Here is a 143,959-nt window from a genome sequence, read left to right as displayed (position 1 = left end):
ATTGTGATAGATTTCTTACTTTTCTGTCCCAGGGTTAATATCACAGACATGAACATTACTGGAGCGAGGACATGCAGAGAAAAATGGTGAAGTGTTGGCAAAGTTAATGTGGGCTACGCTGCAGACATGGCCCTGGTAGGCAGATCTGTGACAGTGATGAGGACTTCAGCAAGTGACTGAGAGTGAAAGAGCAGCGAATGGGGTGCAATGCAGAAAAGTCACTTTGTGAAATAACAGGTAACATTTGGCCAAGGACAGAGAGAAGGGAGTGTTAAGAGGAAAGTGAATGGAGTTTGATTCCACGGCAGCTATAAGAATCCTAATTTCTAGCAACCAGGGTATGGAGATTCTTCCCAGGAGTGTTAGGTGAAAGGAGAGCAAATAACTGTTTTTGCTCTGAAAGGCCAAGCAAGACCTATGTAAATACTGTGCTGCATCACAGTCAAAGTCCTGGTCCCTTCAACTTGAGACATTCATTTGGACACAATTCCAGGAACATGATTCTCAAGTTGTTTTGTTTGTTTCATTGCTCGTCATCTCATTCCTCAGCTTTCCTGACCAGTGTGCTGTCAACCCTTGAACCTGAAATTACTATCTTCTGCCCTTCTTCTGCACCAACCCTCCTTCTGGCTAGTTGAAGGTCTAAGAGAGAAGTGGGAGGGGGTTGGGGATAACGAGTGAGCAACATAGAGCCCCACAAGGAAAGGAAGCATGTTCTGTCTCCACTCAGTGGGCCCATACCAATATTTTCTTTTTTTTTGTCCCCAGGTAGCTGCATCTCCCTGGATAGGTCAGGTGGCCACCACAGCACCCTGGAATGTTTATCTGGCAGACACCAATATTTTCATAAATCAACTCTGAGCATTTCTGTAACTCTAGTCTCTGAGATCCCCCTTGGTATTTCCATACAACTCCCTCTGTACCTTCTATGCCAAGATGGAAATTGATCTAGAAGTAGGGCACAAGAAAACAGGGGCCTAGGAGAATTACGGCTCTAAATATTGGCAACCAAGTCAGCTAGACAGTGAGATATTCCTCAAGCAAATATCTTTGATGTTGCGGAATTTTGGTTTTGAAATCAAGGGAAGATGTTTTGTCTGGGCTCATCTTCTTTAGCCATCTTTTCCACCTTTGTAATTATAAATCCAGCAGGGAATCACAGAACCTGGGAATTAGAAGGAACCTTAGAATCTGTATCTATCCTTTTACTCAGTGCAAAAATATCCTGCTGAAAGTCTGAGAAACTCACCTCTCTGCAAAACAGCTTATTCCACATTTGATCATTTCCTAATTGTTAAAAGAGTCTTCCTTAGATTGAGGAAAAATTAGCTTCACACAAACAATTTCTAATTCCTCTTTCAAATGACAGTCCTTTAAAATATCTAGCATGTCAGCCCAAGTTCTTCATCTTCTGGGATAAATATCCTCAGTTATTTTAAACCATGCCTCATAGGACATGGTTTCCAGACTTTTTGCCACTCTAGTTTTATTTTGAGCATAAATCTACTCAGTGTGTAGCTCGTAGCTTAGTTGAAATCCTTTGTTGTTTTTCTGCATAAACTACTACTATGTGCCTGATTCTATGTTTGTACAATTGACTTTTAATTTTACCTAGATGATGGGCTTTGTATTCATTCTCAAAAACTATTGACTTACTTATTTCAATCTATCTCCTTAAGATATTTCTTTATCTTGAGTCTCATATACAATATCACATTCTCCATAGTAATGTTTCTCAATCATTTTTTATCAATATCATACTTCTAAAGAGTGTGATATTTAGTAAAAATTTAGATATTTTTTCCCAATCTCCATGAAATTTTAATACTACAGATATGCTGTCTATCAGTTTATTTGCTATATCTATATCCGTGTTTCATGTAAAAAAGAATTTTTTTCACTCTTCAAGAATCAATTTTTGCCCTCTTGGGGGCAATGTAGCCCCCACTGAGAATGCATGCTCTATACCAATAAATGTTTTATATGCATATTTAATCAGCCAGACTGATGAAAGTATTGAATGAGAGGGTCCAGGACAGAATACTGCAGCATAACCTTAGAGCCCTCCCCTTTTGATAAGGTTGTTCAAACTTGAAGCATCCATATAACTTCTGCTATCACCCAGCTCCTACTTTTCCATCTTCTTCATGAAGATATAAGACTTTTTCAAATCTGTTGCTGAAAACCAGATACATTATGCTATGGTATCCCAGTGATCTATCCTTTTAGATACCCTTTTCAAAAAGGAAATGAACTTAGTTAGGCATGACTTGCTTTTAGTGATTGCATGCTTACCCCTAGTGATTTCCGCTCCCTTTCTAAAGCCTCATAAATGATCTACTTAATAGTGCATTCTACACTTTGCCAAGAGTAAACACCGTGCTCATTGGTCTTGAGTTTTCAGGATCTATATTTTGTACACCAAATCGCCACCACTTACCTTCACTAAAAATTGGGATATTTGCTTGCTTCTTTGCACCCCTCATGTCTTCTCTTTGCCACAATTTCTCAAAGGTTACCAAGACTGGCTCTGTGATCATATCTGCACATTCTCTCAGCAGCCTCAAATGTAATTTGTGTGGGCCTGGAAACTTAAACTCATTGAAGGCAGCTAAGTACTCCGTTATTATCTCCTCATCTATCTTGGGCTTTAATTGTCTTTCCAGTTCAAAGATCATGCTCCTTGATGGAGAGGTTAAGTAACTTGCCCACAACCACACACCTAGTAAATTGGCAGAGCTGGGATTTAAATCAAGCTCTGTTTGACTCTGTAGACTGGCTCTTAACCAGAATGCTATGTGATTTCAAACACCAAATGAGTGGTATGGCCCATGGGCGTTATATGAGTTCCAAAATGGGAGAGAGCTCTTTTAATAAGAGTAATCAAGGCAGACTTTATGAAAGAGGGAAATTTGAACTGTATCTTAAATAATGAGTAGGATCCCAATAGGAAGAAAATAATGATGTGCGCATATGTTGGTAGGAATCAGGGAAGAGACTGAGGATGGCATCCCAGTCAGGGTAAATATCAATGAATAATAAAGGATAAGAATTGCTACCTTGGTCTGCCTCATAGTCTATTTGGTTAGTCATCATGAACACTAAGATGCCACAAATGGTCAAGATATAGCCAGAGTTTTCCTGCCTTCCCTTAATAAGTGTTTATTAATGTTCTGATGCTTTCTACTTTTATATCCTAGGGCAAGGCACAGTCCTTCTGGTCCTTGGTTTCCTGCTCTACAAAATAAGAATAAAAATAGTTTCATTTTAGAGGGTTGCTGTGAAGATTAAATGAGCTAGTTAATACATATAAAGTACCTGGAGCAGTGCCTGGCATAGTACTGAGGCTCAACAAATGTTACTTGCTGTTATTGTTATCATTACAGTGATTTACTTATTCATTCAATAAACATTTACTGAGCTCCTACTATATACCAGAGACTATGCTAGGTGCTGGAATTATAATGGCAGGCTACAATCAGAAACATGATCTCACCCTCAATAAGTTAAAAATCAGCCATGGATTTGCTTTGTGGAAGTTTTCAGTCTGTACTACTATTTTCTTCCATTCTCTGGGTAATGAGGCACATTTTGCTTATCTTAAACTGACCTCTTTTAAAAGCTTGTGAGGATAGTGGTAAGGAAGCTTTTGATATGGTAGCCTAGGATTTGTGGAGCAAGTGGGTGACTGTTCTCTCCAAGATGCTATAGATTCTGGTTAATTCCATCTCAGCCTTCACCAAAGTCTTGGATTCTGTTCTTTGGCTTTCTCCAGCCTCATTCCCAGCCCAACATTTTCCCCTATATTGGTCATTTTCCCTCCCTAGATTGTAGAACCGAGTTTCCTGAGAGAGAGAAAAGCCAACTGCAGCTGGTAAGCCAAGTGGGTGGCAGGGCTGTGGGAGGGGGGTGCTGTACATTGGTATAGTATGGCTCAGCTGTGTTGGGCAGTGCCATTTGGTTTTGGTCAGCTAACTATACTCCTTGCCTCTTTTTAGTTTGCAATCCCCCAAGGTCAGTGAAAGTGTGAACAGAAGCCACGGAAGAGGATGGACTGTCAGCTTCCAAACCAAATAGCCTTGGGCCAATGTGGGGTGGAGTTCAACCAAGACTTTGGGAGGGGATAAGTTGGATGTCTTTTCTGTTGGCCTGGTTAACACAAAAATATGCTTCGCTGGGCAGTCAGCAGAACTTTTTTTTAATCAGGGGAAGCAACTCATTTGCCTTGTCAACAAAAGGGCTCCAGTTTCTCAATATTAGTCAAAGGAAACCTCTGTCCCTAGTTATTGAAATAAATGGTTACAGTAGTTGCTGATCTTTGACTATATCAAATCCATACCCTTCTGCTTGGTCATCAAACCTCTTTCCCCAGCAAAAACTTGGTTTCACCACTACTTGGCACTAGTCTAGCTGGCCTTGGTGTTCCATTTTTTGGGGCTGAACAAAACTCTCAGGAACATAACCACCACTGGAATGGTGCTCAGGGCTGGAAGAGGCTGGGTTGAGGGTGATTCTTTAGATACAGATGTCATCCAAGTCTTAGGCATAAATTGTAGCTGAGAAAGGGACAGCCCTAGAGAATTGAGCATAGGGTACCAGGTGAGAGCAGGCAAGTCCACAGATAGACAATAAGGCAAGAAATCAGGAATTGAGGTGATCCAGAACTCACAGATCAGGAAGTATTGTGCAACGTGGAATGAAGTCAAATAATGCAAGGCAACAGCTAAGAACAAAGCCGCAGATAAGGTACTCATTCTTAATGGAGTTGGAGTCGCAGCATGATTCAACCCTACCACCACAGTTTTACTCAAAGAGTGCCCCCACTGTGACTGTTCTTTCTCACCCTTCCATCTACCCAGGTCTTGCTTATTTTTTGATTCTCCAACCTTACTTTCTCCATGAAGCCTTCTGCCTCCCTCAGTGATCTCTACTCTTTCTGAATAATCATCTCACTTTGAATCAGTATCATATCACACAGGGATCTAGTTAATATTCTCCAGTGTTTCATGTGCAGACTTGGATTTCCTCAGACTACAGACTCCTTGAGGACAGCAGCTCTAGTTTTTGTACTTCTACACTCCCTTCAGTGTGAAGCACAGAGCCAGGCACCAAGTAAGTGGGCAGTAAATACTTGGCAAGGAATTCAGAGATATTCAGAATGGAAGTCAGTAGCAAATTAGCAAGAGACCTGCAATGAGCCCATCACACACATGAGCGCATGTACACACACACACACACACACACACGTGCTCAGAGAACCAAGTAAAACTGTCCTATATGTGGAAATCAGAAATAATGGTATTATAGCATCCCTTTGTCAGAGCTATGTATACATAAACAGCTCTTTGAGAGCTGGAAAAGCTTATAGAATTAAAACAAAATGGCCGGGCGCGGTGGATCACGCCTGTAATCCCAGCACTTTGGGAGGCTGAGGCGGGTGGATCACGAGGTCAAGAGATCAAGACCATCCTGGTCAACATGGTGAAACCCCATCTCTACTAAAAATACAAAAAATTAGCTGGGCACGGTGGCGCGTGCCTGTAATCCCAGCTACTCGGGAGGCTGAGGCAGGAGAATTGCCTGAACCCAGGAGGCGGAGGTTGCGGTGAGCCGAGATCGCGCCATTGCACTCCAGCCTGGGTAACAAGAGCGAAACTCCGTCTCAAAAAAAAAAAAAAAAAAAAAAAAATGAGAGGAGGTAGCCTTGAGTTGTAATTAAGTCTCAGGGTGAAATAAAGATAGGGACAGGGTTAGAAGAAACAGAAATATGAAAAATTTCTAACATGGAGGGAAGGGACTCTTTTTCAATCCCCGTAATATGTCATTCATCTGGCATCCACTAATTTGGGATTTTTGAAAAATCGGACTAAGAGAGGCTGTAGCTTGTTATAGCCAGATCTTGAAATAAAAAGAGCTGCTAAATTAATTAAGCCTCCTTCATGATGGGAGAGACAGTGGGGGGTAGGGAAAGATCTTGTTTGACTTAGTTAAAAGTTTTCCCAGTTCCCTCCTAGAGCTCTTTAGAAACCTCATTAAGCTACTTGTAAGTCCTGGTCATTCCTGTCCAATTTTTCCCTTATGATACATACTTTGGAGTATTAAAACTACGTTAAAAATGTACAGTTCTGACTCTTCACTATCTTAGACTCCTTCTCCTCCGTCTCTCCTCAATTGGTACCAAAAAAGAAGAGACTAAGCAGGTACAGAAAGCCTCAAAGTGCTGGAAGCCTTCCTGTGCTATCTCATTTCATCTTCAGAGAAACAACCCTGTAGCAGAGATAGTGTTTTTCTTCGTTAACAGAGTGGGGCACCTGCTGGATGCTTGGGGTATGTTAAGTAACCAGGCTAAGGCCACACAAGAAGGAAATAGTGAAGCCTCTGCTTCTAAAAAACAATTCTTCCAACTCTAAAGACCTCCTGCTGTCACCTGGACCATGTTGCCCCTAAATTGAAAAAAACCATTGACTAATAGGGGACTCAAAGATTTTTCCTAACAAATATTGCTTTATTAATCATTTAAGTGGCTGTGAATTCACGAGAAGAACACATGTTCAAAAACAGAGGTTATATTCATAATAGACAAAAACTGGAAATAGCCCAGATGTCCTAGTTTTAGAAATGGAAAACGGATTAGCATTTGCCAGGGTTTGGGGTTGGGGGAAGTTGTGTTGCAGGAGGGTGGTGGGTCTGGTTATAAAAGGGCAATACCAAGAAGGATCTTTGAGGTGATGGCACCGTTCAGTATCTTGACTCTGATGGTAGATACATGAACCTAATGTGTTTAAAATTATATAGAACTAAATATATACACACAGATGAATATGAGTAAAATGAGAACTTGGAATAAGACTGGTGAATTGTATCAATGTCAATATCCTAGTTTTGATATTATGCTAGAGTTTTGCAAAATATTATTGGAGAAAGCTGAGAAAAGGGTAAACAGAATCTTTCTGTGCTATTTCTTAAAACCGCATGAGAGTATACAATAATCTTTTTAAAAATTCAATGAAAAAGGAAATAATATGTAGTACGAATATATATAATAAATAAATATAAATATTTATTTATAATATATAATTTTATAATAAATATAAAATAAATATATATATATATCAAGTGCATTCTCTCTGATCTGACAGAAGTCTCTTTTGAAAGATGAAATTACAATGGTCTTTTAGGTTTGAGTAGTTCAGCCAAGACTTGGAAACAAGGTGGTGGGACTTCCAGCTCAGGGAAATCATTCCACAGGGAACAACACAGGTCACTGAGCCTGACTGAGTGCAACGGAATGAGAGTGTGGTGTGAAATTTGAAGGAGTAGATTTCACGCTTGGGGGTCCTTCATTCAAGGCCATAACTTTTCAGGTTCCTCTGCTCCTTGCTGAGAGAATAAACTCTGTTCCCAGAGGCCTAGTTATAATGGGCCCCAGCTAGAACCAGCTACATAATTTGCTGGGCCTAGTGCAAAATGCAAATGTGGGGCCTCTTGTTCAAAGTGTATTAGGAATTTCAAGACAGCCACTGCAGAATATTAAACCAGGTGTGGGACCCCACCAAGCACAGAATACTATGCAGCTACACAGGTCCTGGCCCAAGTTAACATTTCTGCTAAATCCCCACAGCTGCAACATCTGCAGAACACAGACCATCACCCCCTTTCCAGCCCCTCCCTGCTAATCTGAATTGACTGAGATGACAGGGGCCCAAGTTGCCCTTTGGGATTCATTCACTTTGTAGTCACGGTTCTGGGCATTGGTAAATCCCTGCTGACTGATGGACTGGACTGCTGCTGCATAGACCAGATATGGAGCAAGAGAAGGCAGAACCCAGAGGCAGAAGGCATGCTGGAAAACTCTAGTGCCCATTGTCAAAAGGGAGGCTGATGAGAAGCAAATCAGGCTGACAGTCATTCAGAAAGCGTACAATGGATGGAGCACTAAATTACAGCCTGGAGACCTAGGCTAAAATGCCAGCTTTGCCACCCTTGAGATAATTAATTTCTGGGTGTGTCAGTTTCCTCATCTGTGAAATGGTGATCATAACAATAGTACTTTTCTCACTGGATTGTCATGAGGATCAAATATAATCACGGATATAAAGCACTATGAAAACTCTCATGTGAGTAGAAATGTAAGACATCTTAGAATGACGACCAGTCTGATCATTACATACACATCCCTAAGCCTCTGCTAGCAGGTGGTAGCTGGCCCGATTTGGAGGCCTGAAATAAGAAGTAAGGTTAAAATGCATGGCCAAGACTTCTAGCTCTGGCCAAGATAGAGGAGTCCCATTCCCCACCCTCACTCTCAGTCCTCCCTTTTACAACTAAAAACTGCTGGCTATAACACAATGAACAAGCATAGGAAGGCTGAAATGTAGGAAGAAGAAGGCAGACAACCTAAGCACCTCAGTACTTGAGAAACAACACAACCTTGAATGCTCTGAGTTTTTGTTTTTCCTCCCATATACCTCAGATAGGATGTTGTAGAAGACTTCAACCTGAAACTTCCCACAAGCACAGACCAAAAGAAAGTGTTTCAAGGAAAGTCTGTTCACTGTAGCCACAGGACTGGGGAAAAGGTTACCTAACAATAGAAAACCTTTTTTGGCAATACTCACCCTATTCCAACTAAACATCAATGGCACAACTGCATACCACTCCTCTGGGGTTTCAGTGGGGCTGAGCGGAGAGCTGATATTCTATCCCCTGTCTGGCAGAAGCAGTTAGTGCTCTTGTTCCCCTGTCAGAGTAGTGTCAGCTTAGCAGTGAGCTGAATCTCCACTGCCAGCTAGCAGCAAAGAGACTGAACAAGGTGATGTGAGGTGGAGCTAGTTGGTTTCAACAAGCAATTACTAATTCTCTAGAAACAAAGGAAAAAGTGGAAAATCTCAGCAAAGAAATAGAAAAAATGTTAACAAGAACCAAAGGGAAATTATATCACTTAAAACACAATAACTGAAACAAAAAATACTCACTGAATGGGTCCAATGGTAGAGATAATGAGGGTAGAATCGGTGAATTTGAAGACAGGCTGATAACATTTACCCAATGTGGAAAAAAGAGAAAATAGACTGAATAAACATGAACAGGGACCCAGGGATCTGTGAGATAATAACAAAAGTGCTAATATTTGTATCATTGGAGTTCTGGAAGTAGAGAGTAAAGAGTGTGGGGCTAAAATATATTTGAAGAAGTACTGGCTATGAATTTTCCAAATTTGTCACAACATAAACCTAAAACTTCAAGAAGCTTAGTGACCTGAAACAGAATAAACTCAAAGAAATCCATACCAAAACACAACATAATTATACATCTAAAAATTAGAAGTCATGGTCCAAAAGAGAACACTCTCTGCCACCCCATGGGTTTGGGGAATTCAGTACAGACGATCTTCAGGGCTGTCAGTCTCCCCTTTCTGCATCATAGCAGGGAGGAAGGGCAAGCCCTATGTACTTGAAAACCTGGCTTTCCCAGGCTTAACCATCAAGCCTATCATTCATTTATTCAAAAAACATTCATGAGCACCTAATACTTGCTAGCCATTCACCTCATTGCTAATGAGACAACAGTGGACAAGCTAGAGTCTCTGCCCTCGTGGAGCTATATTCTAATAGGTAGAGACAGACATACAGGGCATGTGTTGAGAAAGAGGGTAACTAAACAGAGCAGTACTTATTTAGACACATGCTTTTCCCAGAAAAGGATCTTACATCAGCCACCCTTTCATTCACTCAATATTTATTAATCACTTAAGTACTCACAATGTCTAAGAACCTGCTCAGCCTTGGAGACACAGTTCCTGCCCTCAAGGAACAAATAGTGTTCTTGTAGGACAGGGTTGCTTAACCACAATACTGTTGACATTGGGGACTGAATAATTCTTTGTTGTGTGTGTTGGGAGGGGGGTGATGTTCTGTGCATTGTACGATGTTTAGCAACATCTCTGGCCTGTACCCCTAGAAGGCAGTAACTTCTTTCTTCCAAGTTGTGACAACCAAATTGTCTACACGCATGGCCAATGTCTTCTGGTAGGCAAAAGCACATCCAGTTGAGAATCACTGTTGTAGGGTAAACTGAAAAGTGGACAAATAGTTGATATAAACTGTGATAACTGCTTTGACAGAGAAACCTCCCTTGGCCCTCCATTGCTTCCAGGCCCTTTAGAGGTGGCCTTACTCCACTTCCATCCTTATTTCCTGCCATGTGGTCAAGCCCCCACTATCCTGCACTCTAATCATCCCCAGAACATGGCATGCCTTTTTCTTTTTCCAGACCTTTTTATATGCCCTTTTCTCTACCTTGAATACCCTCCCCCAGCCAGTAACCTCAAACAGCATAGCACTCCTTTTAAATCTTTATTTGAGTTGTTTATCTCATTTTAAGAGCAGAGATTATGTTGAGTTGATCTTTGCATCCCTAGTGCCTAGCATAGTACTTACTTCTTGAAGGAATGCAAGGATGCAGAAAAGACAGAAGACATAATTGTCCCTAGCTCTGAGATGCTTCCATTCTCCTTGTGGGAGGCAACAGAAACAGAAGTGAAACATTCCCATTCTGTACAACCCAGTTTATAGTAGAATTAAGTGTGAATATGTGGAGGATGTATTAGAAATGATAGAACATGGGCAGAGGATTCATGAGACGAGAGAATTGAATTGGACCTTGAAGGCTTTGATAATGTGAAAAGTAGGGAGGAGTAGCTAAGGGATGAGAGTGGGAAAAGATAATGGAACACACTACATTCCCCAGACAGTGAGAAAACCAAACCCCAGAGAGTGCAAACCTGACACCCACTTCATGTGCATAGGAGGTCTGCTCCCACCCTGAGGATTACTCCTACCCTGATGTCTGGATAAATCTTGGCTCCTTTAAGCAGGTAACAAAGGGAAAGGGTTAAAGAATGATGGAAGTTTTGAACTGCTGGAAAGCACTGAGAGTGACAGGTTTAGAGAATGAACACAGGCACACTGCCACCAAATAAGCTGATATTCCAAGCACAGGAAGCAACTCTTCCTTCGCACTTCTGATTCGGCTAATTTTGACTGAGCACTGATCATGTACAATGTGCTTCCTGTAAAATTGTCTTTCTTAGCTTTCACAATAGTAAGATGGATGTCTCAGGGGCAAAACAGATTCATATCAAAGTTTTCTGATCATGACAAAGCCTGGTTACTTTCCTTGTGTCATGTTGCCATGGTTAGCTAGGCAGACACAAGTTTGGGATCTGGAGATATTCTTAGTGAGCTATTTCCTTCCTTACTTCATTACTTTTCTCCCTCTCTATAAGCTCCTAATCCTGAGATACCCCACACAGAAGAGCATGGACACTCTCTGGAATGGGGCATCCACAAATAATTCCAAGATTGGTATGACAATTTTACCCAGATACAAAGGCTCCTCTGGAAGGTTGCCAAAGGAACCTCTTTGTGGAATAGGAGAGAATTGAGCTGGGCCTGAAAGAATAATAGTGCTTTGAGACAAAGCAGGTATTTGGGGTATAAGGTAGAGAGATTGATAGATCTTAAGGTTTTGAGCAGGGGGAAATGTGATGTGTGTTGGGATGGCCTTCAGAGAAGAACAGTGAGGAAGACTGTGGGGTTGGGCTTCAGAGTTCATACTGGCAAATAGTGGGAGATGAGACTGGGTAGAGTCTAAATGTAGAGGAGTCAGGAGTTTATGTGAGTTCTGCAAGCTGGTGTGTGTAGACACAGGAGCCTGCCTAGACAAATATAGCTGTAGAGACAGTCACGGATTAGTTGATTGGGGCAGCTGGGAAGACAGCCACTGGGGGTGGGTAATATAATTGAAACTTCTTTCATGCCTAGATCCTCTGAAATGGAAATGGTGAACACTAGCCCACCAATGGTGAAATTGTGTGCCTTGGGTTCCTTCACCTCCATTTTCCACCCTCCCTTCTCTTTGGATTTCAATAGTTCCATCTTGCTCTTCTGCACACAGTGCCCTCGCTTTCTGTCACTGGCAGAGTCTCAACCAGGACCACCTTCTTTAGGAAGGATCATTTTCTCTCAGTAATAGTTCTTTTCTTCCTCCATCCAAATCATAACACTTTTTCTCAGGGCTCCATCATGTTACTGGCACAAACCTGATTAGACAAATTCACAGTAAATGTTAATGGTTTGATAAGGTCTTAATAATGTTCAAATTTGAATGGGAGCCTGCAATGCTTTTGCTGAAATCATGGGTTGCCATGAGATTGTAGGCTTAGAGAAAGGGGGGATGGTGACAGGGTGAGGATAGGGTAGGGACAGGAATTTGAGAAGGGGACCTTTTCATGACCTTCACATAAAGATAGTCTTGCTTGTTTCTTAAATATTTGAAAAGAGGTTTCCCTCCATTCCCCTCACTGCCCCCTCCATATTCTCCCTACCTTGTTCCTGCATTCCAGGATCCTACCAGAAATAATTTTATTAATTAAACAGCATTCAGATGCAGAGAAAATGCCCAATTTGGTTTGAGGATAGAAACTTTTCTTGAGTTGTCAAGGACCCCACAGAACTGTAGCTGCTGCTGTTGGAGCCATGTTCACAGCTCCCTTGAACACTAAAATTAACAGATGGGACACTTCAATCCAGGGCACAGTTGTCAAAAACCACAGTTTAAATCAGTCACAGACAACTGTTTCATTCCCCACACTTGCCTGGGTGTAACAACTGCAGGAATGCCTCTGCTTAAATCGCATCCAGTGACACCATAGAGAGAGATATGTCTAGGCTGCATTCATTCTCAGGCCTTTCTGAGCTTCTTTTAGAGTAGGAGTTGGCAACCTTTCCAAAATGGGGTGCCAGAGTTCTGACCCATGTTCTTTTGTAGGACTAGTGTGTGTGGACTTATGTATGCAAACAATGACAAGGTGGGAGGGTGGTGAGGTAGGGAGCAAAGAGGGAGTTATACCGACTCTTGCAGAAGGAGATACAGTGGCCAACTATTAGCCAGAGACAGAGCACCTCTGGGTGCCAACTTACAAAAATAAATGGTGAGGAAAGGGTTCTACCTGTGGTTTCTGACCTGTGTGCCTGTAATAACTGGTCTATGGGTCACCCCTAGGTATCCAGCCAACTCTTTGATAATGACTCATTCATTTATTCATTCCCTCAGGCACTTGTTGAGTGGCCACACTGTGTGGGACACTGGAAACACAGACACAAATAAGACACTGTCTCCCCTCAAGGAGCTCACATCACAGTCTAGTTTCTGTTCCCAGTAATTCAACTATTCATTTGGCCTAGAACTCACTGTCATTTATTTCACTAGCACTTGCTGAGTGTCAGGCACCATCCTGCACTGGTTTGTGGTATGCAGAGGTGCATACCTTCTGACACAAGATTCCTGATCTAGAGGGAGTATGCCTTAGATTTGGGAAGAATCAGCCTTGAGGGAGGCAGATCCCTGTGTCTGAGAGTTGTATTGTCACTGTACCATGATGAAAGAGATGGTACCCAAAACAAGAATAAAAACTGTTTACCTAGGTGCTTGGTAAATATTTGTTATTCTTGTTTGGGGAACCATTTTTTTCATCATCCCCTTTACAGATGAGAAATAAACTGAAGTTGGTGAAATGTTACTGAAATGAAACAGGGAGGCATCCTGATCAACAGATTCTGTTCTACTTGTGGTTCATGGGCTCTGGAGCTTCTTAAGCTGACAGTCATCCTGTCAATGCCCCACTACCTTGTATGGGCAGGTCTCAATCTGGGGGTCTCTAAAGGCAGCAACTGATGCCCTTAAGCTATTTTTCAATATTAAAAAAATTATAGAAATTGTACATTCAGCCAAGACAAAGCCACAGAGAGCTAAGTACAATATCATGTTTCTTTGCTTTTGACTGAAATTATATTAGCTTTGGTGTGGTTAGCTCATGCGGATCAGAAGTCCCAAGTGAGCAAAAAATTGGGAAAAGGAATTATTCCATAATAAATGCAGCTTTGCTAGATAAAAATTTTTCCAAATGTGGGGGCCACAGGGGAAAAAATAATAAAAGGGATCCTTGGTGGTGAAAAGGTTGGAAATCACTGGCCTCCATGTCTGGATGCCAAAGTTTGGCTGCAGATTCAAAGCCTATGACCACAGAATCCCGGGATTATTGGCATCTGACACCCCTGATGTGGTTCCTGTTGGAAAAGCAAACATGTTCCCTGCCCAGCTTTCTAAAGTGTTATACATTAACTGGCTTACAAAGCACCATTCACGAGTGGACAGGTTTTTTTTGGATCGCGGTTTACTGTGTTTTTGTACCTGCAGTGAAAGAACGTTTCAGAGGAAGCACAGGCTTGCCTAAAATCTACAAAGCTATGCTATTGCCAGACAAGCACAGAGCTCCTTATAACTTACAGAGCTGGAACAAGCTGTCCACACCTTTCTCCTTCTCATTGACAGCCTTCATCCAGTACCTCTGACAACGCACATTCCATGTACACATGCAAAATAGACTAAGAATATCCACTGGGTATAAGCAAAGAAGGAGGGGTTCTGCAGGTTAGGGTGTGAGGAAGGAGGTTTGAAGGAGCCTGGTTAGAGAATTATTCTCACTCTTTGCACTGACTGAAAAAGCTTTCTGCAGGAGGCTTAGAAGGAGAACTCAGGAAAACTTAAGGGAGAGGGGGCCTGAGGTTTCTGGAGAGAAAAGGGACTTACTTCCAGGAACATTTATCCTAGCCCACATTTTAAAGCAAATTTTTGATTTAATGGTGATAAAACACACATAAGATAAAATTTACTGTCTTAACTATTTTTAAGCATACAGTTCAGTAATGTTAAGGATATCGACATTGTTGTGAAACAGATCTGCAGAACTTTTTCATTTTGCAAAACTGAAACACTGTATTCATTAAATAACTCCACATTTTCCCCTCCCCTCAGCCTCTGGTAACCGCCACTCTACTTTCTGTTTCCATGAGTTTTACTACTTTAAACACCTTATATATGTAGAGTCATACAGTATTTGTCTTTTTGTGACAGGCTTATTTCACTTAGCATAATAACCTCAAGTTTCAACCCCATTGTAACATGTGTCGGAAGTCCCTTCCTTTAAAAAGCTGAATAATATTTCATTGTATGTAACTATTACATTTTGTTTATTCATTCATCTGCCAATGAACACTTGGGTTGATTCCACCTTTGGGCTATTGTGAATAATGCGATGAACATGGTTGTACAAATATCTCTTCGAGATCTTGCTTTGAATTCTTTTTGACATATACCCAGAAGTGGGATTGCAGAATCGTATGCCAATTCTATTTTTAATTTTTTGAGGAAGCACCATACTATTTTCTATAGCAGCTGCACCATTTTACATTCCCACCAACAGTGCACAAAGGCTCCAATTTCTCTATATGCTTGTGAGCGTTTCTTATTTTCTGTTTTTTTAATTTTTAATTTTAATTTTTGTGGGTACATAGTAGGTATATATATTTATGGGGTACATGAGATGTTTTGATACAGGCATGCAATGCATAATAATCACATCAGGGTAAATAAGGTATCCATCTCCTCAAGCATTTATCCTTTGTATTACAAAGGATCCAATTATACTCTTTTAGTTATTTTTAAATGTACACTTGTTATTGACTATAGTCACTCTATTGTGCTATCAAATAATTTTTATGATAGTAGCTTTCCTAATGGATAAAAGTTAATATCACATTTTGGTTTTGACTTGCCTTTTCTTAATGACTAGTGATATTGAACATCTTTTTATGTACTTGTTGGCCATTTGTGTATCTTCTTTGGAGAAATGTCTATTCAAGTTGTTTGCCCACTTTTGATAAGATTATTTGTTTTGCTATTGGATTGCAGAATTCTTTATATATTCTGGATATTAATCCCTTATCTCATATATGGTTTGTAAATAGTTCTCTCATTCCATAGGTTACCTGTTCAGTCTGTTGATTGTGTCTTCTGGTGCTCTAGCCTACATTTAAAATATTGTTAATTGACAAAATACAAGTTGAGTTGTATATATTTATGGTGTACAATAAGTTTTGAATGTGTATACGCTGTGGAATTGTAAAATCAGCAAAATCAAACTAATATGCATTATCTCTCGTGCTTACTTTTTTGTGTATAGTGGAAACACCAACACCAGCTCACATTTTTAAAGACAAGAAAAATGTGCTAAAATGAACAACAAACCCGGCAAGAATGATGCTCATACGCCAGGGGCCAGAGTAGATGATTTCTCTATGTCCTTTGGAATCTATGTTCTTGAGTTCCAGCCCTCCTGGTGATGCTCCTCCAGAGCCCCTCCAGAGCTTTTGGGGCACCGTTTTGTCTTTACACTATTAGCTCCAAGCTGCTTCTACAGAGAATGGGCCACTTTATAAGTAACATCTTTAACAACCACTACTTTCTTGTTGCTTTCTCCATACCTATGCAATCTACCTTTTCAGACAACAGCATCTTCAGATGGCAGCCTCAAATCTAGTTGCAACCCCTTTGCTGTTCCAGCGAGGGAAGAGGCTAAACTCTAATTTTAAGAGAGCCATAAAGGCAGGACTTAGACATATCAAAATTTTTGCAGAGGCAAGTTGATCTAATGAAAAGACTATCCGACCATAACATTCTTGGTGTGCAACAGTTCACAGATCATTTCACCTCTCCAAGCCCCCGTTTCCTTTCTGAAAACATTGGGATAACCCCACCCCATTCTGCTGGGGTTTGGTGAGGTTTGTTCAGGAGAAAGTGTGTGTGGTACCTGGCACACCACGGGAGAGCTCAACTATTAGTAAGTCCTTCCACTGTGCCTGGACTTTTCAGCCAGAGCAAAGAATGCCCAGCCAAGGCCCATTCTACTCAGAGGCAGCACAGCACTGCGTGGCAGAACAGGAGAAGCCCACTGCTATGTTTTGAACATTTCCTTTAAAACTCATGTTGAAATTTAATGACCAATGTGGCACTATTGAGAGGTAGGGTCTTTAAGAGCTGATTGGATAATGAGTGCTCTGCCCTCAGGAATGGATTGATCCATTCATGGATTAATGGTTTATCATGGGAGGGGAACTGATGGCTTTATATAAAAGAAAGAGAGGCCAGATGCAGTGGCTCACACCTGTAATCCAAACACTTAGGAGGCTGAGGTAAGAAGATCACTTGAGCCCAAGAGTTCAAGACCAGTCTGGGCAACATAGTGAGACCTCATCTCTACAATTTTTTTTTAAGTAGCTGGGCATAGTAGTGCTCACCTGTGGTCCCAGCAACTAGGGAGGCTGAGGTAGGAGAATCACTTGTGCTTGAGAAGTCAAGGTTGCAGTGTGCAGTGATTGCATCACTGCACTTCAGCCTCTGGGCAACAGAACAAGACCCTGTTTCAAAAAAAAAAAATTAAAGAGGTCGAGAGACCTGAGCTAGCACATTAACATGCTCAGCCCCCTTGCCATGTGATGCCCTCCCCCACCTTGGGACACTACAGAAAGTTCCCACTAGCAAGAAGGCTCTCATGAGATGTAGCCTTCAACCCTGGACTTCCCAGCCTCCATAAACTGTAAAAAATAAATTACTTTTCTTTATAAACTACCCAACTTAAGATATTCTGTTGTAAGCATCAGAAAATGGACTAGGACATCCCTCGTCAGTTTCTCACTTCTAGTATCTCTGTCCTCACAGCCCAGGTTCTGTGAGAGCCTGCCATTGCCAAGAAGGGGGCTTCCAAATGTCCATCCCTTGGTGACATCTTTCAGTGGCCTTCAGATCTTCCCAGCCTGGAGTTCTTCCTAACCTCTGACTCACTTCCCTCCAGCCAGAACGTAAAACTTTTTTCCATCACCCTGTCACAGATTTCATCCTTCACTGAACTCTATTGTTTCTACCTCCTGAAAGTCTCTCCAATTTGTCACCTCCTTCTTGGTTATACTGCCACCACCCTTGTCCAAGCTGCTATCAGTTCTCACCTGGATCATGACATCAGCCCCCATTACATGCCTTATCTCTTATTCTTGTGTCCCTCCGGTCCAGTCTCCACACGTTTGCAACAGGAGTGATCTATTTACAACTTTTATCTGCTCATCGTACTCCCCTGCTTAAAACTCTTTAATGACTCTCTGAGTGCTCTTCAGGGGGAAATTCAAATTTCTTAATGTGGCTCAAAGACCCCTCGTGGTGGCCTCTGTCTGCCTCTCTCCTGTCATCTCTCACCAGCTCTCCACCATAATACCCCATGCTTCAGCCACATTGGACTTCTTTCAGTGGCTTCTATAAACGTTCCTGTTTTTTCCACATATTAATTTCCCCTCATCTGGAACAGCTAGCTTTTACTCATCTTTAAGTTCAGCTGATATGTCACTTCCTCTGGGAAGGCTTTCTTAACATCCCTCAAGTTGAATTACGTGTGCCATGGGGCCATTTTGTACTTCCTCATGTCACAGCAGTGGACACACTGTGTGTAATTACAGTCTACCTTAGCTACACTTAGAGCTCTATGAGGTGAGGGACCATGTCTATTTATCCCCTAGAGCCAACACAGCACCTGGTACATAGCATGTTGCACATCTGTCAAACAAATGAATCCCATTTTCCCTTTCCAACGTCATCTGCATGTACTCACTGCCCCATACTCTACGTCTTAGGCTCTTCTACCTCACTAGAAGCCTTTCTGATCTCCAGACACGTTGGGCATGGATCCTACCGCTTTACCTTTGTTCGTATGGTCTTTCTGGCTGGAAGGCCCCTGTCTTTCCCTCTTCCCCTCTGCCCCTCCCCTCTTTGCCTAACAAATTCCAACTTGTTTAAGCCTCAGCTCAAGTTTCACCTCCTCAGTGAAGCCTGTGCTTGAAGGGGAGCATTAAAATAAAGATTGATTCTAGGTAAGATAATTCTTAGCTCATTCTTCATCATTAATGCTTTATTATACCAAATTCAATATCTAGCAGGCTTCATCACCCGACCCTAGCAGTTAGACTGCCCCTCTTCTGGGCTCTCTCAGCTCTTTACAGCACCTCCAACATAGCACTTCCTCAAGGCTTTAGGGGATGGATTTTGTTTGTTTAGTTTAGGATTTTCTCCTGAATGAGGTAGGAGGACATTTCATGACCTTACCCACTCCCCACCCCTTGCTGGCCTCTTGTGAGGGGAACTTAGTCTCATTTCTTCAATTAAAATGAAACATAAATTCTGAACCCTCCCTCTGCTTTGCCTTTTTTTTTTTTCTGCCAGTGTGCCCACTCATTACTGAGACAAGCCAGGGCTGCTTCCCTTTCAGGAGGCATCATTTTTTCCAATTAGCCTTTGATTGGAAACAGTACCATTGCAGCTGGGCTGCTTTTAATGCCTGCTGGTGATGGGCTGCCTGACCATATGGAAAGAGCACTGGCCCAGGAGTGCAAGCCTATCTCTGCCTCTAACCAAGGGTCTGAACGTGGGAAACTTCCTTTCCTTCCCTGGGCCTCCGTTTACTCTTTTTCTGAACAATGAGGGACTTGAAATTTGTGTTTTGTTATTTTAAAGTGTCGTCCATACACCAGGAGCATGGAGTACGAGTAGGCAGCTTGTTAAAAACACAGAATCTGAGTCCCACACCAAATCTCCGAAATCAGACTCCACATTTTAGCAAGATCCCCAGGTGAGTCTATCCACAACAAAGTTTGGGAAGCTCTGTAAGCTTCGCAGATGAAAGATTTACTGAGTCTCTTGTTAAACATGCAGCTTCCCAGGCCAGTTTCCTGGAGACTCTAATGAAGTGGGACTGGGATGGGGTCCCAGAACTTTTATTTGTAACAAGTACCTGAAGTGATTCACATCCCAGGAGAAGTTTGTGAAACGTTAGACAAGTGGTTTATAAAGGCCTTTCCACCTTTGACATTCTGCAATTCTATATGCACTTGTTCATTACCAAGGATAGTAAATAATGATACCTAATTCAGAATTCTGGGAGTTACCCCTCTCTTCTATGGGGTAAATATTTTTTAAATCACCCAGGGCTGTGCCGGTGGGGAAAAGGAAGAGGGATTGCAACAAATCAAGCCAAGTCTTCTTGATTGGAGGGAATCAACAGCCTCTGGGATTCAAAGAGAAATCATCTGCTTACTCAAGCCTCTCTCTCTGAAGCATTCAAGCTTGATGCAATCAGATGATCTGAAAGACCTTTTTGGGTGTTGAAAAGGGGATATTAGCAGTAGCGGGTGCAACACCTTTCCCACAGTAACAAGGGAATCCAGGAGAGGAGGTCCAGGCAAGTTGACAAGGAAATCTGAAGAAAGCCTCTCCCTGAAAGGAATCCTATTTTCCAAGTCCTCAATGTGGATGCATGGCCAGAAAACGGATGTTTTCCGATTTGAGAGTATATTTATATAAATTCTTTTTTTAGGAAGATATAAAAACTAAATCACATATAGTTATATGCTTAACAAATCACCTTTATTTGGAAAAGGAAAAAAATTACATAAGTTACATAAGATCAGGACTGCCCTGGAAAGTCCAGGATAGAAAGTTGCCAGTTTTTCTCCATGTTTGGGTTTGTTTTTCTTATAAATATGCCCTAAGTTCCATTGCTGGTAGGTTTTGGCGACATCTGAGATTTAGACAGGTGGAGAGAATGTGGAAGGGCATTCAGAGGGTATTTTTCTAGGCAGGGAAAGAAGGGTAGACTGTCAGCAAGAGTGAAGTGTGAATGAGCATTGCATAGCAAGAGCTGAAGTCATGGGAGGAGGTGCATGAGAAGCTACTGGGCTGTCCAGAGCAGAGGCCCAGGTCTGGGAACAGGAAAACTCAGGCCAAGTTGCTCAAGTCAGGGTTTTCTCTTCTTACCATTTCCTCCCTACATCCAGTGTGTACCTCAGATTCTGACAATTCTATGTGGATAACTCCTTGCTCTTATTCCTCCTCTCTACCACCACTGCTCTGGCCTTAATTTAGAATCTGCTTTTGTCTCTATCTGGACAGCTTGCAACAGCTGTGAAGACCCTTTCCAGCATGTCTTTACCGGTGCAAGTTTCTTCTCAAGCTTGAAAAGACTTTCTCTACAGAAACTAAATGTATAGAGACCTTACTGAAATTAACAGTCTCTTGAGTCTTTTTTCTCCTGGGAGAGATACAAACTCTAACCCAAATTTCATGTAAGGAAGAACATTTTTACCAAAAGTAAAAGTATATGATCTCTAAACTAAAGATAGTTATTTAAATGAATATATTTACTTCTATGAAAAAAGCATACTATATTGTCCTTAGTTTTCTCTTTGTACCACAGTCTGGTGAAAACATTATTACAGCATTTGGGAACCACTGAACTACACCACCCAAATTCTAATTCCCAGACGACTGCACTTTAGTTTTCCTCTCAGAACTGTGTGTGCTGACTCTTTAACTTAGCCATCTCAGGTAATCATTAGTTCTCAGAGAGACTCTTGCTTTGGGGGCCACCTTTCATGCTATTGCCTCTATTAGAGTGCTCACTGCCCACCTGGAAAGTCCCTAATGTGCTTTCAAATGCTCCATGAAGTTTTTCTGGACTTCATCTTCCTGGAACAATCATTATTCCATCATTGGTATTCTCGTAGCACTTGCTTTTTTGCACTGGACTCATTTATTTACAGGCCTGTCTTTGCTAGGCTGGAACTCCTGGAGGCCTAGGTCCAAAGCCTAGCAATTGGCAGGGTACCTAGAACATACTGCTGTAGAGATGTCTTAATCAAAACCATGAAGAGGAGTTGGACTTGATTTAATGGTCAAAGAAATGAGACAATCGAAATGGTTTTTTTTATTGTAGTGAAAAGCATAATATTGAATTTACCATCTTCACTATTTTTAAGTGTACAGTTCAGTTGTGTAAGTATATCTTCATGGTTGTGCAACAGATCTCTAGAACTTTTCCATCCTGTAACACAAACTCTATACCCACTAAATACTACTTCTCTCTTTACCCTCCCCAAGCCCTTGGTAACCAACTTTCTACTTTTTGTTTTTATGATTTTCAATATATTAGATGCTTCATGTGAGCAGATCCTACAGTATTTGTCCTTTTGTGACCAAAATGATTTTCTAGAAAGAGTTTATTTGCAGGGGAGTTCAGGATAGACCAAGGTGGATGAAAAGGATGTCATGAGAAATCAGAGACAAGGAGAACCTGATGGTAATGGGGATAAAAACTGTCAGCAAGAGGTCTAGCCAGTCTGATTGTTGTATCCAACCTCTCTTTGAATTAGAAACACCAAGAAGTCCCATTTCCATCTACTTCCTTTGTCTCCACTAGAGTGATGGTTATGGAGCCAGTTGGTAGAATACTGCTTAGATGAAGGATACATAATCATCTTGGTTCTTGGGAGTGCCTAGGGGATGCTGGCATCATTGCTTCTCCAAAAATGGGTCAGCTGGGAGCTGCAGAGTTGGCTGTCACATAATTGTGATGTTGGTCAAACTGTTTCCTTAAATCTCAGCCTCCTGGTTTTTGTTTGTTTGTTTCTGAGATGGAGTCTTGCTCTGTCACACAGACTGGAGTGCAGTGGCGCTATGTTGACTCACTGCAACCTCTGCCTCCCTGGATCAAGTGATTCTCTTGCCTCAGCCCCTCAAGTAGCTGGGATTACAGGCATGTGCCACCATGCCCAGCAAATTTTTGTATTTTTAGTAGAGACAGTGTTTTACCATGTTGGCCAGGCTGGTCTCGAACTCCTGACCTCAGGTGATCCACCCATCTCAGCCTCCCAAAGTGCTGGGATTATAGGTGTGAGCCACCACGCCCAGCCTCAGCCTCCTGTTTTCTATGTCCTTTTCTCCCTCCCTCTCCATCAACCTCTTCCCAAGCCCAGTGCTTTGTGTTCGCTAGCCCATTAAAACCTGATCTGTGGAAACTATGTAATCAGTCATTTATGTCTGAGGGTAAACAGATCTATGTGTTTCATCTCATAGAGAGTAGGTGCACTGTCAGCCTATTGAGGAAGAACAGCCACACTGTTAAGGAAATTGCATGAAACAGGTAGAGGTATTTTGGGAGATATGGAGTCTTTCTTGGGCCTCTGAAAACACGATACTAGAAGTCACTACCTGATGACACAGACTGACATTGGCCAAAGCATCTCATGCATAAAAAGAGGTCACATTATTCCTGCTAAACTCTGGAGGGAGATCTGAGATCTCATTTGTTGCAAATGTGCTGTACTGATAATTATGGTGTTTCTATCATACATTAATTCTCAGCTTCCTCATCTATAAAATTAAGAGGTTGGGCAAAATAATGTCTAAGTTTCCTGCCAGCTTGGACATTTTGTGGTTATATGATTATTGGGTCACGGTTTTATAAAAAAAAAAAAAAAAAAAAAAAAGAGAATGTCGGCCAGAAATATTGAAATCAAATTTTATTTTTGGAAAATGACATTACACACATCTTGCAAATGTACACAGAAATGAGGATGCGATGAAGAACAGAGCTTGAGAGCCAAAATGATTGCAAGAGCAGCTCTTTGGCTGCCTGGTATTGAATGCTGCAAATCTTCAGCATTCACAGTTCACAGCACCTTACACACATGGTGAACTTCTCTAGACAACCTTGAAGTCCTCTGATCCAAGAAAGCCCTCATTGAATTGCAGAGGGGGTGAGGGAAAGGGATATTACAGGCAAAGGAGATGAAAAGGGTCTGCTCCAGCTGGTTTATGGGGGCCTCACTAAACCTACCAGTCCACATGGGGACAGCAAACCAAAAAGGAGAATGCCTCTTGAAATACTGTTTTAAATCACAGCCTTAGAGTAGGTTAGGCATTGCCTGGGACACTGATAGTAACGCATTTAAACTCAAGCCCTTGTTTTTTATATGGCTGTAACTATTCTAAAAAGGTGGCTATAATCATTAAATATCTGTTGTATTTCTCTCCTTTTTTCCTTTTATTCAAATAATTATTGGTCACTGGTTAAGCAGGATCTTCTGAGTTCTCTAAATACCTCAAAACTGCTGTAGGGATAAGGAACATCACTACCTACTGTCTTTGGATTACATGTGATTCTGAAAACTATTCAATTCTGTAATGTAATCAAATGGCCAAATACATCCCCAGTTTGCCACTGAGTTTTACGTAAAGAGAAGTTGAGTCTTTGATCACAGTGCTGTTCCTTGAGAAATGATAGATAACTGCTGAGAAACGGTTGAGAAATGCCTTTTCCCCACATTTTGGTTTGTTTGTTGTTTGCTGACTTTACTTGGCAAGAATTATTGGGCCTCAAATCAGATATTTACAACCGTAAGACACTTGGGAGCAGGGGGAGGGAGAGGGCAAGAGGGGTAGGAAGAAGGACTACAAAGAAGAATATATTCTTTTCAGAGGTTAAAATGAGTTATTTAAGAAATGTGATGTACAATACCATGCATTTACTCTCCAAAGCTAGTCACTAGCAAGCTAACGCCTCTAACACTACAACCACCAATTACAGCTGTTTTGCTACAGTTACTCAATTCTAACTACAGCTACAGGGCAGAAAGGGTGGGCTGTTTCCATTTTAAACTTTCTCCCTTTGAAAATGGCCATAAAAGCATTTTCTGTACAAGTTTAATGGCACAAAAAGGTGATCAAAAACATTTTGAAGAACTTACCACACATGGGAAATGCAAAATTCAATCAAAACATGCATTAGTTGTATACAAGTCATAAGGGATCATTGGCTTCAAGCTGCAATATATTACAGGACCATACATTGGAGACATTTTGGCATAACCTCTTACTTGCTCAAACCCCTTTCAGATAACTTATAAAGAAAAGTCATTGGAAATTTTGGCATTCCATATGGCATTGCCAAGCAGTGACATTTCCAAGGGCTTTGCACTCTATTTAATAAATTAACACCTATGAGCTGGCTTCTTTAGGTCCACTGATTTCTTTTATATGGACTGCCTATTCAGTATCATGAACAGATGGTGTCAAGAGTAAATGTTTAGGTGAATCTAGTAATAGAAGGAAAACATACATTTCAATTAAGCAAATGTTTTTTTTATAGTATAGATTTGCTAAATAATTTTTTCATTTAAATCAACTCCAATTGCCTGCCAGTTCAGTTGAAACAACTCAACAGGTAGCAAGCCCCAAACAAAATTATTATAGAGAGTTTAATGTGTAATGGTAAAATTTTAAGCAATTACTCCCCCACCCTCATCCAGCCAAAACAAATGACAGGATAAATTACCTGTGGTCTCTCATTATATTATATTGCAGCTTTTAAAATTATGGGCAAATCAAACAAAATCAATTATTAGTATTTAGCTGATATAAATCCATAGGTGGATTTTTCTGTTCAGCTGATTATTTCTCTGAGCATACTTCACTGCTCCACGAAATGGCAGACTAAAAAGGAACCACAAAGTATTCTGTACAGTGCTTGGAAGGCAAAGACCTAAAGATACATGAGCAATAAGGAAACTGCTTGTGAAGATCTGCTGAGAGGGATTAACAATGAAAATGAAGAAGAAGAATGGGCCAGGATCAGGTTGATTCCCACCAGCATACTTCTGACTGGACTGGGGTAGGACCAGGGCTGGTTGAATTTGGAAATAATTTATCATCAGTCCCAGGACAAAAATCACAGGCTAAGAAGAGGCACATGCCCAATGCCTAGACAGGGAGGAAGGAGAAAATACAAATAAAGTTAATGAGAGAGAGAGAGAGAGAGAACTGAACAGGACAAAGGATGGATGTTTGTATTGTGGAAAGAGAGAATGATAACATGGAATATAAACTGAGAATATAGTAAACTAGACAGAGAAAGAAAAGTCAAAGAGACACACAAGAGGTAGAGTGGCAAAAAGCCATTGATTCCCTCAGGTTATTTACCCAGTAATGAGAAATACTAATGCCTTCAAGTCTTTGCCTTAGTTACAAGGTGACTTCTGTTGTGCCATCTGACCTCTCCCAACTAACCTGCCCTTCTGATCGGGAGCAGAAAGGTGCCTTAATTCCCAAGTGGAATTTTATACTCCCCTAGTCTCAGGCATCCAAGGTAAGAAACACCTCTGATTCCAGAAGGTGTTGAAGCCAATAAACTAAGGGATTAAAAAATTAGTCTTGTATGCTGGGCATGGTGGCTCACGCCTATAATCCCAGTATTTTGGGAGGCTGAGGTGGGCAGATCACTTGAGGCCAGGAGATCAAGACCAGTCTGGCCAACATGGTGAAACCCCACCTCTACTAAAAATACAAAAAATTAGTTGGGCCTGGTGGCACACGCCTGTAATCCCAGCTACTCGGGAGAATGAGGCAGGAGAATCGCTTCAACCTGGGAGGTGAAGGTTGCAGTGAGCCAAGATTGCGCCACTGCACTCCAGCCTAGGAGACAGATCTGTCTAAACAACAACAACAACAAAAACAAGTTAGTCTTGTCAAATGATAGCCAATGTCACACTAGCTAAGCCAAAGTGGGAGGTCTGCATAGATCCTTAACAAGGAAACAAGGCAGGAAGCAACAGTAAGAGGCTGGGGGTAAAGACCACACTAGACATTTGGAGATGAAAACAAGCTCTAGGGACCAGGCTTCAGAAGAAGGGGACAGAAGGCACCTTTTCCTGAAGGGATAAGTAGGCCAACATTCCCATGTCCCACCCCAGATGAGCTCCAAAACACTTATGCTTTACTTTTGAAACCAGTCTGGGACTAAAGGCCAAAGCCCTTGATGCAGTGAGAGCAATACATGAGTAGGGCCTGGAAATGGATCCAAGTGGCCCTATATGGCCAAGGACAGGTTTCAATCCCTTTTAAAAAAAACAGTGCCTTTTATTTCCATAACAAACTGGACCACTATAAAAGAAGTCATTCAAACCACACTGTCTCAGTGTTTCTATCTGGGGAAGTCTCTTGACACAGATGTTTCTGAGGTGGGTTGATCTTTGGGAACATTCCCATCAATGTGCTGGAGCTCATTTGGGGGATATAGGCATCCCTGTTCTCCTGTCCTAGGGATATGGATTTTTAAAAGATAAAAGTCATTTAGAATCAAATGTGTGGGGTGATTGGGAGCATCTGTACCCAGGGTATTGAAGGGACTAGGAGCACAGACAAAATTTTGTTCAAGGTAAGCACTGGATCACTGGTCTAAGACTTGGATTAGGTGATTCTAAGAAGAATCTCAGGGTTCCTTGCCTTCTTCAAATAGCTACACATCCACTTTCAGGTTTCTTGGTTACTTGAGACTGGGGAAGAGAAGCAGGAAGGATAGAGAAGTACCTAAGGATTGGGGTAAGCCCAGGAGGAGGTCTCTTAGAACTGTACTAATAAATACCCCCTTAGTTCCCAGGAAGAGCCTTGCGGCCAAGAATACCACGTGTTTGGACCCTTTTACCCTGGTTTCTGCTGTGGAAGGCCACAGGAGCAGTGTACACAGGAAGATGGGAAGAGTGTGTAGAGCACACAGCTTGCTATTTTGGTGCAAACACAGAAGCCAATGTTTAACATCAACCAGGTTACATTTTAGTCACAAAGCCCCTTGCTTATACCTGGAAATTGTCCCCATCAGAGCAGGATGGCTTTGGGGACATTGTGGATAAGTGCAACCAGAGCAAGACCAGGTTATTTTCTCTAGTTCATCTCACTCCCATAGTCTAAAAGAAATCATTGCCAGTGAATGGTAGCCACATTAGTTTTTTAAAATGTTGAAAAGCCATCTCAGAAAGTCAGGATGAACAAAGCTATTATTCCACTATTTCTTTCTCTACTCTGGAAACAAGAAACATTTCCCTCAGCCTGGAAAGACCAACCATTATGAGATGACACGAGGTGAGCTGACAGGGAAAACCAGTCTTCCTCCATTCCATTTTGGCAAGGTAAGAATTCAGGGGACTATTCACAAGGCTCCTCAAGATGGAGTAGTGCTCCCCTGAATCAGATGGACAGGGCCAAGGACCCCATTGTTCCTACTGGCCCTCGACGCCTCCCTCTCTTCGAGGACATCTGCAACCCATGTGGATAGGAACCATGTGAGTGCAGGGAAAAGGGGCCGTATTAGGTTGCTGAGTGGATTTCCCACTGAGATGAGGACAGCAGCATATGGCTCCAAGATGCAACATGACCCTGGGAAAGAATTCTCAGGAGCCTAGTAGAAGGCAATACTGCTTAGTGGGAAAAGGCCCTGGAATAAGAGCCAGGAGATGTGAGTTCTAATCCCAATCCTGCTCCAGCCAGCTGTGTGACCTTGGGGAAATTACTTTACCTCTGTGTCTTGGTTTCCTGGCATGAAGAATGAGAAATTTGGACTAGAGGAGTAGATGATGTGATCTTAAGGTTCCTTCCAGCTAGAAAACGCTATGATTCAATCTAGGCTAACACTAAAGTCCATAAGGACACAAAGCAGTCATGCTAATGGCTATCCTTTCCAAAACAGTGACGAGAAAAGGAGCTTTTCTCTCAGTTTACCCCTAGTTAACACTACTTATGAAGTTAGTTGTTCAGCCCAGCCCCCATATATACATTTCCCCTTCTTTGTCCCTATTTCTATTTCTGTAGGGAAGAAAAATCAGGAGGTAGGAACAAGCAAGAGATGGACTGTGTGTGTGTGTGTGTGTGTGTGTGTGTGTGTGTGAGAGAGAGAGAGAGAGAGAGAGGGAGGGAGAAGTATAGGGAGTGGTGGCAAATGCTTGCTGACTTAATGGTTGCTGACTGTGCAGAAATTAACACAATGGGACTTGAGTGGTAAGATTGGATTAGGTAAAATTAGGAGTGAATGACAGGGGTGGAGGAGCTCAGTTACACACAAAAAATAAATTTGCCTTGAAAAATGGTCCAATTTAAAATGTAATTAACTATTGGAAACTTGAATTTTGGACTACACCAAGCCCCACCCCCTGCCCCCTCCAAAATGGCAGTAAAGAAACATTTCCTTATAGTTGATTAAAAGGAAGATGGAAAATGTACTATTGTTATTGAAGATTGTTGGTTCAAAGGTTATCCTAAAGAAAATATGTCCATTTAGTATTTTCTAATAGTACATACACCACAATCAAGGAAATGCGCAGAGAGCTAGTGTGAGGTGCAGGCATAAGGAAATCTGGATTCTTCCTCTGGTTCTGCTCTTAACCAGCCTCCATTTCCTCATCTTAAAATAAAGGTGTTGGACTAAATGAGACCTAAAGTGAGACTGTGGGTGGAGTCCTTGGGGGGTGGGGTCTGGCCTGAAGTTTAAAATTAGGCCTCCTACCATTCCTTATGCCCATACCCCTAAACCAAGTATCACTTTTCCCCAATTAACTATGAAATGTTCTGGGAGGCACTAAGAAAACCCTGAGCTTCTAGAAAGAAATAGGGGCTGAGTCAAATGGGCTTATTAATGGTTTTGAATGGGTCTACAAATAAAGGTGGGGGGCAAAAAGAAATTCTCATCATTTGGGGTTCTTCAATGACCAATTTCACCAGAAACAAGTACTCCATCATCTCACTTTTCCTGAACCAAAAATGTTTCTGGTAGCTACAGACATCTGAAACTTGTCCAGGGGCATCTGAGCTACCCCTACCACCACTGGGTTCCCCCCTACTCAGTGCACAACAGCAGTGCCACCAAGTTGCCACCAATCCATTACAGGGGTGTTCTGTAGTATTTCCTAATTGTGAAGCAGCTGCAGATGCGCGCACACACACACACACACACACACACACACACATGCACCACCCCCTCCCACCACTGCCACACATACACACAGCAAGCTCATTCCATTTAGAGTGGAGGAACAACTGCAAGTCATTCAGTAGCCAAACAGCAGCTTGGCTTCGAATGCTGTGCCTTTCAAAATATCTGCACAATTACAAAGAAATAAGGAAACCTTCATATCTGCTAAAAGCAAACACAGAATTGGCATGCATGGCCTTCACTTAAATTTAGTTGTCTTTGCTATTATGGGCTATGATTACAGAAAAAAAAGCAGTGTTATAAACCTGTATCTCAAAAGACTGAGAACTATTTCAAATGATCAGTCCTTAGTAAAGAGAAATCCTTTCTAATGTTAAAGACAAGTGGATTTCTGTGTCTTCTGTATGAAATATTAGGATTATAGATAAAAAGAGTTGCTTAAAATATGCTGTAACATTTCGTTTAAAATATAATTAGAATGTCTGGTCCACGTTGAAATTATTAATGCAAGCATAACTGTTAAAAAGCTATCAAAAACTGATTCTATTGAATTGGCCTCTGCTATTCATTTTGTTTTCTCCTGGAGGTTACTGTTTGGCAGTGACAGCATAATTTCTAAACTACATTATTATTCTGCTTTTTTTTTTGGTAAATTTTCTTCATGTGTTTTTTAGACAAAAGAAAAGTCACCAGTTTACAAAAAAAGGAGCCCGAAGAGTTTGCTCCTGAAATACAGACATGAGTTTTTATAAAAAGGATATTGATTTCTTGCTATAAAAAGAGACTGAAAGGTGTCAGACCTGAAAACAAATTCTCACAGTGTTTTCAGTGTTGGCTGTTAACAAGGCATTCAATAGAACAGAGATAGATGGATACCATACAGTTCATGTAATCATGTGGTATGTTAGACAGCCTCCTAGAGGAATCAGGTATATGAAGTCCCTTACTCCAAACTCTTATCAATTGTTTATTGATTCCAAATTGCCTCAGTGGGGAGATTGACCAGGAATTCACTGTGCTTTATAAACTCTTCTGAAATGTCTGCAGTATTTTCCAATTCTGCTTATTCTCTTTTAGTTAACCCAGCACCAGGATCCTAAGCATCTGGTGTCACAATTTTAAGTTGCTGGTATTTCTCCCCATTGACAGCCAGAATTGGTGCTGGACAACAAACCCAGGCCTCAATCAGAGGTAAGGAGCGAGGCTGGGGAGTTGCCTTGCTGTCCTTCCATGGTCCTCCACCATTCTTGAGATCCAGAGAAAAGGGGCACTTGTGTTTGTCATTCTTGGATCTGCTAATGAGCTTTTATTCCCACACAAACATTTTAAGTGTTGTATATGTAAACAGCCCTCTACAGGAGGAAGACCATATGGGCAAAATGAGACAGGGCAAAAATAACGCAGGCACCTAAGCTTTCCATTGAAAGGTCATGAACTAGCACATTTTGCATTTCTGGAAGGTTGCCCCAAAGGATGGTAATCAATCTATCTCTCATAATTGGTAACTGTGGATCAGTGGCCCAGAGGAGAAATCACAGGAAAATAAACCCAACATATTACAGTGTGTTTTTCAAAATAACAACAACAACAACAAAATAAAAACTTGAAAGCACCAATAGCCCTGTTGGACACTTGAGCAGAAGTACCCTACTATAATGATAGGCTTGGATTTGTACTCTGAACTCTGAGAACTTTCCCCTCCTTTACATGGAATCGCCAAGCGAGTCCGAGTCATCCAAGGACAGAGGCAGGTACAGGTCCTATAAGAAGAGAAGAGACAAAGTTAATTCTCCTTTTCTTGATATCTTGAGCTCTGGAGTGGCTTTTAGTTTTTTTATTAATACTTTGTTTAATTTTTACATTATAATTATAGATTCACAGGAAGTTGAAAAAAATGTATAGGGAGTTACCCTTTTATTAATGTACCCTTCACTCAGTTTTCCCTAATGGTACCATCTTGCAGCTTAACATGCAATAATTTGTGTGTGGGGTGTGTATGTGTGTGTGTGTAGTCCTGTGCAATTTTATCATGTGTGTATATTTGTGTGACCATCACCATAGTCAAGATATGGAACTGTACCTTCAGCACAAGGCCCCCTTGTGCTACCCCATTAGAGCTCCATCCAACCCTCCCCTCATCCCTGAGCCCTGGCAACCAATAATCTGTTTCCTATCTCTGTAATTTTAGAATTTCAAGAATGTTATATGAATGAAACCATACAGTATATAACATTTGGGATTGGCTGTTTCCATTAAGCATAATTCCCTGGAGACTTGTGTAAGCCATTATGTATCAAGAGTTTGCTCCTTTATGTTGCTGAGCAGTATTCTACGGTATAGATGTGCCACAGTTTGTTTAGCCACTCACCTGCTGAAGCACACGTTGAATGATTCAAGTTTGGGGCTATTACAAATAAAGCTGCTGTAAACATTCCTGTATTGTATAAGTTTTTGTGTGATCATACATTTTCATTTCTTTGGGACAGACACTCAGGAGTAAAATTGCTGAGTCATATGGTAATTGCATGTTCAGTTTTGTAAGGAATGCCATATTGCTTTCCAGTGTGGCAGTACCATTTACAGTCTCACCTCCCAACAGCAAAGTATTAGTAATTCAGTTTCTCCACATCCTCTCCAATATTTGATGTTTTCACTATTTTTTTTATTTTGCTCATTCTTGTGGATTTGTACTGATATCTCATTGTGATTATAATTTACATTTCCCTGGTGGCTAATGATATTTAACATCTTATCATGTGCTTAGTTTTCATCTGTATTTCTTCTTCAATGAAATGTTTCTTCATGATTTTATTCATTCCTGAATTAGATTTTTTTCTTACTGGTAAGTTTTAACAGTTATTTTATATTCTTTAAATAAGCATTTAATTGGATATTGGGTTGCAAATATTTTCTTGTCTTTATCTTGTCTTTTCACATCTTCACACCGTTTGCAGGGTCTTTGGCAGAGCAAACATTTTTAATTTTGATGAGGTCCAATTTACCCAATTTATCAGTTTTTAATTTATGGATTTTACTTCTGTTGTCAAATCTAAGAATTATTTGCTTATAATCTATCCTTAGTTAATTTTTGCATAAGATACGAGATTGAGATCAAGAAACTTTTTTTTGACAGAGTCCCGCTCTGTCACCCAGTCTGGTGTGCAGTGACATGATCTCCATTCACTGCAACCTCTGCCTCCCAAAGTCTAGCACTTCTCCTACCTCTCAGCCTCCCGAGTAGCTGGGATTACAGGAGCTCACCACCACGCCCAGCTAGTTTTTTTATTTTTAGTAGAGACGAAGTTTCCCCATGCTGGCAAGGCTGGTTTCAAGCTCCTGACTTCAAGTGATCCTCCGCCTCAGACCTCCAAAGTGCTGAGATTACAGGCATGAGCTACCGCACCTGGCCATGACACTTCTATTTTTTGCCTATGGATATTCAGCTGCTCCAGCAGCATTTATTGAAAAGACTTGTCTTTCCTCCATTGACTGACATTTGCACCCTTGTCAAAATCTGTTGTGAATACATACGTAGTTTCATTTCAATCTTCCAGAGAATTTTCAGGCCCTGAATAAATGATAGCTGGGAAAATATACCACATCTACCTACTTTCAACTTATTTTCTGCTGCTTCTAGGAGTTGGGATTCCTGGATCCAATACTGCCCCAAGCCTTATCTCTGTCTTGAGGAGATGGCAGACTGGAGACGACATGGCACTGATTTTTCCCATTGCTCCAAGGGCTTTATTTGAAGATCCTTGTGATTCCTACATCTATGGTCTAAATTCATGGTTTTTAACTCTCTCCCTCTCTCTCTCTCTTCCTTCCTCCCTCTCTCTCCCCCTTTAAATCCTCTATTCAAATTAAATCTTGCATGGAAGCCCAATACATGGCAAAATCTCACACAGTTCTACCCTTCTCACCTTCCCCAAATGGAACACAATATGAAAATCACATTTTTTCCATACATGCTATCGGTAAGATACCAAAGAGAACTGGAAAACACAGAATCAATTCTATGGCTACTTTACAGCACCCTCACCCCCACCACCTTGCCACTGCTGTAGTAACATAAGGAAAAGAACTTCAGTAGAGGATTGTTCAATAAAATTGGAGAATTTTATTCTCCTTAAGGTGGAAACAAAAGCACCAATGAGGAAGGGGGACAAGAGTGGCCGAGAGAAGGACTTATTTATCTAACACTGAGAATTTATCTAACATTGGAAACGCTTTTTGCTGAGAAAGAAGTGACAGGAAAACTTGTAGGCACCTTAGAATGAAAAGAGGAGTAAAGCATAATCAGAAACCTAAGGTTTAGTCCTGGATAATTAATACCATGACATTGAACAAGGCTTTGAGTATTGGTTTCTTTATCAGTGAACAATATGTAAGTTCTCTTCCAGCTGTGAGACTATAATTTGGGAGTCCTAAAGGAATATTGAATGATTAAGAAACACAACAAAGGCAACTACAGCAAATAGACTTAGGTCTCGTCAACCTACCATTCCTTCACTGTAAGTCAGGGGTTGGCAAATTTTTCTGTAAAAGGTTAGATAGTAAATATTTTAAATTTTCCTTGCTGGTCACATATGGTCTCTGTCACATATTCTTCAATGTTTGTTGGGGTTTTGCTCTTTTACAACCCTTTAAATATGTAAAAAACATATTTTAGATGGGGGGGGTCATCCATGCAGAAATAACCAAGGCACAGGCAGGATTCAGCATCCCTGTTCAAAACTACCCAACAAAAGTTTCTTAGAAAACTGATAAACAGGTAGGATGTACAATATACCAAGGAAATACTAGAAATGCAACAAATACATGTAAAATGGAATTGAGGCAAAGCGGCATACAATGTAGGTGCATCTCTGAAGGGATTAATTCTGAAGTACTGGAGTAAAGTGAAGATAGTCAAAAGTATCTTTGAGCTCTGGACTTCCAGAAAGGTGGTATAAGACCCTCTGAAAATCTGTTCCTCAAAAAATACAGTAACACTGGAAAAATTGTCAAAATTAACTTTTTCAGGACTCTAAAAGTTAACCAAAAACTTGGAACAGTCCGAACAGTGTTGAAGAAAAACTGATGAATCTTGTAAAAACACTAAGATTTTTGGTGTTTCGACTTGCCCTATTTCCATTTTCCCTCTCTCCAGCTCCATGGTAGCCTTGAAAAATGACAGTCACAACTACAGTACCTGTGAAAAACAGCAACCTAGTAGTTACTTGAGGATGTAGTTGGGGATTTGGAGCTCCCCAAATAACCCATTCCCAGAGAATTGTCACTCTTTGACCTGTGCGGTAGCTCGCTGGAAACTCCCATTTGCCAGGTTCTTTTTTTTTTTAAGCTGACTCAGAGCACACTCTCTGTGAACAGCCTTTTCAGGGGACATTGATCAGTTGCAATTGTTTAAAAATCGTAGCTGTATGAGGAGGAGGGCAAAAGTTGGGGCAAATCAAGCTTCTGAAAACCTTAAAAGGAATAATGTGTCTATAGGGATAATAGACATAGAATAATGTATCTATAGGGATCTTTGAAAAGCTCAGACATATTCCTGGGAATCTAGAAGGCCAGGCACAAGTTCAGGACTGGGTGTATTGTTAGAAAAGAAGTGAGATGGCCCTAATCTCTCCACACTGGCTGACCCTGAGGCCCTGTCCAAGCAGCAAGAGAATGCTAAGGTGGAGTTGTAAAGTGCCTGGCAGAGCATTGAAATCATGTCCCAACACAGGAAGAGAGCCCCTCGGCAAAGGCTGGGAGTCTTACTGGATCAAGGCATTTAAGGAAAGCAAACAAAATTATCCTTTTCATTCAAAATTATCATTATCACAAATAAAGAAGAAATTAAAGCATTCCCAGATAGACACAAAAATTCATTGCTAGCAGACCTGTCCACAGAAGAATACAAAGATAATCATCCACAGAGAAATTAAAGGACACTAGAAAGTAATTCGAATCCACATAACTAAAAGAATAGTAAATGTGTAAGCAAACACAAAAGTCAGTACAAATTTATTTTTGTAATTCTTTCTTTTTTAAAAAGTAAATTTTACTGTGTATATTTGAAGTTTGCAACATGATGTTATGGGATACATATAGATAGTAAAGTAGTTACTATAGTAAAACAAATAGTTTTTTTTTTATTTTTTGCTGACAAGAGCAGCTAAAATCTACTTCCTCCCTAATACGATTTTATTACCTATAGTCTTCATATTTTACGTTAGATCTCTAGATGTGTTCATCTTACATATCTGCTACTTTGGATCCTTTAACCTACATCTCCTTATTTCTTCCCCTTCTGTCCCCAGCTGCTGGTAACCTCTGTTTTATTCTCTGTCTCTATATATTTGACCTTTCTTTTTAGATCCCACAATGAGATCATACAATATTTTTCTTTCTGTGTCTGGCTTATTTCAAAAGACAACTACATGAACTAGTAATTATAAGAATCTGTTGATGGACTTATTATGTATAAAGATGTAATTTGTATGTCAGTAAGAGAACAAAGGAGAGGGAAAGAAACAGAGCTACGCTACAGAAAAATTTTTATATACAATTTAAATCAAGTTTGTATTAATCTTAAATAGAGTGTATTAAAATGTGAATTGTAATCCACAAGGAAACCACTAAAAAAATTACTCAATGAAATTAGTAAAAATACAATAAGGGAATTAAAATGATGCACTAGAAAAATATATTTAACACATAAAAGGCAAGCACTGAGTAATGAGCAAAAAATGATATAACATATGCAGAAAATAGCAAAATGGTAGATGTAATTCCTACTTTACCAGTAATTATATTAAACATAAGTAGGTAAAGCAATCCAATTAAAGGCAGAGACTGCAAAATAGATTTTTAAAAACATGATCCAACTCTATGCTGTTTAAAAGAGAAACAATTTGGAATCAAACTCACAAATATGTTGAAAGCAAAATGATGGAAAAAGATTTACCATGCAATCAGTAACTAGAAGAGAGTTAGAATTGCTATACTGATGTCAGAAAAAAAAAATAGACTTTAAGAAAAAAATTATTACTAGAGACAAAGAAAAACATTTTATAATGATAAAAAGAGTCAATATATCCAGAAAACATAAATATAAATATTTATGTATCTTAACAGAGTACCAGAATACATGAAGCAAAAACTGATGGAATTGAAAGTAGAAATAATTCAAGTATATTAGTTGAAGACTTAAATATCCCACTTTCAATAATGGGTAGAACAACTAGATAGAAGACCAACAAGTGAATAAAGGACTTGAACAATACTATAAACAAGTACACATCTATGGAATACTCCATCCAACGAGAGCAGAATACATATTCTTTTCAAGTGCCCATGGAACATTCTCCAGGATAGATCATATGGTAGGCCATAAAACAATTCTCCATGAATTTAAAAGGATTTAAATGATACAAATTATATTCTTTGGCTACAGTGGAATTAAATTAGAAACAATAATGGAAAGATATTCAGGAAATTTATATATGTGTTGCAATTAAACAGCACACTGATGAGTAACTAGTGAGTCAAAAATGAAATCACAAGAAAAATTAGAAAATACCTTGAGATAAAGGAAAATGAAATCACAACACGCCAAAACTTATAGGATGCAGCTAAAGCAGTTTTCAGAGGGAAATTTATATGAAATGTTTCAGATATGCTAGCCCATATAAACAGAATTGATTAGTGTTTGGTTGCCAGGGGTTGGATTGAAGGGGAAGGGGCTGTGACTGTTAACAGGTAAGGGGTTTATTTTGAGGGCGATGAATATATTCTAAAAGTAGATAGTGGCATACTAAATTACGTTAAAAACCACGAAACTGTACATTTTAGAGGAGTGACTTCTATACTATGTGAATTATATCTCAATAAGCTGTTTTTTTTAAAGTACCTTTGAAAATCCTTTATATTGACAATTAAATACTGTGTATGTCACTTCTGAAAACGCAGCCATATACAGCAATATGCTTGTGTGTGTGTGTGTTTATTTATATATATATATATATATATACACACACATATATATGCATATGTATGTATGTAGTGATATTCAGGATGTAATGACATGTACGAATGTAAGAGACAGTTTTATAGTTGTTTGCTCTATTACTATGTTGTGACTATTGATGAATTCCATTAAGTTAAACTTGTATATGATGAAACAACACTGTAATAGTAAAAGCACAGGATAAAGAGTCTGGAGACTTAGATTCTAGGACTACCTTTGCCATTTAACTTCCCTTTTCAGGGCCCTTGCTTCCAGATTTTAAAATTGAGGAAGATCTTTAAGGTTTCTTCTAGTTCCAAAATTCTATAAAATGCAAAATTCTATTTTTTTTTCTTTAGTTACACCAAAGCAAGAGAAATGGGACAGACATTGTCAAGTTAGTGAACTCCCTGGGTATTTTTTAGGCAGTACAAAAGGGCCTTTTAATAATATGGAAGCCACTTTGAGTCCCAGCACACTGAACCACTGGGCTTTAGCATTATTCATGTGACAGACACTTAAATGGAGTTGCTTGGTTAGTGGAAAAAATTATCTGAAGACTCTGAAGGAAGTGGGGATAAGGCCCGAGGGTAGAATTCTAAAGAGTTTCCACTTGTAGCTGCTGTGAGACTCTGAATGAATGGCATGAGATGCAGGATATGGAGATAATTCATACAACTAGGCATAATTATGAACTTCTGAATGCTGTACCTCTATAAATTTATTTCGTATTTAAAATGTATTTTCTTGTATGGGTAGAACAATGTTCAGGAAAAGGAATTATCTCAACATTCTGTTTTTGTTGATTGATATGTAGAAATACAGAAACATACCATATTGCTTAACAATACAAATAATTTGCACCTGAAATTCATTTGCTTAGTCCCTTGGAGCCCTACAGAACAAAATGTTTGTAACAAATACAGCTGTGCTGGCGATACTATTGTGTTAGAGAAAACAAAAAGTTGGTCTCTGGTCCAAGGAGCTTATAGTCCAAAGGAAGACAGGGAGGAGTTTTGAGAAATCTGGCTTTTAGTTTGGGTTTTCTATTTCCCAAACGTGCCCTGTACTTTTATGATGGTGTGATTTTGTTCTTAGTGACTTTTTTTAAAGCTGGCATGCCTGTTCTCTTCACCAGCCACTTAAATGTCACCTCTGTGAAAAGCTTTCCCTATCTCCCACCCTCCCGCAGTAGGATGCCTTTCCTACCCTCCTTGTGCTCATGCAGTCCTTTCGTTAGCTCTTGATCAAACTACCCAAAGCCACTTTAATATTAGAGTTAGTTGCACTTGTGATTTAAGGGTCAGGACCCTACTTCATTCATCAAAGGGCCTCTCCAAGCACTTACAAGAAGGCAAGAGAAGTCTGGAAACAGAGGAGAATGTATATTTAAGTAACATTAGTTATATCTTCAAATAATATGTTGAATATACCTTCCTCTAGTCTCTAGACAACTTTGCACATAAAATGCCTCCAAATTTCAAGCCATTGGTGCAATCGCTGATCTGAAATTTTAAAAATTAAATAAATCAAAGAGTTTCCTTATGTTTCTAGATTTTTTAAAAAATCTTTACTATGTACTTTCTCCAAAGGGGATACTTAATAAATTTTTGCTGAATCATACTGGGACTGTCTTTCCTCTGCACCTCTTTTTTCTCATCTGTAAAAGGAAAATGCTATCTGTCCTGTCTCTTTCACAGGGATATCACAAGGGTAAATCAGAAAATGGCTGTGCAATAGAAAAAAGCAGTATGAAAATGTGAAATGTTGTTCTCATTAGCTATCCAAGGATTTACTTCATGTCCATATTGTGACACTTGAGTATGCGGACTTTGGCTAACCCCATTGCAGCTGCATTAAAAAAGATTCTTCATGAACTGCTTAAGAGAAGAAGCCAAGAGGCTGATTACAGCTTAGGGCCCCGCCACAGCCATCAAAAGTTACCAAAGGGATGCTGGGACTTCAAGTTTGTTTCCAATTGTGCAGGAGGAAAGTCATGGCCTCAGCCATCTGCTTCCTGTCTCCATCATGACTCACACCTTTCAGGTCCACTTTCCGGAAGTTCATATGAGATCTGCTGAGGCCTGCTGCCCAGAGCCTTGATGGTGCTAAGGTTCAGGTAGCTGTGTGAAAGGAGAAGCATGAATCTAGGGCCTGAGACCCAGGGGGACTGACACAAGGTCACAAGCTTTTTAGCTTATTCAGAAAAACCAGTTCAATCTCCATTACTGGTAGCTTAAACATGATGCTATTGCTTCTCTTAGGATATACTGAGAGGATACAACATCACTACTATGATATTCCTGCCCCAAATTCAGAATCTGAATGTATTCACAATGAAACATCAGACAAGCCCAAATTGAAAAGCATTCTACCAAATAACTGGCCTGTACTCTTTATTTATAAAATATACTGTACTGAGAGATAGAGAGTCTCAGGAACTTTTCCAAATTAAAGCAAACTAAAAGGACATGAGAACTTGCAATGTGTGATTCTAGATTGGATTTTCGACCAGAAAAAGAACATTATTAAAGCAAATGATAAAGTTTGAATATGGACTGTAGAGTATATAATAGTTTGTGCCAATGTTAAATTTCCTAATTTTGATGATTGTGTTATGGCTATGAAAGAAAAAAATCCTTGTTCTTAGGAACTACATACTGACATATTGAGGGGTAAAGAGGCATACTGTTTGCCTGTGATGTTAATCTCAAATGGTTCAGAAAAGAATAATATGTACTACGTATTTATTTGTGTATGTGCCTATATATATTATATATGTGTATGTATATATACATATATATAGAGAGAGAGAGAACATAAGAAATAAGTAAATGAGGCAAAATATAAACAACTAGTGAATCCCTGTAAAGAGATTCATGTTGTTTATTATTTTTGCAACTCTTCTGTAAGTTTGAAATGATATAAAAATAAAGAGCTATAAAAATAGTGAGAATTATACCAAATTTAAGCGTTTATTCAAAAGCTTTCTCTAGAAAATGATATAATGTGTTACTTAACATTTGCTTGCTTAACTCTCTCTAAAAAGTAATTTTCAAACTAAAATGAAACGCTGAAAATTCCACAGTTAAGAAAACTGTGAAGCTCTGACAATGCTGCCACCTGTGAGCTTGTTCTAGTCCTTCAATGGTTAGAATTGAGTCATAAGTGCCTGCAAGCCCAACCAGGAGAAATAGTTTAACAATACAAACACTCACCTTGGTGGGCTTATGGATGGAGGGTCCTCGCCTAAATGACCTGAATATGTCAGTTGAAAAACTGAATGACTCAAGTGTGCAGACCAAATGTCCAAGCTGCCTTCACACTTTAGGGAAGGTTCTGATGGAATATGCTAGGGTAAGTCATGCTTCCCAGAAGGAAGGTAGGGGCAGAAAGGCATAGGGCAAAGATATAGTAAGAAACTGGGTAGTATAGGAGGTGCTGTGTTCACAGTGGAATGACAGAAGTAGACTATTCCCATCTTGGCATGTCCATATTTACAAGCTTTGCTGCTCAGCAAAGAATAACTAAAAGCCAACTGTAAAAACAATTTTCATCCATCTCATAATCTCTAGGTAACACTGGTTACACAGAGTTCAGCAAATACTTCTTTCGGGAAATGAAATCACTCAGCAGGACAATGAGAAAGTTCTGGAAGGTTCAATAGCAGAAGTTAAAGAGGTCATTAAAGCAATGGAACAAACATTAGAAATTAATAGCCAGATTAGCCAGGAAATTAAAAGACTGATATAGAAAAAAGAAAATGAAAATGAATGTCAGGCAGTGGTGTGCTGTTAGATGTTTAGCAACTGACTTTCTGTGAGAAAAAACAACCTTGACTTACAGTATTTGTTAATTTCCATGGTGTAAATATTCCCACCATGGCCAAATTCAAGTTACAAACATGATGTCACTCAACACGGGGTTGAGAAGCAATGTACACAATCAGCTCTCACCACCTAGTGTGAGCTGGCTCCAGCATACCACTGATGGTGACTTGGGTATCACTCTCGTATCTAGGTATGTTACTCTAGTAAGTAACTTAACCTTTCTGGCTCTCAACTTTCTCATCTGTAAAATGTCAAACCTCATAAGATTAGAGAATCAAGTAAAACTAATTTATTTCCATCTAAGGTGTCTTCCAGCTCTGACCATCTCTGGTTCTGTGATGCAGTTAGCCATATTGGTGGCTCTTTGCCTTTTACCATCTCACATCAAGTCTTGTGAGCAGGAAAAAAATAAAAGAAGGCTAGAAGAAGTTGCTCCACAGTATGGTAATCAGAAAAGAAGCCACATTAACACTGCCTTAAGTATAAGAGGTTCAAGACAGTGATCACTCCAAATTTCCTACACTGAGATTTCTGGGTGAGAATCTGTTTGGGTAGTGGGGCTAGAGAATTGATGTGCTTCTGTTATTTTATGATATATTTATTTGGAAAACCTTAAGGAGTATACATGGTGGCCATGGCTGATGCGATGCGTATATGTGCTCTCTTCCTACACTGCACCAGAATCTGCATGGTAATGAAGAGTACACAGTGAAACTAGGAGCTATTCATTTGTTGATGTCCAGTAAATCTAAATGGAGTAAGCAACTCAGTGCAACTTTTTGGGACTGCTATCATTGTCATTTCCACTGACTGGTGCCTGGTGACATAAAGTGCTCTGAAGAGCCCCTTTGCTATGTCTCTGAATTGGGGAGACAAGTGCTCAACCCATGTCCCAAAACATGGTTTGGTTACCTCATTAGCTTTGGAGACCTTTTGGAGACCCTTTGGAAGAAGTGCTAGAATGTAGCAGGAAATAAATAAACCAGGAATTGGAGGAATAAATAAAAGTGACTAGAAGCTTGCTCCCTGCTTGGATTTCCAGAACTTCAAGCTAACGGAGCCAGATGAAGAAAATTTCTGGCCTTAATGTGCTGTTGAGTTAGAATGGAAGAGAAAACTTTCACCCAGCCATTCAGGAAACTCCGAGTGCAAAGAGGTTTAGTAAGGTATAAGAGACATAATACCTTGTGCTTCCGGAGGCTGCCAGGACTGGTGGGCGTAGAGATGGGAGACTGCTTAGACTTGGGGGTAGAGAGCTGGCTGCTGGAGGTTCCGTTTGCTAGCCCAAGGCAAGAGAAAAGGAAGGGATAAAAATCAACAGCATACAAAGGAGCAAGTTATCCTTCCCCTCTGAAGACACTAAGAACATTCAAACGAGGTACACAGACAACCAAGTGATGTGGTGAGTAGAACAAAGTGAAAAGAGACACATTCCTCAAAAGGGCAAGAACAGCAATCCTCAGTTAATTGGATCCCTGTGCAGTGTAAGGCCGTCATCCTCCCACCCTTTCCTCCTCGGTGCTTCCCAATCACAGGGGTCTGTTTCTTTTCATTCTTTTTCATATTCATTCCCAGGTTTGCCCCTAACATCTTTGGGAGGTAGTCTGGGAAGGTATTATTTTGCTTTAATTTTTTAGAGGACAAAATGAGGCACAGAGAGGTTATGTACCTAACCTTAAAGGGGAAGAAATATGGGTGATTTTAGACCAGTGCATATTTCCTTTGGTGGCAGATGATGGGGTAGGTGAAAGACAGCTCCATTGTTAGTCTCTCTCCCTCTCTTTTCCTGCTCATGCCCACCACTGTGCCTTTTCTACCTCATCCTATATGTGTGAAAAGAAGACGAGGCAAGAAAGAGAAAATAGGCTAGTCAGGAAGAATGAAAGAGAAAGTGGAGGAGAAACAGAAGGTGAAACACTTAAAAAAGCCTCAAGCAGCAGAATGGCAGAGGAGAAAACTGAAAAAGAGAGAGAGAGACAGAGAGATTGGGAATAGAGGAGAAGAGACAAGGAAGATGATAAGAGATAAAAAGAGAAGGAGGAAGTTGAAATAGGGAGAAAAGCATAGAGACACATAAAGGTCCAAAATGGTAGCCAGAGTCAGGGTGCACCCCCATTTGCCTCTAGCCAAGAAAATGTTGAAAATAAGACAGTTTCTTTTTAAACATCTTTATATTCTATTGCGTTGTTAAATTGTTTTATGTTCCCTCGCTAATGAGCTTTTTAATATCCAATCATGAACAAAGAAATGTGGTATATTAAAATGGAATAATTAAACAGCTTTCAAAGTGGATTTTTCTTCAGACATATCATGCCAAAGTATTTTTTTAATTTTAAGACCATTGTTAAACAGAGATATTCTAAAATGTGTTTTAGAAACAAAGGCAAATATCCTGAGGGTGTGTGGAGAGTGGGCGAGAGAGAGAAAGAGAGAGAGAGAAAGAGAGAGAGAGTAGGTCGGAGAAAGAATGTGTGTGGGGGGGAAGAGAGAGAGAGAGAGAATAGAAAATTGAAAACGTTATGCAGAAAGATGGGCTGAGAGTGTTGCTGTTAGTCCCATAGGTAAAGCTTAAACTGCTGTATCATGAATATTTCCTGAGGATATATTCCTTCTACACCACTTATGGAAATGTTTCCCTAGGTTCTGGAACATGTACATCAACTGTAGAGATGGAAGAGACATCAATGTAGTGGATGCTGAGTTTATTTAAGTGTAAGTGAGCTGAAAAATGGACACTTAAGCACTCACTATCTGGCTTATATACTCACTCATCTCTCACCCACTCGTTGAAAAGCCCTCCCTCCCTGTCATTCCTTCGTTTAGGCAGTAGCTATGGAGCACTACCTATGAGCCAGGCCAAGTATTAGCCATTGGAGTTTCAGAGAGGAGTAAGTTACTTCCTGGGGGAGGCAGGCAAAAATTTAGTGGAATAAATGCTAAGACACAGCCTTGCATAGGGTATTATTGGAATCCAGAGAACAGACTTTGAAATCTGGGGACTGGAAGACAAACAAGAGGAGGCAACACCTGAGAAATCTTGAAAGATGAATCTGAAACAGGCAAATCAATAAAGACCAAAAGTAGACAATGGCTCCCAAGGGTTGGAGGAAGGGCAGGAATTTAAAAATCTGGTAATGGGTACAAGTTTTCTTTGGGAAAAGCCAAGATATTCTGACATTAAATAGTGGTGATGGTTACACGACTCTATGGCCAAACTAAAACCCACTGAGTTGCATATGTTAAATTAGTGAATTACATGTTATGTAAATTGTATCTCAATAAAACCCTTTAAAAAAGATGAATCAGAGATAGAATCATTCTACCATAACAACATATAGGCAGAGAGGATAGGAAGAGCATTCTAAGCATTAGAATTGCCAACATCCTTTCATGTTAACAACCCTCAATAATGTAAGCATTGAAAGAACAGACTTCAAAATATTAAGAGTCGTCTATGACTAACCCATAGTTAACATCATATTGAATGGGCAAAAGCTGGAAGCATACCCCTTGCAAACCAGCACAGGACAAGGATGTCCTCTCTCACCACTCTTATTCAACATAGTATTGGAAATTCTATTGCCAGAGCAATTACGCAAAACAAATAAGTAAAAGGCATCCAAATAGGAAGAGAGGAAGTCAAACTATCTCTGTTTGTAGGTGACATGATTCTATATCTAGAAAACCCCATAGTATCTGCCCCAAAGCTCCTTGATCTGATAAATAACGTCAGCAAAGTCTCAGGATACAAAATCAATGCACAAACATCACTAGTATTCCTAGACACCAACAACAGCCAAGCTGACAGCCAAATCAGGAATGCAATCACATTCATAATTGTTACAGAAAGAATAAAACTCCTAGGAATACAGCTAACTAGGGAGGTGAAAGATCTCCACAATGAGAGTTACAAAGTACTTCTTAAAGAAATTAGGGAAGACACAAACAAATGGAAAAACATCCTATGCTCATGGATAGTAAGAATCAATATCATTAAAATGGCCATACTTCCCAAAATAATGTACAGATTCAATGTTATTTCAATCAAACTACCAATAACATTCTTCACAGAACTAGAAAAACCTATTTTAAAATTCATATGTAACAAAAAAAATAGCCCAAATAGCCAAGGCAATTATAAGCAAAAGAACAAACCTGGAGGCACCAAATTACCTGACTTTAAACTATACCACAGGGCTACAGTAACCAAAACAGCATGATACTGGTACAAAAACAGGCACATAGACCAATGGAACAGAACAGAGAGCCCAGAAATAAGGCCACACACCTACAACCATCTGATCTTTGACAAAGTTGACAAAAACAAGCAATAGGGAAAGGACTCCCTATTCAATAAATGGTGCTAGGATAACTGGCTGGCAATATGCAAAATATTGAAACTGGACCCCTTTCTTACACCATATACAAAAATTAACTCAAGGTGGATCAAAGACTTAAATGTAAAACCCAAAACTATAAAAACCCTGGAAGACAACCTAGGCAATACCATTCAGCATATAGGACTTGGCAAAGATTTAATAATGAAGATATCAAAAGCAATTGGAAAAAAAACAAAAATTGACAAATGGGATCTAATTAAAGAGCTTCTGCACAGCAAAATAAACTATCAACAGAGTGAACAGACAACCTATAGAATGGTAGAAAATACTTGCAAACTGTGCATCTGACAATGTCTAATATTCATCATCTATAAGGAACTTAAGCAAATTTACAAGAAATAAACAACCCCATTAAAAAGTCGGCAAAGGACTTGAAGAGACATTTTTCAAAAGAAGCCATTCATGTGGTCAACAAGCATATGAAAACATGCTTCACATCACTAATCATTAGAGAAACGGAAATCAAAATCACAATGAGATACCATCTCACACCAGTCAGAATGGCTATTAATAAAAAGTCAAAAAATAACATACTGGCAAGGTTGTAGAGAAAAGGGAATGCTTATGCACTGCTAGTGGGAGTGTAAATTAGTTTAACCATTGTGAAAAGTGTGTGGTGATTCCTCAAAGAACTTAGAATTACCATTTGACCCAGCAATCTCACTATTGGGTATATGCCCAAAGGAATATAAATCACTCTACCATAGCAACACAGGCATGTGTATAATCATTGCAGCACTATTCACAATAGCAAAGACATGGAATCAACCTAAATGCCCGTGAATGATAGAATGGAAAATGAGAATGTGGTGCATATACACCATAGAAAACTATGCAGCCATGAAAAAGAACAAGATTATGTCCTTTGTAGTACCATAGATGAAGCTGGAGGCCATTATCCTTAGCAAACTTACACAGGAACAGAAAACAAAATACCTTATTTCTCACTTATAAGAGGAAGCTGAATGATGAGAACACATGGACACAAAGAGGGGAACAACAGTCAATGGAGCCTACCTACTTGAGGGTGGAGGGTGGAAGAAGGGAGAGGATCAGAAAAGCTACCTATCAGATACTATGCTTATTACCTGGTTAACAAAATAATCTGTACACCAAAGTCCCATGACATACAGTTCACCTATGTAAAAAATCTGCACATGTTTCCCTGAACCTAAAATAAAAGGTTAAAAAAAAAATTGCACCAGCAGGAACAGACATAAATGTGTGAGAAAATACATTATGTTTACAGAAGTGCAAGTCACGCATAATGACTCAAGAACAGGGTGCCAGCAGGGAGTTTTAGGAGTGAGGCTGGAGACTGAGGATAAAGGTCAGACCCCCGGGGGCCTTTTTATGTAGCCTATTAAGAAGTTTGTATTTGGTTTCTGAAGGAGAGTCACAGAAGAATTTTAAGGTGAAAGTGATATGATCAAATTTGCGTTTTAAAGCTCTAGCAGCTGTGGTTGGTTAAGACTCCGGGTACAGTGGGAAGGAGTAGGGTAGAAGCAAAGAGGTTAGTTAGAAGACACTGCACTAATTCAGATGAGAGATAATGATGGTTCACTAAGGCAAGGGTTGGGGGCGGGGAGGGAAGGGATACAACGAACACCATGGGAGATAGGGACCTAGAGGACGGATAAGCATATAGTATTGTGTTTATATACCATATAAGCCAACCAAAGAACATGATCTGTGCCAAACAGCACCAAGAATGTGGGCACTAAACTTTGTCAAGGCACTAGGCTTTTTTGTAAATAAGGAATGCACTTTGGAAAAGGCAAGACTCTTGCCTTTGGAATTGCAATGGGGCAAAGCAGTCAATTACTCTTTGTAGGAAATGAAGGAGTTAATGGTTGAACGAGTTAATGGACCACCTACAGTGCCTGAGGGCTTCCCCAGCAGGACCTGACCCCTAGCATTCAAGGTAAAAGAAGCAATCTTGGAGACCTATATGAGCTTACTCAATTCTCTTCCAAAAGAGCCCTGAACTGGACCATGAAGTCTGACAGTAGTGGGCATCCCCAGTAAGTTCTCCTTTGGTGTTTTGTTTTACATGATTGCTATATACTTCACAGATCCCAGTTTCCCAGTATTTGTTAGCCAAACTATAAAGGGATGGCTGCTATACCCTCAATATTACAACTGTCTTTTTTACCTACACACTTACCTAGCTCAGAATGTCAGTCCATTGGCCTTGCCAAAGTGGGGAAAATTGTTAGGCACAGCATGTCTCCATGTAAGTCAATTTCTATATATTTACTGGCTATAGATCTGAATGCATAGGCTCTTCAGCAACTTCTAGGTCTTTTGTCAGTATCCTTTGAAACGTTTTCAATCAGTAATTTTAGGGGCAGTACAAAAGTGTATATTCCATATATGCCTCTCTATATATTCTCTGCCTATGTGTATGTTTATATATGTTCCCAATTCCCCTCCACCCATTCCTCTCCCTCTTAAAATTAAGAAGTAATCTTAAGCTGTCTGTAAATAAAGGACTTAATTTTGTCAGCGACATTCAACAAGCATTTTGAAAATCAGCTTTTAACAATTTAACTACCATTCACTGCATTGTTGTAAAAATGCAGACACTTTCTCAGAATTTACCAGAGTTCCCTGATGTAATGAAATAAAATGGACATAGAGGAATGAAGTAATGTAGACATGCACAGGTAGATGTAGATTCATTACAAGCTGAAGGAGCCCCTACATTTACAGATTAGATAAAATGTATTTATATGCACTTTTGTATATGGACTATGTGGGAAAAAAATCTGGAAAGATGCCATTTGATATGGATTGTAGAGCCAATTCACATAAATGTCAAGTAAAAGAAGCAGCAGGAAATAATGCAAATAGGGTCTGATGAACTTTGTGTGCTTGGATTGGTAAATCCATGTAGATCCACATTTCATTTTGAGAGTGGCTGGAAATGGCACCACTGTTTGATATCTTTCATTTTCCTTTATTCCTCTTTACTAACCATCCTTAGCTCTTGTCTCTGAGCTTCCATTTCTAAGCGGCAATCAGGAAATGCCTTGGTGGATCTTCTCCACCTTTAACTTGTCTCTCATTTCCCTTCTCAGAACCATAGCATTGTCTCACTGTTCTGACCTTTTATTTATACATGGTCCAAATCCTCTCATCCCTTTCAACTCTTGTATAGTCCATTTTTCCCCATGGCAACAAGGTATATCAAAAACTTTTCCATCTCCTAAGCTACCTTATTAACCAAAATAGGATAAAAATTATTCTTTATTGAGTGTTTATGATGAGTCAGGCACTCTTATTTTTCTCACTCTCTCTCCCCCCTTTCTCTTTCTCTCCCTCTCTCTCTCACTTTTCCATCTCCTAGGCCACCTTATCAATCTTATTAACAAAAAGAGGATAAAAATTACTCTTTAGGCTGGGCGCCTGTAATCCCAACACTTTGGCAGGCTGAAGTGGATCACGAGGTCAAGAGATTGAGACCATCCTGGCCAACATGGTGAAACCCCATCTCTAGTAAAAATCCAAAAATTAGCTGGGTGTGGTGGCACGCGCCTGTAGTCCAAGCTATTTGGGAGGATAAGGCAGGAGAATAGCTTGAACCAGGGAGGCGGAGGTTGCAATGAGCAGAGATCACGCTACTGCACTCCATCCTGGTGACAGAGTGAGACTCCATTTAAAAAATATATATTCTATATTGAGTGTCTATGATGGGTCAGGCACTCTTCTTTCTTCCTTTCTTTCTCTCTCTCTCTCTCTCTCTCACACACACACACACACACACACATACACACACATGTTCCAACTAGAAGTAGCAAATACAGGATTTGAATATAAATCTCTTTGATTCCAAAGCCTATATGGTTTTGTTTTTGCTAACATAGGCTCTTTCTTTTTTTTAAACTAATTGCTTCTGAAATTCTTTCCTATGACAATTTTCTGATGGAGGCTAGGGAGGAGATGGAAAGTTGTGGCAGAGAAAAGAGAAAGGAATGAAAAGAAGATAGACACCAGAGCTGACACCCATCTTCAGGACTTCTATCCTATTTGATCTGGTTTAGATTTAGAAAGTGGTTAGCAAGAGCTGTCTTTCATTCACCAAACCAGCTGGGTATCATACACAGTCACATGAAACAATAGTGAACAGAGCATTTAGCATGGCATAGAACTACCCTCATGATACAGAGTTCTCTAGGAAGATAGTATCAATGCCCTGTCTGTCAGCCCTCTCAGTTGGTGCCCTTTAGCTATGCAGCACAATTGGCAAGCGTGGTCCTGCAGTCTTGGTTCACTGGGTCCTCTGAATGATTATGCCTGTTCTTGCCTCCATACTCATCTTTAGCTCCTTGGCTCTGTCTGCCTTTCCTGTCAGAATGGAATAGGACAAGCCCAAACAGGATGGTTGGTAAGGAAACTAGGCTGACTTATCTAGATTTATAGAGATTTAAATATATGGGGGAAAATGGATTTTGGGGGGGTGAGGAATAAGGAGTGTGTGTGGGGATAGAGTAAGGGGAGGTTAGTTCCCAAAGAAAAATGAGAGAGTCCAGTTTTTGGTGTGAGTGGCCAAGGACAGAGCGGGGTTACCAGCCAGGCAGAGTTGATGCTAGACTCCCAGACGGTGGATTCCCTTGTCTGGAGGCTGGATCCATTCCTGGAAACTAGGAGGCAGCTGAGTACAAGTTGGGCAAAAGAGGCCCCAGGTGTAGCAATTATAGAGCTGCCAGAGCAGCAAGTTACATGAGTCATTTTACTTTCTGGGCTCAAGTTTGCATGACCAGAATGGTACAGAAAATAAAGGGACAGCTTAGCATCTACTTTTCTCCCAACCTCTGACCAGAGACCAAACCAAGTTAATGCTCATTCACTTAGTCCTGGCTTTCCCTTCCATCCCGAGCCCAACACTTGAGCCCAACTCAAAATCAACCCTCTTGGTTTTTATTTGAAGTCATTTTGAAATATTCCTCACTGAAAACAACCCCAGTTTATCAAAAGAGCTATGATAATAATTTCAGAGCCCTTTTTATAATTTCAGCTATTTTTCCGCAGTTATTTTCAGAGCATTTTACCATACGTGAACTCACATTTTTCTCCTGATAGCGCTAAGAGACAGTAGCCAAGCATTACTAGTCTCATTTTAATTAGCAAGAAAATAGGGGTTCATAGAGGGTATGACTTGCTTAAATGGTATAAACTCTGCCCCTCCTCAAAGGGTGGTGGCTTCTGGACTTGCTCACAGATTCCATTTCAAAATTTCCTTAAAGTTAGCACATCACATACCTCCCACTGTGACCTTTTAGTGATTCATTTTCTGTCTTGTGTTCTGTAACTCCCTAATGCCTTGGAGAGGGAGATCTCAACACACAATTCTGCCACTTCCTCATTTTTCTCATACTAAGATGCTCTACGCTTTTATTCATTCCAGTCCAAAGATACCTTGTTTTCTCCTTACAAATACAGGGAGTTTTCCTGGAAGGCCATCGAAGTGGATCCAAGGTGGTTTCAACTTACTTCAGAACAAGGCGAAGAGACAGACCCTGTGGTTTTCACAAATAACATTCCAAAGAGCCCTTGGGCAAGGTGTATGGATTGCTTTGGCTAATTGTTTCTGCTCAGTGGAAAAGCTTTTGTCCCTTTCCCTAGACCCATCCATTAGGGAAGCAAGAACTGAGAGCCTGGGAACAGTTCTTCAATGATTTGATCATAGGGTTTTCTCTCAAGCCAAATTCAATTGTAGGTTGAAAGACACAGTAACTTCAGAAGATGGAATTTGAATTTTAAATCTATTTCCTACGGAATCTTGGACAGCATGAAGTTATGAATCCTTTAAATAAGGGGGAGAAGTAAGAGGCTTCCTTGTTACAAAACAAATGTATATCCCCAGTCCTGCAATATTTTGACACAGATGAGTTTCCCTCAAGAAGAGGACATCTGTAGGGGGGCTGATGGAAGTGCCAGAATAGTTTTCTCAGGGTTGACAATGCTGTCAACATTTATTTCCTACAGAGAAACAGAACATGTTTCTGGTGGAGCTAGCCTGTTGTCAATGCTGACTACTGGTTTTTCTGGTGCAGGGACTAGGACAAACTGCACTGCTCTTAATTTGAGAAAAGAACACAGGCTTTGGACTCAGTCACAGTTTTAAATCCTGGCTTAGCCGTTTCCTAGATTTATGATCCTGGGTCTAAATTAACTTCTGAGGTACAGTTTCCCCATCTGTAATATTTGAATAATAATATCTCAATTGTTGCGGTTTTAATGATTACATGGCAGACTATACATGAAGTGCTTAACCAAGTGCCTGCCATATAGGAAAGGGTCAATAAATTGTATTTTCTATCAATATTATTACCACCACTACTAGCACTGGGTAATTATTCAATTGATAGGCACTGAATTAGAAAATCCTATTCCACAAGAGATGAAATGCCAGCATATATAGGCTGAGGACTAATTCTTTGGCTAGTTGGTCAAGTATCAGATGACTGAAGCTTTCCTTAGGTAAAGCCTATTATTTCTGTTTTTTGTTTTTGTTTTTGTTTTTGTTTTTGCATTTTACTGCTGTGCCCCCCAAAGCAAAATGATTGGCCCTATCCTGTTCTCTATTTTTACCCTCTCAGCATTATTATGGTGGGGGAAGGTGTGTTGGTCAATAAACAGTGTGGAGCCACTGAAAGTTTTGGAGCAGGGAAGTAGTACAATGAAAATGGTGTTTTAGGATGAGAAATGTGGTGGTACCACACCACACGGACAAGTGAACAGAGATTTGAAGCAGAAATATTACTAAGGAGTCTGTGAAATAATTGAGACATCAGGTCATAAGGAAAAGGAAGGGACTGCTGTGTGAGTCACATGGAGATGGTTCACATGCCCAACAATGACAAAAACAGCACACAGTGACACAACAGCACAGCAGGATTAATGAGTGGGAAGTCAAAAATAGCACCAAGGTGTTGAACATGGGAAGGCTGATAATTCTATTATCAGATAAAGAGATGGGAGGGGGAAATGCTTTTGATTTTTAGATATCTTGTATTTGTCACATATAAGCCATATACACAGGATTGTTTAGTAGGCATTATGGATCTGACATCAAGAAGGAAGATTGGAGCTGGAGAGGTAGATTTAAGAGATTCTTTCCTGTATCCTAATAAGCCATATTCATCACAACCTCTGCCCCTTTGTTCATGCTTCCCCGCCTGCCAGAAGTATTCATCTTCTTATCAATTTATATATAACCCTTCTTCAATTTCCAGTTCTCCCAGAAATTCCTCCCTTAGCACCCTAGTCCCTGATGAGCTCTCTCCCATGAACTCCAATAGTTCCCATAATACTTACTACCTGTATCTATTATTCATTTTGCATTTAAATAAATTATTACTCTTAACGTGGCATTAATGGTTCAGTGGTTAAAATTGTCGACGGTGGACACAATTTTATTTTACCTACAAAAGGATAAGCAATTATGGTTCATTCCAGGGAAAAAAGGGGAGAGTATAAAGGTAAGAAAAGTAGGTTTATAATATGGAAATTAGATTTTCAAGTGTGCACATTTATCATCAGATCTATACTGAAATCCAGACTATACAAAGTCCTGTGTTTAAATTCCAGTTCTATCACCTTACTAACTGTGTGATCTTGGGCAGGTCACTCAACTTTTCTATGCCTCAGTTTCTTCGTCTGCAAAATGGGGATGATAGTAATTACCTCAAAAGGTTGTTGTAAAGAGTAAATCACATGTAAAGTGATTAGAACAGTTGCCTGACACATAATAGGAGCTATTACGTATTTGTAAATATATTTCAAAAATTTACATGTATACTGGTTCCCCAAATAAATAAAGTTCTTAGTGGCAGGAAATTTGTCTTAACATCCCTTTTCCTTGTAGCACCTAGCACTACTAAGTACTTTACAGGAGTAATTTGCACATTCAGTTGTATGTAAACACAAGTCCCAAGCCAAGGCTGGCTGATAGGCCTCCTGTTGTAGAGAAATATCATCATATACCTTGCACTATGGGGTGCTTGCTGGTACCCACTATACTGTTTGCTCCATTATTTTCTAAGCAGGTTTTAGAAAGAATCAGACTAGGGGAGGAACCAGGGAAGTTCTTCTCCTCCCACAGCTCTCCAAGGACACAACTTCCCTTTGGAGTTTCCAGTAGGAGAGCTAGGGGAGCTAATGGAATGTCTAAGCTGTCTTGTTTCAGTGCTCTGTAGCACTGAAACAAAGGCTCCTATTGACTCGTGGGACTGTGCTCAAAGCAGAACAAAGAAAGTGATGCAGACACCACCCCACCCCTTGCCTTTCTATATCCCTGGCCTGGAGATGGGGAAAGGGGAAAAGAAGCCAAGAAGCAGGGACCACCCAGCATACTACAGGACATCCCACATACTACTTTGTGTCAGTCGACACTGCAAATAATGCTTGCTGGGAAGTCAGGAGAGCTGGGTTCTGGCTCTTGGGTGCTAAGTAGTGTGTGACATTGGGAAGATCCCAAGATCCTAAGCTTTGTATCCTAGTTCCCTAATCTAAAAAAAAGATAATTATCCATTTCCAACTTAATTCATAGTGCAATTATGAGGAACAACTGAGGTAACAGATTTGGAAATACTTTGCAAAGTGCATAGCATCTAATTCATGTTAAAAGATTGTTAGCGTGAATCTCCCTAGCTAGAGAAGAAAGGTATTCTTGTGCTGTTTAAAACAGTAGCCAATAGTCACCTCGCTTTTGAACATTTGAAGTGTGGCCAGTCAGAACTGAGATATGTTGTAAGTGTAAAATTCAAATCAGTTTCAAAGAATGTATAATTTCTTACATTAATTATATGTTAAAATGATAATATTTTAAATGTATCATTACATGAAATATGTCAAAATTAATTTTGCCCATTTCTTTAACTTTTTAAGATGTGGCTACTAGAAAATGTAAAATTACATACATGATTTACATTTATGACTCACATTATATTTCCTTTGGACAGAGCTGATCTAGACAGTCACTTTCAGGAAGGTCAGAATGGCCAAGTCCCTCTATCTTAGGCAACCCAAAGCAGCCTACTAGGTTTGGAAAAGAAGGACCCTGGGATACAGGTCTCTCATGTACCCTGCTGTTTTGTGTCCCTTGACTTCCCCTTCTAAAGGCTGTATATTTCGTTAGAGAAGGCTTTATTTCTTATGAGTTTGGGAACGGGAAAGTTTGGACTTTCAGAAATAGGTGCACATGAGTTGGGGGAAGGGGAATGGAGAACATTGGATTGCTACAACAATGACTTACTGTTGAAGAATAGCAAACTAATTATCACATTACAATTCTCTCAGCCTACCAGAGTGAGTAATTAGCTTCCTTCGGGCACCTTTAAAAAAAGAAAGAAAAAGAAAAGATTCCTTCCTAGCAACTAGCTATTTTGTCCTTTTAATTCAATTCAATTCATTTGGGGGCAAAGTCACATAAAAGGAAAATTAACACGTTAATGGCTGAAATGGAAAGAGAGAGAGACATGTCTTTCTTTACTTTTGAAGCCAGGCTTACCTTTGCTCATCAAAATGGCAAGTCCTGGGTTAATCAAAGCGTGGCACTGCATAAGCTTTTTTCAAATATCCCATAGGAGCCTCCTGGGCTCAGATTTTCTCTTTTTACCACAGTTCCATGGCCTGATTTAAAGACAGACATCGCTAATAGGACTTGGATTCTTCAGGTCTGCCTAGTGAAAATGAGTTCCTTGCAGCAATATTATATGGACAACCAAATCCTTACTTAACTTGAGTTTAGGGCTTAGCAACAGACATTCCATTTGGGGCAAACTCAATATTGGCAGAAGTGAAGATTAAATTTGAAGGGAATAAAGTAGAAGGATTTGATTTATTCATGGGGCAGAACAAGAAACGGACAACTTAAAGTCTAAAGACTAAGGAATAAAGAATCAAATTATAGCACAAATTACAGACCAAATAGCATCAATTTACTAAACCTCAAGTCAGAATGAATCTAGCTATTAACTGAACCATGAATTGGACCGTGTGTGTGTGTGTGTGTATGCGTGTGTGTGTGTGTGTATATATATATATATATAGTCTTTCTTTTGTCTTCGAAGGAAAGTAGTTAAAATTTCCTGGAAATTATTTTCCATTGGCCTATCTTCCATAACCTTTTGTTACTCAGGTTGAACGGAGGTTTATAAATACATTCACAAGTTCCAGATCCGAGACTGACTAACACAGGATGGAAACAGGGTGATACTACCATGTCCTAGAAATGAACAGAGCGTTTTTGCCCCACCTAACACTATTATCATTTGGTTAAGTGTATTTTAACCTGTATATGTCCCTGGCTAACAGCTAAAAAAATGTTTGAGGCCGGGCGCGGTGGCTCAAGCCTGTAATCCCAGCACTTTGGGAGGCCGAGGCGGGTGGATCACGAGGTCAAGAGATCGAGACCACCCTGGTCAACATGGTGAAACTCCGTCTCTACTAAAAATACAAAAAATTAGCTGGGCATGGTGGCGCGTGCCTGTAATCCCAGCTACTCAGGAGGCTGAGGCAGGAGAATTGCCTGAACCCAGGAGGCGGAGGTTGCGGTGAGCCGAGATCGCGCCATTGCACTCCAGCCTGGGTAACAAGAGCGAAACTCCGTCTCAAAAAAAAAAAAAAAAAAAAAAGTTTGACATTTTATGAAACAATTGTTTCTTTTTAAATCTCAAATATCTGTAAGGAGAAATTTATGCCAAGTGAAAGTATGCATTGTCCACAGCTTATCATTCTAGTTACCTGCTTTTGTTTCTGTCTGAGCTATTTTACAACTCTGCAAATTGTAAATAACTGATAACAATGGAAAATTATCCTTATCTATAGAGATTCAAATTCTGAATAACAATGATGTCAAATCTCAGAGAAGGCAAAAATCTTGCACAAATCCCAAAGCTAGGACTCTCCAACTCCCAGGTTGGAATGGTCCTGAGTGAGGTGGAAGCAGAGAGAGGAAAATGGGCATAGCAAATCCTAACCTTAGCTAAGGTGCTGTTTTGCCCGATATCACTTTGCTCTTATGGAATGTTAACTGAATGAATGCCTTGGACTAGGCTCTAAGCAAACTGCCATGAAATGGGCTTGGTTATGTTACAACCCTTCAGGGTTGGAATCATGAGGAGGCTCTAGACACACTATCTGAGATTGGCCCAAACATTCTGGCAATTGCCATAAAGATTGTCTAGACTAGGGTTTGACTTCAGTTATGTTCATGAACATCATGAACATAAATGAATATTCCAATTCTTTAAACTGAGAACACCACATTAGATTGGTGGTAGGAAATGGGTTATTTGTAATTTTGATATTTGCCAAGCAAATTCCCCTCATACACCTAAATTGGTTACTTTGTTTATTATGTGGTTTGGAATAAATGCTCATTTCTTTTTTTTTTTTTAAGTGAAGGAGTTATGAAAAAGCAAGAGCAGATCTTGCCTGCCAAAGCCTGGGTTGGGTTCTATTATATTATAATTCCCTTCAATTTGACAAATATTCATTGAATTCTAATGTATTCCTGTTATACTTTTGATATCTTAGACTCAGTGAAGTGCATATTTTGTAGAAGGAAAATTCTATAGGTGGCATTCTGGAGATCAGTGATTTGACATACATTTAAACTTTGTGTAGTTATAGGTAGTTGTGTTCATGTGTGCTGGGTAACCAATTGGATCCAGTCTGCAAAGAGAATCTATTTACTTCAAGCTGATAACACCTAAAAAATTTCTATCTGATGGGTTATATGGTGGTTGAAAAACGGATGTACAAATTATTCAATATTACTTCCTTTAATAAATAGTCTAGTTCCTCTCTCTTTGAATATAGGTTGAACTTAGTGACTGCTTCCAATGAACATAACAAAGAAGAAGTTGAAGTGTTGGCTATGGAGACTAGACCACAAAAGGGACTAAATCTTGTTTCTTTATTCATTCTCTTGGATCACAAACTAAGGTGGGAGATCTTGCCAACAGTTATATTGTAAGTGAATCCTACAGCCCCACTTGAGCCTTCAGATGACTGCAGCTCCTACCAATATTTTTACAACATCCACATGAGAGACTCTGAGCCAGAACCACCTAAATAAACCACACTAGAATTTCTTACCCACCAAAACTGTGAGGTTAAAAATAATGCTTTTTTTTAAGCCACTAAGTTTTGGGGTGATTAATTTGTTTCACAGCAAGATACAAGTAATACAGGCTAGAAATCCCAGAAATAGTTACTGCTGTTTCTGAGAAATGACTAGCTAAGCAATTATTGCCAGACTTTATTACTCTTGACCAAGTGTTTTAAAGTGTATTTTTGCAAGTCTCTGCTTAAAAACTGTCCAATTTTATTCTCAGCACAAGTGTTAAAACCTAGGTCTTTGTAGTTCGAGCAATACAAATTTGCTTAGATACAGATTTATGTGCTGTTCTGTACACTTGATCAAGATAGCATCAAGGCACATGTATTTTTATTTCTTCAGCAAACATGATCTAAATGCTTGATGGATCTCTAACACCATGTTGTGTAAAATAGGTACTTTTGTATATCTATTTATTTGTAAATATTATTGGAGCATCAACTAGGGCCCAGGCACTGTGCTCTGCACTGAGGATATGAAAATGAACCTACCACATTGCCCTTGAGGGGCTCAGTATTTAATTGGGGAAGTACACACATAAACACATACTTTACAACACAGTGTGGTGAAATTTACCCCAGAGATATAAATGGCATGCTATGGTATTGCAGAGGCTGAAACAACTATCTCTATGTGAGGTCTTGAAGGATGAATAGGAGTTTTCAAACAGAAAAAGCTGATGGGTAATAGGGATGGCATTCCAGGTGTGGGGGAACAGGGAGTGCAAAGACATGGAAGTATTAAAAGCCTGAGCTGCCTTTTCATACTTTAATTTCCTCAACCCAAGAATAAAGAGATGGCTGGTGATATGCATGCTCCTGGCAGTGTGAGGCAGGCAATACAGGCTATTCATCTTGGCACAAGCATTTCAAGGCCATCAGGCTGCTCATGATGCCCCAAACTGAAGCGCTCTTTTGTTTCCTCAAGGCTCTCAGACTGCCTGCAAGAATTCTCATGATAAACTCTGAGCCTTGGAATGACAAATGTATGTCTTTTGGACCATATAATTTCCTTAGTGTGAAGAACCTCAAATTGTGCATAAATCTAAGCTTCTGAACTTGGACTTCTGAGGCCTTTTATTTTTGATATTTGCTATAAAAGAATAGAAGACATTGCCTCTTAGATCAGTGCCACTCAAACTGTGGGTCCAATACAAGATAGAGTTCACATCAGAATGCGAATCAACATACTGCTGCCTTCATCAATCAAATCAGGCTCTGAAAAAAAGTGCTGAACTAAATGGTTTGCTTAATGGCATAGTTTATTTACATTTGGCACAAGCTCCTAATCTTGCCACAGACTGACTGGTAACAAATAGTTCATGGGTTGGCAGTGATCAATAGACCACATGTTTTAGGTAACTCACTACCCATTAAATAAAATATTCTATGGTAAATCACTTAGTTTTTCTTTAGAACCCATCTGTGCTTTCTTTTCCCATTGTGAGGTTTATACAATTTATCTTGTCTCCCTATATATATGCCATATATATATATATATACACACACACATATATATATATGTGTGTATTTATATATATATGGTATACTTGTTTCCATTTTTGTTTTGGCTTCTAATTACTTCAGAGTCAAATTTGAAGCTCAAGTGAGTCAACTATGTTGACACTTTGGGGTGTTTTTTTTTACAATCTTGTTCTTGATTCTGATTTTCAATTTCAGGTTTATGGTTAACTTGATCATTCCATTGAATATGTTTTTGCCACATGATGTTGAAGATGATGAAAATGATGACAACCATGACACTAAGCATTACAGCAAGCATGGACAATGGGCCAGTTTTCTGGTTTGCATCCATTTGAGTGGAATAATGGTTGTAGCTGTGCCTCCATGATTCCAAACAAGTTTGACTGTTTTAGTCTCTGAATTGATAGAATGGAGTTTCATGGAGACACAGTGGTGTTCATGAGGAACTGATTCCTCTGCATGCAGAGGGTTTTATCTTCCACAAATGAAGTCAGCGTGCACAGTTAGGAAAAGAGCACTCACCGTCTTGGTCGTTACCTGAGTCAGCTGGAGACTTGCTTCGGCGCATAGGACCAGGGCTCTTGGCTGAACTCTTCTGAGGTGTTGGGGATGCCTTTGGGCCAGCTGTAGCTGATGGGTTTCCCTTCATGACTCGGCATTCTGGGACAAAGGGACAAAAACAGCTTAGTAGAGGGTAAAACAGGCTCAGCACATTATCAGCCTCTGGAAACTGGAGTAACTACCACAGGCCAAAGGACCTAAATGGGTTAGGATTACAATGTGGTCCTTATTATTGGTAGGAACCATGGTTCTAGGGAAATGTGAAAAAGCCACCTGGGCTAAGGTAGGTGTTTAAGACCCTGAATTATGGAAACAAGGGCAAGAGTCCAAAAGTACATCAAGTAAGCAGATCAAACAGTCAACTCAATCATTTATGGACAAGCTAGCTATGCCTCAGAATAGCACCTATTAATATAATGTTTAATCAATTTCCCTGAAGTAGAGATTAACAGCTCAGAGGCTATAGCTACACAGATGAAACATCCATGAGTAATTAGAAGGATAGGTAGGGAGCTACCACTTATTGTCTATTCCATGCTACATGTAATAGTCACATGATGGGTATCATGTCACTTTATATAAATAAGCACTATCACTCCACCATCTTGCATTTATAGAATTTTTTTTAAATTTCCCATGTATGTTACTAAAATCCCTTATGCTGGTTTAATGAATATATGGGCCAGCAGTGACTCTGCCACTCAAAACTTAAGAAAGCTTACTGGTGTGTGGGAGAGTCTGCCAAACATTCCTGCATTTGCCCTAGCCTCAGTCTGACACATTTGGAACACCCTTTCTATGCAGGTCACTCAGTATCCCCTACTATGGTCATTTTGGGCACTAATAGTGCTAATTTATTAGAAGGATTATTATACTCATTTTGCTGATGAGAGTACAAAAAATTAACCCCCCTGCCTAGGACCACAAAACAAGAAATTAGTAGATCAAGGACTAAAAGTCAAGCCTCCTGAGTTCCAGTTTAGTGCTCTTTCCACTACCGTTTCTCCAACTTTGTGCTGTGATGCACAAAGGGAAATCAAACAGCAGGATAGAGATATAGTCTTTCCTTTAAACACTTTCTTGTTGCCTCCTACTTAAAGGTGCACTGAAATGTAAATTAAACAGACAGATTAGAGGAGCTTTTCTGGTAAATTGAATATTTTAGAAAACTGAGTTAAGCAGAAAGCCCCTTTTGTTTGTTTCACTTCTTATTTTGGTTGATGACCTTTAGTGATCACTGCCCAGAGCTGAAGATATAGAAGGTATAGAAATTGGACATAACTTGGGGTTTGTTTAGCTATTCTATAGTCATTGCCTCTTCCTGAAGAGAACACAGCAGAGATGCCACCTCTTTCAGGGTTCTTGTCACTTGAGTTATTTATAAAGTCTATATTAGCAAAATTTCCTTTGAGTTTTTTCACACTTTGCTTCTCCTACATGGGAAATACGCTTTGAACGTGTCTTTGCATCAGCATCACATTCTAACCTTGTTGCTGCATGAGCTAATTACCTTTAATGTATACCTGGAGCTTGGACCCAAAGAAAGAGAGATGGGAAGATGATTAGATCCTTCTTATGATTAACAACCCTCTGTAATCCTGAATCACAAGGTAGACAAATAGGGCAGCAAGTCTGATGTTGCAAAAAGGTGTGGAAGAATCTCTCTAAATTGGAACCATAATTAATGAGCTAAATAGCTGGAAGATGAATAGGAAAAAAAAAAGGATATGTATAATACCCAAGTTCTGACTGAAAATGTTCCTTCCTGGAGTCTGATTGTACCTGTTATCCCATGTGACACAATATATGGTTCAAGAAATATGGTCATTATTGGGGTAGATAGTGAGTTTTATTGAGTTTGGAGCCTGGGGCTCTGGGACATCCAGTTGAACTTTCAGTTTTACATGTGTCACGACACATGTTTCCAAATATACAGGAGAAAGACAAACATTATAAGCCCTTGAAGGATCATGCATGGGTGTTCTCCACGCCATACAAACCTGTGGAAATCCAAAGGGATAGAAGGGGAGAAAACAATGGAGCAATAAAACCCAGTGGTTATGCTTACCATTTTCATCCAGAGAAAAGTCATCCTGAGCATAGCGAAATTTTTCAGGACCACAGGCAATGAACACATCATCATCACCAAAGAAATCATGGAGACAAGTTACCTATGGAGAAAGCAGAAACACTAATTGGTATATGATGGTCCTGTGACAATGAACCTCACACTATGTTGACAAGGGGAAAAGCTTTACATCCAGGCCATTATCTTCAGCTCCCAGGGGGTTCCTTTTTCTCAAAATACCCACCACACTCACAGTCTGCATCATGACCCCTAGTGAGTGATGGTAGACTGAGTACCATTGTCTATCCATGGTTCATGTGTGGTAGTTTCGATTGCATCAAGAGTAAGACTGAAACCACATCCAAATGGAATACCCTTTTCTGAAGAAAAGTCAACCAGCAGATGGCCCTACACATGTCACCTTTTCTCAGAGTCTCAAAGATTCTGAGCTCCTGGCCCAACTCTAGGGCAAGGGCTGGTCCAAGGCAGATGAGAAAAATCTGCAGCCTGAAATGGATAGACCCTGTAGCTGAACCACAAGTGTAAATGTGCTGCTTCATAAAAGAAGGACATAATTTTTGAACTGCTTTGGATACACAAAAATTGAACTTTTGCTAAAAGCTGGCCAAGAATACCATTTCTTCCTGTGAAACCAGAAGAGGAAAACTTAAAACTTCATCATGAGCAATGGGTCCCAATAGGCCTGAGTTTCTGCTGGTAGATCCATGTTCCCAGGACCCTCATGCCTGCTAGCATCCTAAGCATTACTGCTTCTCCACAACAGAGAGACAGTCTCCCCAAACCCCTTTCTGCACAAAGAGATGAGGGTCCCTGGCAAAGTATGTTGCTCCCTGCAGTCTCCCCACTTCTCGGCTTTCCTAATTACATCTGATAATTAGTCCAGCACATCAGGGAAACCCCAGGAGGAACCATAGAGTCAAAACATGCTTATCCCACTTCTTAGTTTGAAAGTGTTCAAAGCCTCTAATTGTTCTAAGTTTCTCATTCAAGCTGCCAGCAATGGCTTTCCAGAGGCGTGGTGCTCACGAACTAACAACAGCTTGCTGGGTGCAGAGAGCAATATGTTACCTTAGAAAAATATTTATATTAATAACATCAACCCCACCCAAGGTTAACTTAATCCCTGTTTTCTCAGCCAAAATGATTGCAAGCCTTACACAAAAGGCGATATACTTAAAGATTATCCCCATTGTGTCAGCCTCCCAATCATCCAAGAGATGCCCAGAGAAGGAAAAGCGGCTCAAAGGACTGCAGAGTCACTCTCATTAAGCCTCTTTCCAGTCCTGGGTCCTGACCTCATCAAATTGGCCAACACCTTTCTTCAGCCCACTTGTTCTTCACCCATTCATTCCATGATCACAGAATGATAATCAGAGCTACCAACTAATTGAATGCTTACTCTGTGACAGGCACTCTGGTAAGTACTTCCAAATCTGTCATCTCATTTTACCCTCACAAGAAACCCTAGAAGTCAGTATTTACTGTCATTACTATTTTAGACTTGGGAAAGCTGAGACCCAGACACAATAAGTAAGTTTTCCAGGTGGAAATCAATGAGGCCAAATAAACACAGATTAATCCAACTTCAAAGCCTGTCCTTTTAACCACTTGGCAATACAAAACATTTACATACAGATCAGTCACTGGAGAGAAAAAGATGACTAAGACTCAGGCCATGACTTCATGGAACTCACAGTCTGATGAGGTGAGATACAGTGAAACAGAGCATTTTGTTCTGTTGGTGCTGTGAAAGCTATTGATTACCATGTCCAAATAACCCTAGTCATTGGTTAGCACTGTTAGTTCAATAGGCATCCTGCATATTGTCCTGGTAGTGGATCCAATGACAGAGGCTACATGGTTTTGAGTATAGCTGCAGATCTCTCACCAATATCTTGGACCTTGGCTCAGTAAAATACAGAGCCCTTAACTCTGACACACCAAATATCTTCCAACTATTTACCTGCCACCACATCCTTGACCCTGAAGGCCTCTGCCATATCTTCTTATTCGAGGCTGCCTTTGACCCTGACTAGCTGCCTTTATTTTTGGTCATGAGTCAGGAAAACCTCACCCACGGATACCCCTCTTTTAGTGGTCTCTAGGATTTAGCACTTTGTTTCAAGACCTGCCTGTATTTTCATGAGGACTCAGTTCTCCCCATTGGATCACGGGTTTCTGAATCTAACAACCAAATTTATACCTTGCTCTGTATCTTCCAGTAGTTCCTTGTAGAGAGCTTATCACATAGTGAAAATTTACTTAGGGCTGTTTCTGCCTCAGCTGCATGCAAATAAGGTAAGAAACAGGAACTTTCAGGGACTTTGTAAGGATATACAAAGACAGATAAGTAGGAATAAGAAAGATGAAATCAATTGTGGCAGATGCAGAGATTAACATTTAGAGACTTTAAAAGGTAACACAAATACACAAATCTAGTAAAAAGAAAGTAGAAATAACTGTGAATACAGAAACTATTCTTCACATAAATATGCTAATTAGTTTGAAAACAAATGTAATGGATGATTTTTGAAGAAAAGTCTAAATAATCAAATTAGCTCAAAAAGAAATAGAAAATTGAAACTAATAGCTGTAAAAGGAATTTAGTAAATAATTCAAACAGCAATCTTCCCTGCAAAGTCACCAGAGCATTCATTTTGGATGTATTTGTGGAAATTGCTTCCTAAGAAGAAAACCTAAAAGCTCCAAAGCAGCCATCTCAGACACATGCCATGATATCTTATTGTAGGACAATAATGCCTTACATATTGCTCTAGGGGTTGCTGTTACAATGACCCACCCTCCTCCAACCCCAAGCCTCTCCACCGGCACCAAGGCTTTGGGAAAAGCCTTTGGCTAACCCCCACTTTGGGGAGCTTCTAAGAAAGGCAAAGTCCCCTACGCTTCTGACAGACTCACAATGGTGTGGCTGGCTTCAAACACATTCATGTTGCAATCCAGCTGTTCAGCATCAGATTTCTTTGTGTGATCCCATTCCACATTTTACTGGCTCCCAAATGTAGACAAATGTACTTTGTGCATGCGGATACCCAGCTTTCCTAAATGTCTTGGCTATTGAGACACAGCAGCCCCCCATCTTTGTTACAGGGTTGGGAAAATAGATTGCTCTCCATCTTAAATAAGAAGAACTCAAAACACGGAGTCAAAATGGTACATAGCTGGCTATGGCAGAGTTGGGACTAGCATTCAGGTGTCCTGCTTCAATTTAAGACAAAACAGTTCAATTTCCTGAAAGAACATATCTTCCTAAAGCCCTGACTTCAAAGGCATATCTATAGCCTAGACAGGAGAGTCTATATTTGTCCTAATCAGTGCCTACTATGCATTAGAACATCTTACTGGATTGAAAAAATAAGTTTCTTTAAGTATCATATTTTTAATCTATGGATAACAAAACTTCTGTTCATTACTGTAACTGAGTATATATTTTGGTTTCTCTTCAGATTGCATAAATCTTTTGCCTTTTACTAATAACTGAGTATATGGTGGAGAAGGAGGGGGAGAAGGAGAAAGAAAAGAAAAAGAGGAAGAAGGGGGAGGAGGAGAATAATGGACTATAAGAAATAATTCTGAAATGAAACTCACACTCACTTAACACCTGCTTTTTAAAATTCCATGGAAGTAATGTGATACAAAGTCCACCTTAGCTTACATTACACATGTACAATTTTCCAAATTAGTTTTTTGAGATAGAATTTCCATTACAAGGGGCGACAGAAATAGTAAATATAATAATCATTATGATATCACTTACAGCATCCTCAGGGATCAAAGGTCTTGCTGACATCAGCTTCAGTATGAGTCATACTTGGATTCTTAAGTCAGAGAAGAGAACACAAAGGCATGACACCTACCTTTATAATTAATCAACTTCCAGCACAAAATCTATAAAATCAACTCACATTAACATTGAACCACTAACTCAATGCTCTTCCAAAAAAAAAAAAAAAAAAAAAAAAACCAAACAGCAGGTGTTGGGGGAAGGGAAGCCAGCTTGGCTGTTCATTAGCATGAACAATAGATTATACGGATAGTCTAGTGGCTTAAATGTCAAAGTACAAATGTGGAAATGGAGACAACAGAACACTGTGTCGGAGCAGTTTGAGTCTATTAGCTGCAAATAGAAACTTCACTGTGTGACTTGATTTAAGCTTGATTAGATTCTCCATCCACATATTATGGATGCTGGCAGTTCATTTTTGAACATGCTTGTTGCTAGTAGATTCTACATTTCACTTACCTAACTATTCAGAAAGAAATGTTATCTTGAGAAGTAAGTCTTGCTCAGGTATCTATGATGCTCACTTTTAACTTGTATTTTCATCGAAAGTTCAATTCCACTAATATTGATACATTAAGTACTTACTAGGGCAAAGAAACTCTGAGAGAGATACAGAAATGTACAATAAAGAGTCCTGTCTTCAAAGAGTAGACAACGTAAGAAGCAAGTCATAATTACACAGATAATTGGAATACAAGGCAGACTGTTGTTAGCACCATTATAAAGATGCAAAGAAAAAGGGAAGCACAGAAGACAAAGGGAATAATTCTAATTATGAACTGGGGAAGGCTTCACAGAGAAAAACTGTCTTGAAGGATGAGTGGGATATAGGTTGATGGAGGTATTCCAGGCAAAAGTAATTGCAGAGCAAAGGTAAGTACCTTTTTCTTAACAGCCCTAGAAAGAAAAGAGTTGCATCTTTGTTGACTACAGTAAGACATTCTGATCTTCCAACGCTGTGCACAGCACAATTGCCTAGGCTCACCTACCAACCTTCTGCACAGGCAAAACATAGAGTTATCTATTGGTGGAATTCAGGGTGAAGAGGAGGGCAGAAAATGTCTATGAGGAGGAGTCGCTGGAGTGGTAAAGAAGAAGGAAACATTGTGGCAAGGAACACAAACCACATTGATTTTTCAGTCTTGCTGACAGTGTGCCCTGCCTATCAAGAATGGCAGGCAAGTTTTGCAAAATGAGTTAATAAAATTTCAGTAAACATACCAGATGAGGCTTTCTCTAAATGTCACTGCTACTCGTATTTTGGAACATTTCCCACCTGCCAGCCCTGGACCAGCTCCAGTCAGAGGTTGACACAGAGTTGACTTGGTGAGCTGCAGCAGCAACCTTTCTAAAACAACCCTGACTTTAAAAAAAAATTTTTTTTTTATCAGACTCATGTTTCTGGGGTTATCTTGAAGTATTACTTGTGGGTTTTTTATGACAACATTTTTGCTTGCATAACAAGCTCCTTGGTTCTGTACTGCCTTTTTTTTTGGCACAGATCTCTTTATTCAGTGCCCTGAACTTCCCCAAAATCTGTGCCAAAATAATAACAATGACACTTGCACTTGTATGGTAGTTGTGCTGTTTTTAAAACACTTCCACATTTATAGTATTTTATGTTCTCTTTCATACCTGTAAGTCTCCTCTCAACCCAATCCAATCAGGCGTTCATTCCAATTGCTCCACCAAGGCTGCTCTTGTCAAAGTCAACAATGGCTTCCATGTTGTCAAATCCAATGGTCCTTCTCTGGCCTCATCTTACTCAACCCATCAGCAACATTGGATATAAGTTGATCGAGTTCTTTTGGGAAATACTTTCCCTTCTTTGCTTATGCAAGATCACAGTCTTCAAAATTTCCTTCTGTTTCAGTCTCCCTTGCTAGATTCTCTTCCTTTTTAGACTTCCAGTATTTGAAAGCCCCAGTGCTCAGCATCTCTTACTTTTTATTTAATATTTTTACTAGGTGATCATATCCAGTTCCAAGGCTTTGCACACTGCTATGGTTTCAATGTTTGTTTGCTCCAAAACTCAAGTTGAAACTTACTCCCCAATGTGGCATTATTGAAAGGTGGGGTTTTTAAGAGGTGGTTGGATCATGAGGGCTCTGGATGAATGGGTTAATGGATTAATGAGCTATCAAGGAAGGAGAAATGGTGGCTTTACAAGAAAGAAAGTGAGACCTGAGCTAGCATGTTCAGTCCCCTTGCCATGTGATTCCCTGTACCACCTTGGAACTCTACAGAAAGCCTTTACCAGCAAGAAGTCCCTCACCAGATTTGACCCCTTGACCTTGGACTTCACAGCCTCCAGGAATGTAAGAAATAAATTATGTTTCTTTATAAATTACCCAGCTTTAGGTATTCTGTTATAAGCAACAGAAAATTGACTAAGACACACGCCATCTATATACTGAATACTCACACATTGATATCTCCAGGTCCTTCTTTCCCCTGTACTCTAGACATGTATATCCAACTGCCTGCTCAGTATCTCCACTTGCTTGTCTGATAGGCATCCCACATTTAATATGCCCAAGACTAAACTCTTATTTCTCTCCTCCATATATTACTTCCCTTCAGGTTTCCTTATCTTAAAAAAGGTACAATTGCAGGCGTGGTGGCTCACGCCTGTAATCCCAGCACTTTGGGAGGCCGAGGTGGGTGGATCACGAGGTCAAGAGATCGAGACCATCCTGGTCAACACGGTGAAACCCCGTCTCTACTAAAAATACAAAAAATTAGCTGGGCATGGTAGCGCGTGCCTATAATCCCAGCTACTCAGGAGGCTGAGGCAGGAGAATTGCCTGAACCCAGGAGGCGGAGGTTGCAGTGAGCCGAGATCGTGCCATTGCACTCCAGCCTGGGTAACAAGAGCGAAACTCCGTCTCAAAAAAAAAAAAAAAAGGTACAATTGACACAGTTACCCAAACCAGAAACCTGAGAGTCATTTTTGATTAGGAGTCACTTTTCTCCCTCACCCTGGTCACTGTACTAGTCTAAAATACACTATAATATAGTCTCATAACTGGTGTCTAGGCAGCATGCCCTCCCCATGCCCCACAAATACCTATTCTGTTTTGTATAAAGCAGTCAGAGTAGTATTTTATAATTTTAATCAGGAATATAACTCTTCTGTTTAAAATCCTTGAAAGCCTGCCCAACACAGATAGAATAAAATCCAAACATTTTAGGTCCCTGGGTGGGGGAAGGGTGGCATCCATATCTATAGCTCCAGGCCATGCTTTTTCCCTGCTGGAGCCAGGGAGCTGGGCTGCTTGGTCCCAAGATGTGTCCCTGACAGCCCAGCACACCAGCTGTGGCAGACTGTGGCCAGAGTGCCTTTTCAGGCCTGACTTTGACTCATCCTTCCTTACTGAGTGGGGCTTCCCTGCAGGAACTCCAATAACTCCAGCCAGAGGCTCAGGGGCAGAACTCTGATCTCCCTGGGCCTGAACCCCTACAGGTAGGGGTGGCTGCAGTTTCTGTAGACCAGCAGACTTAGCCTTTCCTCTTGGTAGTTCTGAGGAATCCAGGCAGCCCAGATGAGTGGGTTTCCCCTCAGCGAGGCACAGCCTCTCCACCAAGGGACAAAGTGTTTCATTAAACAGGTCCTGTTCCCTGTGCCACACAACTGGATGAGACTCTTCAACAGGGGTTGTCAGACACCCTACATAGGAGCGATCCTACTGGCATCAGGTTGGTGCCCCTCGAGGCCAGAGATCCCAAAAGAAGGAAGAGGCACCCATCTTTGCTGTTACTACAGCCTCCTTGAGTAACATCTCCAGGTGTGGAGTGAACCAGATGAATAGGACCTGGAGCAAACCCCCAGCAAACCAGAGCAGACCTACAGAAGAGGGTCCTGACCACTGAAAGAAAAACAAACAAATAGAAAGCAACAACAACAGCATCATCAACAACAAGAGTCCCCACGAAAACCCCATGCAAGGGACAGCAGCCTCAAAGATTGAAACTAGACAAACTCATGAAGATGAGAAAGAATCAATGAAAAAACACTAAAAATGCAAAAGGGTGCAGAATTGAAAGGAGGATGAGATGGATGAATTGACGGAAGTAGGCTTCAGAAGATGGGTAATAAAAAAACTATGTTGAGCTAAAGAAGCATGTTCTAACCCAATGCAAAGAACCCAATGCAAAGAACAGATCAATGAGACAGAAAATTAGCAAGGGTATTCCAGACCTGAACTCATCTCTGGATCAAGTGGACCTAATAGACATCTACAGAAGTCTCCAACCCAAATAAAGAGATTATACATTATTCTCAGCACCACATGGCACTAATTCTAAAATTGACCACATAATTGGAAGAAAAACACTCCTCAGCAAATGCGAAAGAACTGAAATGCTAACGAACAGTTTCTCAGACCACAGTGCAATCAAATTAGAACTCAGGATTATGAAACTCACTCAAAACCACATAATTACATGGAAATTGAACAAACTGCTCCTGGATGACTCCTGGGTAAATAATGAAATTAAGGCAGAAATCAAGAAGTTCTTTGAAATCATGAGAACAACAAGACTATGTAATGGAATCTCTGGGACACAGCTAAAGTAGTGTTAAAAGGGAAGTTTATAGCATTAAATGGCCACATCAGAAAAGTAGAAAGATCTCAAATTGACAATCTAACATCACAATTAAAAGAGCTAAAGAGACAAGAGCAAACTAATCCAAAAGCTAGCAGAAGACAAGAAGTAACTAAGATCAGAGCAGAACTGAAGGAGAGAGGGGCACAAAAAACCCTCCAAAAAATCAATGAATCCAGGAGCTGTTTTTTAAAAAAATTAACAAAATAGATAGATGATTAGCTAGCTTAATAAAAAAGAAAAGAGAGAAGAATCAAATAGACACAATAAAAATGATAAAAGGGATATCACCACTGATGCCACAGAAATACAAACTACCATCAGAGAATACTATAAACACCTCTATACAAATAAACTAGAAAATCTAGAAGAAATTGATAAATTCCTGGACACATACACACTTCCAAGACTAAACCTGGAAGAAACTGAGTCCCTGAATAGACCAATAACAAGTTCTGAAATTAAGGCAGTGATTAATAGCCTACAAACCAAAAAAGGCCCAGGAACAGACTGATTCAGAGCCAAATTCTACAGAGGTACAAAGAGAATCTAGTACCATTACTTCTGAAACTATTCCAAACAACTGAAAAGGAGGGACTCCCCCTAACTCACTTCATGAAGCCAGCATCATCCTGATACCAAAACTGGGAAGAAACACAACAAAAATAGAAAACTTCAGGCCAATAGCCCTGATGAACATCAATGCGAAAATCCTCAATAAAATACTGGCAGACCAGGCGTGGTGGCTCATGCCAGTAATCCCAGCACTTTGGGAGGCTGAGGTGGGTGGATCACCTGAAGTCAGGAGTTTGAGACCAGCCTGGCCAACATGGGGAAACCCCATCTCTACTGAAAATACAAAAATGAGCCAGGCATGGTGGTGGGTACCTGTAATCCCAGCTACTTGGGATGCTGAGGCAGGAGAATCACTTGAACCCAGTAGGCAGAGGTTGCAGTGAGTGGAGATCACACCACTGCACTCCAGTCTGGGTGACAGAGCAAGACTCCATCTCAAAAAAAAAAAAAAAAAAATACTGGCAAACCAAATCCAGTAGCACATCAAAAACTTATCCATCACAAACAAGTCAGCTTCATCCCAGGGATGCAAGGCTGGTTCAACATATGCAAATCAATAAACATAAAAAGAATCAAAGACAAAAAATACATGATTATCTCAATAGATGCAGAGAAAGCCTTTGATAAAATATGACATTTCTTCATGTTAAAATCCCTCAATAAACCAGGTATTGATGGAGCATGTCTCAAAATAGTGAGAGCTATTTATGACAAATTCACAGTCAATATCATATTGAATGGGCAACAGCTGGAAGCATTTCCTTTGAAAACTGGTACAAGGCAAGGATGCCCTCTCTTACCACTCCTACTCATCATAGTATTGGAAGTTCTGGCCAGGGCAATCAGGCAAGAGAAATAAATAAAGGGTATTCAAGTAGGAAGAGAGGAAGTCAAATTGTATCTGTTTGCAGATGTCATGATTTTATATTTAGAAACCTCATCAACTCAGCCCCAAAACTCCTTAAACTAACAATCAACTTCAGCAAAATCTCAGGATACAAAATCAATGTGCAAAAATCACAAGCATTCCTTTACACCAACAATAGACAACCAGATAACCAAATCATGAATGAACTCCTATGGACAATCACTATAAAGAAGAGTAAAATACCTAGGAATACAGCTAACAAGGGATGTGAAGGACCTCTTCAAGGAGAACTACAAACCACTGCTCAAGGAAATAAGAGAGGACACAAGCAAACGGAAAAACATTCCATCCTCATGGATAGGAAAAATCAATATCATGAAAATGGCCATACTACCCAAAGTATTTTATAGATTCAATGCTATTCCCATCAAACTACCATTGACATTCTTCACAGTATAAGAAAAAAAAACACTTTAAATTTCACATGGAATCAAAGAAGACCCTGTATAGCCAAGACAATCCTAAGCAAAAAGAACAAAGCTGGAGGCATCACACTACCTGACTTCTAACTATACTATAAGGCTACAATAACCAAAACAGCATGTTACTGGTACCAAAACAGACATATAGACCAATGGAACAAAACAGCAACCTCAGAAATAACACTACACATCTACAACCATAAGACCTTTGACAAACTGACAAAAACAAGCAATGGGGAAAGGATCTCCTAGTCAGTGGATTAAAGACTTAAATGTAAAACCCAAAATCATAAAAACCCTAGGAGAAAACCTAGGCAATACCATTCAGCACATAGGAATGGACAAAGACTTCATAACAAAAATGCCAAAAGCAATGGCAACAAAAGCCAAAATTGACAAATGGGATCTAATTAAACTAAAGAGCTTCTGCACAGCAAAGGAAACTATCAGAGTGAACAGGCAACCTACAGAATGGGAGAAAATTTCTGCAATGTACCCATCTGACAAAGGTCTAATATCCAGATTTTACAGGGAACTTAAACAAATTTACAAGAAAAAAAAACCATGAAAAGTGGGCAAAGAATATGAACAGACTTCTCAAAGTAAGACATTTATGTGGCCAACAAACATAGGGAAAAAAGCTCAACATCACTGATTATTTGAGAAAAGCAAATCAAAACCACAATGAGATACTATCTCACACCAGTCAGAATGGTGATTATTAAAAAGTCAAGAAATGACAAATGCTGGTGAGGCTGTGGAGAAATAGGAACGCTTTTATGCTGTTGGTGGGAATGTAAATTAGTTCAACCGTTGTGGAAGACAGTATGGTGATTCCTCAGGGATCTAGAATGAAAAATACCATTTGACCCATCAGTCCCATTAATAGGTATATATTCAAAGGATTATAAATCATTGTATTATAAAGACACATACACATGTATGTTTATTGCAGCACTATTTACAATAGCAAAGTCATGAAACCAATCCAAATGCCCATCAATGATAGACAAGATAAAAAATAATGTGGTACATATATACCATGGAATACTATGCAGCCATAAAAAGGAATGAGATCACCTCCTTTGCAGAGACGTGGATGAAGCTAGAAGCCATCATCCTCAGCAAACTAACCTAGGAACAGAAAACCAGACACTGCATGTTCTCACTCAAAAGTGGGAGTTAAACAATGAAAACACATGGATACAGGGAGGAGAACAACACACACCAGGGCCTTTTGGGAAGTGGGGGTCGAGCGGAGGGAACTTAGAGAACAGGTCAATAGGTGCAGCAAACCACCATGGCACATGTACGCTTTTGTAACAAACTTGTACTTTCTGCACATGTATCCTGGAACTTAAAGTAAAATAATAATAACAAAATCCAAACACTTTAATTTGGCTCTAGATTATGCTTCTTCACATGTGCAAGCTTGTTCCAGCTGCACTGGTCTTTCTTTTCCTCAAACACATCGTGACCTTTTCTGCTTCATGTCCTTCACTCTTGCAGTTCTCCCCACCTGGAGGGTTCTAATCGCAGATATTCACAGGACTAGCTTTCTCTTTACCATCGAATCTAAAGTATCACATATTTAAGTCGGAGCAACACTCAACTTACATGCCATTGTTCTTTTGTTTAACCCCACAAATTAGACATTATTATTTAAAATTATTATATATCAGTATTACCTAGATTTACCTACATATTTATCAGTTTAGTTTGTCACCATTTCTTGTTACATCTCAAGCTTTTCTTCTGGGGCCGTTTTAAAATTAGGCATATGTTAGACCTTCCCATTCAATCTTCCATGCCTCTTAACCTCATTTTTATATTTCCCATCATTTTATCTGTTGATGCTGCATTCTGAAAAATAACTTCAAATCTGTAAGTTCATTCTTTCTCTCTTTAGATTTATTTAATTTGTTGTTTACCACACTCATTGAACTTCAAATTTCAATTATTTTTGTTTTATTTTTGGAAATTTTATTCACTTTTTTCCCAAAGTTGCCTGGTCATAGTTGATGGTCTGCTTTTCTTATTTCATCTTGATTCTGTTTTGTTTCTCTAAATAATCCATAATAAAATTGTTTTCTGTCCTGTGTCTGATAATTCTAATATCTAATATCTGAAGTCCTTGGGACTCTAAATCTCTAATTCTCCTTCATGGTGTCTTGTTTCCTTGTGTGCTTGATAACTCTTTTTTATCATGAACTCACATTTGGTTGAACTAAATCTTTGGGAATCCCAAAGGGCCTAGGTTGGGGATGCAATCCTCCAAAAAAGATGTAAATTTGCTTCTGCCACGTGCCAGGGGATACTAACAATGTGTGACCCCTTTTTAATTTCTAAGCTATGGTTCCCCTTGCCACATGAGTGGTATAAATGTGAACTTCAGACATGTGTAGGAGTAAGCTTTAGGTTGCAAATTCTCAGAAGGGTACCTATTGTAGCAGCACCAACAACAGAGGCATAGTAGTGGTCTTATTTATCTTGTTTATTTACCTGAAGTCATGAAAGAGACAAACAAGGTAAGAGGTGGATTTATTTTGCTGTCAGGCACTTTATATTTCTAGCCTACTGTTTTATTAGGGTTTATTCCTTTTAAAGTTCCTGGCTTAATGTGAGGGTTTCAGGTTCAGATTCTTCACTTTATAAAGTAGTCAATGTTTATAGCAGCATTATTCACAATAGCCAACAGGTAGAAACAACCTACGTGTCCATCAACAGATGAAACTGATAAACAAAATGTGGTATATTCATACAATAGACTATTATTCAGCTACAAAAGGAATGCAGGTCTGATACACACTACAACATGGACTTTGAAAACATTATGTTAAGTGAAATAGCCAGACACAAAAGGAGAAAGATTGTGTGATTCAACTTGTATAAAATATCTAGAATAGACAAATTCGTAGAGTCAAAAAGTAGAATAGAAATTTCCAGCAGCTAGTGGGAGGAAGGAAGAAGAAGTCATTGCTTAATGGTAACAGCTGGTTGGGGTGTTAAAAGTTTAAAAAGTTCTAGAACTAGATACTGATTAAACATATTGTGAATGAAACTAAAGCCACTGAATTGTACACATAAAATTATTAAAATTAATTGTACACATTAAAATGATAAAATTTATGTTACACATATTTGACCAAATTAAAAACATCAATAATGTAATATATCAAAACCATTGAATTATACACTTTAAATGGGTGAATTATACATTATGTGAATAATATAACAATAAAACTGTTAAAAATGTAAAAAATGGTTATTAAGATATATTCAGAATTTACTTATATTGTAGCCAGAAGGCTTTTCAGAATACTTATTCTGACATATTATTACAGAAACAGAAGTTAAATTTTACCTATTGGAGATGGCTTGCCTATTGCCCAATATAAACTAGAACCACCACCACCATGAGAATCTAAGCTCCACAAGAGTGGAGAGCCCTATCTGTTTGTTCCCGATTCTATCCCTACTAAGATAAAGTATAAAAAACCACATATTTAAAAATTATTATTAGCAGTAGTAACACATAAGAGTAAGAAGAGTCTAAAACCCATAATTGCATCTGTTTCATAATTAAGGATATTCAAAATAAGGTTATCTCTGGACCACTAGTGATCACTGTCCTCTGCATCTTATGGAAGAATAAGTCATAAGAGATTAAATTGACTTGTTTACTTAATTCTGGGTCTTTTTGTTTTCTAATTATTTGCCTAAAAGCAATACAATGTCAACCCCCTTCCCAACTAAAGACCATTTCTTTAATTGCCTGTATCACTCTATGATGAGTTTTGTCCTTTCTCCCTCTTGTACCCATTAAAGCATCCATTTCTTGAAGACACTGATTTCCTTTGGCTTGCCTTGTGGGGCTTAGCTATAGAATGTGACCCATCCCAGGGCCTTAAGAAACAATGTTGACTGGCCGATTGTGGAGGGAAAAATTTATATTCTTTTCCTACTATCTATACCACTTTCTGAGAATTCTAAGCCCCTCTGCAGCCAGTTTACCTATTCTGATAGCAAGTCATATTGAGGCTGACTCCCGTCTGATCCTCCAGCAGCTAGATCTGACTGAATCTCTCTCCACTCTTGCCTGATGAAGAGTGACTGGTCCTCAGAAGCTCTTTACATTGGTCTCTTTGCTGTAAAGTACCATGAGAAACTCTTGGAAGAGACTGTGTTCTGTCAATCCTTTTTTCCACTGGTCTTTTTAGCCTCAAAGCCAATGGTGACTCTCCTTACCCCATTGTAGAATTTCCCCCAGGAAACCCAGTTATATTAAATCTGGGCTGTCAGATCTCAGCTGAGATATTGGTCCTCAAATTTATTCTTTTCAATCTTTAAAATAATTATCTTTGAATGGTGAAGGGCCATAATGACCCTACACAGCTTTTGCTGTTTTACATGTGTCAGGTGTCCTTATCTTCATTACCTCATTTGGTTCATTCGACTCATTTTTAATAAATGAAGCATCAAGGTCCATGAAGGTTCAGTGACCTGTACAAGGTCACATTGCTGGTTAGTGACAGAGCTGACACTAGAACTCAAGATTGTCTATTTTATTCTGACATACTAGGTACCTAAGGTATACTGCAAAGGCATTTCTTAGACAGGGGAGAGCCAGGTAAGGAAAAACAGCAGGGGACTCTGGGTAGCATGAAAATACCAGTGGTGTGGGAAAGAGGGGCACAGGGGGGAGATGGGAAGGGATAAGACTTTCTACCCTATTTACCCAGAGCTGGTGGTGATTTAATAACCTGAGCTAGGCAATACCAGCCTGCTTGGAAGGCTGGCAGCCCCTCAATTCTCAAGGGTGTTTTTTCCTTATTTTTTCTTTGCCATTTTTCCAAAAGTCTGTGTCAGCTCCCACTGGGGGCCTCTCAAGGATGAGAACAGCTGCAGAGGCACTGGAGTTGGGCTGCTGAGTACATGCCCAGGACTGACACCTGCCCTTCCACAGGGCCCTGGGGACAAGTTGGCTCAGAGAAACAGAGACGAGACAGAACTCCATTCATCAGAAAGAACTGGGGTGGAAAAACCCTGCTTGATCCCTTGGCAACATTAAGCTCTACGGTTGGCTCTGGGCCCCACACAACTCTTGGTTCTGTTTAGTAAGGTCAATTAAAATACGAGAGTGTGCTTGTAGGACCCATTACAGTTATCTGTTGCATTTAACAGTTTCCTGGTGTCTGCTACACACAAAGCATGAGAGGGACATGGCTTTTAAATCCCATAGGGGAAGGAAGGGTTTGTTTAAAAAAAAATAAAAGAAAGAAAAAGAAAGATAGAAAGTTATTGTTTAACTGTATTCTAGGGTATAACTTGACATTGACTTACTGCTTTCTCTCTGGGCCTGATTCTTTTGCTATAAGGAGAGGGTGCTGGTCTAGAGCCTTTTGAGGTCTATGTCTTTTTTGTGTCACAAGCCCTTTTGAGAATTTGATAAAGCTATGGGTCTCTTCCCTAGAAAAAAATGCACATGTGCCCATAGATAACTAGTTTTCCATATAGTTTAAGGGGGTTAAGGATTTCTTTGAAGCTTGTCTATAGATTCCAGTAAGTGTCTTTAGACTAGTTGATTTCTGAGGTCTCTTCTAGCTCTGACACTCTATGAAACATTCCAGGTTGGACACAGTTAATGAGCAGTGACACACGGGCCAGAATGCTGGCAGCTGTCATGGAATCCCAGAGGCTTAACTGTACCCCCCTTCCCAGGCTTCCTGAGACTCCAGTCCAAGGGAAGCAAAAGGACGTAAGCTCATTCTCTGCAAACTGACTCCAAGGGAAGCAAAGGAGTGTAAACTGATTTACGGAAAACCAAAGACTAGAGTGTGCATCGGACCCATTGCCTCCCAGGTTGCTAGAATTTGGGAAGGATGCTAACTTTTCAGGAGAGTGCAGGCATGAGAGTCACGACCTCTAAATGTTCCTCAATGGTTTGTTGAGGATAGGAAAAAAAGCACGACTGCCCAGTTGGTAAGGGACATACAGCTTGATTGTAGATGTTCTGAAATTGTTACTTAGGAGCTAATCCTCAACATGGCTGGACAGAATACTAACGACCATAAACATACTGCATTTCCCTCCTTTGTAAGTGTATATTTTGCTACTCAAGAAGGAAGTTAGAAGGGAAGAAAGAATGAGTCCTCATGGGTACATCAACATCAGTCAGGGTACCAGTAGGAAATACATGACACTCTTAGAGTGGATAAATTGAGTGGAGTTTACTAAAGGGGACCAATTACAAAAGTATGGGCAAGATATAGACAAACCACAGAGGGTATTGTAGAATTTTGTGAATAGTAATAGTGAAGTTCATTACCACTCTTAGGCCTGAAGGAGAGAGGGGAGGTATCAGGAACCAAAACTCAAAGGGAAGGAGAGAGAATGACAATTATATAGAGAGAATACCCTGATGAGAGCTATGACCTCCAGTCAAGGGATGCCAGCAACCTCTCAGGCAGGGTGCCGGGAAATAGCCTAATTTCACACTTCTGCTCCTTGTCAGTGTTCTCCATTGGCTAAATACAGCTGGAATCCAAAAAACAAGGAGCCTGTTGATAAGAGTCAGCTTCCAGGGTGGAATAGAGTAGAGAACAGAAAGGAGATCTGGAGGGGAAGGCATGCAGAGTAGATCTGCCACTGCAGGTGAAAGGAAGGAGCTGTTGTTATAGCCTAGAATATACGAGAGGTGTGAATAGTGAACAAACAATCATAATAAAATACCATTTTGCATTTGGAAAAATCTTTACATATTTTGTTCTTCATTCACCCCATTGTCGCCTTTGAACCATATAGTTACCATGTAGGCAAACAGGTAGTATATTTTATAGATAAGGAAACTGATAGTCAGCCAAGTTTAGGTGATTTGCAAAGACCAAATGTCTACAAAAAAGATCATGGACTAGAACTTGGGTTTGAGCTCCTGGTCTATGACAATTTTCATTATATTGTGTTATCTATTCTGTGCCCTGTTTTAGTCCACAAAGCTATTCTGATAGTTCTTCAGTGATCTCCTGCTTCTTCTGACACACAGTCAATTCCACCACAAGAGCAATGATAAGGGGAAAAAGTATATAGACTTCTTCTTCTCATTTTTAGGAAAAGGTCAGTGTATTAGTCCATTCTCACACTGCTAATAAAGACATACTAGAGACTGAGTAATTATAAAGGAAAGAGGTTTACTCGACTCACAATTTCACATGGTTGGGGAGGTCTCACAATCATGGCAGAAGGCAAAGAGGAGCAAGTCACATCTTACATGGTGGCAGGGAGGACAGAATGAGAACCAAGTGAAGGGGGTTTTCCCTTATTAAACCATCAGATCTTGCGAGACTTATTCACTACCATGAGAACAGTATCAGGGAACCGCCCCTGTGATTCAGTCATCTCCCACCAAGTCTCTCCCACAACACTTGGGAATTATGGGAGCTACAATTCAAGATGGAATTTGGGTGAGGACATAGCCAAACCATATCAGTTAGTATGCGGGATCATGAGGAAACAAGCTGAGCTGGAAGGTAGGTAAGTGAATACAGTGTTCTTTGCACTCACTACTTTCCAGAACAGAGGTTCTTAGACCTAGTTGCTGCCAAACTATTTTAGTCAAGATTCCCTATCCTCTCTTGCTCTTCTCTCTTCTGACCTCTGGGTGTCCTGCCTTATCAACTATATACTTCCGGTGTAACAGGTATGATTGAATGAAAATGAAGAAATGACAAGCTCAAGGTGAACAATAAGAAAACAGAAACAATAAGTCTTTTAGAATCAACTGCAGAAAGTAAAAAGTATTTACACATTTTGTTCCCATTAGCATGTAAACCTCTATTGAGTGCTCAGAAATGAAAACCATGAGCAGATCCACCACTGAGTTTGCAATTAAGTGGGATTTGGGGAAAATTGTAAGTGTTCAATGTTATTAGGAATTGCAACAGTCTAATGGAAGTGATGAACCAGGCATTCACACAGATGTGAAAAAACCTTTTGGAAGGATAAGATTGCATATGCCTATAGCTGCTACCTTTCTCTCCCTGCTTGGGAGATAATTTAGTAAATACTAGAAAGCTCAAGGCCAGTAAGCTTTCAGAATTCACAGCTTCTGTCACCCAGTCTGGATTGCAGTGGCACAATCATATCTCACTGAAACCTCTGCCTCCTGGGCTTGAGCCATCCTCCCTACTTCAGCCTCCTGTGTAGCTGGGACTATAGGCACAAGCCACAAGGCCAGGCTAATTTTTGTATTTTCCGTAGACATGGGGTTTTGCCATGTTGCCCAGGCTGGTCTGGAACTCCTGGGCTCATGCAATCCTCCTGCCTCGGCCTTCTTAAGTGTGGGGATTATAGGAGTGAGCCACTGTGCCTGGACTGCAATGGTTCTTAATCAGGGATGACATGCCTCCCTCCAGTATCCTCCTCCCAGAAAATATTGGATAATATCTGGAGACATTTTTGGTTGTAACAACTTGAAGGAGGAGTGCCACTGACATCTAAGACATAGGGGCCTGGCATGCTGCTAAATGTCCTGCAATGCATAGGACAGTCCCCTACAACAAAGAATTATCTGGGTCAAAATGTCAATAGTACCAGGGTTGAGAAGCCCTGTCTAGGGCATTTGATGATTGTCAAGATATTTACCTTAGCCCTGGCCATTATACTATTCACGTCTCACCTCTGAAGATGGCTTTCTTGCTTCCACCTATGAATCCCAGGCTGGCCACTTCCAGAACTAGCTCCATCTCAACAGGCTTCTGGGCTGAGGCAGAATTTATCTCATTTTCTAGGGTGCTATTGCAATTACTATTGTTCATTGCTATTTAGTTTTTTACCCTTGGCCTTGCTTTAACCCTAATAGAAACTTATTTCCTAGTTGCTAACTGTTGTATGGTTAATGACTCAGCCTGCCTAGACCTCTGGTTTTTGCAAGCTTTTCTAGTCCTGGCATCCTTCCCAGGCTCTGAGAGCCAACTTCATCCATGGTTTCAGTACAACACAGCTCTACTCATTCCATTCTGGAACACCAAATAGGGTTTGGGCTGGCAATTACACTAGACCTGCTGCCTTTCGAATCTCTGAGAAAGGTGCCAGGCCCAGGGAAGAAACAACTCAATGAACTATCAGATAGCACAAGAGGTGCTCCTCCTGTGACTGTCAATGAAAGCTGAGGCTGGGCGGGGTGGAAGAGAAAGAGAGAGAGCGAGCAAGCAAGCATGCATTACGCATTGCACTCTGGGCAACAAATTTCAGAAGACTTTTGTGTCAACTGGCTTAAGCACAGGTAGAAAGCTGTCCTACACAATGTTGATTTAGAGCCAATTAAGCATAAATTCCATATTGAAGAAGAAAAAGGCAGAGAGTAAATTGAAACCCCAAAGTTAAGATAATGTCTGGTTTGGCCATTTCTCAAGTGTCAGCTTCATATGCCTAGAAAGGAGTATAAAGTAGGAATTTGGAACAACAAAAAGTATGACCATGAAAGCAATAGAACCAACCGCTGTTTTCAAACAAATCTCCATTCCTGAATTTTGAGACTCAGGTAGTATTGTGAAAAGGGACTGGCTTCTAGTCCTTGTTTAGTCACACATCGTTGTGTGATCATAGACTTAAATGGTCTATGCCTCAGGTTCCTGACCTGAATATTGGAGTGAATACTACATTGACCGCTTCATATTTTTTTTAATTTAGAACAAAAAAAGATAGTGCATATAAAATGCTTTGAAAATCATTAGTGCTATATGAATACAGATTACAATTACAATAACAAAAGATGTGTGACCTGAAAGAAAATGAAGTTGGATGAGGTGAGAAGAAGAAAAGCTGGCAAAGTGTATCTTGTTTTGTCAAAAAGAGAGGGAAATCTACTTTTTCTTTGTCCCTCTGAAGCACTTTCTACATTCCTGGCATGGTGGTAAATATCCTTTCATTATTATTATTTTACAAAATCTCTGGGATAAAGGATTCCCCAACATTACTAATACACTCCAGAATTGGTCTTTTATTCAAGAAAGTTGTCTTAATTCATTCACTTACTGAATAACATTCATTGAGTGTTCTTGATAAGTTAGCCACGGTGGTAACTGTTAAGGGCCCAGAGAAGAACATGACATGCCTTCTGTCCTCAAGGAGCTATTAGTGTGGTGGAAGTTTCTCATTTGAGTCACTTCTGTTACAATTTAATTCTCTTCTGGCATTTGACCCACATTTAATAGTCTAAAAAATTGACTTTTGGACCTTGTTTATACAATCATCGAAACTGCTTGGCTATTCCAAGTTTTGACTCATACCAGTTGCTTTTTGAGCCTGTTAAGGATTGTGTACAATTAAATTTGTTTCCCTTAAGAATGGAGGAAAAGATCCAAGTCCCATACATTGGCAATGAACAGTAACTGGTTACTGGGAAAGGATGAGTCAACTGCAAATTTTTGATAAGCTAATTCATGCTAGAATGTTCAGTTATGGTTCTCTCATAGGCATTCCCCCAATCCTGGGTAAGATGAGAATGCCTAGAAAGGACCATAACTGAATCTAAGGGAATAAATCTCTAATAGCTGATATTCTCATATCCCTTAAAATCTGGTGAAATATATTGAGGGCCTTTGATTGTCCTTTCAAATCACCCTCTGTATGTAAACCATCTTTAGAATTCTGTTTCTATGTCCCTATAGTTCATCTTCCCATTATGCCAATTACCCTTAAAAAAATGAGCTAAGTTTGTTCAAGCTCAGTCAAAAGTAAAATACATAAAGAAATAGGACTGATGTCTGTGCTAAAAGAGAGTTTCTGTGACAACCCTCAAAGAGACCAAGAAACAAAACGTTTCTCTGAAGACATCTAGGAGGAACAGCTAGTGAAAGTCCTGTATTCTCCTCCTTCACAAAAAGGCCTTTCTTTTTACCCTCCAAATCCATCCCACTTCCCACACAGAGAGGCAGGACTAGTGGCAAGTTTCAGCAGGAATGCAAATTGAGGGATGTGTACAGGAAGACAGAAATAGACTGTATAAAATGGCAGCCAGTGTGATCTCCTGGAACAAGCTCAACTCAAACCTTTCCACTTCAAGCAAAGCAGCCCCTGTTTACATTCACCCCTTGCATAGGCTGCTGGGATCAGAATTCCAGTTTTCAATGGCTTATAGCAGCAGGACAACCTGTTAGAGGGCCAAAGGCCCCCTTCAAACTGTAACTCCTACTGAAATAAGTAGTACGATTCACACCAGAGGGACAGGAACCTTAGCTGGACAGAACTTGCATGATGAGATTTCCCAATCCCAATAAGGACCAGGTCTGTTGCAACCTCTACAAAGGAACCCACAGCACTAAGTGAAGAGACAACCTTCAGCCTTTTCAGTCCCATTTTCTTTGCATTTATAGTAGATCAAGGGTTATTTAACTTACACATAGTTGAAAGAGAGTTTGGATGAATTTCATTTTCTGGTAATTGGAGGCTAGCCTTCTAAAAAATTCACATATTTTGGTCTGAATCTTGTTAAAGAAAAAGTGCTTTTCTTTTAACTGAATTCTTGTTTGTCATTCTCTTATTAAGGTAGAAAAATATTCTTAAATTATTGTTACATTTTTTAGAATCATGCCTTTGTATCCACCCAGTGTCTAGCACAAGACTGGGCACTGGTAAGTCCACAAAAAAATCTGTTGTTTTTAAAATTCCAACGAGTTACCATTTTGTGGTATTTTGTGTGTGTCTACATAGCTGATACCCTCTCTTTTTCAAACATATACAGCCTGAAGTACATGATTAATCTAATATCTTTAATTTCTTAATTAAAGAAAACATTTGTCTTTAACAGGTAAAAGTTCATGAATATCTTTAATTTCTTGATATTATTTCCTGTTTTGCTTATCATCTCTGTCACTAACAGTCACTGACCTTATGCCCTAATCAGAAATTCAAGGACAGATGTGCATTCTTCTGGTCATTTTTTGTACTGAGGCTACTCTTTAGCCATCCAAATTCAGTTCAGAGGAGATGAAGTATAGCAAAGAGAATAACATAGAGCCAAGAGAAGGGGAAAGGAAGAGAGACAAGGAGGGCCATCCAAAATGCTTATTGGGCCATGGTTCAGAGAAAACTGCCTTCCTAGACTTGGCTCACTTTCTAGGCCAGGCTTCTGTCAATAACACATTTATTGGCCATCCTGACTTCAGCCTCTGATTTGCCCAATTCAAATATACTTTTTCCAAGAAACAGATCTCCTAGTCATGGCCCCTGACCATTACAAACAATACTGTTGAAAGGTCCGAGTGAAAGAGGCCATTTTCTCCAAATGAGTCACCACCACCTGGAAAGTTCTTGGAAAATGGACGAGATGCCAGAAGGCTAAAGACAAGGAAGGGTTGTCCTAATTTTTGCAAAGGGGAAGAAGTATATCTCAGAAAATATAAACCAATAGTAAACTTGATGTTGATATCCAGATAGAAATTTTAAAAGGGATTATTAGAATATAGCTTTTTGAGGACTCAAGACAAATTATAATCAGTATACACAAATAAGGGTTGACAGAAGCCATGACCTGCCAAATTTTCTTTTGATAACTTTACTAGACATCTATGAGTGGGCATGGCCCGGGTTAAGATTGGCAAAATATTTCCCTGCAAAGTCCATGGCAGAAATCATTAACCCCTCACAGCACTCTTGCCATTGAGTTCTTATTCAACCTCACATTCCTTCTCAGTAGGCAGTCACAGCAGTACAACCTGCTGTCCCAGGCTCAGGGCCTGGGGATGCAGAGAATACATAAGACCCTTAGGGAATTTACAACATAGTAGAGAAAGTGTTTAGGTATTATAACTTTGTTATACTACAGAAATGAGACCTATCAATTTTGTTCTAAGGACAGAGAGTGAGAGCTTAGGAGCACCTCATAGAGGAGGTGACATTTGAAATGGGTTTCAATAGTTGAATAGGAGTTCTCCAAATAAAGGAGGAAAAATGCCATAAAATATGAGTCTGATGTTTTTAAAGTGAGGTGTCAATTATACAATTGTTGGCAAATTAAACTGGCAGTTGAATGTGAAACTTATAACAAAGAGTTATATAACTTTAAATGAACAGCCCTGCCAAAAGAATCAAAATCAATCAAAAAATTGATATTGAATGACAGAATTAAGATTTACCAAGTTTCTACACTTTGGGAGACTGAGGCAAGAGGATTACTGAAGGCCAAGAGTTTGAGACCAGCCTGGGCAATATATTGAGATTGCTGTTTCTACAAAATAAAAATAAATAAAAATTTTAAAACAGATGAAAGTTTTTAAAAGCCGGAACTTTGGGACCAAAGCAAAAGATTTTTAATGCCCCTTTGGGTTCTGGGAGACATTATATCTAATACATTTAATAATTGTAAGTTTTCACATTTAAATTTTTAACATTAAACTGTATATGGTGGAGCAAAATAGATAGTAACAGTTCTAGGATTGTAGTTGAGCCCAAGGCTATTAGGAATCATCAAGCCTGGTGCAGCGGTTAATAGTGAGAAACAGAATGACATAGTGAAAATATCTCTGAAATGGGAAGTAGGAAACCCAAGTTTATGTCCATTTAGTCCACTAAGTAACTATGTAAACTGGGTAAGTCATTTTTACTCTCAGGAACACATTGACCTCTGAAGAAGTTGGACTCAATTCATGGTTTCAAACTATGTTCTTTGGTTCCTTAGGATTCCTCTTGGGCTGCCTTTGGGGAGAAGAAATAAATTGAAATGGTGAAAGCTCTGTAACCTCTCACTCTCTTTTCATGTCAGTGAGAGGAATTCTACTCTTAACTGTTTTAAGAATTGGAGTTCTGACCCAACACAGGGGCTCACACCTGTAATCCTAGCACGTTTGGAGGCCAAGGTTGGGGATCACTTGAAGGTCAGGAGTTTGAGAGCCTGGGCAACATAGTGAGCCTTTGTCTCTACAAAAAAAAAAAAAAAAAAATTAAAAAATTAGGCAAGCATGATGGTTCATGCTTGTAGTCCCAGCTACTCAGGTGGCTGAGGTGGGAGGATCCCTTAAGCCCAGGAGGTCAAGGCTGCAGTAAGCCATGATTGCACCACTGCACTCCAGCTTGGGCAACAGATCAAGTCCCATTTCAAAAAAAAAAAAAGAAGAAGAAAGAAATTGGAGGAGTTCTTCATCTTCTCCTCTTCTCCTTCTCCTTCTCCTTCTACTTCTCCTACTTCCTATTATTATTTGCAGAAAGCATCTCAGTCTTTCGCCCAGGCTGGAGTGCAATGATGTGATCTCGGCTCACTGCAACCTCTGCCTCCTGGGTTCGAGGGATTCTCCTGTCTCAGACCCCCAAATAGCTGGGATTACAGGCGTGTACCACCACACCCGACTAATTTTTGTATTTTTAGTAGAGATGGGGTTTCATCATGTTGGCCAGGCTGGTCTTGACCTCCTGGACTCACATGGTCCGCCTGCCTTGGCCTCCCAAAGTGCTGGGATTACAGGCGTGAGCCACTACGCCCAGCCGGAATTGAAGTTCTGGCTAAGATTTCATTTCTAAAAAGATTCCATTGCAAAAACACAAAAACAAAAAACAAAAAATATTTTAAACCATTTAGCTCTAACATTGCAATCTTAGACTACATTGATAGAAGCAATGTCTGCAAATTAATGAAATTCATTTCTCTATGCTCTGCAATGTCAAACAACATTTGAACTCTCACTCAGAACACCATGTTTTGAGGGGAATACTGACAAAATGAAGTTTATATAGGGAAAGACAACCAACGGGAAAAAGGATCCGGGAAGTCACATCATATGTTTGAGGTAATAGAGTTGCTTATCCTGGAAGACAGAAGATTTGAGGAAGGACATGATAACCATATTCAAACATTTCAAGAGTTATCTTGTAGAAGAATTTGCCTTATTCCATTTAACTCTAGAAAACCAAATTAGAACTACTGGACAGAAAATTTTCATAACGGATTTTGAGTCAAAACAAGAAGGAACATTAAACATGTAGCCTTTGAAGCCTTGCCATAAGGACAAAATATGAGGTATACATTTTGCAAACTAGAAGAAAAAATTATCACATCTTCATACTCTATGACTGTCCACTCACAGAATCCCAGAAATGAGCTTCACAATTGCTGCAATAAGATAGTTCAACAAGGCAATAGCGACATAAAAAAATAATTGCTTTCCTAAACTCCAGCAATATTCAATTATATAAAAGATATGAAAAAGTCTCACAGTCATAACAGCAAGCAAAATTATAAAAGATCTGGGAATAAGTCTACAAGAAATCTATTATACTTATTTGGTGAAAATTATAATATTTACAGAAGAAAATATAAGATATTTTAATTTTTAAAATACTTTAAACATGTCAGTTCCCCTTAAACTTTGGTATAAAATTCAAACAGTCTAAATCAAAATCTCTGTAGAACTTTTATGAAAATTGACAATCTGATTCTACAGTTCATAGGGAGGAGAAAATGCACAAGAATAGTAAATAATATTTTGAAAAAAGTCACAAGTGAGGACATAACAGTAAATTATACAAATAAATTATAGTATCTAAAATAGGATGGTGTTAGGACAGGACCGGGTAGAAATAAATCAATGGAACAGAGATTTTGGATGAATAGAGAGTCCAGAAAAAGAACAATGTACACATGGGAGTTTATTATGTGATTAAGGAGAAACAATTATTTTATCATTTGGATTCAGACATTGCCTATCTATTTGAAGAAAAGGTATATTACCCCCAACTCTCACCAAACGCCAAATATAGAGATAAGCATAAAAGGAAAACAATAAGCATATTTGAAGAAAATATAGAAGAATATTTTTATCATCTTTGGGTAAGAAAGGACTTCTTCAGCAAGACCCAAAACAGAAGCCATAAAATGAAGGAATAATTTTGATTATGCCAAAATTTAAAACTTTTATACAAAAAAGACATAGTAAATAAATTAAAAACATAAGGTATAAGATGAAAGAACATTTGCAACACATTCAACAAAGAATTACCTTCCTAAATACATCGTATACATTCTAAAAAGAACAAACAATCCAGTAGAAAAATGGACAAAATAAATAGGCAGTTAATTACTTAATTAATTAATCTGAAATTGCTGAAAATCACGCTCACTCAACTTTGACAGTATCAGGACAATTCAAATTAAAGAAGCAATTTTATTGTTGTTTACCTACCAGACTAGTAAAAATTTACAAGACTGATGAACAGTGTTTTTGAAGGTATGAAAAACAGCACTCTTAAACACTATGGATAGAAGTATACATTCATAAAGCCTTTTGGGATGGAAATTTGGCAGAATCTATCAAAATGAAAAATACCCTTTGATCCAATGATTCTTCTAGGAATCTGTTTAATAGACAATATGTGTACAAAGATGCCTATTATAGTATTGTATGTAATTGTAAAAATTGGAATCAACCTGAATATGTGCCAATAGGGGACTGTTTAATAAACTACAATATATCCATACTATAGAATATTGTACAGTTGTTAAAAGGAATGCAGGGGTTGCAGCACTGTTCACAATAGCAAAGATTTAGAAGCAATGTATCTGTCCCTCAATGGATGAATGAATAAAGAAAATGTGGTACTACACAATGAAGTACTATTCAACCATAAAAAATAATTAGATCCTGCCATTTGCAACAACATAGATGGAATTGAAGGTCATTATGTTAAGTGAAATAAGCCAGGCACAGACAAACATCTCATGCTCTCATTTATTTGTGGTATCTAAAAATCAAAACAGCTGAACTCACAGAGATAGAGAACAGAAGTATGGTTACCAGAGGCTGGGGGTGAGATAGAGATGGTTAATGGGTACGAAAAAATAGAAAGAATGAATAAAACCTACTATTTGATGGCACAACAGGGTGACTATAGTCAATAATAATTTAATTGTACATTAAAAAATAACCAAAAGAGTATAATTGGATGGTTTGTAACACAAAGGATTAATGCTCAATGAGATGGATATCCCATTCTCCATGATGTGATTATTACACATTGCATACCTGTATCAAAACATTTCTTGTACCCCATAAATATATATATCTACTATGCACTCACAAAAATTAAAAATTAATTAAAATTTTTAAAAGTGCAGTGGAAATATATTCACCCACATAGAAAGAGCTCTAAATGCTACAAAAGTAGATTAAGACAAATGGAGATTATGTGATTCCATGTATTTAAGTAGAAAAGAGATATTTATACAGCTCCCTGTTGCTATGTGCAAATGAAGGTTTCTCAACCTTGGTGCTCCTGACATTTGAGGCTGCATAATTTTTTTGTGTGGGGAGATCATTTTAAAATATTCAGCAGCCTCCCTCCCTGGCTTCTACCCACTTGGTGCCAGTTGCCACCCCCACCCAAACTGTGATTACCAAAACTGTTTCTATATATTGCCAAATGTCACCTGGGGGACAAAATAGCTTTGGTTGAGAACTACTGATATTAATGTACAGAAAATTGCTAGAGGGATATGCATGAAACAGTTAACAATGGCCACCTCCAGTGAGACAAAGAGGCAGTGGGGAAAGAGAGAAGAGAGAACTTTTACATATTTTCTACAAACTTTTGAATTGCTTTAATTACCTAAAACTGATAATGAACTAATATATTATGTGTACTTTAAAAAACAATAAGGAAAAATGAGCTTTCTGTCTCTGGAGATGTTCAGAGTTTAAAGAATCACTAGTAAGAGGAATTTTTGTTTCGCATGGGACATGAGACTGGGTGATCCCATAAAGTTTACTCTTTGACCCTAAAAAGTCGCATACCTCTAAGAAGAGAATTACCAGTGTCTTTAAAATAGCCAGACTTCAGACTCTTACTCTCACTTCAACACAGTTTGATTTTTGTTTTTATTAATTTCACCTAAACTCCTAAACTGTTACCATTATTTCAATATTAGGCCTATTGGGAACTATCTCCCTATAAAAAGGGAAAAATAAGCCAATTCCAAATGCCCAACAAACAAATAACAAAGTTATTTTCAATCAAAGGCTCATTTGTAGCTTCTTGTTTCCTCTGGCTTTAAATCATCTGTACATTTCATACAGTAAAATTTACAGCTATAATGCACAATTCTAATCTACGGTTTATCCTTATCATAGCTGACTTGTTTTTCTCCCTCAATGAATAATGGTAAATATAAGTATGAAAATGAAATTAATGATACCCAAGCCAACTGCTTTATGTAGCTTCTGAGTTATGGGATTAGCAATGGTTTCACTGGAAAACTCTCAGTTTGTTTTCATTAATAAGGGCTATTCCAACTAGTAACAACTGTGAAGGTGCTGTAGTAAAAGCATTCGTGGGTTCAGCTTGTTCCTCATTCCCTTATCAGGATCCTGGGTCATATGAGAGGAGCTGGGGATTCAGTTGGAATCTTATTTTTGCTTCTGATGGACAGAGGTTTAAGGCCTGGCAAGAATTCCAGGCAACAGATGAGAGATCAAGAGAAAGATTGTGGAAACAAAGCAAGGTTTGAGAAGAGGTGAAATGAGATGGATGAAAAAAGATGGAGAAAAAAATCATTGCTTTAATTCAAAAGAATGCTCTTGAATCAGAGCTTGAGTCTAAGTTTCCTCAAAATACTGTCTTTGTTCCATTTCCAGCATCTTTGCAACACCCTCATCCTTCATCCTCTCCTCCTTGCCTGTCAATTCTCTTCAAGAGTGATATATTGGCGATATATCACTGGAGCAATTATGATACAAGAAATGTACTAGTATGTCTTTGTTTCAAATTTAATGGAAATGCAATCCTGAAGCTATTCAGTTCCCCCACCATCCCAGCTCCACAACTTATTGGCATAGTTTTCCTCATCTCCAAAGAACAAGATGGGGCTGTGCCTGCTAATGAGCATCTGTCTTGGAGAAGGCAATGGCTTCAAAATCATAGGAAAATAGTAAATTATCAAAGGCAGGCTTCATCCTCAGTCATTTCCAACCTTCCTAGGTTAGAAGGCATTGTTGGCACATTCAGGGGATGCCTGGGGCTGGAGACAGCCTTATGCAAAGGTGGACTGTGAAGTCAAGGGGTGAGATATCTCTCTCCTGTGAAAGTAGAGAGATGGGGAGATTCCCTATCTCTCACAAATGCATTTCTCCATCCTCCTGCCTAAGTATCTGGCTTTCCTCCATCCTAAGAACATCAGAGCCACTACTGTTTATTTAGTCAACAAATACTATTTACTAGTACTTATGTGATAGATACCTGTGCTAAGTGCTGGGAATTCACTGATTAACAAAACAAAAGTTAAAAAATAGATTTGACTCCTGTTTTCATGTTGTTTACAGGCTGGTAGAGGAGACTGATATTGACCAAATAGTCACCCAAATCAATGTGAAGTTACAACTGTGGTAAGGCTACAAGATGAAGACTTGTTGCATATGACAAAAGTATATAATATAGACCATTTATCTACCTATCTCCTACCGAACCTTCCACTCACTTAGAAAAGACCATCACCTAGTTAATGGGCAGGAAAAGCCTAACCTGCCTAAACTCAGGCTAAGGGGCAGAAAGCCCTACCCTTTCCCTGACACATCTTCTGGAACTGGTGTGAACAGTTTTGACTCTGTCTGCTCCACCACAGAACACAAGGCAACAGGGAGGGTGATCAGGCAGAAGATATCCCCCAGCTGTTGGGGGAAGGGTGGCAGACAGGCAACATGTTGGTAGCAGGAATTTGAAGTGTTTTAAATCCATAGTCCTCCAGCAGAGAACAAGGCCCCAAGAAAACAGTGCAGGAGGGTGTAAGAGATGGGACAATCAATAGGGCTGGAGGGGATCAGAAAGGCCAGATTGGGTATGACCCGATTTAGCCATACCCAACCTGGCCAAAGGCTTGTTCTAGTTGAATTTTTGGAACTCCTTCTGATTCTGCAACTCACCACAACTGAATTAATCATCTCCTTCACCACAAAGGGGCATGTCCTGCAAATCTCCTAGTTTCGAATAATGCTGAACAGTCTTGAAGAAGCTTTCCATCTAGTTTTATTCTTTAGCCACCACGTATCACATATTTTACATTTCCTTGTTACATCTTTTTTCAGTTTATGCTCAATGTGGGGAAAAACTAGTTGATGAAACTACCTTTTTGCAGTGGTCACAATCACCAAACCTCATCTTTGGTGTTCGCGTTGGCTAGATAACAGATGTTCTTAATGAAGATTAAGTTAAATTTAATGGTACTAATTGCCATTTGCACGGGCTGCAGATAGCATCAGGTTCACACGCTACCTTTCATGGTCCTTTATGCCTTACTACATATCAGGTTTGTACTTGACTGGAGTGAATCTGACTGGCAGTACCTGCTGGCTGCTCTGCGTCAAGATGCAAGCACGGTAAAGGCACACAGGCCAGAGAAATATGGTGCAGTGGTATAAATAGAACTGGCTAATTTGTTTCCTAATAATAACTGCTTTCTAAGGTTCTTAGTAACGGTAAGTAAGGATCATTTTGGACTGTCTAGGACTCAGGATCTATCTAGGGAGGATATGCAAGACACTAGGTAGGCTGACTTCTGTGTTTTTACACAAAACGGATCCTTTTCTCTTTTGTTCTTAAAAATATTGGAAAGCCATTATAATACAAAAGCAAGCAAGGGAGGTGAACACCACTGTTCTCACAAGAGAATATATGACAGGTTCAACAAATACGTGAAGAGGGGCACTAATCAGTAACAGGGTAAATGCAAAGTATATTAAAAAATATACTATTTCTCAACTATCTGATTGGCAAATGTGAAAAACAAAGATAAGTATTTGGTATTGGTGAGGATGCCAGGAAATTAAATTTGTGGGCATTTTGGAAGTCAATTGATAGTTGCTGATAAAATTTTAAATATGTGTGTTCCATAAACCAGCATTTTTTAAATTCTCATACTCACTTTAGAACACCTTTGCAAACATGTTCAGGGAGACATGTACAATACAGCATTTGTTGTAATAGCCTCAAACTGGAAGCAACCTAAATTTTCATCAATAGGGAAACAGGTGAACTACAGAATAACTGTCAAGTTGTTAAAAGGATGAGATAGTTTATATTTTGTATGACTGCACATAATATATACGTAAATGCATAGATAAGCTCTGAAAGGCCGCAGTCACAAAAGTGGTTACCCTTGGGAAGTGGACTGAGGTGGGAGAAGCTGGGTTGGTCAAAGACATTTTCAGTCTTATTTATCTGTTTTTTGTTTTGTTTTGTTTGAGACAGAATCACTCTGTTGCCCAGGCAGGAGTGCCATGGTAGGATCTCACTGTGAGGCTCACCACAGCCTTGACCTCCTGGGCTGAGCGAACCTCCCACCTTCACCTCCCAAGCAGCTGGGACTACAGGCACACACCACCAAGCTCAGCTAATTTTTGTATTATTATTATTATCATTATTATTATTTGGAGAGACAGGGTTTTGCCATGTTTCCCAGGCTAATCTTAAACTGCTTCTCTCAAGTGATTCACCACCTCCCAAAATGCTGGGATTACAGGTATGAGATACTGTACCTGGCACAGTCTTATTTGTGATACTGAAATATTTTACAAGCAGAACTGTTCACATAGTATTTATATAATTAAAAATTAATTTAGGCCGGGCGCTGTGGCTCGCGCCTGTAATCCAAGCACTTTGGAGGCCAAGGCAGGCAGGTCACCTGAGGTCGGGAGTTCAAGACCAGCCTGACCAACATGGTGAAACCCCGTCTTAAAAAAAAAAAAAAGAAAATAATTTAAAATTATATTAAAATTTCGTGTGCGTGCTTTTTAATATTTTTTAAATTAAAAAAACTTTGTGGGTACATAGTAGGTGTATATATTTATGGGGTACATGAGATGTTCTGATATAAGCATGCAATGTGAAAAAAGTACATCATGAAGAATGGGGTATCTGTCCCCTCAAGCATTTATACATTGAGTTATGAACAATCCAATTAAGCTCTTTATTTTAAAATGTATAATTAAGTTATTATTGACTATTGTGGTATCAAATACTAGTTCTTATTCATTCTATTTTTTGTACCCATTATCTATCCCCACCTGCCCCACTACCAGCCCCCCACTACCTTTCCCAGCCTCTGGTATTAATTTAAAATTTTAACGGCAATATAGTTATATTAGAACATATGTAAACAAGAAAAAAAGAAAAATAGATTCATAGTCCTGCCGCCTGGACAAATCCGGGTGTGTATTCTTCCAGTCTTTTTTATCTTTTCATTGTATATAATTGTGATCTATAATTTGTATCTTGCGTCTCAGGATTTCTCAGCCTCAGACACAGGATTTCTCAGCCACGGCACTATTGACATTTTTGGGTCAGCTCACTCTTTGCTGTAGGGTTGAGGGGCTGTCCTGTGCATTGTAGAAAGCTTAGTAGCATCCCAGGCCTCTCCCCACTAGGTGCCAGTAGCACACCCACAGTCATAACAATAAAAAATGCCTCTGGACATTGTTAAATGTCCCCTAGTGGACAAAATTGCTCCTGGTTGAGAACCATTGGTTGAATACATAATTAGCATAATGTCATTATTTGAATCTTTGGAACCTTCCTCAGGCTTTCAAACTTAATGGCAGTCTCTGTTTTTCTCCCCGATCTTGATCTGTGTATGTCTAACCTTGGCCTTAATAACCTAACCTTGCTTTCTGAAACCTCCTTTCCTAGTTGGTTGGGGATTCCTCAGCCCAGACTGTACTCTGACATCACCACTAAGGCAATTAAAGAGTAACAGCCAAGCCTCTTCCCCTGACATCCGTAGACTGATATTCAGATCATGGGTCAGGAAACAGGGATAGTAATCAGGAAACCCATTAACACTGTAAACAATAATCAGTCCAGAGACACAGCTGAAGGTTAAAGTCATGGGACTAATGGTCAAGGCTAAGAAGTGAAAGGCAACCAGAGCCCACCACAGGATCAGCTCTCTGAACAATTAGAAACATGGTTGCTTGGCAAACAATGCTTCCTTCTTCCCTTTCTGCTTTATCTAGATATTGTCCATGCTCTCAGGGCATGGTCAATCCAAAGGGCAGACGTAGACATACGCCATGGAAAAGATGACATTTGCCTGATGAGGACAGGAGACAGAGACCTCAATGCTTACATTCCCAAGGAACAAGGAGAGGCTAACTCCAGATGTCAGGCCTACCCTTAAGAAATATTTAATGAGGCCGGGCGCGGTGGCTCAAGCCTGTAATCCCAGCACTTTGGGAGGCCGAGGCGGGTGGATCACGAGGTCAAGAGATCGAGACCATCCTGGTCAACATGGTGAAACCCCGTCTCTACTAATACAAAAAATTAGCTGGGCACAGTGGCGCGTGCCTGTAATCCCAGCTACTCAGGAGGCTGAGGCAGGAGAATTGCCTGAACCCAGGAAGCGGAGATTGCGGTGAGCCGAGATCGCGCCATTGCGCTCCAGCCTGGGTATCAAGAGCAAAACTCCGTCTCAAAAAAAAAAAAAAAAAAAAAAAAAAAAAAAGAAATATTTAATGAGTGTTGCATATCAAGCATTGTGTTAGGCTCTGGCAATGCAAAGATGACTCTGTAATGGCTTAGTCGAAAATCCATTTACCTCATAACTTCCAGAGAAATTTGTCTATCAGGAATCAAAATATAAAGGCAGCGACAACACTCCTCATTTTGGGCAGTGAATTAGACCACATATCACTATCCATGTTTGTCTTCAGTATTTCACTTTGCCTCTAAAATCCAATAAGATATGGAGAATGAGAATAGCATTGTGAGGCTTTTTGACTCTAAGACCCCAATTCAAGGAAAACTGAGTTCATTTGCAGAGCATAGATAGCGGTATCGGATTTTGTCATGTGAGCTTACTGCATTGAAAATGTAAATTTCCTTTTAAATTTACATTGAAAATGTAAATGTAAACTCCAGAAATTCTCATCTGGCCCAGGTTTCTGCAGCTCTGAGTTAAGTTGGAGGTAACCCCTCATGCATCTTTGTCTGTCTGGTTCTTTACTTCCTGGTGCCGTGAGGGAGCAGAGATAGGTTGAACACTATTTCCTCGGGGGCTGGATCACTTCCCTGCCTGCCCATCTGGCTTTTTCCTGACAGGATGGTCCCTGATTATTTGAGATCCGCAGACACAAGGAAATGGAGCCAAGGAAGACTGACCCTGGTGTGAAATCTAGAGAGATGATGAAATCTCTTCTTAGCAGGAAAAATGGCATTGCAGGATATGATTATGCCTTGCAAATAACCCACTGTCCTCTGAAGAGTGAGATGAGTTCAATTAGAGGAATTTCCACAATGCTTTCTTTAAAATTGAAGTTTTATTACACCCAGGTCAGTCACTGGCTAAATACTGGACTACCTCCAATTAGCTTCCAATAGAGATAATGCTGTGCTGTAAAATGTGTATTTAATAACTGAATGCCTATCCCCTTTGTCTTTCTATAGTCTTTCCTTTGTCCTAGGTTTCCGCAGCAATAGTAGGGCCTAAGGGAGTGACAAATTATGATCAGTGTGCTGTGTAGTAGGGTACTCAGTGGCCCTTTGGGGCAGACGTTATAATTCTGCATAACAATGATAGCCCCCCTCTCAATTTATATTTCCAAGTCTAGGAATTGCTGGCTACAGTCACAGCCAGGGAAAGTCTAGAGCAAAACTGAGAAAAATGTAGTTTGTTTTGTTAGCCCCCAACCTCTTAGTTGGCATCACCTTGCCCCAGTCGTGGGCCCTTTTTTCCCCCAAATTAGCCAAATCATCATGACCTACTCCTTAGAGCCTTAATTCATAATGAGATATAAACACTGATAATAGCTAAGTATGCTTTTTTCCTCCCCAAACATTTCAAGCCACAGGCTGGGGGGAAGGGGGTGGAAGAATCCTTTGCCATGTTTGAAACCTTACTACTTGTGTGTTCAGCTAACATGATCCCAGACCTAGGAAGAGGGGTTCTATGTCCTAGGCCTGTCATTTCTGTTTTTAAAACAGTTTTATTGAAGTAGCCTTGCTATTTATGCCCCAATTGTGCCATACCACCTTCTGAAATTACAGTGGGTTCATGGAAAGCCACATGTGGAAAGACAGGGATTCTCCCTCTGTGGTTTTGAAGCCTTTGGCCACAAGGCTATATGAGATAACTGTGGTTTTAACACCAGCTCTTCCAAAACCATAGTCTCCATTTCAATGAAAAAAGTCCAGTTTTGTCAGACCTCAAGTCCTGCACTTCTTTATAGAAAGCAACAGTAGTCTGAGTGGTTTGATCTAATTTAAAGAGCTTCCAGAACACTGGGGTAGTGCCAAACCCTATGCTTCATTAATAATCCCATGATTATTTTATCTTAGGGGAACTGGCTTTCTTTATGCACTATACTCAAGCATTTCCTGGCTGTTTTTCCAAGCATAGAAACTAATGTTGAATGACTTAATAACATTGGGATCATTGGCAACTTGTTTTGAAAGAATGGAAATGAGTTTATGGAGAGTTAAAAAATGTAGGATGAACTCCATTTCTTGCCCTGTATCTCTTGTTTCAATATTTCTCTCTTTGTAGTAGGAGCATTCCTTCTTACTTACCAGGTGGTATTCCAAGTTTCCCCTGCTAATCTCTTAAATTAATCTGTGTCCCCCAATTTAACCACATTTATATTTTTATAACTATTTTATTGAGATACAATTGGATTGCTGTATTAGTCAGGGTTCTCTAGAGGGACATAACTAATAGGGTGCACACACACACACACACACACACACACACACACAAAGGAGAGTTTATTAAGTATTAACTCACATGATCACAAGGTTCCACAATAGGCTATCTGCTTGGCTGAGGAGCAAGGAGGGCCAGTCTGAGTCCCTAAAGAACTTGGAGTCCAATGTTCAAAGACGGGAAGCATCCAGTATGGGAGAAATATGGAGGCTGGGAGGCTAGGCCAGTCATCTTTTCACGTTTTTCTGCCTGCTTTATATTCTGGTCGTGCTGACCGCTGATTAGATTGTGCCCACCCAGGTTAGGGATGGGTCTGCCTTCCCAGCCCACTGACTCAAATGTTAATCTCCTTTGGCAGCACCCTCACAGACACACCCAGGAACAATACTTTACATCCTTCAATCCAATCAAGTTGACGCTCAGTATTAACCATCACATATACTATACAATTCACTACAATTCCATGGATTTTAGTATATTCACAAAGTTGTGCAACCACCTCCACAATCAATTTTAGGACAATTTCATCACTTCAAAAAGAAACCCCCTTAGTAGTCAATTTCCATTTCTCTTCAGCCTTAGGCAACCAACCAATTCACTTTCCCTCTACATAGTAACTAATATATTTTAACAGAGACCTCTAGAAAATCTGCATTATCCAAGGGGATGGTCCCAAAGGGCTGTTTGCAGGTACTGTGACAGTAAACATGTGAAGCAGTGGTGGCCCTACAGCTGGCACACTGCAAATCACAGAATGTATTAGCACATATTTCCAAGAGTCAAAAGTAGTAGGAAGAGATACATTGACAACAGATTAAGCCAGTACTGCAGTATGATTTTCCTCTGTGACAAGCCCAGTTCCTTCTCCCAGGGCCTGAGTCTTCAGTCCTTTGAATAAAGGTTCCTTTCTGATGAAAAAGGAGCAATTGAAGTGTTCCCGCCACCACACCCCTCACTCACCCTGCTCTATAGGTTTCTAACTTACACCAACTATTTAATTGATCCTGATGCCAACCAGGGGGTGAGGAGAAGGATGTCTGCTGAAGGACATTCTTTTCTGGTCTTTTAGGGTCCACAACAGAGTCCTGCCTCAGTAGATGATTTTGCTTTGCTCTCTAGCAGCTATCTATAGAGCTATGGGCAATTTGTTAATTGGTTCCACAAACAGGCTCTGAGCATTTACTTTGAGCCAGGCACTGTGCTGGGTAAAAATTGGGCTTACCCTAGCAATGGTTTTCAACTTTAGCTGGATGTTAGGAACACCTGGGGAGCTTTTTAAAAAAACACCACACTGTGCCCTACTCCAGACTAATTATTTCTAAAATTTTGAGGAGATCCCCAGGATCAGTATTTTTTAAAAGCTCCACAAGGTGATCGAATTTTTTCCTAACATTTTAAATAAACATTTTCAAACATATAATAAATTCTTTATCACTTAGATTCTACAATTAACATTTGCTATATTTACTTTATTACATATCTAATCCTATATCCGCCCTTCTATCAATCCATCTTATTTTTAATGCATTTTAAAATAGGTTACAGGTATCAGAACATTCACCCTTAAACATTTCTGCAGGCATATCATTAGAGTTCAATGTTCAATGTTTCTTTGTTTGTTTGTTTGTTTGTTTTTTGAGACGAAGTCTCACTCTGTTGCCCAGGTTGGAGTGCAGTGGCACGATCTTGGCTCACCACAACCTCCGCCTCCCAGGTTCAAGCGATTCTTCTGCTTCAGCCTCCCAAGTAGCTGGGATTACAGGTGCTCACCACCACACCCAGCTAAGTTTTGTGTTTTTTTTGTTTTGTTTTGTTTTGTTTTTGAGACGGAGTTTCACTCTTGTTACCCAGGCTGGAGTGCAATGGCGCGATCTCGGCTCACCGCAACCTCCACCTCCTGGGTTCAGGCAATTCTCCTGCCTCAGCCTCCTGAGTAGCTGGGATTACAGGTATGCACCACCATGCCCAGCTAATTTTTTGTATTTTTAGTAGAGACTGGTTTTCACCATGTTGGCCAGGATGGTCTCAATCTCTTGACCTCGTGATCTGCCCACCTCGGCCTCACAAAGCAATATTTGTTTAACACTCCTTTTATTAGATAACTTTTATATACAGTAAAATGCATAAATTGTAAGTATGCCATTTGATATTTCTAGTTTTGTGACATACATACACCTTCATAGTACAAAACTTTATCAAGATAGAGAATATTTTCTCATGCATCTTCCCAGTAAACACCCATCCTTCCCCTGAGAGGCAATCACTGTTCTCTTCTGATTTTTTTCTAGGTAATTCTAATTTGTAGCCAGGGTGGGAAATGCTTAAAGGGAGATAGGCAAATTCCAGTTCCCCAGCCTTCTGTAATTGAGGCAGTGGAGCCTTATGGTTAGCAGCTCTGGAGTCTGAAAACTTGAGGCCAGATCCAGCTCAACCAATGCTATCAGCGAAATTTTAGGCAAGGTAATTGCTGAAAATCTTAGTTTCTTCATCTATAAAATAGGAATCATAATAGTACCTACCACAAAAGGTTGGTTGGGAGATTTAAATAAGATAATGTAAGTAAATTAGTAATAAGGCTAATGTTTATTAAGGGCTTAAAATTTGTTAGGCACTAAACCAGTTGTATGGATTATCTCATATAATCCTTCCTACTGTTATGATCCCATGACAGATAGAAAAAATCGGCTTAGAGAGAATAACTTGCCCAAAATCACACAGCTAATAATTGAAAGAGTCAGAATAGAACCTAAAGTGGTTTGATTCTAAGAACCACATTCACACACTGTTAACTACCACACTTCCTTTTCTATGCATTACACACAGAGTAAGAGTTCAAAAAATACTATGTATTAATTATATGCAGATTATATTATATATAGTATTATATAGATATGTCTACACACACACACACACACACACACACACACACATACACACTTACCTAGAATTTGTCTAATCTATTCAGTTATAGAGTCCAAATGAAGGCATGGAGCCTCTGACCCTAACAGAGAGAAAGCTTAGAAATCTCAGCAGTCCGATGTTGCTGGTCCACACCTTGGTGTGAGCATCTGTATCTATTGTGTTCTTAACAATGCCCTTTCCATCATGACTTTGAGAAATACCAGCAATAAGAACAGCCATCATGCTGACCAGCACACAAAGCTCTCAGTAACAACATCTCGGTGGAATAAAGAACTGGGGGAAGCGCTTTTTTCCCATTAACACATTCAGCTCCCTGATGCTCTGTTCTGCAGCTGTGCTGCAGTCCCTCAGACAAAGGGTTGCTGGAAAATTGGTTACATCATCGACTTCAGCTCTGACAGACTTTCCACAAGCAGCATTATTAACATCTCCACAGAACCAGAGAATGGGCAGGGCTGGAGCCCACTCAAGCTACATTATGCTACCCATCCCCTTAATGAAAATCCCATTGTGTTGAGCAATTATCCACACCCCATTCGAGGTGGCTGTTTATGCACATCAGAGTCGTCCATTTTTTCCTGAGTAAGGCAGCATCGCATGGAGCCATCTTATTCCTTAGTCTCCCCTATTGGGCCACTCAGTCTAATAGCCTACCCTAACAGGCTGCATACTAGTCAGTTGGCACCAAGAAGAGAGTGGCATGCTCTGGGCAGGGCAGAAGATGGATATCTAGTAGTAAACCCTGTAGCGGAGTCTTAATAGGAAGCCTGGTGATAGCTGAAAACAGAACTTCTTTTGTCACTATCAGGAAGCCTAAAAATGGCTGGTAAATCAATTTCAAAGCTTTGGAATCTCAATTCAGCCTGCAGGCAGCAAATGAAGCAAGAAAATGTTGAGACAAGGTACTGAGACTTCAAGCTTGGTGGCTCCTTTGGAATATCAGACTGCCAGGGTTATTTTAATCATGTGAGGGTTTAGAGAGACTCTTCGACCAGGGAGGGGAAATAGCTGGAAATTTAGCTAAACGAGTGTCTGGGGTTATGATGAAGTCAGCCATCAAGGGATGCTTTCTAGTAGAGGAAAGCTGATAACACAATGAAATGAAATGAGATTTTTTGTTAGGGAGGTCAATGTTCCATTATTGCAAAACCCATGGAGTTAATACCCCCAGTGTATTCACTATTATGATTTGACACTTGCAGCTACTGGACTTGAGGCCAAAATATAGCAAGCTGACATTTTAATCATTATCCTTCTAGCCCCAGAGGATTTGAGCACACCATTTAGATATAGGGAGGAAGGAACAGAGCGACCAAGTTCAAGCTCCAAGAAATCCCTTCCCTGGTCCCTGATTCCACAGAATAGATACAAGATATTTGTGTGAATATTGACTAACAATGACTGGCTAAGCCTTTTAGGAGATTTTGCTTGTGGGTACCTTGACTCTCAACTTAGAGATTCAAATATTTTATGAATGGCTTTCGTCGTCATTCATCATGTAGGTATATTAGTACACACAAAAAAATGGTGTTTGCTGAGCCAAGAAATAGGAATAATTGGTTGTGTTCACTCTTGTCTCCAAGAATAACTGTGGCTCTTGGAACACATCTGTCAAACGTGCTAAGACTTAACATTAGGCAGGATCAGCTTCTGGCTAAGAAGAGAGTCTGAGGCACCATGCATGGTCCAAATAAATCCAAGTCTTCCTAGAAGTGGAGTAAATATTTGTTGTCAATAATAATATATGCCATTTTTGAGTGCTTACTATGCACCAGATACTTTACCACAGCCATATCTTATCATCACAAGAACCCTCTGAAGCAGAGATAGTGTCTGGCATATAGTAATTACTCAACAAATAGTACCTATTCATTATTATTGTACCTATTATATAGATAATAAAACTGAGGCTCAAAGAAACTTAGAAACTTATTTAGAGTCAGTGTATATAACTGGATGTGACACTTTAAAGAGATTTGGGGCCAGGCACGGTGGCTCATGCCTGTAATTCCAGCACTTTGGGAGGTTGAGGCGTGCAGATCATGAGGTCAAGAGATCAAGCAGATCCTGGCCAACATGGTGAAACCCCGTCTCTACTAAAAATACAAAAAAAAAAAAAAAATAGCTGGGTGTGGTGGTGCTTGCCTGTAGTCCTAGCTAATTGGGAGGCTATCACCAGGATCAAGAAACAAAATCTCTCAGGAGAATCACTTGAAACTGGGAGGTAGAGGTTGCAGTGAACTGAGATCGCACCACTGCACTCCAGCCTGGTGACAGAATGAGACTCCATCTCAAAAAAAAAAAAAAAAAAAAAAGAGCGAGAGAGAGAGATTTGGAATTAAATGCATTCTGTTTTATTCTTTCTTAGACAAGCCAAAGCTCCTTAAAATAACGGCTATGGGCTCCCTGAATCTGTTCTTTTTCTATTTTGATCCTCCATGTGATTGTAGTGTTCATGAAATTACACTGAAATCTGAGAGTAGGCGCCCATGTGGGGAACATTGCCACTATGGACACACAGGAGTTTGTTCCAGGAGTTATTAAAGTAGAGCCCATGCCATAATGAGAATCCCAAAGGAGCTGAAGTAAACCAAGGCCCTGTGGCAGGACTGAAGGACATGTTATGGTTGGGCTATTCCCTTCTAACTTTCTGGGTCTCACTATTTGCCTATTTGAGCATAGCCTAGAGTAGCTTTAAGAAGCCTTCTGTTATCCATAGATGATCCAAGCATTTGAGAACATATTATTCCATGGGATCTTTTCTATATTGCTTTTGGGGTTACACATCAATACAATCACTTAAAAACACTGTGGCATTATCTTGTAAAATTGTATACTCACATATGCTATTGTTCAGCTCCTGGGCATATTTGCCCTCAGATTCATTCCTCGCTGTCTCCTGATATGCTCTGTTTTGTAGCAGGATGACTGCTGCAGGCTATTCATCTTGGGCAGCCATGTTATCTGCCTTCCAGTTGGGCTTACCCAGTGGAAGACAATGAAGGAAAAATGAAAAGCAGAAGGAAGAGAAAAGCCAAAGTATTTCTCAACTAGCACCTTCCTCCACCCTCACCTCAAGTAGTATACCCTGTGGTGGCCACAGTTCTCACATGCATTCAATTCCCACAGGATAGTTGGTCATGATCCCAGCTTCTACCAGGTAACCCTGGCCCTGAGCTCTGGTGACACTAACCCTTTGTTCTGCCAGTCCTAGGAAGGGGTGGTAACAGCTTGCTGCTATTGTTAACTTATGCTTGTCTCATCACCTCCTATTAGGCTTCTCAGCTATTGGCTACCATACTACTCAGCAATAAAAAGGAAGAAATTATTGACACATGCAACAACTTAGACCTCAAAGGAGTTATAATGAACGAAAAACATCTAAAAATGTAACATATTATTTGATTCAATTTATATAACCATCTAGAAATAACAAAATTATTGAGATGGAGAACAGATTAGTGATTGTTAAGGGTTAAAGGCAGGAGTGGAGTGGAAGGGAGGACGAACATGACTATAAAGGGGCAGCGCGAGGGATTCTTGTGGTAGTTGAGAAGTTCTGTTTCTTGATTCTGGCAATAGCTACACAAATCTACACACAACAAAATTCTACATGAGCATACAACTACGTATACACACACAAACACATAGGAATGTATGTAACACTGGCGAAATATGAATAAGGTCTGTGGATTCTACCCATGTTAATGTCCTAGTTTTCAAACTGTACTATAGTTATGTAAAATGTTAACATTGGGAGAAACTTGGGGGAAAGGTATATGGAAGCCTTTTTGTATAATTTTTATAACTTCTTGTGAATCTATTATTATTTCAAGATAAAAAGTTCTTAAAAATAAAAAGCTTTCTATGAGTAGTCTAGGCAGTACTAGGGCAGCATGCTTTGGTCTTTTCATGCGCAAGTCTTCTTGATGGTTAAGATAATTTGTAAGTCCCACTCTAGGCTCTTGATTGCTGACTTTATACCTTAGTGTTCTCCTCTCTCATTCATGTTTACAGTACAGAACTTGGAGGATGATCCATTGTTCTTAAGTAAAAACACACTTTACATTAAGCTCTCTATATCAGAATAAAAACAGTTTCTCAAGCCATGAGCACCTTTCTCTGCTCCTCCACTAGAAAAGCAGAAGGAAAAGTCACTGGCATATAAAACAACATAATTGCCCTGGTCATCTTAACTAAGTGGCATGATATGATTATCAAATTCATTAGGTTTTCTCCATTGGGAAGTGAAACAAGCAAACGACAGACTACTGTAACAATCCAGCTTCCCTTCCTTTGCCTACATTTCCTACAAAGATTTTCAAATTTAGGAGTAACAACCACATTCAGCACCATGGACAACACTATCAGATGCCAGCTATTGAGAGAAACAAGCTCTGAGGTTTATTAGCTCCCTAAGTTTCCCCTCTCGATTCTGCTTTCCTCCCTTTAATAATCTGATATCTAGGAAGACAATAGGGTGGAGTTCTTACTGTTTAATAGGAAGAATCAGGGATGAGCCAGGGAAGGGGCTTTTGAAAACATCAGTTTCAGTTTTTTAAGGAAAAAATATAATTGAAGACAGTTGTGGTTCAAGACAACTTAAGCAGATTGAGGTGTGTCCTTATCCAGTTATTCCTGTGTACTAACACACCCCTGACAAAGTCATTTGTCTAGTGGTAAGATGAAGCATGCATGCAGCAGTCAGAGTCTTTGCTGATCCTTGCAGAAATCTTCACCTTGGTACCAGCCTGCTGGCAAAATGGACCTTAAAAGTCCTTGCTGTTTGAAAATGAGAAGCTACAAAATCAAATGAAAGTGAAAATATAAGGGAAACTTCTATGCTATTATATAGAGCCCAAAAAGAACTAATTCTGAATAAGTCCCTGAGGAAGGTGGGAAAGAGGAGAATAAGCCATTTCAAATAGCTAGCTGACCACTGGGGTTTGCTGATCAGTAAGCAGAACCAATGAAAATAAGAGCTGAATGGTCCCTTAAAGATTTTCTAGCTCAGTGGTTCTTAAACATGAGTTTGCATCGGGAATTACCAGGAGGGCTTATTAAAACAGATTTCAGGGCCCAACCCCCAGAGTTTGTGATTCAGAAGGTATGAGGTGGAGCCTGATAATCTGCATTTATAACAAATTCCCAAGTGATACTGATGCTGCTGATGGAGAAGGGAGAACACTTTGAAAGTCACTCTCTAGTGCAACCTCTGTTCCCATTGCTATTACTGTTTTTGTAACAATCCCATACGAATTTCATAGTAGTTGGGGTTTCCAGATTTACCTAATAAAAATATAGGATGTCCAGTTAAATTTGAATTTCTCATTGCTTATCTAAAACACGTTTAACTGGCTATCCTACACTTAATCTGGCAACGCTAATCTGAAGAAACTGCTGGTAAATTTGAAGAAAAGGAGTTAACTTCTCAGCTCATGGTTTGGCTGTGTCCTTCCTGACTCAGGCACTAAAGAGGTTAGGAAACACCTGACCCCTCCTCCTCCCCGCTCCACTTTCAGCCTGTCAGGCTTGTTGAGACTCTATTGAGCCAGAGTAGAAAGGCTGTGATTTGAAGAGCTGCAAAAAAGCAGCAGCAACTAAACTGGTACCCTCCAGTATCTCTCATTTCTATGGAAAGTTTGATTTTGGTTCTCTGCCCTGTGATTAACCAAAACAAGAGGAGACAAATAAAAATTCTTTACAGCTGTTTCACACTGACAGACCTGACCTTCCCAGCTGAAGGTTCTTTGTGCTGAGAAATTGTTACCTAGCAACGAGGCCTTGCAGCTGCCAGACTTCAAACACTGAAAGCATGACTTACAGAAAAGAAGTCAGGAGAAGAAGGGTGGGGTTGAGACTGCATCAATCTGGGCTTTGTCTTGGGGTCTAATGCTACATTTGAGTGAGAAAAGATAAGCAGAGATCGAAGCCCCTTCCTATTGAGAATCAGTTGCCCAATCAGACTGCTTGGGTTCAGCTTTCTGTCACCTCCACCTGCTCTATCTACCATTCCTAGGTGTGAAAATGAGAGGGTTGACGGAGGAGTGGGAATGCTTCCCAGAGATGCCAAATACTCTGGATGGTGCACATGGCTTTTATCTTTGACAATGAAACACATTTTCAATCTTCAATATACATTGTCAGTGATTGGTCCACTTCCTTCCTTTCCTCTTCTTCCCTTTCTCCTTCTTCCTTCCTCCCTTCTCCTCCTTTTCTCCTTCTCCTTCTCTTTCTCTCTCTCCTTCCACTAGGACCACTTGTCTTCATAATATAACTGTGGAAACTAAGGCATAAAGAGCCCAGAGGACTTAACTAATTTTGAACACCTCATAGAATTTTTTCCTTCTTAGTGGTGCGTAAGACTTGGGCAGCAGTGAGAAGGCAGGACCAGGAAACCAAATAAAGGCTCAGTACGAAAGGTAGGGGCCAAGCACAGGAGTAAGCCCGACGTGGTAGAGTCTCCAAAATCAGTGGTTGAGACCGGACAATGGGGTCCAGTAGGGATCAAGGAATCAAGGAGCATAGAAGTCAAACAAAAGCATTGAACATGTATATAAAAGGTCTAATGTAATTGACCTGGAGACCCAATATTGCAGAAGGTAAAGGATTAGCTTGGTGGATTTGAAACATCAGCATGTATGTGAATTACCTGGCTAGCTGCTTAACATCCAAAGTCCTGAGTCCTATCCTCTAGCAAATTTGATTTAGCAGGTCTGGGGTGAGGCTCAGGAAATCTGCATTTTTAAGAAGCTACCCATGTGAATTCTGATGTAGGTGGCCCATGAACAACACACTGCAAAATACTGGTTTATGGTGTCTCTTTGACATAAAGTTTATTTTTATATAATCAAATAATATTCTTCACACCTCTTTACCAATCTTTTCTAACAGATAAACAACTTCCAATTTTCTAATATGTGCAACTAGGTAGCAACCCAATTTCTGTATATGGGCATGGACATTCTCTTCAGAGGCCATTAGTAGCTTGCCCCCTCTCCCATGTGCTTTGAGTTGACTGCTGCTAAGGTATGAACGCATTCCATCCAAAATTCAGGGGTTGCCAATGTGATATTATTGATAGGTGGAGGCTTTAAGTGGTGATTAAGCCATGAAGGCTCCTCCTTTGTGAATGGGACTAAGGCCCTTGAAGAGTCTTCACCTAGCATTAGGCTCTTTTGCCCTTCTGCCATGTGAGGACAGTGTTTTTCCCTTCCGGAAAATGTATGCCTTCCCAGATAAGCAAACCTGCCAGCACCTTGATCTTAAACTTTCTTGCCTCCAGAACTGTGAGAAAATAAATGGTTTTTTTTAAAATAAATTATCTAGTCTAAGGTAGTTTGTTATAGCAGCACAAAATGGAAGTTTTAGTTGATAAGCACACATCATAATTGATGCATAAGATATATTACTAAATTTGAATATCTTTAGAAACGTATTTCTAAAGATATTGAGCTTTGAGACAATTTATATACCATAGAATTCACCCATTTAAGGTATACAATTAAATGGTCTTTGGTACATACACAGAATTGTGCAACTGCACATTTTAGAACATTCATCACTGCAACCAATTTTAGAACATTCTCATCACCCTCCCCAAAAACCCCTGTGCCCATTAGCTGTCAATCTCTATTTCTCCCCAAACCTCCCATCCCTAGGCAACCACTAACCTACTTTCTGTTTCTATGTATTTTTCTATTCTGGAGATTTAATATAAATAGAATCATACAATATATGGTCTTTGTGTCTGGTTTCCTTCACCTATCATAATATTTGTACTGTTCATTCATGTTATAGCATGTCATCACTTAATTTTTATGGATGAATAATATTCCACTGCATGAATATAGCACATTTTTCTCATCCATTCATTCATCGATGGGCATTTAGTTTGTTTTCATCTTTTTGCTATTATAAATAATGTTGCTATGAACATCTGTGTGCAAGTTTTTCTGTAGGCATACATTTTTATTTCTCTTGAGTAGAATTGCTGGGTCATATGGTGATTCTGTTTAATTATTCAAGGAACTGACAGACTGCTTCCAAAGTGGCTCTACCATTTTATATTGCCACCACCAATGCATGAGATTTTTTTTAACTTCCTTGCCAATGCTTATTATTCTTTTTTTATTATTATTATCGCCACCCTAAGGGTGTAAAGTGGTATCTCACTGTAGTTTTAATTTGCATTTGCCTGATGACTAATTATGCTGAGCATCTTTTCATGTACATGCTCCTTGGATAAATATCTATTCAAGGCTTTGCACATTTTAAAACTGGACTATTATCTTTTTACTATTGATTTGTAAGAGTTCTTTTTATATATTCTAGGTACAAGTCCCTAATCAGATATATGATTTTCAATTTTTTTTCCATTTTATGAGTTGTCTTTCCACTTTATTGATGTATCATTTGCAGCACAGAAGTTTTTAATTCTTATGAAGTCCAATTCGTCTCTTCTTTCTTTGATTGCTTGTGGTTTTGGTATCATATCTAAGAAAGTATTGGCTAATCTACATTCAAGATTTATACATATTATTCCTTAAAAATTTAATAGCTTACATTTGGGGTCTTTGATCCATTTTGAGTTAATTTTTGTATATGATGTGAGGTGGGGATTTAATTTAATTCCTATGCATGTGGATAGCCAGTTGTTCCAGCACTGTTTACTGAAAAGACTATTTTTTCCCTATTGAATTATACTGGCATTTTTGAAAGTCAATTCGTTATAAATGTAAGAGTTTATTTTTAGCCTCTCAATTTTATTCAATTAATTTACATGTCTGTCTTTAACCACACTGTTTTGATTACTGCAAACTTGTGGTAAGTTTGAAATTAGGAAGTGTAAGTTCTACTTTATCCCTCTTTTTTTTTCAATATTGTCTTTGCTACTCTAGATCCTTTGAATTTCTAAATGAATTTTAGGATTAGTTTATTAATTTCTACAAAGTCAGTTAGTATTTTGATAGGAATTTCATTGAATCAGTAGGTTAATTTGGGGAATATTATTATATTAATAATATTATAAATTCTCTTTTGAACTGGTTTATAACATCAGCCTGGTTCTCTCATTGATTATGAGTTAAACAAAAATTTTAACACATGTTCATTTTTATATTTGTGTGTTATGATTTTACCTTTTTTTGAAAATCACATTTTAACATGTGTGATTTAGGTAAAGCAAGGATACTTTCTCCATCTCATAGATGTGGAAACTGACACCCCAAGAGGTTAAGTGACTGGCATGGGTAGAACAGCAACTTAATGATAGAGCTATGAGTAAAACCCAGGTATTTTGACTCTCAATCAAAGATGGTTTTACCAACCAACGCTTTGTTTCTTAAAATGTTTTAAGTGGTAGAAATGATGTTCTGGAAAGAATTCTGTTAGGTTTCTGCTTGGAATATAATAGTTTTTGCTCTTTTCTGTATTCCAAACTCTACTCTGCCAAATTGATGTCCTTGTGTTTTCAGTATATATTTATTTTAGCTAAACTTAACAAGGTTGAATTATTTGTATAGCATTTGTTTATTGGATCAAGGTATGGGATAATTCAAAATATAGTGCAAAGGATTAGACAGGACACAATGTTGAATGAAAGTACCACTGAAGCGTAGTCCATGACACAGGGAACCCCAAAGCAACATATATCTATTGGGACATTAAACAGAATTTGGTATGGTAGAGAATTATCTGTACGTAACGGTATATGTGTAGGGTTTTAATGGGAGGAGGTGAGGAGGCTGACATGAAAGAATGCAGAATTGCCCTGAAGATTTAAGAAAGCAGCCATTTGCTCTTCATATTCTGTGAAGAAGACAACTCTACTCAGAACCTATTTCAAAGAAATCCTATTTAGAAAACAAACATTTTATCTCTCTTTCTTTTGTGTCCAAGCAGAATATGCTGTATTCCAGCATTTACTTACAAATTGGAAATGCCTCTATTAAGATGTAACTCCCAGTAACCACGGTTGTCCAAAGTTAAAATTCCTCAACACTCCCTTACTCTGAAAATTAGGCTCTGTGTCATAAAACAATAATCAAGAAAGGAGAGGAGGCCTGCAATTTCAGCTTGTATTAAAGATATAGATTCTTATTTCTAATCCATTCTAAAGGGTTTTTGATGATGCAAGAATATTACTCTGGTTTCCTAATGTAGCTATCTAAGGCAAGCCTTTGATTCTTGAAATGTACATGTAATCCAACTGCCTGCCAGCAGTTGATAAGGCTTCTGGTATATAGAAATTCAAAACAGAGGAGTTTAGCTATATGTCTTTGACAGTTGCTATATGCTTTAATTCAAACAGATGAGTAAAATCTGGACAGGTTTAAGATTTTTGAAGAAGGTATCAGCTTGTTTCACATCTGTGCTTGCAATAACCTAATTAGCATGTAGAGAATCTCTGAAACTACTTTTACTTGATCTGCTAGCATGGTATGGGGGAAAGAACACTGACCTAGAAGTCAAGAGATCTTGATTCTAGTTCTGGCTCTGCTATTGATCAGGTCTGTGACCTTGAATGAGTCCCTTCACTTCCTAGAATATTTGAATCTGCATCTCTCAGATGGAGATAATCATATCTACCCAGAATACCTCACAGGATTGTTGTGACAATTAAAACAAATAATACAAGTGAAAGGACTCCTACAAGTATGAAATACAAGTTTAAAATATTTTTGTTACTATTCAATTTACTTCTTTTACCTTTTACCAGTGGAATGTCCCAAAAGCCTAAGTACTTCGCAGAACTATATGAACACAAGATGTAAGAAAAAAGTGGCAAGATTTGATTGTTTTAATCAAAAACATAATATAACTAAGATTTGCAAAATACCTTATAGTTCACAGAACACTTTCACATGCACTATCTCATTTAAGATCCACCATAACATTAGGCAAGGCAACAGTGAATTCCTCAAGGGCAGAGAGTGTATCTTACTCATCTTAATATACTCCCAGCACCTAATGAAATGCCTGGCAAAATAAATGCTTGTTGAAGTAATGTATATTATTTCTATCCTGGATTTATAGATGAGAAAACCAAGGTCCAGGAGGAGTAACAGATAGCTGAGTAATACAACTGAGACTTTAACTTAAGTTTTTAAAAATCCACTGCACCATCCTCTGTACCTTATTTTGAATATTATTTATAGTAGTGGTTCTCATGCTTTGGCAATAGTTAGAATTACTGGCAAGGACTGTTGAAACCCAGAATGCTGAGCCCTGCCCCAGTTTTGGATTTAGTAGATCTAGAGTGAGAACTGAGATTTTGTATTTCTAACAAGTTCCCAGATGACGCTGATGTTGCTGGCACATGGATCACACATTGAGGACCACTACCTTCTAGCCTTCTTTGGTCTTCTGGCCCGCAGTATCAGTATCACCTGAGAACTTGTTGGAAATGCAAAATATTGTATACAAATTAAAGTTTGAGAAGTACTAGAGAACATTAAGGCCAGTGGTTTCTAGACCTGAATGTTACCAAAATCACTTGAGGAGCTTTCACATTTCTACAGGTCCCTCCGACAACAATTCATTTCCCAGGTGATTCTGATGCACAGCCACATTTGGGAAACACTCCTTTAGACAAGTGATATCCCAACATATTTTTATTGCAACCTCTCCACCTCTCCCCACATATAGTCACATCTTATCCTTTTCGCAATTTCCGTGAATGGCAAATAAGCTCAGCAGAGAAGCATTTTACTAGGGTTTTGAAAGGGCTTAAAGCAACTGGAAGTTGTTCACACAAGTGGCTCAAGCATTGATTTTGTAAAAACACCATGTTAAATATGGGAAGTGGGGGAAGGGAGAGATACAAGAGAATGTAAGACAGGATCTGTTGGGGAGATAGATCTAACACACATTAAAAAAATAATTGCAAAACAATGAAGTATAAACTCTCTGGCATTCTCAGTATGAGTGATGTTCAAACAAGGTATGTGAATTGGAAAACTGCACAAAAAGAGGTGACCATGGGCATGCATAGGGAATCATCTCACATTTTCTTTTCACTTTTTCTTCTAGGAGACATTCAACGAACGGTCTCTGAGACAAAGAATAACTCAACATATGGAACTACACAGGGGAATAGAAAATGCACTTAACATTCAACAACTTTTGTGTAGAAGGATGAATTACAGAGAGTGCATCTGAATAAATAAGGAAAGGGTGGCAATGGGGAAACAGATCTTGAATAAAAATTACTCTTGATTTCCATCCTTTACAAAATGTGGCATCTACAAACTGAGTGGAAGCCAAAGACTCCCAAGCTAGAAGCAAATGAAGGCTCTCCTAAGCAAAAATGCTTGATACCATGCTAAAATTCCCAAACCTCATTTCTTTGCTTCCAGACATGATTATGCCCCAAACAGATCATGTAGTCTAGAAATATGCTAGAACTAGACTAAGCCGGACCCCCTGCCATAGATTTGTGTCCTCGTGCAAGGCATTTATGTTTCTTCTTAGACAAAATGTACATTTTCAGGACATTTTCACTTGCCAAAATTTTATTCCAATAATCTATATTTCTAGCTTTTGAAATGGAGTACTTACTCATTTGCTAATTCAAGGACACCTGGGAAATGAAACAGAAAAAGGTTTTATCCATTGTCCTAGTAGTACAATTGACAGGGGGGATGCTTTGCCTGGTTACCAATTTGTATTTTCTGATTCTATTGGCATGATCATCCTTTACAAATGAATAATGGTTATGTCAGTCAGAGCACTTTCGCAGGTATTTTGATGTCTACAGCTCTAAAGTTACATAACCTAATATTGTCCTTTATGGCTCTATGAGGTAGGTTAGGCAAGGTCCCTTAATCTGTTCTGTACTTTAGTTTATTCAGCTATAAAATGAGAGGATGGGGCTAGAACAATAGTTCTCAATCTTGGCTGAACATTGACGTGCCTAGGAAGATTTTAAAAATACTGACACTGGTGCCTGAGTCCCAATTCCAGAGGATTTTGATGTAATTAGTCTGGAGTCAGATCTAGGCATTGAACCTTCTAGGAGTTCCTCAAGGGTCCTAGTGGTCAGCCAAAACTGAGATCCACTTGATTGGATGAGGACTAAGGTCTCTTATGACTCTGATATTCTGAGTCTAGATGTCATTTTAATTTTAAGGATGAGGTAACTGAGACACAGAGGGGTTAAATGACTGCTGAAAATCAAAAACTAAATCACTTCTAAGATAGATGATAGACCCTAATCCATGTCTTTCTACTTTAAAGCTTAGACCTTTGTTTCCAGCTGCTTTTAGTTTACCAAATGTCTAAATCTGTATGGTTATCAACCCTGACTTTAGCACTTATACCTTTATCTATTGAAACTCAACATTTCAGAAATATTGCCCTTGGACTATTGCCTTCCTCTGTTGAGCTCACTATACCTTCTCTTCCATTAGAAGGCCTTCATGAATTAGCCTCCACCTGGTCCTGATCTAAGTGTGTATGCATTCTTTTAGTTCTTATTACTCATTAAGTCACTCTCCATTCATTCATTCATTCAATATGTATATTGAGTATATGCCATGTTCCAGGCACTGTTCTAGGTCCTGAGGATATATCTATGAACATGATAATGCCTCTGCCCCTGACAGTTGTTCATGTGCTATTCTAAAGATACAAGACTTTATTCTAGGTATGGAGCATGTCTTCTTGACTAGATTCTAAGCACCTCAAAACTAGGTTCTTTATTTTCTGGTCCCTATAGAGTCTGCCAAAGTGCCTATTAGAATACTCTGCAAACAACAGCTGTATCACAGTTTAATGATTATAAAGGACCATCACAGTCAGCTATTAATCGAACCTGCTATTAAGAAAGTCATTAAAAACTGGAACTATTGGGCATTTTGTTGAGTCTTTATATAATAGATAATTAAAATTTACTGATGTCTGGGACCCTTGCCAACATGGAGTTATTTCTAGACATTGCCAGGGAGCAGTTTAAGATTGGCTATTTGGAATGTTTGAAATGTGAATTATGTTATCATGGAAGTTTATGTACAGGGAGGACTAAAGTGCACAGAACGTTTGCATTGTGGAAGGAACTTTTGGGAATATATTCTATCAAAGCAGAAACTGAGATCCAGAGAGAGGTGGTGGTTTCTCATAGATTATCCAGCTCTTTAGTGACAGAGCAGGAATCTCTGAGTCCCTTGACCAAGGCTCTTTTCCACAGTTTTTTCCTGTGTTGCAGTGGTTGGCAAATGCTTTCTGGAAAGGGCTATGCCTTTGAACTCCAGATTGAAACATCAACTCTTCTCTTCATCTCCAGCTTGCTGGCCTGCCCTGGATTTGCCAGCCCTCACAAACTGTGTGAGCCAACTTCATAAAATAAATCTCTTTATATACATCCTATTGGTTCTGTTGGAGAACCCTGACCAAAAAAGCTCATATAATAAATATGTTGAGTTTTGTGGTCCTACATAGTCTCTGTTGTATATTTTTTTTCCTTTTTTGAAAACCTATAGTTTGCTGACCTCTGATCTATTGTACTTTGAGTAATGGAAAATCAAGTTCGTGGGCAGGTGCAGTGGCTCACCACCTTAATCCCAGCACTTTGGAAGGACGACGTGGGCAGATCACCTGAGGTCAGGGGTTTGGGACTAGCCTGGCCAGTATGGGGAAACGCTGTCTCTACTAAAAGTACAAAAATTAGCCCGGTGTGGTAGTAGGCACCTGTAATCCCAGCTACTCAGGAGGTGGAGGCAGGAGTATCGCTTGAACCAGGGAGGCGGGGATTGCAGTGAGCCGGGATCGTGCCACTGCTCTCCAGCCTGGGTAACAGAGTGAGACTCTGTCAAAGAAGAAAGAAGGAAAGAAGGAAAGAAGGAAAGAAGGAAGGAAGGAAGGAATAAAATAAATAAAGAAAGAAAGAAGAAAGAAAGAAAAAGGAAGGAAGAAAGGTGGGAGGGAGGGAAGGAAGGAAAGAAGGAGAAAGAGACAGAAATAGAAAAGAGAGAGAAAGAAAGAAAGCTAAAAGGAATAAGAGAAAGAGAGGGGGAGAAGGAAAGAAGGAAGGAAAGAGAAAGAAAGAGAAATAAAGGAGGGAGGGAGGGAAGGAAGGAGAAAGAAAGAGAGAAAGAGAAATAGAAAAGAAAAAGAAAGAAAGCTAAAAGGAAGAAAAAGAGGGGGAGAAGGAAAGAAGGAAGGAAGGAATCAAGGAGAAAGAAAGAAAGAGGGAAAGAAAGAAAGAAAGAAAAAGAAGGAAGGAAGGGAGGAAAGCAAAAGAAGGAAAGAAAGAGAAAGAGAGAGAGAGGGAGAGGGAGGGAGGGGAGGAAGGGAGGGAGGGAGGGAGGGAGAAGGAAGGAAGCAAGGAAGGAAGGAAAGAAGGAAAGAAAGAGAAAATCAGGTTCTCCTTTGTATTCCAAAGGGACCGTTTCCTAGAGACTGCAAACTCTGATCAGCCTTAATTCTTTCTAATTATATTTCGATCTGACTACTCTTGTTTTCTATCTCTCACTAGCTCTGCCTTTTGTATGAAGATTTCCAGGATCTATAATTTTTGTGTTTATGCTGTATGTGTTACATACACAAACTTGCTACCCTACATCATTCTGTTCCGTTTCAGGCTGGGAGTTGACAAGGACATGGGCAGTATAGAGCAGATAATGTCATCCTTGAAAGCCACATTCTGCTAGGGGGATGGGAACCTACTGATTTAAATTAAACAGATTTTTTTTGGCTTGACAAGATGGGAAGGAGAGTGATTGCTGTCTGACCTCAAGGTCTCAGCAAGGTCCCTGTGGAGTAGCTAACCTCCATACCACTCAGTGAACTGAACCAGAGCCAGCACTGTTAAGCTGAGTGGGAATGTGTGTGTGAATTTTTTTAGCTTGCTCAGTAACAATTATTTCCTGTGGAGTCCAAGTGCTAGCCCCAGACCAATCCAGAAAAATATCTACAAGCAAGGTGGCAATGTAAAGTAAAACCCATGAAAGTGTCCTCTCTAAATTCTTATCTTCTATTTACATCAGTTCGTGTCTAATCCCAACCACCACCAGTTCCCTGATGGGGCTTACTGGTAAACCATTAGCAAACAAACTCTTCAGCACTCAATGTGACGGCAGTGGTAAGATTCAGATTCCTACTCGAGAGTGGGGTGGCTGTCACTAAGGAAGGTTATGGTCAGGGTTGACATAGAGGTGCCTAAATTAACTACCACTAATATAGACATGGATTAAAACCAGCGCTACCCTCTTTTCCCTGGATGACTGCCGTAATCCATCTCATTGCTAATCAACTTTCACTCCACCTTTACTCAGTTGCCTTCTGTAGGACCACAGGCTAAATGACAGAAGCAGTTTCAGCCTGAAAATGAATGACACCATTCATCATTCCCAGAAGCCTCTCCTGGAAGATGCTAAGGAGGCAAATTTCTATTCCCAATTCTGAGTTCAACAAGCCAGAAAAAATGCCGACTATTTACAATGTTTTATTACCATGCTTAGTATAGTGGGTAAAATATGTTAGAGCAAAGGAAGGGGACGGGTCCTCCTCGGTACATCTCAATTAGTACTTGGTACATCCAAGAAGCTACCGCATTCTTAGTATAAACCTTCAGTGAGTCATACCATTCTAATTCATTGCTTAGCCCATGTGAGCTCACAATGCCAGCCCAGAAATCAGCTCTGTATATCAAGGGCTGATTATCTGTTAAGTACAGTAAGCAAAGTGCCTAAGCTGACAGCACTGTTATGATCCAGGAAAAGGGTTTAATTTCTTTTAAAAGCAGAAACATACATAAACTTTTAGGTTGGGAAAATATGCTTTAAAATGTAATATTAATATATTCATCTTTATGTCTGCATGGTGGTAATTTGCTTTTTAGTGGAGGAAGAGATCCACAAAGGCAAAAGCGCCTAGGGTCCACCAAAAGCATAATGTATTCCTAAGTTTATCAACTATTCCTAAAGATCTCAAATCTAAAGATGACCCGCTAGAGAACTCACAATTCTTTTAATCAGAGAAATCTGGGAAAGCACAAACATCAATTCTCAGCAGGAGACAAGTCAAACACTTGAAACTCCAAGCAAGGCAAGGCTCCATTCTCTTTGCAAACAGCAAGAGGAAGTTCACCTATCAACTGCCGCATTAAATAAACTGTGGAGGCAAATACTGCCAGAGGGAAGCTTTTTATCAAGGCTGTAATGTCTCTGGTGAGTAAGACCAGAAATGTCTTGACATATAAATATTTATATACGACTTCATCAGATGAGACAGCCAATACTTAAAAGAAACAGGGGCACAAGTGTGTGTATGCAGACACAAAGAGACTTAGAGAGGTGCTGGTCTATGGTTCAAAACCTATTTTAAGGGATATTATCGTGCTGTGCAAGCCATTCAGACCCCTAGGGCCTTCCAAATTGTTGCCAGCTGGAGAAGTATGGGCTTGGTGCAATAGAAAGTGTGCAGCCTATTTAAATGGTAAACACTACTTATGGAAGTTAAGTCTAATTAGTAAACCTGACGGATTCCTCCAGTGAGACTCTGCAGTGTGGTGTGGTGTGTGAGGAGTGCTGGTTCGTATAGGACTAAATGTATTGTGAAGGTTCTAAACCTGGCAATTGATATTGCTGCCTCTTTACCACTAAGGCTAGAGAAGCCAGACTTTAATGCCTATGACCAATAGGATTTTCCTAACCTCTTACAACTTTGGGGGACTATTCAAACATCTAGAAAAATTGCCCCTTTGTTTAATTTCTCCTTTTCTTTCTATAGTTTATGTCAGAGATGGATACTCTAAAGTTCTGCCCTTACCATGGGTGAATAGGTGTTACCTTTGCAGTGACGGTTGGTACTCTATCTACAAAGGCCTTCTTGCTTTAGTTTATAAGCCCTATCAAAATGCAGTGGTGCCTGTTGTTTTTTTTTTCATTTTAATTATTCCTTTGGGCCTTGAAGGTTTTTCAAGATTCTCTAATTAAAATGCAAATAAATACCTGAGGCAGAGGCCAGTGATTCCCAAGGTGCATTCTACCATATGGTCATAGATTTATTTTTAAGGTTTGGTGTTCAAACAAGTTTGGGGAATACTGGCCTAAACACAAGAGGTTTCTTTGTAGAGGGCTTCTTGGAGTCTTTTTTTCCAAGAGAAGAATATACTATGCAATGTTACTAAACTTATTTGACCACAGAATATTTGATCAGACTAGTGTTACATATAGTGTAATTTGAGAAATGTGCTCTAAATTGATAGGAGCTAACATAGTGCAGATTGATTTGTTAGAGCCTTACCAACTAAATCCATGAACTATGATGAAAGCTCTGAGAAAATCAGACTCAGAAAATGTTTGATCTCTCTGACTTGGGGCTTTCAGTGATAAGATAGGACAAGAGCACAATTGGACTAAGGGCTAGCTCTATATATTCAAGTGTACACATGACATAAGTTATCAGGACATTTTAGCAACCAACTACATATAACACAAGAGCTAGCAAAGAGAAAATGGGACACTGGACGACAAATTTTGATAGATCTGGAGCACGGGAAGCTGCCAAGAAACAGATCCAATAGCCTGACCCAGTCATAGCTCTATCTGCCTAGTCACCTCTGAGGGTCTTTCTGAACCAAGCCCTGCCCTCTGGTCTACTGGAGAATTTTGCTTTCTGTTCCCAGCAATAAGGACTATTCAAATCACCTGGGTTTTACTGATTTACTATCCTAAATCTTTATTTAAAACAGACTCTGTCTGCTACATTTGAAACAGCTGCCCACACCTGCCTTTTAGTGTTCTCTGGATACATCTTCATCTAGTTCTCCATGGTTCTCTCCAGCAACTCCCAGGCTGTGATTCTTACCCACCCATTTAATGCAAGTGTCTACAGGGCCTTTTCCTCAGACAATGTCTCACATGCACCCTTGGTAAGCTCATCTACTTACCTGATATTAACTACCATTGTTTGAAGATTATTCCCAAACCTGTATCTCTAGCCCAGACCTCTCTTGAGCTCCAGATCTACATCTACAACAACCTTCTGGAGTTTCTACTTAGATGTAGCAAGGTACCCCAAGTTCAATGCATCTAAACCCCATAGCCAAGTGTGGTGAGACACACTTGTAGTCCCAGCTACTAGGGAGGCTAAAGCGGGAAGATCCCTTGAGCCCTGGAGTTTGAAGCAGCAGTGAGCTAGGATCATGCTACTGCACTCCAGCCTGGGTGACAGAGCAAGATTCTGCCAATAAATAAATAAATAAGTAACCCTATTTCTTGCCCTGGCTTTCCCTGCCTCAGTGAGTGACCCCACCATCCACCTACATAACTTAACGATAAACTTCAGAGTCACCTGAGTCCTCCCATTTGCTCACCTGTGGTAGGCAGAATTCTAAGAATGACCCCCTAATGACCCTTGCCTTTGTATATACTCCTCTCTTTTAATTATAAATATGTTGAGTTGCCATTCCCATGATTATGTTATGTTACATGGCAAAAAGGGCTTTTTAAATGTAATTAATGTTACTAAATTAGTTAACTTTGGGTTAGTCAAAGGGGAGATTATCCAGGTGGAACCAATTTAATCACATGATCCCATTAAAAGTAGATAATTTGCTCTGGCTAGTGGCAGAAAAGGGAGTAAAAGAGATTCTAATTATGGGAAGAATCTGATGTATGTTGTTGGATTGAAAATGGAAGGGGGCATGTGAGAAGAATATGGGTAACCTTTAGAAACTGAAAACATTTCTCAGCTGACATCTAAGAAGGATACGGGAATTGAAATCTGCCCCAAACCTGAACGAGCATGGAACTGGACTCATAGCCTCCAGATAAGAGCACATCTTGTCTGATACCTTGACTTCAGGCTTGTGAGACCTTAAGCAGAGAACCCAGTCAAGCCTTCTTTAACCTTGACCTACAGAACTGTGACATAATAAATGGATGTTGTTCTAAGCTGCTATGTTTGTGGTAACTTATTACACAGTAATAGACAATTAAAATACCCCAAATTCAGTTAATCACTAAGTTCTCTAGTTTCTACCTCACACATATTTCTTGACCTTGTTTTCTCCTTTTTTATTTCCACTTCTGCTGCCTCAATCTAGATCCTTCTATTCTCCTGCCTGTACTACCACACAGCCTCTCTCTGGACTCTCTACTAGTTTTGTCTTCCTGAAATTCGAAACAAGAGTGACCTACTCAAACTGCATATCTGACCATGTAATTCCCCGGCTGAAAATCCTTCAGTGGGGCCTGGCACAGTGGCTAACACCCAATACTTTGGGAGGCTGAGGCAGGTAGATCACTTGAGCTCAGGAGTTTTGAGACCAGCCTGGCTGACATGGTGAGATCCCCTCTCTACAAAAAATACAAAAATTAGCTGGATGTGGTGGTGCACGCCTGTAGTCCCAGCTACTCAAGAAGCTGAGGCTGAAGTGGGAGAATCATTTGAGCCTGGCAGGATGAGGCTGCAGTGAGCCAAAATCATGCCACTGCATTATAGCCTGGGCAAAAGTGATACCCTGCCTCAAAAAAAAAAAAAAAATCGTTCACTAACTTCTGTTAACACGTGATAACAGTCAAGTTCTTATACGGTTTGGCTTTGTGCCCCCACCCAAATTTCACCTTGAATTGTAATTCCCAGCGTTGGGAGAGGGACCTGGTGGGAGGTGATTGAATCATGGGGACAGATTTTCCCCATGCTGTTCTCATGATAGTGAGTTCTCATGAGATCTCACTCACTTCCCCCTTGCCCTTTCTCTCTCCTGCCACCATGTGAAGAAGATCTTTGCTGCTTCTTCACCTTCTGCCATGATTTTTAGTTTCCTGAGGCTCTCAGTCATGCTTCCTATTAAGCCTGTGGAACTGTGAGTCAATTAAACCTCTTTTCTTCATAAATTACCCAGTCTCAGATAGTTCTTTATAGCAGTGTGAAAATGGACTAACACAAGTTTCTTAACACAGTTTACAAGGCCATTGCTAAATCTTGCCTTCACCTTCCTCTCAGCTTCATCTTCTTCTGTGTCTGCCCTGCAGCTTACCTGTAATGCATGGTTTCTCAACTACTATAGACATTTGGGGCCAGATCACTCTTTTTTGTGGGGGAAAGTGCTGTTCTGTGCATTGTAAGATGTTCAGCAGCATCCCTGGCCTATACCAACTAGATTTCAGCAGCATCCTTTCCCTAGTTGTGACACCAAAAATATATCTACCAACTGTCCCCTGGACAGCAAACAGTCCTGGTTGATGACAACTGGGCTAATGATGAAGATCTGCTGTGGCTCCTTACACCCAAGTTGTTATTTATCATATGAGCTAACATCACAAGACCTGAAGAGGGTAGAATATGTGGTATTGATGATAAAAGTATTCTAAATCTAGGAAAAATGGACAGACTGGAATTCTAGAAGCTCCTTTTTCTGTGCCTTTTTCAAAATAAGAAATTTTGGTGGTTTGGGGGAGAATCTGGGACCCATTGGATTGAAGGTACCTACTGTTGAGAATGCATCTTTGGTTCTGGAAAGTAAGGAGGGCCAAGGTAGAACTCAGATAAAAATAACAAGAAAATAGCTTCTTAGCATTTGTTCTAGCTTTAAGAAAACTTAGTAAAGAAACCTTCAAGTTTTCTTCTATATTGTTTAGGCAAGAACCCTGGGACAAATATCTATATATTAAAAAATAAACCTGTGAATTTCTTTGTTTGGAGCACGCCTTGGGGTACATGTTTTAGAAACATGAGTTTGGTGGTTAGGGGACAGCACATCAAGAAATCAAAATACGCAGAAATTCTATTACTAGATATATATTCAAGAGAAATGAAAATATATGTCTATACCTAAATCACACACAAATGTTTATAGCAGCATTATTAATAGGCAAAAGGCAGAGCAACCCAAATATTCATCAACAAATGAATGGATAAATAAAATTTGGTATATCAATACAATGGAGTATTATTCAGCCATAAAAATGAACAAAGTATAGATAGATACATGATAGAACATGGATGACCCTTGAAAATATTATGCTAAGTGAAAGATGCCAGTCACTTAGCATAGATATATGAATCATAAAATATGATTCATTTATACAAAAGGTTCAGAAAGGGCAAATCTGTAGAACTAGGAAGTAGATTAGTGGTTGCTTAGGGCTGTGGAGGATAGAGGGTAGGAGAAGTAATAAAAATATTCTCAAATTGTCTTTGGTGATGGTCACATATATCTGTGAGCATATTAAAATCACCGAACTGTACACTTTGAATAAGTGAAATATGTGATATGTGAATTATATCTCAAGATGTTACAGAAGAAAATAACCTCAACAGTTTTGGACATGTCCTTACTCCCCTCCCCCAACCTGCTTAGCATCAACAGAGGGGTATGGCATACGTGACAGGGAAGTTTAGATAGGTCTGGTTGGGAACTCTAGGAGTCTAGAACATGGCAGGAGCACTGTCAAGGAACAATAGCCCCTTTTAGCCCCTCCTAGCAAGCTCGCCTTTTATCCTCTACAAAATAAGACTAAGCCAACCTCACTGATACAGACTTAGAGTGTTACAGTTCCACAACATCTGTATAGGAGAAGCTCCTGTGTTACGTTAGTTCACACTCACAGTTCTTAGAAATTCTAAAAACCTTTAGAGGGCTTGGCTATATTAACTAAGAAAACTGCCTTATCTTTTCTTCTCAACAAATAGTGCTAGAAAAATTAGATATCTATCCACTGCCCCAAAAGCACCTTGACTCTTATCCTGTACACAAAAATTAACACAAAATGAATCAGAGATTTAAATCTAAGAGCTAAAAATATAAAAACATAATTGCTAAAAATATAAAACTTCTAGGAAAACACATAGGAGAAAATTTTTGAGATGTTGGGTTAGGTAAAGATTTCTTAGATATGACACCAAGGAATAATGCATAAAAGAAAAATTAATAAATCAGACTTTATCAAAATGAAAACTTTTTTCTCTAGAAAAATTAAGGAAACCATTAAGAAAATGAAGACTGGCAAAAAAAAGTACTTGCAAATCACATATATGACAAAGGCCTTGTATCTAGAATATACAGAGAACTCTTACAACTCATTAATAAGAAGCCTAATAACTCAAAGAATGGGCAAAGGATCTGAATAGACATTTTTCCAAAGAAGAGATACAATTGTCCAATAAGTATGTGAAAATATGTGTGACACCATTAGTCACTAGGGAAATGCAAACAAATCAAGAAAAACCACAATCAGATACCACTTCACACCAGCTAGGATGGATCTAATAAAAACGGTAAATGATAACTAGTGTTGGTGAAGATGTGAAAAAACTGGAACTGTCATACATTGCAAATAGGGATAGAAAATGGTGCAGCCACTTTGGAAAACCATTTGACAGTGTCTTAAAATTATAAACACACTATACAACCCAGCAATACCATTTTCAGGTATTTACTCGAGATAAATGAAGACATATATCTACATAAAAATCTGTACATGAATGTTCATAGTAGCATTATCACAATAGCCAAAAGGTAGAAACAACCCAAATGTCCATTAACAGATGAATGACTAAATACAGTGTGGTAAATCCATACGATAGTGTTATTCACCCATAAAAAGAAATGAAGTACCGATACATGCTACAACATGGACGAACCTTGAAAACATTATGCTAAGTCAAGGAAGCCAGGCACAAAAGGCCACATGATTCCATTGTTTTTAAATGTCCTAAATAGGACAATCCATAGAGCAAAAAGTAGATAAGTGATTGCCTAGGGATGGGGAAGAGAACTAGAGGGTGATGTCTAAAGGGCACAGGGTTTCTTTGGGATAATGGAAATATTCTAAAATTGATGGTGGTGATGGATGCAGACCTCTGTGAATATACTAAAAGCTGTTGAATTTTACACTTAAAATGAGTGAAATATATAATGTGAAGATTATATCTCAAGAAAGCTGTCTTTAAAAACTGTTTTTGGAGACAATGCTTTTTCTCCAACTTTGAGGGAATGACAATAATGAAAAAGGTGAAAATAACTAAGAACAAAAAGACTGTTGCTTCCACAATTTTAAATGGAATAGCCTGCATCCCTGGATAGATCAATCCTTACTTGATGAGTCTCTTCAGTCTACTCAAGACATAGCAATGCATTCAGCTCTAGTGATAACTACGCCCCATTAGCAATGGCACTGTCAAACACTTGTCACAATTTTAACAGGCTGGCTTTTGTCTTGCTTTATGAGTCCTCTGCCCTCTGCTCCTTATACCATCCACAATGTAAAGAAAAGGGGGTCAAATAAAAGTTACAAGTTTGAAAATATTCTTTGGTGATGTCATTACAGGTAGCAAGAAACATCTGAATATAAGAATTATGCAAGTACCATTTAGAGGCCATCCTGGAAAGCAATGTATCCACCAAGGTGAGTACCACATCGCACTGGTGATCCTTAGGAGCATAGAGAGGTGGAGTGCATTCAGAAGAGTGAAAAAATGTCTAGACAGAACCAACACTGTGAGATGAATACTCTGTTATTGTGGAACTAGAAGGACTCTTACAGATCATATACTAAGGTTCCTTAAAAAATTAAGGCCCAGAACAGAGATGTGATTGGCTCCACATTACATAGCTAGTGAAGAACCATGAAGACTAAAACTCAGGCCTCTAAATCCCAGTCTAGGGCTCTTTCCACTTGCTGAATGCTAGACAGTGACAGACTAGTCAGTACAAGAGACTGGAATTCTATGCCAAAACTTTTGATTGAATTGGCCAAGTCACACCTCTATCACTGCTCAGAGCCAGGAGCATCTCATCAACAATAAAACTCTAAGAAGATGAATTACTGAAGAAATAACTTATCACCAGGCTACACTTAGTCCTTTCCTTCCAGAAGGGCAGTATATTCGATGATTGGCCACTCTTTCAAAGTGTGGAATCTACCACCATATATGAGATGGTAGTTTGCAAACTGTCTCCTTTCACAGAGCCCAGTCTGGCTTTCCACCTTTGTTCTATTACACTTCATGCTCAAGCCAATCCTCCCAAAGTCTGTCTCCAGGAACCTCTGGAAGATTGGGGAAGGAAAATTTTGGTAATAAAGACATCACCTTTCCAGCCTTGATCTTCTGAAGTGAAGGCCAATGATAAATGACCTCCTTCTTGGGGCATAATTTATGGCCACGTGGCCTTTTCTATTGAGCTCATTGTTGATTAACAGGGTTGTAACACTAGGAGAAGAACAAGGTTGGCTCTGAGAGAGCTGGAGGCCAGGGAGTATAAATAAGATCAGATATTACTGGAGAAAGCAGAGATAACAGGGGAGAAAGAAAACTGGCTATGCAGTAAAGGAAAAACACACCTACCTTGGTAAGTGCACTTAACATTTCCAAGGTTAAATCCAACCTGTCTTCCTGTGTTTCCTGCAATTGCCTTTGTGCTTACAGCACCCAGTTCTTTAGTATGGCAATGTGGAAAGGGCAAGTCTTTCCTAGAATACTAAGCAGCAGTTGAAACATCCTTCATGCTCTCATCTGTGTCTTATGCATCAACCGTTTCCTTAAAACCCCTGTTCTAGTTTCCAAGGCTATGGATAATCTTGGAGTCAGCTTAAACTTCTCCTCTCTTATTCTGAGACCTAGAATCCCTGGTCCAAGTAGTTGGTGCTATAAAGGCACAGACAAAAATGTAAAATAAATCCATCCAATTGAAAACTGGCCTAACAAAGCTAGAACAAGCACTGAAGGCCATACTTATGCCTTAGGCATGTATATTGAGGCAATAGTGAATCTTTTCTTGCACAAATTCTGGGTGTGGACAAAACTGAATCTAGAGATGTCAGTCAGTGTAGCATAAAAATGGATAGTGTGAAAACCAGCTGCACTCCCGTGTATGATGCCAAAAAGCTGGAAGTCTATTATTAAATCTCTCGAATTAATTTTAAGGCCAGAACATGTATCTATTAAACTACTACTATCATGTGAACCAGAAATTTGGGTCCCAGTTTTATGCATCCATGACTTTTATGCATGAAGGTCAATATGTACTTTACTTATGGAAATTAATAATTGGATAATTTTGTCAACACTCCACAACCACTCCAGCTGCCAAGGAACCAAAAGAACAATTTTCACCTGCAAGTGAACTGATATGCATCACCATCCAATCCTCTATCACGTCCTCTTTGACCTCCTAGAAATCCATTTTAATCCCTGGGAGTAGCCAGAGCCCTACCAACCACTTCTTATACCATTAACGACTTCTTATTGAGGTGAGGAATCAATTGGGGTGTCTTCCTACTAGTGGTGGTTGGCTTTCCTGTCTACATAGACCAAAAATATCTCAGAGGCAAGAGGTCAGGAAACCAATTTTCTATAAAATCAAGCATAAGCTGTAAAAAGATCAAGGACTCCAAAAGATACATCCAAACAAAATAGAAACAGAGAGAAAGAAATGAGCCATGCCTGCAGATTGCTTGTCAATCATTGTAAGCCAATCACTCAAATGGTACACACAATTACAGAAGCAACAATAAATTTGCAACAATCAACTGGGCTCTTTTAGCTGATCATTATTCATTTGAAGAGGGAAAACCACTTGGTTTGGTCGATATAGAATCCAGTTATAGTGTACACTGAAATCAAGCGATGGCCTTGATTTCATGAATAAAACATTCCATAACAAACAGCCTTGACCATACTTTGTTCTTTTCAACTAAGTGCCTTGTATCACATGTAGTCAAAGACAGTCATTAGAATCTTATCCAACCAAGTCAAGCTATTGCAATACATGTGACTTCAGCCTCCACGAGGAAGATCATATTTGCAAGCAGTACGAATACCCACTAATAATCACAGTGATTGACAGGTGTTAACATTAGAGCTGTCATCACCAGACCTGGGAAACAAGCTGAGCTCCAAAATTTTGAATGTGGCACCAATTTTCAGTATACCCAGCATCTATTTTGTAATTAGATTTGTCCACATACCCCCAAATTTTATTTAATGTCCTTGCTGTAACGAAACAACAATGTTTAATTTGTGGTTAGTCTGTGCATATGAATCTTACCATTAAAGTTAGGGTAATTAGTTCTTAATCATCAGTGTTTTATGTAAACAACATTTTCTAGTGCACTCTGTATGTGTATATGTATATGTGTATATGACACATACACACATTTATATGTATATATACACATATATATGTATGTGTGCGTACATGTTTGTGTGTATTTCATTAAAAATATTTGTAGTTAAGTAGGATTAGGATGGATTTTCTTGCTGTAGGACTTCTCAGAACATTCAGTGTGCCAATGAGCACTGTGAATCTCTAAGAATGGCAAACAATTCGCATCATTTTACAACCTTATTTCCCCACAGAGTTCTTTTTGGAGAGCCTTTTGGGGTGGGGACACAGAGACATTTCTCCTTAGAAGGTATTTAGGGAAATGTTGCTTTAAATGTCTGCCCTCAGTGACTTCCAAGTAAAGCACCAGATAGAAACTACCTGGGTGGAATATTCACTCCTTTGGAAGCCCCCTATTTCTTCTGAAAGACCTAAGGATAACATATGGGGAATTGAAAGAAGGGTTCTCAAAACATCTACCCAGGCCACATGAGAATCTGTTTATGTCAGTTCATTCAATCAACAAACATTTATAGAGCATCCACAATATACCAGGAGCTGAGCATTATTAAAAAAAAAAAAAGGGTTATGATTGCTTTTACCCTCCTTAGTGGAGACAGAAATTTTCAAAGATAAAGTGATATTTGAACTAGGTCTTAGAAGATGACCTCCAGGGGTCAAGGTGGGCAGAGGAAGATGTTTTAAAGAGAGGGAATGTATATACAGAGGTACAGAGGCCTGAAAGGACATTGTTCAGATCCACTGGGTACCACTCTATTTCTGTATATACATGTCATATCATATACTGGCATTTTGTAATGTGTTCCCCCAAAAAAGGGAACTGATGCTTAAAGGAGTCTGAGAGAGCTTGCCACTCTACATGGCCTGCTGTAGGTCAAAAACCTATTTATTCATCACTGGACTGGTGCTTGCTTCCCTAAGAGATGGAGGTCTCCCTTTATATATTATTTGGAGCAAAAACAGAATGCAAAGGTATGGTATATATTCACAAATGTTGGAAATTTATAATAAGAATGATAGAGATAAAGTAGAGAGAAGAGGCTGGGGATGGTGGCTCACACCTATAATCCTAGCACTTTGGAAAGTTGAGGTGGGCAGATTGTCTGACCTCTGGGCAACACGGTGAAACCCCATCTCTACTAAAATATTAAAAAAAAAAAAAATAGCAGGATGTGTTGGCGTGCATCTGTAGCCCCAGCTACTCAGGAGAATGAGGCAGGAGAATTGCTTGAACCTGGGAGGCAGAGGTTGCAGTGAGCCAAATTCACACCACTGCGCTCCAGCCTGGGCAAGAGAGTGACACTTCATCTCCAAAAATCAATCAATAAATAAATAAATAAGGGGAAAGAGAGCTAACATTTATTAATATGCGAAAATTGCCATAAATCTCATTTAACGATGAATTGTATGTGTGTGTGTGTATGTGTGTGTATATATGTATATATATATCTCCATGTTTCAATTTACAGAGTGCTTTCATATCCATTATTTGATTTGATCCTCATAAGAATCCTAGGAGCATAGTCAGGGCAGATGTGATCAGTCCTTTTGTACAGAGGAGGAGTGTGAGATTCAGGACAGTTAAGTGATTAGTCTGAAGTCGTATAGTAAGTGACAATATCAAGAGTAGAGTCCAAATCTTCTTAATCCCAGTCTTAAAATTTGATTTGCATTTTCCTCTATTACTTCAGAAGACTGAAGGCATAGGGAATCAGATTTATGCCTAATATGCAGAAACTCTAAAAATCACAGCTGTTGAACAGTGAAATAGGCTGTCTCATAGTCTTTTAGAGTGATTGTAGAAGATATCCATGCCTTAGGTGGAAGATTAAATGTCATGGCTTCCAAGGTCATTCTCAGCTCTGTGATCCAATGATTCTAAAATTTCTATGTCCTATCTCTCTGAGATGAGGCTTTGGCAATTAGGCCTATACTTAGACAGCTCCTGTTTATTACACACATGGTGCTTACTTAGAAGAGACACACTCTTAGAGAAATGCTTGGGGATTAGAGATTTTCCCATCATCACAGACAAACCCATTGCTTCAGTACAACAAACACAAGTCAGGTATAACCAATGTGTCTAGGTAGCTCTCAGATCACAAAATGATGGGAAACAGAAGCTACAAATGTATCAAAATTGCCAAGTATGCAGTACATGGGTGGAGTTTCCCTGAAACTTAAAATCTTGGAGCACACATTATCATCAAAAATTATGGGAAGAAGCACAAGTCTGCATTTGAACACTCATCAGTCACTTTGATATATACTGAATCCACCTTTTTAGAATCTATATAGTTGTTAAAATGCCAAAGGCATTTTAAGAGGTAGAACGTATGGACTGATAATAATCCACACTTGTCTTTTCTGAGGGGAGACCAGGATTCTCTTTAGAGCCAACAGAACCAGCCACTGTTCCAATTCCCTTGGAAGATTTTTGTTGTATATTTACAGCTCCCTATGCTCAAGAGAATGGTGCATCTGTCTGATGGAGACGCCTGGCTGCATTCTTTCCCAGATATTAATATAGGTGGCACTTTAGTAGTATAACCAATGACATGAAGAACCTGATTTGGAGGAGGAACAGATGGCAACATCTTTCTTGGGCTAATTTTAGGATCCTGAAATAGTCCCTTTCTCACACAAACCATCAGTGGAACCAAATTAAGACAGCTATGTCATATGGAAAAGAGAAAGAGAACAAATATGGTTTAGTGTGAGGCAAAGACAACGAGCCAGAGACTTCAGTGCTTCCCCCATATCTGACTTCTTTCAGAGCATATGAAGGTCATTTCAACTTCCTTTTATCAAAATAGATGCTGAGTACCAATGTGAGGGTATCTAAGAAATAATGAATGAGCAAATATCATTTTCAGTCACATGTATTGAACAATAAAGGTTGCATCATATAATAGCTAAATTCATATTCATAAGAATTCATAGAACTTAGGTTCTAACACATCTTTCATAGCAGATAGGGAAGCTGAGGCTAAGTGACCATTCTGCATGGTAAATCAGAAGCAGATTGAATTTCAGAGCCTCAGATTCCTGATTCATTGTTTTGCCTGTTGAAAATATCTTTACTCCAAATGAAACATATAATATCAGTTTGTGATGATGAGATGTGGAGGAAGAGTTCATCTACAAGAAACGATATTTTAGGTATAAGATGAACGTCTAAGAATTTAGAGAAAATGAGAAAAGTACTTTGAAAAGGTACCTACCTGTTTTCCATCCAGAGTATAGAGTTTTTTGACAACCCCGGTCTCCAGTTTGATGGCTTCTGTGATATCAGTGAGGACTTGCTCAAAAGAGTGGGCTGTTTTCTTGTTCAGAAGCACGCGCACAGCCTTCCGAGGCTTCACCCCACTGCGGATGATGGTAACCAGCTTGGGGCGCACAAAGTCCTTGTTCTCCCTGGCCTGAGCACTGTTGCTGCTAGCCAAGGACTGGGGGGCTTTCATATTGGCAGATGTTTTTACGTTGACAGACCAGTTGGGATTGACATTCTTGGTGTACTCCACCTTTTTAAAGAAGTTGTCTGAGGAACAGACATAGCTTTCCCCTAAGGCAAGAAATAAGTGATTAGGTGATTAGTTTAATAACAGATATATGGATGATTCTAACCAAACAAATAGACACTGACACTGGAGTAGAACTTTCAAAGAAATGGTGATATTAACCAACCTTAGGTGCAGTTACTAATTGGGCTAAAAACTTGGCTCATCCAAATTCAAGAGTCATTCTCAAAACATCATTCAATATAATGGCACACCTAGTTGAAGAACTCTGTCAAGCTAAAGGGTCTAAGGACAAAGAGCACATCTAAATTTAATATAACAAGTGAAGTTCCAAGCTTGATATGGTTTTATTGGAATTTAAACACTTATATTAGTTTCTAGGATGTTTAGCTTTCAGGGGCATTACTGGAGCATTTTTAACATCTCTATTTCTTAAAATCCCTTTCCTATTTTTGGACTCAAAGCCCCATCCCTTTGTTATATTATGAACCAAGGAAAGCTTTCAAAGTTAAAACATTTTTATGCCAAGTTAAAATGAACCAAGTAACCTTGCATATCAGGCATACACACATACTTGATAAGAAACCAGATCATCCTTTGCACAGAGTATATGGCCCAGTATGGAATATTAAAATGTGAAATGTGTGTGCATATGTTGAATGTTTATGTGTGTGTATAAGTGTGTCCTCTACTCCTTACGCTACACTGGGTAGAGAAACTGTCTAAATAACAACCTGTATATATAAATGCCCTAGCTCTTGCTTGAAAAACAATCTCCTATTTCTACCACTCACCCTTCATCTTTTCATCCTCTCAAAGGATGTACATGATATCTGTCTATTCAGGGCCATCTTCACCAGTTCTCACCCTTGGCTGCCACAAGTAATGAGGTACAGAAGTGAGAATACATTATACAGCCTGATTTATGGATTGGAAGGATTGAGTATAATTTTCACATTTACCCTAGGCTAGAGGAAATGACTAATATAGCAGAAGAAATGCAGGGATCAGAAGCAACAGGAGGGGATTGGACACCTGGGACTAGGAGCTGAAGAAAATAGGAAGAGAGATAGGCTCAGCCTGGGGAAAAGAATATTGGAAAAGGTTGAATTCCTTGAGTAAAACATATTAGCCTCAAGGTATCTAGAAGTTCATTGAGAGGTCGAGCTGCAGAAACAGTGTGATTTAATCAGGCTTAAGTCATCGGTAATAACCCTAAATAAATAAATAAACCCTAGCCAGTGCACAGAAAGCATTAAACACAATTACAGTCTGATGACTCTCCTTTGGTCTCAGCAGGAGAACTGCATTCAGAAACACCAGGTTGATAATTCACTCCCTTTGCAAATATTTATTGCTTTGCCATAGCAGCAAAACCTTTAAGTCATGTTAATGAATAAATTTCTCAGTTAACGTTAAGAGAAGTTTCAGCCCAAATCTCTAGGGCACCTTTGAGGACATTTATGTGTGTGTGTGGAGGCAGGAGGTAAGTGACATCCAGCATAAGCGAAGTGGCTTCCTAAGCTGCCCTCAGTCACAGAGTTCTATCTTGACAAGGGAACCAAGGGATGGTTTTAAGTGAGGATAGGAACCCTTACCCACTTGGTGCACACTTTGATACCCAGGATGAAATGGTCAATACCTCAGCCAAGAGAAACTCTGATTTCTTTGACTCCCTTGATGGCTAATTCAACCCAACCCAAGTGATTACAGGCTGGGGTCTTTAATTTTTGACTGAAAAGGATGAATGAAGGGGCCCTTTTAGTATCTCCATATATTAACAGTCAATAACCCCCATACCCTAGAAATGGTGTATTGACTTAGCAGTTCACCAGATTCATTGGCACCTTCCAGGAGGTCACTGCCTTTTAGTCAGATGTTTTCCATAACTTGTCATGTACTTCAAAACTGTCAGACAACTAGTGGTGTGGAAATGTGTGAAGCTATATATTTATGATTTCACTCATGCAGTCTCCTCTGGAGAGTCAGCTGTGTATCCCTATTAGGACTTTGGACTTTTTTTGCTCCCATCTCTTAAACCTCTTAAGCCTCTGAAGTATGAGTATGATTAACCACCTCCAGATGAAAATGAACATGATGGCTGACAGCTATGGTATCATATAGCACCCAAGAACTTTCCAGAGGGCCCAGCCCTCAGCCAAATCTATGTTGAGGACCTTCCAGTGGTACATTTTAGTCACTCCACTTTCTCATTGGCCTGAATATGGAGTAATGGAAAAGTGCAGCTGACGTGATGTCAGTCAGAACAGCGTCCCCAGCACTTTCTAGTTGTGCACTCCAACCTCCCTTGGCTTCAGTTTCTTCTTTGCAAAGCAAGGGTGATAATAACAATACCTACCTTGCAGGGTTGTTGTGGGGCACAAATCAGAAGATGGATATAAAGTGCTCAACCCATGGCCAGGTGCAGCGGCTCATGCCTGTAATCCTGGCACTTTGGGAGGCCGAGGCAGGTAGATGGCTTAAGACCAGAAGTTCGAGACTAGCCTGGACAACATAATGAAACTCCGTCTCTACTAAAAATACAATAATTAGCTGGGCGTGGTGGCAAACGCCTGTAATCCCAGCTACTCCAGAGGCTGAGGCAGGAGAAGCACTTGAACCTGGGAGGCAGAGGTTGCAGTGAGCTGAGATTGCACCACTGCACTCTACCATAGGTGACAGAGAGAGAATGAGACTCTGTCTTAAAATAAAATTAAAATAAAATAAAATGCTGATTCCAGAGCCTGGAACACAGTAAGCACTTGATAAATTTCTATTATTATTAAGCCCCTAATCTTATGAAATAGAGGAGAGAACAAGAAGGAAAGAGCAAAGAGGAAGAAAGTGCTGAATGAGGTTGAAAAGAGGAATAGAAGCTGAACAGAAAAAAGGGAAGGTATCAAGGGCAACCATCTAGGAACTGAGCTGTGATTACGATGAGACATGAGCCCTGCTGGGGGCCTGTGACTCAAAGATAAGATTTACTGCTGGTCAGGAGGAGGCTTCCAGTTGAGGCAAATGCCAAATGTAGAAAATTTATACTAACACCCAGCAAAGCCACTGCTGCCACTGCAGAGGCCCACAGGCCCACTGAGGGCAGGATATTTATCGTCATTAAGAGTGATGACTCCAGAGTCACAGAGACCTGGATTCAAATTTCACCTAGGCACTTATAAGCTATGTGATTTAAGGGAAATCACTTAATCTCTCTCAGTCTTAACTTTGCCATCTCTAATGCGAAGATAATGCACTAGGTGACACCTGAGTCCAATCTAGGCCTAAGAGTCTATAAAAAGGAATCTTCTCTTTTCCATTTCAAACAGGCTTTAGAAAACAAAGCTGTTAGGGTAATTAAATGTTAAGAAACTAGCTGCCCACCTCCAAGGACTCTCCACTTCTACAGCTAGAAAGACATCAGATGAGCTTCTTTGCTAGATTAAGACTTCCTTGTTCTGATTCTGCCAGCATTTTCAACGTCTGCTGCCAGAGCTCAGTGCCTCCTGCACATCCTGCTGCCTGGCACTTGGAGCTGGATAAGGTGTGTTGCACCTTTACACAGCTGGGTTCCCATCCTGCCACAGCTTCCAAGGGCTATTTCCTACCAGCTGGAGGCCTAGAGGGAAAGCTGGCTTCAGAGCCAAACAAGGTGCAAATTGGCTGGAACTAACAACCTGCTTTAGGGTGAGAGGGTAAGGAAATGAAATCATGGAAGCACAGCTGAAAGGGCAGAAATGAAACAAGCTGTGGGCTTGAGATGATCTAATGTCTACCTCCCTTCTCTTCAAGAAGGCTCCATTTTCAAAAGAACTATATGTATTTGTATCTTCTCAGTGCAAAAGCACTTCTGCCTGGGTTTTCTCCTCTTCTCCAGGGCTTCCTGACTCAAAAAGGAATATATTAAATGATACTTTACTGTATTATATTAAAATATTAAATGACATTTGATTATATTATCATATCTATTAACAATGCATCCCTCCCAGGTATCTTAAAATTCTTGTCTTTGACAATGTACTTGGTTTAGTAGTTACAGAATAAATTAGTGAGAAGGTAGATTCATCTCATTGAAACAAATGAGCTAAGGCAAAAGAACTGGATCATAGCTGGTGTGACTACGCAGCTCAGATTTTCTAAGACTGTTCCAATTGTAAATATTCTGTCCCCTGGTCTGTGTAATAACTCTTGAACTTGTCTCAATTTGGGTTCAGAGAAGCTGGCTAGTCATAAATGATACCCCCAACATTGATCTGTATACTTACATACAAGAAAATGGGGGAAGAAATGGACCAGACATAAAGGGAAGAAGAAAAATTCTACAAAAAAAAAAAAAAAAAAAAAAAATGAAAAAGAAAGAAAAAAAGAAAAAGGAAAGACATGACAAAAGGAAAACCCATCAGTGGATTTTATCCATTGACCTCCTGGGGACACAGCTAATGAGGACCACATCCTACGTGGCTTCACTAAGACCCTCATTGTACCCAAGGACTGTGGGAAAACTGACATCAATAACCTTTGATCCAAAATGCTTCCCCTGATACTTTCTGTAACTAGCAGAAAACAGTAGACTAGAGGCACGAGACAAAGGAGTGCCACAAGTCCAGAGTGATTAACCAATCATTTTTAAATTTTATTTTTTAAGGCTAAGTATGTAATAATGCGGTCATTTGAAAACAGTGTGTTCTATGCTCTATTATTCCTTTAATATATATAAAGAAAAAAATAAAAACAGATTTCTACATTTCTAAAAACTCCTACCATTTTAGTTAGTTGAATGGGACCACCAAGATCACCCAGTCTAATACTTCCCAAGTCTAAGTGCTCATAAAAATCACATGAGGAGATTTGTAAAAACACAAACACTGAGGCACTAGCCCTGGGGATTCTGATTCAATAGATCTTGGGTGTGGCCCGGGAATGCAATATTTCTCTAAAGTTCTGAAAGATTTTGAAAGGCAGCCAGGTTTGGGAACCACTGATCATTACAATCCCTTACTAACATCATCATTTTCATGATCATTATTATTTCCATTATTAGTATTTTACATCATTAATAATAATAGTACCTGTAGCTATAATTTTACCTTGTCAATGTGTTTCCATATCTATTGTCTAAGTTTATCCTTACAACCACCCTAATGGATAGAGAAGGCAGGTAGGTGTTACTAGTCCCATTTTACAGTTAAAAATATTACTCACAAGAGATATACAAAATGTGGTGGTCTACACATACAATGACATCTTATTCTTCAGCAAAATAGAATGAAGTGCCAATACATGGAACGACATAGATAAAATTTGAAAACATTATTCTAAGTAAAAGAAGCACAAAAGACCACACAGAATTTGATTAAATTTATATGAAATGCCCAGAATAAACAAATCTGTGGAGACAGAAAGTAGATTAATCATTGTTTAGAGCTGGAGAGATTGGAGAAAATAATTCAGTGACAACTAAGTGGAGTAGGGTTTCTTTTTGGGGAGATGAAAATAGTCCAAAATTATGTTATGATAATGGTTGCACCACTTGATAAATCTTCCAAAAATCATTTTACACTTGAATGGGTGAATGTTGTCTTATGCAAATTATACCTTAATATAGTTGTTTGTTTTCTAGTTATTTTAAAAATAAATAAGTCACATTAATGATAACGACAAACCTATGATCACGTAGCTAACTAGCTATAAAGTAGGATAACTTAGACAATAATAACTACCTTTTATTAAGCACTATTGTGTGCCTGGCAAAGTAACTTGCACTTTATAATCATTGTCTTATTTAATCCTTAAAGTCATTGTTCCCATTTTACAGATGACAAACTGAGGCTCAGGGACTCTAGATGGTTAACTCAAGGTCTTACAGACTAACACTGACGGATCCTGGATTTGAAGCAAATCTGAGTCCAAAGACTTCTTTTTTCATTATAATCTGCTGCCTCTAAGACTAGAACACAATGACCCTGATTTTTCAAGCCAGGAAGTCTAACTCGAAGCAATGTATATGATATTTTGATCTTTTGTTCAACCTCTTGCAAAGGTGAACAAAGTCAAAGGACTTCTGTTCTCCATTCCCTGATAGGCAGTTCTAAAATATAAAATACGAGATAAAAAGACACATTATTTTCATCCTCCTTATCCCAGTGCCCTTTCCCATTTGGCTCTGTGGCAGTGCCAAAATTGATCACATTTCTTAACACTATCCTGGAGATAGCCCTGAATTTTCCTGACTGAATAGGCAGTACTCAGGACTGGAGGGCATTGAGGTCCACTGGGACTTGTAGTTGTAGATGACATGTGAACAAATGCAACCGAGCCCTATTCACACTTCGCATAGTCCAGGAATTCAACAAAAAGTACCACTGAACACAGGAGTGATAAAAAAGAGGAGTTCAATCTAGTAGGACTCAAAAGGAATCAAGGGAATAGAAAGCTGCAGTCTTTTCAAAATTACATTTATTGCTACCTGTGTCGAACAGATTATCACCAGCCCTCTTGTAATACACCAATACACACACACGCACGCGCGCGCGCACACACACACACACACATACATCTAGGGAGAAAAATCAATATGTAAAAAATGGATTTGGGGGAAAATTTTCTGCATAACACTTCTCTTACATCAGACAGAAGAATATTCTAATACTTGCTCTGAATACAATGTTACTTGGTTCAGTATTCTTTACTAATGTCTATTGTGGTGTTTAGAATATCACAGTTCATAGAAATGAGGATATATTGGATGATACAGGGTGCTTTGTTTATGAAAGTTGTTACAGAGAAATCCCTGAAATTTGGCTGAGATGTGGATTTTACAATGACAAAAGACAGACACCCTAACAATTACTCTGTTGGACAGCTCCCTCATCCTAGCTTCAAACCCTTGGAATTTGCCCTGACTCTCCTTTATTCTAAGATATGCACTAAGACAGCCAGTCCTTTGATGGTCAGGAAGGGCCTAGGATTAACCTCTGCCTGTTCACTGAGCACATGATGAAATAATCCAAGCTTCCTGGGCATTGCTTTTCAAGGTCAGCTATGTAGAAAAATCTCAGCCAGGTGCGGGGGCTCACACCTGTAATCCCAGCACTTTGGGAGGCCGAGGCAGGCGGATCACCTGAGGTCAGGAGTTTGAGACCAGCCTGACCAACATGGAGAAACCCCCGTTTCTACTAAAAATACGAAATTAGCTGGGTGTGGTGACACATGCCTGTAATCCCAGCTACTTGAGAGGCTGAGGCAGGAGAATCACTTGAACCTGGGAGGTAGAGGTTGTGGTGAGCCGAGACTGTGCCATGGCACTTGAGCCTGGGCAACAAGAGCAAAACTCTGTCTCAAAAAAAAAAAAAGAAAAGAAAAGAAAAAGAAAAATCTCAAACTTGAACCCTGAGACTCAGATGCAGCAACCATATGGACACTATCTCATATAAGTAACTGGTCACAATCGCTTGGCCTGACTACTTGGGCAACAGCAGCTATTTGAGAGAAGTAGGATCTTGTACAAAGGAAGCCCTCATTCTCCTTTGTCTAGGAACCCAAGAAACTTAGAAGCAGTGAAGCAGAGGCAGGTTGCTCCCACATCAAATCATTTAAGGTGCTATTTCTCCTTCCTTGTTGGTTATTTCATAATTTGGTTTCTCTAGAGATCTGCCTGCTTTAAACTCACCTTTGCTCAAGGAATGAAAGGAGTGAGGAGAATGCGCTGGATAACAGAGGAGGGGCTTGAGAAGGAACATATTCATTATGACCACTCGTTGAGGCCGTTCTTTAAAGCACTGATTTGGCTAAATTGATCACATGTGTTATATCTACCAACTTAAAAATAGGGAAGCATCTTCAGCATAATTGATTTGATAATATAGAATGTTAAAAATACGACCCAAGATCTATTTTCTAAATGACCATAAAGAAGACTCTATGGCTGGGTAAGTTCTGGTAAGAGCTGGGATTTTCTCTATTTTGAGGTAGGTACACAGGTTGTTGGGATTTTTGGCAATCTATTCAGAACATTTAGTTGCCATTCAAAAATCTAGAGAGGATATAAGGGGATTTAGGTACAGTGAGTCAATTCCTATTCTAATAGGAATGGTCTTTATTAAAATACCAGACATACCTACAGCTTCCTTTGGTATTTCTCCCAATGACCTCAGCCTTCAGGACACACCCTAAAGTAGGCTTTTTAGAAGCAACAGCTGAGCAGCGACCACTTACCTAAAAGAATAATCCTCTGTGAATATGTCCAGGAAATCCTGCTCTTAGGGTGTGTATTTCCAATGAGTTGCAATTCACAAATGATCTCCCAGCAGTTCAAAGAAAATTTGGGCATAATATTTTATCTGTTAACCCAACCAAATGTCCTTCCTTGTTATACCCTTAATGATTTCATGCTCTGCCTCAATAGTGCTACTCAAAGTTAATTATGAACAAGATCTAGAATAAATGCTACAATTAAGATTTTCCTTTTTATACCCTGGCAGATAAACACAATGCTTGATCACCACCATTCACACTTCAACCTCAGCAGAGACTGAAGGGCGATTGCTAATGGCTCTGTTGATGTCTATAGCATTAGAAATTTGAGCATTAATCAACCCAGTGTTTTGAAAAATACATTGCATAATTTTTTTCAAAGCAACCCAAGAATGTAACTATAACCAACAATGCCACCTCCCACCAAGGGCCACCACCCACTATTTAAATTACCTTCCTCCAGTTCATCCATGCTTCCGATCTTCCTGGATCCATCAATGGTGTAAATGTAACGCACTCCCTGAGGCAGGTTGATGTTGTCAGACAGAGATCGTGTCAGGTCAGCCAGCAAGGCGTCAAAGCTGCGAAAACGGTCAGAGGACACAGCGTACACAATCCCCTTGAAGTAGCGGTCCCCATTGCGGTAGAAACGTACCTTCTTGGCTTTCTTCTCATTACTCAGTGCCTGCAAGGTTCTGGTTCGGTAGAAGCTACAGTGGGCGCTGTGAGTGGGGCTAGGCAACCCATTCATCCGGGAGCCTCGCATGTTCCTGGATGTCTTATCTCTTTCGTCAAAGTGTCCAAAATCAAGTTCCATATTTTAGTGGAACCTCAGAGACCTGAGTGTTGGAGAAAGGGATGGGGGTGAAGAGAGGCAAAAACAAAAAGGGACGAGGAGAGGGAAAAAAGAAAGGAATTCAAATATTAGCCAGATCCAGATCTGCAATCTGCTGCTTGTGAAAAGAACTGGTTGAAAAAAGCCTGTGACCCATCTGCTGCTTGCCCCTGACCTGCAGGAATATTGATCTTAATAGAGAAGAAGGAGGGGCTGGGCGGGGGTGCTGGTGGTTGTGGGGGTTGGGAGTAACAGATAGAGAGGGAGGCACTCTTGGCACTGTTCCAGACAGAGGAGAGGGGGAGATTTTGAAATAGCTGAAAATCCTGAGACTTACTGACAGTGGCTCCTATCAAATTGTAACTTCGGGCTAAATACATTAAAACTGGCATCTGTTTCCTCACACATGCCCACATGACTAACAGTTGTAAATGAATCCATAGCCTGACAAAATTCCCCTTGAAGAGAACAGAAGGAGCTAGCCAAGGTTAGCATCTCCAGCTTAGGAAGCAGTCTTGGCATTTCAGTACAATGACTACGAAGGGGAGTGTTTTCATTTTATTCCAAGTCTTCTTTCCTACTCTAATGTGTGCATCCCCTCCCCCCAGAATAAACTAAGATTCGCCTTTAAAGGGACAGCCTCCAGGGAACAGCCAGTGTCTTTGTGCTATTCATCAAACCCGTTCCCCACCAAGCTGGTGCAGCTATCCGACATTAGTAAGAAATAAACTGGTGGTGGGGGGGAAGGATTATAAAAATAAGTTATTTAACAAGTTATTAGCTCTGCCTTCCCCCGGTACCATTTGTTCACAAAATTCTTCCCCCCCCCACCACAGGTGCTCCATCTTCTCCCCACCGATGCAGCAACACCTCTTAATGAAATAATTTAATTGTTGAAAGATTCACAAATGAGACTCCAAACAGCATATGGGACCTTTAGAAGGAAGCACACCTTTCATTGTTCGGGGTTTCTACCCTAATTGAAGGGACATTTTACCCTCACAGCCGGCAATTCACCCCAAACTTGTATATTGCCCAGGTGCATTAGCTGAGGAAAAGATGGTCATTTGTCAGGCTTTGCTTTTCTCCCTTCTGTTGAGCCCCTCCCCCCAAAGAAACCCCAAACAATCAAAACATGAAACCCAATACAACTGAAGCCCCAAATGCTAGCAAACGTAGTGACATCCTAAGAGCCAAACTATTAACATGCATCTCACAGATGGGGATAAAAGGACTCACAAAGCAAGCAGGGCTCAGCTGCTACACATTGCCACATCAATGTATTTGCAAGGAACCAGGAGGACAGGAGATAAAGAAAGACTGGTGCCTAATGGGTTTGCGAGGCTCGATTACCCCTTTTTTCCAATGTCACCATGACCTATGCTGAGCTCAGCATTGTCTCTGTCAGACAACCTGCAGTGGTAAGAGACCCCACCTCCTCAAGGCAAGTAGCAAACATTTCCCCAGGCATGCCAGTAATGCTTTGCCTTGCTTTAGGATCAGAGGTAGTATCATTCTAAATTTACATCACAGTGAAAACAAAGAAACATCAAACTCACTTTTCCAAAGGAAAATCCCAGGTAGAAGCTTAGGGAAAAAATCAGATAGAATAAGGCAGAAAAGGAGAAGAAGAGACAGAGAGACAGAGAGAGCAGGCTTTGCCTTGTGCTTTTCCCGTTTGACATCTGTTACATTCTGCTTGAAAATCACTCAAAAGCCCCACTCACCGGTTTTCTGCTGGTTGGGTGGAGATGCTGAGAGAAAGAAAACCAATCTCTCTATGCCTTTGTTGTCTGAGCTCCAAGCAAGAAATTCCTGCCAGGGTGGATAGATGCCTTCTAGGTCCTAGTGCCTTGTCCAGCTTCTCCCCTGTAACTCAGGCTTAGTGAATCCCCCCAACCTCCTATGATTAATTACATGCTTTTAAAAAAATTCACAGGCTGCATTAACAGCTAGAAAGGTTTCATTTATAACCAACAGGAAATTGCAGGGTAGCAAAAAGATTGCACAGACAAAATCAGAATGCTCTAATGAGCAATGTGCTAGTCCTTTCTTTTAGAAAATTGGCAATTTCACTTGGCCAAAACCTTGGCCTAATCTGCTTGGGGGCTGAACTCAGACAGCAAAACCCGGCTTCCTAGAAATTGTAGCTCTCTTCCTTTCACCCACTTGAGAGGAAAAAAAAAAAATCAAATCTGCGGATTATTTAAGGCAGTTCAGCTCAAGTATCCAACAACTGGGTTTTTTGTTTGTTTTTATTGTTTTGTTTTTTTTTATGAAGTCAACAAAGTAGACTAAGAGGAAGTAGGATAGGAACAAGACAAGGGAAAATAATTCTAGAATATTATGGAAGATAGGATTGAAAAGGACACACCAAACCTTTCAGCCTGATGTAAGAATTTGGTTAATAAAAGGTGAATGTGGCATTTACCTTTGAGAGTTTGAAAGTTCAAACCCAACCCAACTACCTTTCTATGTGAAGTAAATGTGATGGCTACAAAATGAATATTAACAGATTTCTCCTCAAACTGCTTATTTGTCATTAACTGGCTTCTTTATATAAAATACCTTACGAAAAACTCAAGGAAGCATCCAAGATGGGCTAATTAGATCAGGCCGAACTACAAAACAAAAGAGAAAGGTGAGAGGTTAAATGGGGTAGGGGAAGGCTACTATCTTCACAATTGAGGCTGCATGCACCAATATGTAGCAGCCTTGAACTATCATGGTTCTGCTTTTGCTTGGCTCCCAGGAAGCTCAGAGATAATAGGATGCTCAGTAATTATTTTATATCTGATTCCAAGTATAATTAACCCTTCCTTTTATATAGAGCTGTTGATCTTTTATATTTAAGCATTTTCTCTGCATGTGTTTCACTGTAAGTTGCCTCCAAGTAGGATTAAAAACATGATTGTCTTTCTTCTGTGCAAGGTGTTGACTCAGCAAAGCCTGTAGCTGTCTGTTAGTTGGGTGGACAGCCTCAAAGTGCAACCCACCTAGTTAAGTCCTCCCAATACCTTGCTGCTGATTTCTTGGTTACTATACAAGTACCTCAGGGGAATGCATGTGTCTGCCCTGTTTTCTTCCATGCGTTGTTGCCTTACCTTGTGGCAATCCCATGAAAAATCAACATTATTCACGCTAGAGGCAGAAAAATTAAGGAATAAGAACAGGGAAATATGGAAATTCTAACAAGGCTAATGTTTTAAAACCTCTTCAGTAAATATGTAGCAATTAATTTTGCATCAGAACTCAAAATCATTTTATTTCTGGTGAAGATACAACAGTGGATGGGATAATAAAACTTAAACATGAAGCATTTGGAATGTA

General features: G+C 39.6%; 1 protein-coding gene across 3 annotated transcripts; it reads right to left on the bottom strand.

Annotated features, from left to right (window-relative positions):
* Nucleotides 1-29,662: 29,662 nt before the first annotated feature.
* DCX (doublecortin) lies at nucleotides 29,663-142,394 on the bottom strand. 3 transcript variants are annotated; one of them, XM_012451754.3, is made up of 7 exons: nucleotides 142,357-142,394; nucleotides 140,248-140,633; nucleotides 131,251-131,591; nucleotides 62,003-62,105; nucleotides 59,896-60,033; nucleotides 42,541-42,635; nucleotides 29,663-31,293 (listed from the first exon to the last, which is right to left on the bottom strand). In XM_012451754.3, exons 2-7 carry the CDS (start codon nucleotides 140,609-140,611, stop codon nucleotides 31,237-31,239), a joined length of 1,098 nt encoding a protein of 365 aa, XP_012307177.1. In that variant the 5' UTR covers nucleotides 140,612-140,633; nucleotides 142,357-142,394; the 3' UTR covers nucleotides 29,663-31,236. The 3 variants fall into 3 exon arrangements, with proteins under 3 accessions (XP_012307177.1, XP_012307179.1, XP_064217770.1); XM_012451756.2 differs by having other exon boundaries at nucleotides 59,911-60,033; XM_064361700.1 differs by lacking the exon at nucleotides 142,357-142,394 and adding an exon at nucleotides 142,189-142,259.
* Nucleotides 142,395-143,959: the final 1,565 nt, after the last annotated feature.

Source organism: Aotus nancymaae, unplaced genomic scaffold, assembly GCF_030222135.1.
Source record: "Aotus nancymaae isolate 86718 unplaced genomic scaffold, 86718_ANA_hifiasm-v0.15.2.pri h1tg000004l, whole genome shotgun sequence".
Classification (NCBI taxonomy): domain Eukaryota; kingdom Metazoa; phylum Chordata; class Mammalia; order Primates; family Aotidae; genus Aotus; species Aotus nancymaae.
Note: the sequence above shows the minus strand (reverse complement) of the source record. Positions and strands in the feature narration are given on the sequence as shown.

Bases quoted from the DNA above. Each gene is read 5' to 3' on its own strand.
- DCX (XM_012451754.3), bottom strand. From the start codon at position 140,611: ATGGAACTTGATTTTGGACACTTTGACGAAAGAGATAAGACATCCAGG. The intron at 131,592-140,247 runs GTAATTTAAATA...TTCTTGCCTTAG, and splicing joins CATGGATGAACTGGAGGAAG to GGGAAAGCTATGTCTGTTCC. The intron at 31,294-42,540 runs GTATTATGTCTC...CTCTTCTTATAG, and splicing joins GCAGCCTCCGGAAGCACAAG to GACCTGTACCTGCCTCTGTC.